The sequence below is a fragment of the Pristiophorus japonicus genome, chromosome 17, assembly GCF_044704955.1.
Source record: "Pristiophorus japonicus isolate sPriJap1 chromosome 17, sPriJap1.hap1, whole genome shotgun sequence".
NCBI lineage: Eukaryota > Metazoa > Chordata > Chondrichthyes > Pristiophoridae > Pristiophorus > Pristiophorus japonicus.
This window is the reverse complement of record NC_091993.1, coordinates 21938887-22083065: the sequence shown is the minus strand read 5'-3', so window position 1 is coordinate 22083065 and position 144179 is coordinate 21938887. Positions and strand designations below refer to the sequence as shown.

The 144179-nt window shown below is 42.8% G+C and overlaps 1 protein-coding gene across 4 annotated transcripts; it reads left to right on the top strand.

Moving 5' to 3' along the window:
* Positions 1 to 32266: 32266 nt before the first annotated feature.
* Positions 32267 to 109766, top strand: LOC139227598 (monoacylglycerol lipase ABHD2-like). Of its 4 annotated transcripts, none has more exons than XM_070858464.1 (12): positions 32267 to 32330; positions 45973 to 46079; positions 46275 to 46415; positions 46979 to 47187; positions 68321 to 68496; positions 69464 to 69631; positions 78673 to 78856; positions 95272 to 95364; positions 96799 to 96912; positions 100651 to 100720; positions 102582 to 102666; positions 109037 to 109766. In XM_070858464.1, the coding sequence occupies exons 4-12, from the start codon at positions 46985 to 46987 to the stop codon at positions 109237 to 109239; spliced, it is 1296 nt and encodes a 431-aa protein (XP_070714565.1). In that variant the 5' UTR covers positions 32267 to 32330; positions 45973 to 46079; positions 46275 to 46415; positions 46979 to 46984; the 3' UTR covers positions 109240 to 109766. The 4 variants fall into 4 exon arrangements, with proteins under 4 accessions (XP_070714565.1, XP_070714568.1, XP_070714566.1 ...); XM_070858465.1 differs by having other exon boundaries at positions 32286 to 32335; XM_070858466.1 differs by lacking the exon at positions 32267 to 32330 and adding an exon at positions 39391 to 39416.
* Positions 109767 to 144179: the final 34413 nt, after the last annotated feature.

Sequence of the window (144179 nt, the reverse complement as noted above, 5' to 3'; positions counted from 1 at the left end):
GAGTGAGAAACATGGGGGTTGTCCAAGATTGAACAGTGGAAGGTGGCCAGTAGCCATGGACCGTTAAACTGGTAAGGAGTCAAGGCATCCTCAAGAGAAGGCGAGAAAATTGACAGAAAAAATGAAGGAACAAAATGAAACATTAAATTCTGCCCTCTTGAGCATCCCTGATTATAATCGCTCAACCATTGGTAGCCATGCCTTCTGTTGCCTCGGCCCCACGTTCTGGAACCCCCTGCCTAAACCTCTTCACCTCTCTACCTCTCTTTTCTCCTTCAAGATGCTCCTTAAAACATAACTCTATGGCAAACTTTTGGTCAACTACGCTAATTTCTACTTATGCGGCTCAATGTCAAATTTTTATCACATAACAATCCTGTGAAGAGCCTTGGGACATGTTACTACATTAAAGGTGCTACATAAATACAAGTTGTTGTTGTTGTGGCTGGGTGATCGAGTGGCTGGATGATCGAGTGGCTGGGTGATCGAGTGGTTAGGGTAAGAACATAAGAAATAGGAACAGGAGTAGGCCATACGACCCCCACCCCGGGCCCCCCCGAGCCTGCTCTGCCATTCAATAAGATCATGGCTGATCTGATCATGGACTCAGCTCCACATCCCTGCCCGCTTCCCATGACCCCTTATCCCCTTATCGTTTAAGAAACTGTGTATTTCTGTCTTAAATTTATTCAATGTCCCAGCTTCCACAGCTCTCTGAGGCAGTGAATTCCATAGATTTACAACCCTCTGAGAGAATAAATTTCTCCTCATCTCTGTTTTAAATGGGCGACCCCTTATTCTAAGATCATGCCCCTCCAGTTCTAGTCTCCCCCATCAGTGGAAACATCCTCTCTGCTTCCACCTGGTCAAGCCCCCTCATAATCTTATACGTTTTGATAAAATCACCTCTCATTCTTCTGAATTCCAATGATTAGAGGCCCAAACTACTCAACCTTTCCTCATAAGTCAACCTCCTCATCTCCGGAATCAACCTCGTGAACCTTCTCTGAACTGCCTCCAAAGCAAATATATCCTTTCGTAAATATGGAAACCAAAACTGCACGCCGTATTCCAGGTGTGGCCTCACCAATACCCTGTATAGCTGTAGCAAGACTTCCCTGCTTTTATACTCCATCCCCTTTGCAATAAAGGCCAAGATTCCATTGGCCTTCCTGATCACTTGCTGTACCTGCATATTATCCTTTTGTGTTTCATGCACAAGTAGATAGAGGGAAACTATTTCCTCTGGTGGGGGAAGCAAGGCCGACTGGAAATAATGTTAAAATTAAAGCAAGGCCGTTCAGGCTCAAAATCAAGAAGCCCTTCTTCACGCAAAGGATAGTAGAAATCTGGACTTGAATATTCTATTTATGAACTCTGGAGTCAGGTAGAGTGTCCTTTCCAATTCTGTACATTCCTACATCAGTTCAGTATTTGTCTGCTGGAATGGCGACTAGTTGAGTGAGTGGTTAGTTTATTGAGAGGGTAGTTGAATGAGTGCTTGAGCAACCCATTGTTTGAGAAAGTGGTTGGTGGGTCGTTGAGTCATCAATAAATTCAGTGGTTGGCTGAGTAACTGGTAATTGAGTGAGTGCTTGGTCATATGAATGGTTGACCACTGTGGTGTCGAAGATGTGATTCCATTGAGAGAGGGCCACAGTCAGCCTCATTTGATTTTTCACCTTGGTAAATGTTGAAAGGTCGGAATTGGATCTCAGTGCAATGAACACTGGCTCACAATAATGTCAGATGAGGTGTTATTAGAGTGGCCTTGCTCCTCCCTATCTCTTTCAGCCTCACAACCCTACGAGATGTCTGCGCTCCTCAAATTTTGCCCTCTTGAGTATCGCTGATTATAATCACTCAACCATTGGTGGCCGTGTCTTCAGCTGCTTGGGCTCTGAGCTCTAGAACTCCCTCCCTAAACCTCGCTACCTCTCTTTCCTCCTTTAAGACACTCCTTAAAACCTACCTCTTTGACCAAGCTTTTGGTCATCTTCTTCTATGGCTCGGTGTCAAGTTTATGTGTTTTGTCTAATATCACTACTGTGAAGCGGCTTGGGATGTTTTGCTTCGTTAAAGGTGCTATATAAATAAAAGTTGTTGTTGGAGTTGGTGCAGAGACAAGCAACATTTTATGGCGATATTGCCACAAAGTTATCATCAATGCATTTATGCATTTATTTTTAATCTCAATTTAGAATCTCAATATTAAACAGTGGAATCCCTGTTATGTCTTCAATAAAGAGTCAGACTAGATATTGCAAGCTCAAAGTAAGTGTGACCATAGTCCTTTATTACAGATCTCAGAGTGCCTCTCCAGCCTGTTAGGCCTCCTTATATACAGGTGCACCCAAGGGATTGTGGGATCCCTTGGGACTCCAGGGGATGAGCCCTCTGGTGGTTAGAAATGGTAATTACAGGTTTACATATATAACAATCACTATTCTATTTTTTCATTGTTTTAAGTATATATAATTCCTCTTTTTTCGTTTCAATCGTCCAGTATTGCTGCACATCTGCACCGGTTATAACTTTTAAGGTGACTAGGAGACTTGAACTGGCCATTGGCAGGTACTTGAAAATGAACATCTACCCAAGTAGCCCTTAGCCCCTTTTTGCTCAGTACCTCACCAAAGTGTCACAGTTGAGAAAGAGGCTTTGTTGAGGAGGTGAGATTATAAGATACGATATACGGCACAGAAACAGGCCATTCGGCCCACCCAGTCCATGACGGCACTTCTCTTGTTTATTTTCTGCTTTGTTTGTTGAACTTTCTACGACTTCTTTATTTTCAGTTACACCCATGCTTCACTCCTGATTGATCACAGCTGGCGTGTTTCTTTTAATGACCATCCTTTCTGGGGGTATAAACAGAAGCAACCGCTTCATCCTTGATTTGCAGCAGGAGTCGGCCATACAGCCCCTCAAGCCTGCTGCACCATTCAATAAGAGCATGGCTGATCTTCTGCCTCAACTCCACTTTCCCACCCTATCCCCATATCCCTTGATTCCCTTCGTGTCCAAAAAGAGATCAATGAACCCACAATTTTCCACTGTTGCTGTGCAGCTCCAGGATGTTGTACGAGTCATTGATTTAAGCGTCTTATTAAAATTCTTTAAGCAATTTTTTTTCCAGAAAGGAGAACATGGATATTATAGATGTTTATTTAAAATGAACATTTTTATGTGTTTTTTTTTCTGACGGGGAAAACCACAAATGGAACTGATTGGACTTTCCAGACCTGAACTTGAAGCCACACTGTAAAATACCCATAATGACCTGTCTCAAGTAATAACCAGTCTACATGAAGACTGCATAAACCATAGCCTAACAGACGGGTTTTGGCAACATATAATTTATAAAGTATGAATGTGGAACCATTTTCACCTGTGGTCAATTTGATGGAAAATGCTGATCACAGGATAGCATAGAACTGCTTCAAAAATATTTTTAAACCATCAGTTCCTGTATTATTTTTAATTGAGCCTTTTATATTGTCCTTTTAATTTGTACCCCAGGAGGCCGATGTCTGTCATCCAGTCACTGTGGACAGGTTTGATGGGCCAGTTCATCGTTTCCTGTCTGTCGCTATCTCCCCCTGCTGGCTAGAAACAGCTAACTCAACACAGGTTGGACATTGAATTTGGGCCCTCTTGGTCAGTGTGGCTCAGTACCGCATCACCGAGCATGTTTATCTTTAAGCCTTTACTCTGTCTAAGTATGTCCTGTGTTTGTTCTGAGGGATTAATTAATGCTTCACTGACCCCTTGTGTAGAGAGAACATCTCATTATTTTCTTGCTGTGATTTCTCCTTGTTCTCTGACCCATTATTTTCTTTCCATTTTGCTTCTTGTTACATTAATTATGTCTTGTGGTAGTTTATTCTGGGTTTAGAAGGCATACGCCGGTTCTATTTATCGGGTTATACGACGATGATTATGATAATACAACTCCTCCCTCTTCCTGCCCTCCCATATTGGGTTTGAATTACAGACTCTCATTGGAGACTTCAAAGCACTTATCCACATTTAGCAATCAGAAAAGAAGACCTAAAAAAGGTGATTACTTTCTGCTGGCCATAAGAGGCCTATGTGAAATGAGTTTGAACCACCTCACCCCACTTCATTTCAGGAATGGGCCCACAACACGAACTACCTCTAAATTGGTATTAAATTGATTGGCCCACTCAGAGAGGCCACATGATGGCCAATGTAGGAAATAGGAATGTCAGTAGCATAATAGTGAGTCCTCTTCTCAGGTTGGGGATAAGATGCAGCATCATTACAGAGGGCGCTTAGTGTCAGCCGTGGTTCAGTGGGTAGCACTCGCCTCTGAGTCAGAAGGTTGTGGGTTCAAATCCCACTCCAAAAACTTGAGCACATAAATCTAGCCTGACACTCCAGTGCAGTGCTGAGGGAGTGCCGCACTGTCAGAGGCGCCGTCTTTCAGATAAGACGTTAAACCGAGGCCTTGTCTGCCCTCTCAGATGGACGTAAAAGAACCCATGGCACTATTTCGAAGAAGAGCAGGGGAATTATGTCTGGTGTCCTAGTCAATATTTATCCCTCAATCAACATAACAAACACAGATTATCTGGTCATTATCACATTGCTGTTTGTGGGAGTTTGCTGTGCGCAAGTTGGCTGCCGCATTTCCTACATTACAACAGTGACTACACTCCAAAAGTACTTCATTGGCTGTAAAGTGCTTTGAGACATCCGGTGGTTGTGAAAGGCGCTATATAAATGCAAGTTCAATGCTGACATTTGTGTCCAAAATTGTGTTGCATTCCCCAGCTATTCACATTGACCAGGACAAAAAATTCACCTCCAAATTAATTCCAGAGCGAATTCCACACTTCCACATTCCCTGCCACACTCAAAGGGAGCGTTATTTGGAGATAAGACTATAATAACACTGTAGCCCTGATTTTCCAACCCGCATTCCCTCCAAATATGAATGCCCACAGCTAGCACTGGATCATCGAATCACCTCTTCTGTCTATTTATAAACACAATATACAAATGGTAGTAATTAATGATGTAATAAAATCCTAAAGATATTTTCATATTTATTTTTTTCTATTAAAAAGGCAAGAACCAAAATGCATTACAAAGGAGTGACATTTTAGTAAATATTATATTTGCATTTCTATTGCACAATATCAGTATCAAAATGTTTTAAAAAGCTTCTCATCCATTTAATTACTTTTGCAGTGAGGTTGTGTCGGCAAACATGGAAGCTATTCTGCACACAGCAAGATCTTACACACAGCATTGAGTGGAATAAACAGTAAATCTGTTTTTCCGGTGGCAACTGAGTGATAGTTGTGGAACTGTGTTTATTTTTAAGAAGTACATACCTCAAAAACAGATCACACATTCAAAGCAGTTCTGCCTCAGCACTTCCTGTCTCGACCACTCCACTGCCTCTGTGTGATCAGACTGCTTGACGGAAATCCAGTCTTGGATGAGCCGCAATTTCCTTCAGCTAAACTTTGGGAAAGTCAAAGCCATTGGACTAGAACCTCCACTTTCTTTGCATGCTTAATGCCCACTTAACGCCCATTTTACCGCTGAAATGACATATAACGCCTGTATATCGCCCATTTTGGCACAAAATGGAAACTGACGGACATTTTTCGGAAACTTATCGCCGAGCGTTACTTTCCCCGTGTGCTTAATGCCGGGAAAAAATATTACCACCCGCCCATTTTTTGGGGGCGGAATCATCAGAATGGACGAAATCAACACCCATAATATCGCCCAGCGTTACTTTCCGCACTGAATTAACACCGAGATTCAATAATACCGCCCGCCCACTTTTTTTTGTTGTAAAGAGCACATTTGGCGAACTAACGCCCAGGAGATTGCCCACCATCACTTTCACCACCTCGCACACATATCACCCACCATGTCGCTCGCCCAAAAAACCGTCCAGAGAAAGTGGAACTGTTCTGAATGAACGCCAGCGGTGTGGCTGGCGTTTTTAAAATCGCAGGTCGCTTCATTCAAAAGGCTGCCTCAACTTCAGGGGAGTTCGCATTGACTCTGGAGTTCATTCTCAGGTGGTGAACCTCTTAACAAACATATTTTCATACTCTGGGCTATTGGGGCTTTACTCCAGGTGTATTTTAGTGAGAAAATCATTGCTTCTGATCAATCGCTATTGTACTTTCAATGCAATGGGGCCACCAAACAATAACTGTGCTTAAGCAGCGCTTCAGATGTCTTGACCACTCAGGAGGGGAACTACAATACAACCCTGAGCAAGTAGGTAAATTCGTGGTCGTGTGTTCGATGCTGCACAACCTGAGGGACCAAGAATTGCCAGAAGGTACTGATGCTCCACCTCAGGAGAGAGAGGAAGAGGACGATGAGGGGCTGGATGCTGACCTAGGGCCAGACAATCAGGCTGGTTATGCAACCATGCTCAAGACCCCCTCCAGACTACAGGAAAGGGCCCGTGGTGGCTACATAGCTGCAAGACTCTTACACGAGAAGCTGATATCTGAACGATTTGCCTGAAAGAGCGTTGATGTGAGTGACAACGCTGACACATTGCTGTGAGTGTGCAGCTCAGACATCAATGGTGCCCATCACCTTGGTGCCAGTTAAAGTTTACATTGATTGATGTTAAGTTGTATTTAATCCTTTCATGTTAAGGAATCACCAATGTGTAATGGTGCAGCTATCTGGGACAATGCGCAACAAGGTTATGTTCAATAACATAAATTTTATGCCAACATTGGTCTGAAATCATAAGTATCACAGGCAATAACACCCAACCCATGCCCACACCCCACTTTTTCCACTGTTGACATCAATCAAATGTTCAACATATCCAGCAAAACAGAATACAAAGGCAAAGCAGAAGCGTGGTCCCCAGCCCCCATACATTACAAAAAATTGCATACATCCAGATGGAGATATAACACAGCCATCACCTGCGGACATGCACCTCACTTTCCTTCCCCCTCCCCTTCTTCTCCCCACCTCTATCCCTTCCCCTCCTCACTTCATGGCGCCTGGCCGAGGAGCTCCTCAGGCAGTGCCTCATTGGGGGGATGAAGGCAGATGCGGTCGTTGCACGGGTACAGGAGCGGGGGGTGCCGAGGGGGCAACATTCTCTGATACAGAAGCAGGATCTTGATCCTTACTCTCATCTGTCATTCGCAGTGATGGTGCGGAACCTAGGGGTGGAGTGCCGCGCTTGGGGACCACTGGGAGACCTCTGCCAGCAGTGTTCCTGGCTATCGCATCCAGGGCCTCCACCATCCGCGGAATGTACTCGGTCATGGTGGCCAGCTGTCAGGATACGCCCTCCCAATGCTTCGATGAGCTGGTCACCAATGTCTACAGTCCTCCTGGACAACCGTACCATCTCTCCGCTGTAATGTGGCGCTCGTGGAACAAACCTGCCGCATCGACGAGACCTCCGCAGGGTCGGCGCCGTCTTGGGGACAAATGGCGTGCCCTGTGGTGAGGTGCTTGGGGCCGGTACCTCCAGAGTGGAGGTGGGAATGACCAGAGGACCACTAGATGGCCTTGGGGTGGAATGACTTCTGGAGCGTAGCGATGCAGGTTCCTCGAAGTCCATGCTCTCATCCGTGGAGAACTGACCCAGCGGATTGATGGGTGAGAATCGGAGCTCCTCAGCACCAGATGTTGGATCGTCTGGAGAGTCGGGCCCTGCGCCCCCACCTTCTGGCCTCTGTGGTCTTGCCTTGGGACGCGCTGCTGGCTGAGCTGCAAAACACAAATGACATTATTAAAGGAGAAGGGGGTGCTAGGGTCACAAGGTGAGTCCAGCGCTACACACAGCATATGCACAACAAAAGTGCCACCTCTCTCAAAATCATCGCAGACATTACATTTCATGACCATCAACACATTTGCATCGCAATGATTTTCATTAGGCCATCATTATTTCTATGACAATTTTAGAGATCATCTATCATATATGATTGTTCGGATATGAGTGGGTGTGGCATCTATTGGCTTCACATCACGCAATGGTGCAAGCTTTACTCATGTGGCATCACTTTAGGGTCTGCAGATGCGTCCGTGGCTGTCCAGGGGGTGCTTCCCCACGAGTGCGAGCACCCGCTCCTCCATCTCAGTGATGTCGCTGGGGACTGGTGGCCCCCCACCCATTTGCCTCTGCATGGACCTCATCGTCGATAGCTTCTCCTGTAAAAGGTGACAGGACGACATGGCAGAAGATCATTGCATGATATCATTGTTAGGTACTGTCACAGAGACTGATACAACACATAACCGACAGATGTAATCATGATTATTATGATTATTATCATTCTTTACCTAAAGACGTACACCGTGACCGCAGGCTTTGAGTAAAACATTCCTGGTAAAAGTGAAAGACCTCACATCTGCAGATAGTCACTCACAACTGTTGCAAATCAAATTACATAAATACATAAGTACATGTAAATCAATGTAATACTTACTCTTGTAGATCCCACAAGGTCGTTCCATCATTTGCGGCATTGGTTGCCCTCACGAACCTCGTTGGTCGCCGACGAGACCACCTCTTCTATCTCGGTTCATAATCTCTGGTAGGCCTTTGGGGTGGGCTTCCCACGCCCTCCCTGTGTCAAATCACCCAAGAGTGACTCGACCTCCTGCAGGAGGGAGGCATTTGCCTCGTCTGAGAACCTCCTGGCTCTTTTGCACCCTCCAATGTGCTCCTCTCCCATCTCACTGCTCTCTCCAGTCTCAGTCTCCACAGTGTGCTGTGATGCCTCCTCCTCTCTCTCCATTATAGGCCAAATTCGGGCAAATATGTGGCTGGTAACAGCTAATTTTTGTTTGCCTACCTGCTGTGAAGCTCTAAAGCTTCCAAAGCAGCCACACCACACCCAGACACCCCTTCAGTCCCTCTGAGCTCCCTCTCTCTCTGTCTCCTCTTCTGCGCATGTCATGATGACCCTTGACCTCCTGAATCGCGGGAATCAAGCATTGCCATGCCATTGCTAAGGACGGCGACACTTTACAGCAGAAGGTCAAAAAAATTTAACACTACCGCCCATTTCATATCGCTTGCAGTAACACCCATTTTCAAAAATAGAGACTAGATGCTTTGAGAATGGGCGAGAAGCCGGTGATCTGAAAACCCTTTTTTACCAGCTACGCCGGAAATAATGTCCATTTTTGGAGGTTCTAGCTATTTGTCTTTGGCCCTCGCTACAAACTCTGTGTCCTTGCTACTCGTCCCATTCTAGGGACTTGAGCACAACAATCTAGCTGACACTCCAATGCAGTGCTGAGGAAGCGCTGCACTGTCTGAGGTGCCGTCTTTCGGATGAGACATTAAACCAAGGCCCCGTCTGCCCTCTCAAAGTGGACATAAAAGATCCCATGGCACTATTTCGAAGAAGAGCAGGGGAGTTATCCCCGATGCTCTGGCCAATATTTATCCTTCAATCAACGTAACAAAAACAGATTATCTGGACATTATCACATTGCTGTTTGTGGGAGCTTGCTGTGCGCAACTTGGCTGCTGCGTTTCCCATGTTACAACAGTGATTACACTCAAAAGTAATTAGTTGGCTGTAAAGAGCTTTGAGACATCCGGTGGTTGTGAAAGGCGCTATATAAATCCAAGTCTTTCTTTTTTCTTTGCTCTCTTCCAAAGCCACTGTCTCATTTGAACCAGATTGTTTCCAACTTTAGAGGCCTATTCAACCTGAGCTGAGCTTCCTATCCTATATCCTCTCCATCACAGAGACCACCTCTATAACATGGCCCATCTCTGCCACTACCTACTGTTGAAACCCTCATCCTTTGTCACCTTCAGATGATACCAATGCTTTCCTAGCTGATTTCCCATCCTCCTCTCTCCATAAAGTTCAGCTCATCCAAAACGCTGCTGTCTATATACTATCCTGCACCAATTCCCTCTGGCCACTTATATGGCCTCCCTTCCTCTCTCCACGCCACCACTGAAGACCTTGCCTTCAGCCGTCTAAGCCCCATGCTCTGGATGAACCTCTACCTCGGTCTCAACAACAACAACTTGCATTTATATAGCACCTTTAACATAGGAAAATGTCCCATGAGCTCCTTACACTTGTTAATGTTTTGAGGCAGCCTCCATTAGAAATAAATTTGGATAAGGGTCTCTACCTGAAGCATTAACGTGTCTTTTGTCCTTCAGATGCTGGCAGGCCTGAGATGTATTTTCAACTTTTTCTGTTTTTATTTCATGTTTCAAGCACTTGTGTTTTTTTTTCATTATTTTCCTATTTTATGGGCTGTTCCATTGCAATGATGCAATTTGAATAAACACTAGCTTTCTAAATAAATATTATTTTTGTTTGTCTACAATGTGAGCTTCTGATGTAGTGATGTAAATCATATTTGAATGCATCCTTGGCCCATGTTGACTAAAATGGTGCACAACATTTCTCCATCCTCCAACTAAAGAAGTGTGATAAACACTTTTTTTTCTGAAGTGCCTCTTTAATCTTCTCAGCAAATAGCTGAAGCTTCTCCTGTCAAATGTGCTGTTTAATTCAATGGGGCTGAAATGTTCCCTCTTCTTAAGGCCTGTTACCACCGCAAGTCGTCAGCCACGCTGCGGAGTGGAATGGCCGCCGACTTTTGATGGAATGGCCGCTGCTCGCCCAATTGCCCTCCTGAGTTTTTCCAGCGGTGCCCCGATCCTTCCCCCGTACTGCTCCGCTGCTGCCGATCCGTCTTAAGCGCATCATCGCCGTGTGCACCGCTGATCTCACCCCCCCGACGGCGACATTCCCCTCAGAAAATCTTCAGCCCGCTCGGTGGTGCCAAAGCAAGCTTTTTCCTGATGATCCAGTGAGGCTGTGGCGTTCTGCAGCAGAGGTGCAGCTTCCCTTCAAGGGGAGGGTGCAATGCTGCGGCCGCCATGTTTTTTATTTGTCGGCCAACTGCCAAGTCGGTCCGACAAATATGCTCCCGGGTTCGGCTGGGCCGCCAACAGGCAGCCTGGCACCCCCTCTTGGGCCCGGCCGAAACCCTCCCTGGTGGCCCAGTGACCGAAGTTTTATAATCGCGGAGGCTCTCCCCTTTAAGTGAAGGGGAGAGCCGTGGTGACACGGTGCCATGATGACATAATCGTGGCGGTTACTTCTGCCCCTCAGTTGCTGTCACCACCCCCATCAAGTTCCGGATCGGAGAGAAAAAAAAACAAAGAGCAATGTAATTGACTCTTAACTGCCCTCTGAAATAGAAGCCACTCAGTTGTACCAAACCGCTACAACAAAGTCAGCACTGTGGGAGAACCTTCACCACACGGACTGCAGCGGTTCAAGAAGGCGGCTCACCACCATCTTCTCAAATGCAATTAGGGATGGGCAATAAATGCTGGCCTTGCCAGCGACGCTCACATCCCATGAACGAATAAATAAAATTAAAAAACAGGGAAAATTGCTTCTCCCAAATCACTTACAGCTGCACTTTCAAACTCCCAACTACCTAGCCTTTGGTCCTGTGTTTGCCACTAACATTGCTAATGGTTCCCTCTATTCAGGTACTGTTCCCTCACTTTCAAAATTGACGTCATCGCTTTCTTCCTCAAAAAGCCACCCTTGACTCCTCTCCAAAGTGTTTGAATGTGTTGTTACCTCCCAAATCTATGCATATCTTTACACATTTTCCTGTTTGAATTACTTCAATCCGGTTTCCACCACTGCCACAGCACTGAAATGGTACCAACCAAAGACACAAATTATATTTTCTATGATTGTAAACATGGTGTATTATCTCTACTCATCCTCCTCAACCTCCCTGTAGCCTTTGATAAGCTAATCGCTGGATGTGAATCATAACTATTTCCATTAATTGCCATCTTCCTTGAACTTCTCTCTGTTGTCCAATTCGGTTGGACTACCCTCGCTTGGTTCCATTCTTACATACTGATCATAGCCAGAGACTGCTTCTGTTCCCGCCCCTATTATATCTGGAGTCCTGCAAGAATCTATCCTTGGTCCTCTCCTCTTCCTCATCTACATGCTACCCCTTTGTGACATGGAACCATAGAATCGGCTATTCAGGCCATCGTGTCTGTGATGGCTCTTTCCTAAAGCAATGCAAAACTCCCAATGTTCTGCTCTCTCCCCATTTCCTTGTTTCTTCCTGTGCTTCAAATGCTTACATCCCGAGAACAAAAGGACACAGGTGTGGGCCTTCAGGCCCCTCCTATCAACCGTATGACCCACACAAATAGAAAGGCTTTCCACTGAGATAATGCTCAGGTGGCCTTTGAACATAAAATTGTTATTATGCATGCGAATGCCCACCACCCAGCAACCAGCCCTGACGCCTTCATTATGTGGTAGACAACAATGCCCACATGTTTTGAAGATGAACAAACACTGAACGCATTGCTGCTGAGAAATAGGGCTACTCTTTTCAGCCACGGGTTCTGAGCAACCTCCCAAGCAGCAGTGGAACAGTAAAGAATTAAGCTCAATGCTTCAATCAGAATTACAGTGGAATTCCATCGGTGGAAGATTAAAGCATCCTTATCATGCGACTGTGGAGCTCCTAATCAGACCCTAGAGCACATCATTGAGCAGTGCCCTTAGAGGAAATTCACAGGCAGCCTACAAGATATCCACACTGTTACACTGGAAGATTTGGCCTGGGTATCCAACTTAGATATTGACATTTGATTTGCTTTGCTACTACCGTAAAAAAGAAGACAGTGGAACACACCATAGGCATGTTAAAACTAAAAGATTCTCTAAAATGGGATCATTCTCTACAGTCCAACAATGCTCTCCAGGTTAATCATGGTCTGTTGCATGTTGCACACCTATGCAATATGAAGACAAGTGAGCCATATCATAGGCAGTCCCTCAGGATCAAGGAAGACTTGCTTCCATTCTTAGAATAAGTCCTTAGGTAACTGAACAGTCCAATACGAGAGCCACAGTCCCTGCCACAGGTGGGACAGACAGTCATTGAGGGTAAGGGAGGGTGGGACAGGTTTGCCGCACATTCTTTCCGCTGCCTGCGCTTGTTTTCTGCATGCACTCAGCGATACTCGAGACGCTCAGCACCCTCCCGGATGCACTTCCTCCACTTAGGGCGGTCTTTGGCCGGGGACTCCCAGCTGTCGGTGGAGATGTTGCACTTTATCAGGGAGGCTTTGAGGGTATCCTTGTAACACCTTTGGCTCGTTTGCCATGAAGGCGTTCCAAGTAGAGCGCTTGCTTTGGGAGTCTTGTGTCTGGCATGCAGACAATGTGGCCTGCCCAGTGAAACTGATCAAGTGTGGTCAGTGCTTGCAGAGCATGCAGAGACTAAAGGGGGAAGACCATGTTTCTGCAGAACCTGAGGAAAAGGATGAGGTGCAGGAGGAGCAGGAAATGGATGAAGCAAAGGTGCAGGTTGTAAGATTGATAAGTCAGACACTGATTGATTACTATTTCCATTAATTGCCATATTCAGGCCCTTCACAAGCATTTAGCATGCAGGTATTGCAGGGTTCACTAGATTGGTGCCTCATTCTAGGATATGCCTGATGATGCTCCTGGCACTACCTTTATGTTCCCCACTTAATGGTGTTGGAGGAGTAAGGGATGTGTTGGACCATTAGATTAAAACAGCAACAACAACTTGTATTTATACAGCACCTTTAACATGGTGAAACGTCCCAAGGTGCACACAGGAGTATTATGAGATAAAAATTTGACACCGAGCCACATAAGTAAACATTAGCGCAGGTGACCAAAGAGGTATGTTTTAAGAAGCGCTTTGAAGGAGGAAATAGATGTCGAGAGGGGGAGAGGTTTAGGCAGGGAGTTCCAGAGCCTGAGGCCTAGGCAACAGAAGGCACTGCCACTAATGGTTGAGTGATTATAATCAGGGATGCTCAAGAGGGCAGAATTAGAGGAGCGCAGACATCTCGGATTACAGATTACAGATTGTAGTAGTATACACTCTGCTGGTGATGGCACGTAGAACCTCATGGTGCTCAGTTTTTAACTGCTAGATCTGTCCTTAGTTTGTCCCTTAGCACAGCAGTAGTAACACACTTAACAATGGAGGGCAGAGATCACTCTTTACCAATGCTACTGTGGACAGACAAGGCTGTGACAGTTGGCGAGGATGAGGTCAAGTAGGGTACAGTCACCAGGTGATGCAGGCTGAGTCTGTGAGCTATGTCCTTCAAGACTCAGTCAGTTTTGTCAGTGGTAGTACTACAGAACCACTTGGTGGTGAAGAGGGGTGGGAGTCCCTTCCAGAGTATATTCCGCATTTTTGCTTCCCTCAGTGCTTTCTCCAAGTGATGTACATGGAGGAGTAGTGATTTGTCAGTTGATGAGGTGGGGCAGTAGGTCATTATAGAAACATAGAAACATAGAAAATAGGTGCAGGAGTAGGCCATTCGGCCCTTCTAGCCTGCACCGCCATTCAATGAGTTCATGGCTGAACATTCAACTTCAGTACCCCATTCCTGCTTTCTCGCCATACCCCTTGATCCCCCTAGTAGTAAGGACCTCATCTAACTCCATTTTGAATATATTTAGTGAATTGGCCTCAACAACTTTCTGTGGTAGAGAATTCCACAGGTTTACCACTCTCTGGGTGAAGAAGTTCCTCCGCATCTCGGTCCTAAATGGCTTACCCCTTATCCTTAGACTGTGACCTCTGGTTCTGGACTTCCCCAACATTGGGAACATTCTTCCTGCATCTAACCTGTCTAACCCCGTCAGAATTTTAAATGTTTCTATGAGGTCCCCTCTCATTCTTCTGAACTCCAGTGAATACAAGCCCAGTTGATCCAGTCTTTCTTGATAGGTCAGTCCCGCCATCCCGGAAATCAGTCTGGTGAACCTTCGCTGCACTCCCTCAATAGCAAGAATGTCCTTCCTCAGGTTAGGAGACCAAAACTGTACACAATACTCCAGGTGTGGCCTCACCAATGCCCTGTACAACTGTAGCAACACCTCCCTGCCCCTGTACTCAAATCCCCTTGCTATGAAGGCCAACATGCCATTTGCTTTCTTAACCGCCTGCTGCACCTGCATGCCAACCTTCAATGACTGATGTACCACGACACCCAGGTCTCTTTGCACCTCCTCTTTTCCTAATCTGTCACCATTCAGATAATAGTCTGTCTCTCTGTTTTTACCACCAAAGTGGATAACCTCACATTTATCCACATTATACTTCATCTGCCATTCATTTGTCCACTCACCTAACCTATCCAAGTCGCTCTGCAGCCTCACAGCATCCTCCTCGCAGCTCACACTGCCACCCAACTTAGTGTCATCCGCAAATTTGGAGATACTACATTTAATCCCCTCATCTAAATCATTAATGTACAGTGTAAACAGCTGGGGCCCCAGCACAGAACCTTGCGGTACCCCACTAGTCACTGCCTGCCATTCTGAAAAGTACCCATTTACTCCTACTCTTTGCTTCCTGTCTGACAACCAGTTCTCAATCCATGTCAGCACACTACCCCCAATCCCATGTGCTCTAACTTTGCACATCAATCTCTTGTGTGGGACCTTGTCGAACGCCTTCTGAAAGTCCAAATATACCACATCAACTGGTTCTCCCTTGTCCACTCTACTGGAAACATCCTCAAAAAATTCCAGAAGATTTGTCAAGCATGATTTCCCTTTCACAAATCCATGCTGACTTGGACCTATCATATTACCTCTTTCCAAATGCACTGCTATGACATCCTTAATAATTGATTCCATCATTTTACCCACTACCGATGTCAGGCTGACCGGTCTATAGTTCCCTGTTATCTCTCTCCCTCCTTTTTTAAAAAGTGGGGTTACATTGGCTACCCTCCACTCTATAGGAACTGATCCAGAGTCAATGGAATGTTGGAAAATGACTGTCAATGCATCCACTATTTCCAAGGCCACCTCCTTAAGTACTCTGGGATGCAGTCCATCAGGCCCTGGGGATTTATCGGCCTTCAATCCCATCAATTTCCCCAACACAATTTTCCGGCTAATAAGGATTTCCCTCAGTTCCTCCTCCTTACTAGACCCCCCGACCCCTTTTATAACCGGAAGGTTGTTTGTGTCCTCCTTCGTGAATACCGAACCAAAGTACTTGTTCAATTGGTCCGCCATTTCTTTGTTCCCCGTTATGACTTCCCCTGATTCTGACTGCAGGGGACCTACGTTTGTCTTTACTAACCTTTTTCTCTTTACATATCTATAGAAAGTTTTGCAATCCGTCTTAATGTTCCCTGCAAGCTTCTTCTCATACTCCATTTTCCCTGCCCTAATCAAACCCTTTGTCCTCCTCTGCTGAGTTCTAAATTTCTCCCAGTCCCCAGGTTCGCTGCTATTTCTGGCCAATTTGTATGCCACTTCCTTGGCTTTAATACTATCCCTGATTTCCCTTGATAGCCACGGTTGAGCCACCTTCCCTTTTTTATTTTTATGCCAGACAGGAATGTACAATTGTTGTAGTTCATCCATGCGGTCTCTAAATGTCTGCCATTGCCCATCCACAGTCAACCCCTTAAGTATCATTCGCCAATCCATCCCAGCCAATTCACGCCTCATACCTTCAAAGTTAGCCTTCTTTAAGTTCTGGACCATGGTCTCTGAATTAACTGTTTCATTCTCCATCCCAATGCAGAATTCCACCATATTATGGTCACTCTTCCCCAAGAGGCCTCGCACAACGAGATTGCTAATTAATCCTCTCTCATTACATAACACCCAGTCTAAGATGGCCTCCCCCCTAGTTGGTTCCTCGACATATTGGTCTAAAAAACCATCCCTTATCAGGAGGTTTGTTTCACCTTGTTTCACCTGAAGCCATGAGACTCCATGGGGTCTGGAGTCAATATTGACAGGATCATACCCAGCACTGATTCCCCATCTACCATGGTTCTATCCTCCCAGTGGGACAGGAAAAACTCAGGGATGGTGACACAGGATTCTGGAATCCGCTCAAAAACTCATTAATTCTGTGAAATATTTTCTATGGGGAATGGTGTCACATCAGGATCACATTCAAGTCAAATTATGTAATTCTGGCATGAAACATCAAAGTAATACTTGCATTTATGTATCACCTTATATTGTTGAAATATTTCAAAATGCTTCACGCAATGAAGTTCTGTTGCTGTTTTACAATGGCGCACAATATAATTGTCAAAAATAATATATGATTGCTCTCTCATTCTTTATGATAAAGACAATTATTTGATCCTTAACATAAATGGACAGACATAGAGTGGGCGACAGGAGGCTGGCGAAGAGATCTATAGAATAGTCAAGTCTGGCAATCGTACTAGCCTATCTATATCCTCCTTTGGGTTGTCACAATACTCATCACAATTTTCCATGCCGCTCTCCAACAATTTGGTGACATAAATTTGATACAGATGAGGAAGAGCCCAGGCTCAATATTTTGTCTATGCTAAGTGAGCTGATCTTAAATATATTCTTTGCCTTAGTTTTCACTGAAGAGTTGCATATTAGGATTGTAGAAGCAGCAGAGGTGTGTGTAGTACAGTGGTTATTATGCAAAGAGAGAGATGAGATGTTACTCAAACTTCAAGTTGATAAATCACTGGGACCTGATGGTTTTCATCCAAGTATCCTAAGGGAAGGTAGGAAAAAAATAGTATAGGTTGTTACATTTGCACTTTCTTATCCTTTGGACAATAATTTTCCAAAACTCTGTGGAAATGAAAATTATGCCAAAGGATAAGAAAGTGACAAATGTAACAACCCTCTTCAAAAAAGGAGACAAAAATAGGCCAGGAAATTATATGCCAGTTAGTCTTACTTCAGTGGTTGATAAACTACTAGAGTTTATATTATGAGACGGAATTACTAAGTATTTCGGGAATCAAGTTAATTAGTGGCAGTCAGGATGGATTTCCATAAGATGGTCATGCTTGACAGAATAAACATCTTTGAAGAAATAATATGAAGGATCGATAAAAGACGTGCAGTGAATGTGATTTATATGGATTTTCAAAAGGCATTTTGATAAGTTACCAATTAAAAATAATGGCATATGGATTTAGGGGGAATGGGGCCTCATGGATACAGAGATTGTTGGAGAGCAGAAAGCAAAAGATAGGCAAATTAGTAAGCTTCTAAAACTGGAAAGACTATCGTCATATGGGATTGATATTGGGGCTATTTTTATTTACTATACACATACATGATCTGCACTTAAGAATTGAGGGAACAATATCTAAATTTGCTGATGACACCAAATTGGGTATATAGCACATTTTGATGAGGATTGTGAAAAACTGCAGAAGAACATCGGCAGGCTGGCAGGTTGGAGAGATGTAGTTCAATGTAGAACAATGTGTAGTAATACATTTTGGAAGCAAGGTCAGGGAAAGGACATACAGCTTAAATTGTAAGATTTTAAATGGAGTAGAAAAAGGGGACTATAGTGCATCAACACTCAGATCAGTAAAGTAAGAGTGCAAGCAGATAAAGCCATAAAAAAGGCAAAAGGAATCCTTGGTTTTGTATCTAGAAGCATGGAATGCAGAAGCAAGGAGATAATGTGGAACGTACAAAACATTATTTAGACTGCAGTTGAGGTACTACGTACAGTTTTAGGTACCCCATTATGGAAAGGATATTCAAGCAATATGAAAAGTGCAGCGCAGATTTATAATGGATTATGATAGGGTTACAGAGATTTGAGAAGTTAAAGCTTTTTTCATTAGACCTAAGAAGGATAAGGGATAACCTGATGGAGATCCTCAAGATTATAAAGGGTCATGTTAAATTAAATAGTGATAGATTTGTTTCTAGTGGTTGGCAAGATAACAACAAGAAGGAATACATTTAAGATACTCAAATAAAAAATTAAAGGGGAGTGTTACAAATTTGGGTTTGCTGTAGATACCGTTGAAGGTTTAGCTGTGATTTTTTATTTGTTTCTGTGATGTGGGCATCGCTGGCAAGGCCCGCATTTATTGTCCACCCCTAATTGCCTTTGAGAAGGTGGTGGTGAGCTGCCTTCTTGAACCGCTGCAGTCCGTGTCCCATAATGCTGTTAGGGAGGTCAACTGGGCTGGGTGTGCCTTGGTCATGTCCGGTGCCTAGATTGTTGCTAGGTGGCCCATCCAGATTTATTCTTTGTATACTTCTTTGTAGTGGTTTGATACAACAGAGTGGCTTGCTAGGCCATTTCAGAGGGACGTTAAGAGTTAACTACCTTGCTGTGGGTCTGGAGTCACATATAGGCCAGGCCAGGTAAGGACGACAGATTTCCTTCCCTAAAGGACATTAGTGAGCCAGATGGGTTTTTACAATAAACCGGTAGTTTCATGGTCACCATTACTGAGACTAGTTTTTTATTCCAGATTTATGAATTAACTGTCTCTCTTATGTGGTCTGAACGTCTTACCTTTGAGAGTGCACTATATTTATTTGTACAATAGTATAACCTGCGAATGTAACAATAGCATCTCCTGGTGATCTGGTCACGATGTGCACGTGTGTGTCTCCAGTCTCTCCGAAGGAGGACTGAGTAAGTTTGGTTCAAATTGTAAGCTGCTTTATTCCACAGCAAAGTAATCAGTACGATCAGAGATGAGTAGTTGAAATTATACAATTTATATTCATATAATGGTATAAAATAAAGAATATATATTATCCTACTTTGGTAGGTTCCAATATTCTCCTGCCAGTGGAAATAGTTTCTCCTTAGTGCCTCTATCATGATCCTTGACAACTTTGAAAGCCTGTTTTAAATCTTCCGTTCACCTTCCGTGCTCTAAGGAGAACAATCCTAGCTTCTCCAGTCTCTCCACATAACTGATGTCCCTCATCCCCGATACCATTCTAGTAAATCTCCCCTGCACCCTCTCCAATCCCTTGACATCCTTCCAAAAGAATTGTGCCGGGAATTGGAAAAATGCCTGCAACTGAGGCCTAACCAGTGATTTATAAAGGTTTAGCATAACGTCCTTGTTTTTTGTACTCTATGCCTCTATTTATAAAGCTTACAATCCTGTGTGCTTTTTTCACAGCCTTATCAACTTGTCCTGTCACCTTCAAAGATTTGTGTATGAGAATCCCCAGGTCTCTGTGTTCCTACATCCCCTTTAAAATTGTACCATTTAGAATTTATTGTCTCCCCTCCTTCTTCATTCCAAACTGCATCACTTCACACTTCTCTACATTCAATTTCCATCTACTATGTGTCTGCCCATAAACCAGTCTGTCTCTATAATATAAATACTGTAAATTTTAGCATTGAGCCTATTTTGTATTATTGATAATCTAGCATCATCTTCATTATCGAAGATGGATGAAATGTAGCCATTGAAAACCTCTGCCATATCCCAGGACTGCACCTAAATCCTTCAAAGAATTTGATGTGGACAGTCCAGTTTTTGGAGTAACCGCCCAATAATATTCCTAACTTATAGCTGGACAATAAAAGTACTGTTTTCAATTGCTGCATTTTAGTAATGTTTGGCACATGTGTGAGAGAATGTGAGAGTCTAACCCATGACCTCAACTCTGCCCTGTCCAATTTTAAATTGGGAACAAGATGGTAGCCCTAAAAATAGCCTCACTTGGGTGAGGTATCCAGAGCTGGCAGTGCTCCTGGAACTGTACTCCAATATAAGTCAGTGACCTATTGTTCTACTTTGTAGGTTCCAGTATCCTCCTGTCAGTGGAAATATGTTCTACTTATCTCTTATATCAAACCCCTTTATAACTTTGAATACCTTTTTTAAATCTCCCCTTAACCTTCCCTGCTCTAAGGAGAACAATCCAAGCTTCTCTAGTCTCCCCACAGAATTATCGGGAATGGTAGCATAGTAGTTACATTACTGGACTAGTAATCCAGAAGCCTAGACTAATAATCCAGAGATATGAGTTCAAATCCCATCATGGCCGCTGGGGAATTTAAATTCAGTTAATTAAGTAAATTCAGAATAAGAAGCTAGTATCAATAATGGTGACAATGAAACTACCAGATTGTTGTAAAAACCCATCTGGTTTACTACTGTCCTTCAAGGAAGGAAATCTACTATCCTTACCTGGTCTGGTGACTCCAGGCCCAATCTGGTTGACTTAGTCCTAGCAAACCACTCAGTTGCTACAAACAATAATATGAATAACTCCCTCCCTAACAGTGCTTCCACCTTTCACCACATGGACTGCAGTAGTTCAAGAAAGCAGTTCACCACCACATTCTCAAGGTCAATTAGGGATTAGGCAATAAATGCTGGCATTGCTAGTGATGCCCAGGAACTAATTTTTTTTAAAATCCCTCATCCCTGATACCATAGAAACATAGAAACATAGAAAATAGGTGCAGGAGTAGGCCATTTGGCCCTTCGAGCCTGCACCACCATTCAATATTGTTGTGTATCTGTAAAGCATGCACTCCCATGTTCCGCCCCCAGGGAACTCATCCCCTGAAGTCCCAAGGGATCCCAGTATCCATTGGGAGCACTATATATAAGTCGGCCCCGAAGGCCTGTTCCTCACTCTGGAGTGTCTTATTAAAGACTGAGGTCAATGTTACTTTAACCTCCCTGTGTGCAGCCTCATCTGTGTTAAGAACACAATAACTGGCGACGAGAATACGAATCCAACACAAAGATGCAGCAAGCTTTGGGCATCCTGGAGAAGTTCTCGGAGGGTGAGGACTGGGAAACCTATGTCGAACGGCTAGACCAGTACTTTGTAGCCAACGAGCTGGACGGAGAAGGAAGCACTGCAAAAAGGAGGTCCTCCTCACAGTCTGCAGGGCACCGACCTACAGCCTCATGAAGAATCCTCTGGCTCCGGTGAAACTCACAGATAAGTCATATGAGGAGCTGTGTACACTGGTTCGGGAGCATCTTAACCCAAGGGAGAGCGTGCAGATGGCGAGGTATCGATTCTACACGTGCCAGCGATCTGAAGGTCAGGAAGTGCCGAGCGACGTCGCTGAGCTAAGGCGACTTGCAGGACAATGTGAGTTTGATGGCTACCTGGAGCAAATGCTCAGAGACTTTTTTGTACTGGGCATTGGCCACGAGACCTTCCTACGAAAACTTTTGATTGTAGAGACACCGCCCCTCAGTAAGGCCATTGCGATAGCACAGGCGTTTATGTCCACCAGTGATAACACCAAACAAATCTCTCAGCACACAAGTGCGAGCAATGTTCATAAATGAACTGGAACTGTGTTTGCGAGCAGAAATGTACAGGGCAGAACCCACGAGTCTGCAACTGCCAGCAGTCCTCAGGTGACCCAGATGACTCAGAGTCCCTAACAAAGGATGAATGCAAGACAATTCACACCTTGTTGGCATTGTGGTGTATGTAGCACTCAAATCACTGACTCCATACAGTCTGGTGTTGTAGTAACTGCTGTGACCTTAGTCTTTTATTGTATAACTCCAGAGTGCCTCCCAGGTGTGGTGGGTAGCCTTTTATACTCTGTCTTGCAGGTACCTTCAGGTCTCCCACCACAGCGCCCTCTGTGGCGCACCATTGTACTTATACATTTAATGTACCTGGACAATACATATCATCTCACTCCCGCCTCCCAGTTCCAAAAGCCATTGCCGGTAACCTCGGCCTTGTTCATCCTGGTTGGTTTGTGAGTGTGAGTCCATGACCATCCACTTCCCCCCCCCATGTGGAGATAATACTTGTGATCCGGTGCAAGCATGTGATATTTGCAGTCCTGCATGGGTGATGAAGTACACGAGTATAACCTCCAACAGACTATAGGTATACATGGACAGTACATTTGTATGGTACATATGATATATGGTACAGATGTTATGTCAAAAGGTTGCAGGTGCACTGAACAATTATTTAATCCCAGCTCCACTGGATGAGGTACGGTGGTAGTGTACGGCCCCTTTTTGCCTGCGGTAATGGGCTGTGCTGAGACAGGGTATCGCAACTAGTGCATTGCCTCTGTTCTCAGTGGTCGCTTTGGTGGCTTATCTGCAGCCGCTGAACCCTTGCATGAATCACATAAAATTAAAAATCGCACTAGCCCCTTAGGCATGTTAGTCACGGGTCCATTGGCCCTTTTACTTGTGCCTCATGGTATTAACTCTTTTCATACATCATACATCATTCATATCCATCATTTTAAACACAGTAACCATTCAGCATCAAAATATCACTTCTTATCCTAAATCACTACATCATACAAATCACATTATACATGTAGACTCGTTCTTGCCTTACAAAAGTCTTTTTGTGGGGACCGCCAATGTGTAAGGCCCTTTTAAGGCTCCCGGGTGCATTTCCCTTTTAAGACGCCATCTTGTGGTTCCACGAGGCTTCCCTTGGGCGCCGCCATTTTAGTTGTACTGCTTGCCTTTGTTCTTTGCAGAGCTCTGCTGCCACCATCTTGAGCTCGCTGGCCTGACGTTTTACTCTCTGGAATGGAAGAAATAACGAAGAAAGAAGGAAAGAAAACAATCCGAGCTTGAATCTGGCTCTTTGAATTCGATCCGTTATAGCCCCTGTGAGGACGGCCTCCGTGATTGCTGCCATATCCTCTGCTCTGACTCCTGCACCCACCCGAGTAATCGTACCTGCCGCCTCCGTAGCCTCTGCCGCCGCTGCAGCCTCCACGCCTGCCGCTGCTGCCGCCTCTGCTGTGGCCTCCACTCCTGCTCCAGTACTTGCCGCCGCTCCTGCAGCCGCCATAGCCGCCCCCACCGCCGCCGCTGTCCCGGCCTCCACCGTGGCCGTGACCACCGCCCGACTCTTTCTCCACGTGGGCACCCCCCTGGACTTGTCGGCCATCGATGGGCCTCCCGTTCATCGCCCGCAGTGCGTCGCCAGCTTGCACCTCAGCGCTCAGTCCGTACGTGAAAAACTGCTCTTCCAGAGTTGAGGCTGCAGGGTTGCTGTCACCTGTGGAATTTGGACTGCCGATGAACTGCTTATCTCTCCTCCAGCTCGGTTGGCGCTGCTCTTTGGGAACCCAGGGGACAGCGGTCTGTGGAGGAATGAAGTCTTCCCAGCTCCCAAGGATCTTTCCTATCCACCTCCTGCCGAGGAGCGTCAGCCCATCGTCTGCAATGACCCACAAAGGTAAACCGTGCGTCTTGCCCCCCGTGAGATACCTGCACATCCGCTCTGTCAAGAACGGGTATCAGTTCCTTGGTGTAGGTACGCAGCTTCGCCATGACCCGGACCAGCTTGGGTCATGCAGCTAGGTTAACCCACAGTTTCTCAAAAGTTTCCTGACTCATCAACGACGGACCCGATCCAGTATCTACTTCCATACTCACTGGGACTCCGTTAATCTTGACCTCCATAATCACCGGGGCCGAATCGTCAGTGCACGTATACAGTCCAAACAATGCCTCGTCTTCTTCTGTCTGCTCCTCACTGGAAAATGGACCTTCTGGACCCTCTGCCATCTCCTCAGCCACACAGTGAGTCAGATGTCTTTTACACATACGCTGAAGGTGGCCTTTCGTGTGGCAGATATTGCACGTATACTCTGCAAACCTGCCCCGGTGAGCCCCATGGCTTCCTCTGCAGCGCCAGCATGGTGCTATTCGATTAGTCCCCCTCAGCAGACTCTGAGTTCCAGGACCCTGAGGTCCATGCTCCCTGCCCTGGGCAGAGCCACGTTCTGCAGTTTTGTCCATGGTGGGCGCTATCCTGTGGATAGTGCCTGCCGGATTCGAGACTGTGTGGATCATCTGCTTGGTGCTGCAAGTCGATGTCATAACGCCTTGCTGATGGTGATGGCTTGCTTCAGGGTGACTGTAGGTTCCATGGATAGCAGCTTATGAAGGAGACCCTCATGGCCAATCCCCATAATAAAAACGTCTCGCAACGCCTTGTTAAGGTGTGTGCCAAAATCACACGGCGTCGGGAGTCTCCTGAGATCTGCAGCATATTTGGTGACATCCTGGCCCTCAGGTCTGCAGTGGTGATAGAATTTGTGCCGGGCCGTGAAGATGTTCTCCTTCGGTTTAAGTAGGTCATGAATGAGTGTGACCAGCTCCTCATATGACTTGTCCCTGGTGCTCCTGGGTGCCAGCAAATCCCTGACGAGACAGTAAACTTCATCGCCACAGCTGGAAAGTAATATCGCCTTATGCTTCTCTCTCAGTGCATCTGTGTACCCCGTCAGGTCGTTTGCTGTGAATTAGTACTCGAGCCTTTCCGTAAAGGCCTCCCAATCATTTCCCACCGTAAAATCCTTTAACGAGCCCAGAGTAGCCATGGTTGCGTGATGCGTGAAGTTTGTCCGTGACCTTGTCGCCAATGTGGTGTATGTAGCACTCAAATCACTGACTCCACATGGTCTGGTGTTGGAGTAACTGCTGTGACCTTAGTCCTTTATTGTGTAACTCCAGAGTGCCTCCCAGGTGTGGTGGGTAGCCTTTTATACTCTGTCTTGCAGGTACCTTCAGGTCTCTGTGGCGCACCATTGTACTTATACATTTAATGTACCTGGACAATACATATCAGGCGTTGTGGAGGCTTCCACTCAGCCTATTCATGCTGCTTCAAAGGGTATGTTTGCAAGAGCTGTGGAACAATGGGGCACCTCCAACGAGCTTGCAAACGAGCTGCAAGCTCTGAAAAACCTGCTAACCACCACGTGGCAGAGTAAGATCGGTCCATGGCGGGTCAAAGCAATTTCGAGCCTCAGAGAGAGGAGGCAGATGCTGAAGTATACGGGGTGCACACATTTTCGATGAAATGTCCACCTATAATGCTGAACGTAAAATTCAATGGCTTACCCGTAGCCATGGAACTGGACACTGGCGCTAGCCAATCCATCATGAGTAAACAGATGTTTGAGAGACTGTGGTGCAACAAGGCATTCAGACCAGCCCTGAGCCCCATCCACACAAAACTGAGAATGTACACCAAAGAGCTTATCACTGTCCTGGGCAGCACCATGGTCAAGGTCACCTACGAGGGCACGGTGCATGAACTGCCACTCTGGATTGTCCCGGGTGATGGCCCCACATTGCTTGGAAGGAGCTGGCTGGGCAATATCCGCTGGAACTGAGATGACATCCGAGCGCTATCACATGTTGATGAGGCCTCATCTACCCAGGTTCTTAACAAATTTCCGTTCCTTTTTGAGCCAGGCATTGGAAACTTTTCCAGGGCGAAGGTGCGAATCCACTTGGTCCCAGAGGCACGACCCATTCAACACAAGGCGCGAGCGGTACCTCACATGATGAGGGAGAGAGTTGAAATTGAGCCGGACAGGCTGCAACGCGAGGGCATCATTTCCACAGTGGAATTCAGCGAGTGGGCCAGCCCAATTGTTCCAGCACTCAAAAGTGATGGCACGGTCAGGATTTATGGCGATTATAAAGTAACTATTAATCATTTCTCACTACAGGACCAATACCCGCGACCTAAGGCAGATGACCTATTTGCGACGCTGGCAGGAGGCAAGACATTCACCAAGCTCGACCTGACTTCGGCCTAGATGACGCAGGAGCTGGTGGAGTCTTCGAAGGGCCTCACCTGCATCAACACGCACAAGGGACTGTTCATTTACAACAGATGCCTGTTTGGAATTTGGTCGGCTGCAGCGATCTTCCAGAGAAACATGGAGAGCCTACTCAAGTCGGTACCACACACAGTGGTCTTTCAGGACAACACATTGGTCACGGGTTGGGACACCGCCGAGCACCTACAAAACCTGGAGGAGGTCCTCCAGCGACTGGATCGCGTAGGGCTGCGACTGAAGAGGTCGAAATGCATCTTCATGGCAACAGAAGTGGAGTTTTTGGGGAGAAAGATCGCGGTGGACGGCATTCGGCCCACAGACGCCAAGACAGAGGCTATCAGGAACGCGCCCAGGCCACAGAATGTCACGGAGCTGCGGTCGTTCCTGGGACTCCTCAACTATTTTGGTAACTTCCTACCGGGGTTAAGCACCCTCTTAGAGTCCCTACATGTGTTTTTGCGCAAAGGTGAGAACTGGCTTTGGGGAACAAACCAAGTAATTGCTTTTGAGAAAGCCAGAAACATTTTATGTTACAACAAGCTGCTTGTATTGTATAACCTGTGTAAAAGACTTGTGCTAGCATGTGACGCGTCGTCGTACGGAGTCGGGTGTGTATTACAGCAAGCTAACGTTGCGGGGAAGTTGCAACCTGTCGCCTATGCTTCCAGGAGCTTGTCTAAGGCCGAAAGGGCCTACAGCATGATTGGGAAAGAGGCATTAGCATGTGTGTTCGGGGTAAAGAAAATGCATCATTTGGCCTTAAATTTGAGCTGGAAACCGATCACGTCCCTCACATTCCTGTTCGCTGAAAACAAGGGGATAAATTTTAATGCCTCAGCCCGCATATAAAGGTGGCCACTCGCGCTATCAGCGTATAACTATACCATCCGCCACAGGCCAGGCACCGAGAATTGTGCGGATGCTCTCAGTCGGCTACCATTGCCCACCACGGGGGTGGAAATGGCGCAGCGTGTAAACTTGTTGATGGTGGCACAGCCCGCAGACTTGTTGATGGTCATGGAAGCGTTTAAAAATGATAAATCACCTGTCACGGCCCGCCAGATTAGGACTTGGACCATCCAAGATCCTCTGCTGTTCCGAGTAAAAAACTGTGCACTGCATGGGAGCTGGGCCAGCATCACCGTTGAAATGCAAGAGCCAATCAAGCTATTCCAGCGGCGAAAGGACAAGCTGTCCATTCAGGCAGACTGCCTATTGTGGGGTAACCGCGTAGTGCTACCAAAAAAGGGCAGGGAGATGTTCATCTCGGATCTCCACAGCACACACCCGGGTATAGTAATGATGAAAGCGATAGCCAGATCCCACGTGTGGTGGCCCGGTATCGACTCTGACTTAGAGTCCTGTGTACAGCAATGCAGCGTATGTGCTCAGTTGAGCAATGCGCCCAGAGAGGTACCACTAAGTTTGTGGTCCTGGCCCTCCAGACCATGGTCGAGGATCCATGTCAACTATGCGGGTCCGTTTCTCGGTAAAATATTCGTGGTGGGGGTGGATGCTTTTTCAAAATGGATTGAATTTGAAATAATGTCGGGAAGCACCGACACCGCCACCATTGAAAGCCTGAGGCCCATGTTTGCCACCCACAGCCTGCCTGACATACTGGTCAGTGGCAACGGGCCATGTTTCACCAGTGTCGTGGTGGTGGTGGATGCTTTTTCAAAATGGATTGAATTTGAAATAATGTCTGGAAGCACCGCCACCGCCACCATTGAAAGCCTGAGGCCCATGTTTGCCACCCTCAGCCTGTCAAACAGAGCCTTAACCGAGTCACAGAAGGCTCCATCCAAACCCGCCTGCCTGTCCCGAGTACTGCTCAGCTACTGCACGAGACCCCACTCGCTCACAGGAGTGCCCCCGGCTGAGCTACTCATGAAAAGGACACTTAAAAGCAGACTCTCGCTGGTTCACCTCAACCTGCATGATCAGGTAGAGAGCCGGCAGCAGCAACAAAATGTAATCGATGTTCGCGCCACTGTGCCACGGGAAATTGATCTGAATGACCCTGTGTATGTGCTAAACTATGGACATGGTCCCCAAGTGGATCGCAGGCATGTTGATAGCTAAAGAAGGGAATAGGATGTTTGTAGTCAAACTAGACAATGGACAAATTTGCAGAAAGCACCTGGATCAAACGAGGCTGCAGTTCACAGACTGCCCTGAACAACCCACAGCAGACACCACCTTTTTCGAGCCCACAACACACACCCAAAGGATCAATGACGCCACGCCGGACCAGGAAATTGAACCCATCATGCCCAACAGCCCAGCAAGGCCAGGCTCACCTAGCAGCCCTGCAGGGCCAACAACATGCCAGCCCAGCGAGGGCACAACCAACACACCAGAACAGACATTTGTACCAAGGCGGTCCACCAGGGAAAGAAAGGCTCCCGACTGCCTCACCTTGTAAATAGTTTTCACTTTGACTTTGCGGGGGGAGTGATGTTGTGTATTTGTAAAGCATGCACTCCCATGTTCCGCCACCAGGGAGCTCATCCCCTGAAGTCCCAAGGGATCCCAGAATCCCTTGGGAGCACTGTATACAAGCCGGCCCCTAAGGCCTGTTCCTCACTCTGCAGTCTCTTATTAAAGACTGAGGTCACTGTTACTTTCACCTCACTGTGTGCAGTGTCATCTGTGTTAGGAACACAATAAATATGATCATGGCTGATCATGCAATGTCTATACCACATTCCTGCTTTCTCTCCATACCCCTTGATCCCTTTAGCTGTAAGGGCCACATCTAACTCCCTTTTGAATATATCTAACGAACTGTCATCAACAACTTTCTGTGGTAGAGAATTCCACATGTTCAGAGTTCTCTGAGTGAAAAATGTTCACCTCATCTCGGTCCTATATGGCTTACCCCTTATCCTTAGACTATGCCCCCTGGCTCTGGACTTCCCCAACATCGTGAACATTCCTCCTGCATCTAAGCTGTCCAATCCTGTCAGAATTTTCTATGTTTCTATGAGATCCTCTCTCATTCTTCTAAATTCCAGTGAATATAAGCCTAGTTGATCCAGTCTTTCTTGACATGTCAGTCCTGCCATCCCAGGAATCAGTCTGGTGAACCCTCGCTGCACTCCCTCAATAGCAAGAAAGTCCTTCCTCAGATTAAGAGACCAAAACTGTACACAATATTCAAGGTGTGGCCTCACCAAGGCCCTGTACAACTGCAGGAAGACCTCCCTGCTCCTATACTCAAATCCTCTCGCTATGAAAGCCAACATACCATTTGCCTTCTTCACCGCCTGCTGTACCTGCCAACTTTCAATGACTGATGTACCATGACACCCTGGTCTTGTTGCACCTCCCCTTTTCCTAATCTGTCACCATTCAGATAATATTCTGCCTTCCTGTTTTTGGCACCAAAGTGGATAACTTCACATTTATCGACATTATACTGCATCTGCCATGCATTTTCCCACTCATCGAACCTGTCCAAGTCACCCTGCAGCCTCTTAGCATCCTCCTCACAGCTCACACTGCCACCCAGCTTAGTGTCATCTGCAAACTTGGAAATATTACATTCAATTCCTTCGTCTAAATCATTAATATATATTGTAAATAGCTGGGGTCCCAGCACTGAACCCCACTCGTCACTGCCTGCCATTCTGAAACGGACCCAACATTCCATTGACTCTGGATCAGTTCCTATGGAGTGGAGGGTAGCCAATGTAACCCCACTTTTTAAAAAAGGAGGGAGAGAGAAAACAGGGAATTATAGACCGGTCAGCCTGACCTCAGTAGTGGGTAAAATGATGGAATCAATTATTAAGGATGTCATAGCAGTGCATCTGGAAAATGGTGACATGATAGGTCCAAGTCAGCATGGATTTGTGAAAGGGAAATCATGCTTGACAAATCTTCTGGAATTTTTTGAGGATGTTTCCAGTAAAGTGGACAAAGGAGAACCAGTTGATGTGGTATATTTGGACTTTCAGAAGGCTTTCGACAAGGTCCCACACAAGAGATTAATGTGCAAAGTTAAAGCACATGGGATTGGGGGTAGTGTGCTGACGTGGATTGAGAACTGGTTGTCAGACAGGAAGCAAAGAGTAGGAGTAAACGGGTACTTTTCAGAATGGCAGGCAGTGACTAGTAGAGTGCCGCAAGGTTCTGTGCTGGGGCCCCAGCTGTTTACATTGTACATTAATGATTTAGACGAGGGGATTAAATGCAGTATCTCCAAATTTGCGGATGATACTAAGTTGGGTGGCAGTGTGAGCTGCGAGGAGGATGCTATTATGCTGCAGAGTGACTTGGATAGGTTAGGTGAGTGGGCAAATGCATGGCAGATGAAGTACAATGTGGATAAATGTGAGGTTATCCACTTTGGTGGTAAAAACAGAGAGACAGACTATTATCTGAATGGTGACAGATTAGGAAAAGGGAAGGTGCAACGAGACCTGGGTGTCATGGTACATCAGTCATTGAAGGTTAGCATGCAGGTACAGCAGGCGGTTAAGAAAGCAAATGGCATGTTGGCCTTCATAGCGAGGGGATTTGAATACAGGGGCAGGGAGGTGTTGCTACAGTTGTACAGGGCCTTGGTGAGGCCACACCTGGAGTATTGTGTACAGTTTTGGTCTCCTAACTTGAGGAAGGACATTCTTGCTATTGAGGGAGTGCAGCGAAGGTTCACCAGACTGATTCCCGGGATGGCGGGACTGACCTATCAAGAAAGATTGGATCAACTGGGCTTGTATTCACTGGAGTTCAGAAGAATGAGAGGGGACCTCATAGAAACGTTTAAAATTCTGACGGGTTTAGACAGGTTAGATGCAGAAAGAATGTTCCCAATGTTGGGGAAGTCCAGAACCAGGGGTCACAGTCTGAGGATAAGGGGTAAGCCATTTAGGACCGAGATGAGGAGAAACTTCTTCACCCAGAGAGTGGTGAACCTGTGGAATTCTCTACCACAGAAAGTAGTTGTGGCCAATTCACTAAATATATTCAAAAGGGAGTTAGATGAAGTCCTTACTACTCGGGGGATCAAGGGTTATGGCGAGAAAGCAGGAAGGGGGTACTGAAGTTTCATGTTCAGCCATGAACTCATTGAATGGCGGTGCAGGCTAGAAGGGCTGAATGGCCTGCTCCTGCACCTATTTTCTATGGACCCGTTTATTCCTACTCTCTGCTTCCTGTCTGCCAACCAGTTCTCTATCCACATCAATACATTACCCCCAATACCATTCTAGTAAATCTGCTCTGCACCCTCTCCAAGCGCTTGACATCCTTCCTAAAGTGTAGTGGAATGATCACGCGGTGTTTGTAGTACGCTTGAGGTTTTCCACGACTGGTAGATAAAAGGAACAATATTATCATTTGAAATATATTTTTATTAGAATTTGGAATTTATTGTTTGTGCTCCTTTTAAAAAGGGGGCAATTATGATTTGAAGCTTTAAGTGCTTTTGTTTCAGGATTAATCATCCTAATTGATTAACTAAAAGAGCTGTACTGGAATGGAAAAAAAGAGACATCACCTGAAAACTCAGGGCACACAGCTGTGAGTATTTTCAGGAGTCTGGTCTCCCATTGGCCGAACGCGCTGTCCATCAGTCGTATGCTAAGCAACCGTCATGGCGACGGCCGGACAATTGGGCAACGACAGTGGGCGGGAGCTGTGCGCGCTTGTGACGCAGGACGTACGCCAGTGACGCGCGACAGAGTGACGGGCGTCGGCGGCGTCCAGTAGCGGCCGGCGGACTCAGCGTGGGAGGCGGGAGCGAGGCGGGTGACCGGCCAATGAGAGCTGGCAGGGCGGGACTTGGGTTGTGGGGGGCGGGGGGAGGGGGGACAGTTGCCGGAAGGGAAGGTGTTGTGTGGTGGCGTTGGAGACTGGAGGTGAGGCAAGTGGTTGAATAGTAGGATATTTATATATAATGTAGAGAGAGAGGGGCCGCCGAACTTGCACCACCCGCTGTGAGCCGGCCGGCGGGAGTGTGGAGGCGGCGCGCTGGGGATGGAGCGGCCTGCGGTTGTCAGGGTGAGGAAGCGCCGGCTGCTTTCTCCCTGCAGCCCGGCCTCAGCCTCCCTCAGAGCAACCCCCTGGAGTTCACAAAATAGCAACCCTTTAAATCGAACGAAAGAAAGTACAGGCCCTGGGATTTCTTTTTGTGTTTCTGTTACATCGTTAGAATTCAGGAAGTTGTGCAATACAGTATGTGTCACTGTATTAACAAGTGTAAACTCACATTTAAAAAAAACACAATTTAAAATTGTCTTTTGGTAAATTTCTGGGAGTTTTATCAAATACAAGTGTGTGTATTTTCCCTATGTGAATGTGTGCCAGCGGATCTCCTTTGGGTGTTGGTCCTGGCCGTCTGGGGTTGCAGTGCTGTGGTGAAGCAGACTCGCCCACCTGGGGTTTATTGCTACCTGTCAATGTGCGAACAGGTGGTCTGTCAAGCGCCGAAGAGGCAAATCCCCGGCCCTAATACCTGCGTTGCTAAGACTCAGATGTGGCCTGCTCCTCCACAGTCACTGTTCAAGTACACGCCTTGTGGAGAAAGTTGTCCAAATGGGGGAAATCCTGTTCATTGTAGCTATTGAAATTAAATCTGAGGGCGTTTCCAGTTGCTTATAACATTCTGGCTCCAGGACTGAAGAACCCAGCGTGAAATGGATGGTTTATTCTTTTTTCTAAAGTTTGTTTTCAATCTGCAGCAAAGTGGCATCTGGAGTGTTATGCCTACTCACCTATATTGTAGATGTATATTGTTGAGTTTCAAAATCTAAAATGATTAAAATTGCAGCAAGGATAGTGTTCTCAACTTCAGGATGTTTTATATTATATTGTCTGTTGGGTGCTACATAAATATTAGGAATTTTACAGTTTTGTAATGTAACAGGACAAAAAGTGATAGTGTATTGTAAGTAACAAACATGTACCTTAAATACCATAAGGATTAATATTCAGATGGTTGTAGCTCAAGTAAATTTTGCATTAAATATTTTGTGCATGGACTGGAAATGAAGGTGCTAAAGTAGATATATGATTATCTATATCCAGTTCCCAGAATTGTGGATGGCTTGACTGTTCTTTTGCTAATAAAATGAAGGGGCATTTGGTCATTAAATCTTGAATTGTTATAAAGTATAGGAATTGATTAAAGAAGGGGCAAAAAAAAAAATAACCTTTTTTTAAAAAGGGCTGGCGTTGAATCCAATTATCAGCATATTTATGGCATGAAGTGCTTAATTTGATTGTGCCATCTGGAAAATGTAGAAGAACAAGATTTGTAATATCTGAGCATAAAAATGGTGCCATCTTCGTACCAAAAAAAGTGTTATTGGATATTTTATTTGAATAGCTCTGAATCCACGAGACCCAGTATTTTATTTAGTCATTCTTGGGATGTGGGCATCGCTAGCACGGCTAGCATTTTGATGCCCTTGAGAAGGTGATGGTGAGCCGCCTTCTTGAACCGCTGCAGAGCAAAATATTTTTTGTTATTCCAGATGCAATTTACCATGGTGCTATATGCAAGATAGTAGATATCGTGCTCATTCTTGCAAAGCAGTAAGTGATGTTTTAACTGCAAGTGAAGCTCAAATGGCTTTATCAGTCAACTAAACCCTAAGTGCCTTGACCTGAAACCTACTTCACTGCATGTGTTCCATTGTACTGCATACAAAATTAAAAATGCTTGCTGCAGGAAGCTATTTAACTTGAGCTAAATGTGAATGAAATAGAATTGCAAGTTTACTGTTTTTTTAACCATTATCTGTCAGTGAATTAATTTTGTTAAAATACTGAAGCGAAAGCTTTCACCTTAGTGTGGTAAATAGCTGAAATCACATGAAAGAATTTCTTCTCTTCCCCTTCCTCAGTGATTTGAACTGCAATGATTTGTTTTATTTTTGTATTGGGAATTGTCCTGGTGTTGCCTCTGGAACGCTGTAATGGCACTTTTTCACAAGATTATTTTCAACCATTGAGATGTGCACTGCTAGCAGATATCTTGCTGCTGCTTTGCAGTTTGCCACTTGCATGTTATGCAACAGTATCCAGTCCTTGTTTAAATGTTGTATCCCTATTTTATAGAATAAAACTGGATGTCGGGTAGGTAGCCGTAGGGAGTGGGAAATTGAAAGATTGAGCAGAAAAATCGTACTTGATTCAAAAATAGTTTAAAAAAAAATATTCTGATTTAGTTCAAATTTCCCAGGAACCAAAGGAAAAAACACTACCATCATCCACTTTACTGTCTTGCATTACATTTCTGAAACTTCTATCATATATTACAACATATATTCCTATGTTACAACAGTGACTACACTCCAAAAGTACTTCATTGACTGTAAAGTGCTTCGATGGTTGTGAAAGGCACTATAGAAATCCAAGTCTTTATATCCTCTGCCTCGCTGTGAGTGATGCTGCATAAAATACACTAGTTTTATTTTTACCTGGAGAACAGCTGGATATATAGCACTGATTTAATCAAGGGATTTAGATTGTTGTATAGGTTTGGAATAAAAAATTGAATTTGGATGTTCAAATCCACTCATTTCCACAGATCTTGTACTGTCCAAACTATTGTGGACTCTGCACCATCCATAGATTTAATATCTCTCTGGAAATTTCTGCATAAATAATCCCTGATCCACAAAGAGAAACTCCAGAGTATATCATTCTATTGCCTATATTTATTCTTGGCCGGCAACCTTTCACAACCAACACCACTGGCCCCATCTTGTCTTTGTGGTGTATTTAATCATAAGTCTGTATGTAATTTCACCTCAGTTCATAATTAGATATTTTCTCTTTTTTTCAAGATTAATTAACACCACATCTAATTTTTCTGGTGTCTGTTCTACATGTCCATTATTTTTGGGGAGGAAATTTCTTCTAATCTGTAGTCTATCTTGAGGCCTAATAATTTGAAACATGGTCTTTAGCACTCTGTGTAGCTTTCATGCACCCACAGTTTAAAGGTTGGCTTGACATGTCTCTCAGATTGTAATATTGAAATCATCAGTTGGTATTGTCGAATGAAACTGGAGATTAGATATCAGCCTTGAGGGAAAAAAGATATCAATTGTTAATCATATAATGTTTGTTTTATGTTTCAGTGCACAACTCTGTCTCCTCTGAAAGATTTGTATATGGTGATTAGTGACAGTGACATCATTATTGCAGGAGGTTCTTGACCAACATATATTGTATATAGCATACCCGAGAGTGACTTCAGGGCAGTAAACCAATTTCAAGGCATTTGGTTTAATGAATTCTCTGTTCACGTAGGGTATATTGGGGATGGGGAACCTTGAGTGCCACATAGTTACTGGATATTTGCAGTTACTGTATATCACTTTGTAGTTCTATGTTAGTAATTGAGAGCCAAGAACAAATGCCAAGGTGAAATGATGAGGAGCAAGTTGAGGTTATATATGAAGGCAGTGCACAAATTTTACAATGTAGGTGCCCTCAGTTTATATAAGCCGAATCAATTTTTTTTGTTTAGGTTGCTTGTATATTGCTTACAATTGGGTCAAATATAGGTGCAAAATAGACCTCTATGAAAATAACATTTTTGTTAACCTAAGGCTCAAATTTGATGGTTTAAGAACAGGGTACTGGAAGTATACGAGTTGAATGTAGAAAGCCAGTCTGTCCAAGTCTTTTGTTTATCCTGCAATGCTTAGGGCCACATATTAAATTAATATTCCAACAAATCTACGTACATTCCAAGTTGCTGATACTAATGGATCTCAGTGTCCTGATTTAGTATTTATCCACCATTATGCTTTGCAAAGCTCTTTGCAGACCTCCAGCTCTGGGAAATTCAAACAGGACAAAGCGGTGAAGAAGACATTTGAAGACAAATAGGATTCAATTACCTGAGCTTAGCGGGCTAGGGTTTGCATGCCAGATGTGGCCTGCAGGACATATTTAGGACAGCCCAGCTGGAAGGTTTTCTCATTTGCATAAGCTCCTAAAAGATTTTATTTAATTCTCAAATTTGTGTTGAGTTCTTTTTTTTTTTAAAGCTTTGTCCTTTGTTTTAAATTTAGGTTGAGAATGCCTTTTTCTAAATTTTTCTCTCCTTCCATATTTGATTCCTCTTCCTACACGTTCTTTTCTCCTGTTCCTGGGAGCCTGCTAATGGATCTACTTCTGGGCTACAGAAAAAGGTGATCAGCATATGAAGCAAACTGCCAGTGTGGGTAGAGAGGAAGAAACTTTTAGGGCGTAGGCAAGTTCATACTTGAAAGGATTTGTGGTGATTACATTTTGTAAATGAGCATGGATAAAGATAACTCGCAGGAATGGAAGATGATAATAGGGTGGGCAGGCAAGATGGACTGATGGTAACGTAGTAACAAATCAAGCAAGAAAATACCATCAATGTGTGGGAGGGCAGACGTGACCTGCACCAAAATCTGCAAGTGGCGTCCTGAGGCTGGCTGCGAAAAGCAAAAGAGCTTTCTGGGAGTAGTTCTTCCTATGGGAAGGTACCTTTCTGCTTGCCGACTCGCCAAATATTTCAGATATTGTGTATGTCAAGAATCTAGAGCTGTGTCTACCAACATGTGTTGTAATTTTTCTATGATTCTGTAACATACTAGAATCATAGAATAGTACAACACAGAAGAGAAGGAGGCCATTCAGCCCATCGAGTCTGTGCCGGCTCTTTTGTTAGTCCTGCTTTTTCCTCATATCCCTGCCATTTTTTTCTCCAAGTATTTATCCAATTCCCTTTTGAAGGCTACTATTGACTCTGTATCCACCATCCTATCAGGCAGTGCATTCCAAATCCTAACCACTTGTTGCGTAAAATAAGTTTTTCCTCATGTCACCTCTGGTTCTTTTGCCAATCACCTTTAAATCTGTGCCCTCTCGTTATCGACCCTTCAGCCATTGCCAACAGTTTTTCTTTATTTACTCTATCTAAACTGTGCCATTTGAATTCTAAACTCCAATTTTAGATAGCAATGAGCTGTATTTAAATGTGGTATCATTCAGCATGTTTCCTCTGTATTTAAATTTGTTTTTGGAAAGGGATTTCTCGTTTGGTTTAGTTTCACAAATGGATAAAGCATTTTTTGGAGGGGATTTCCCCAACTTGACTGAACCTATGCTTTTTGCCTCTGTGGCAAACTAATAGTTTGTTAAATGGTACATTAAAATTGTAGGTAAAACCGCAGCATCCTATTGCTTTACTCTAACTACCTCTTTGACCAAGCTTTTGGTCACCTACCCTGATTTTTTTCCTATGTGGCTCGGTGTCAAATTTTTATCTTGTAATACTCCTGAGAGTACTGATTTATAAAGGTTTAACATAACTTCCTTGCTTTTGTACTCTATGCTTCTATTTATAAATCCAAGAATCCTGTATGCTTTCTTTTTAAAGCAGCTTAATCAACTTGTCTTGCCACCTTCAAAGACTTGTGCAGGGTCTCTGTTCTTGCACCTTGGGACGTTTCACTGTTAAAGGTGCTATATAAATATAAGTTGTTATTGCTTTATAGATGGTCTCACAAGTGTGAAAATCTCCATCAAAAAATAGTCAGTGGTTTTGTACATATTGACTTAAAATATTGTTCAGTAACTGGTTTCAGTGTTTGCTTTGAATTGAGGAAGCCCAAGTGACCATGTCGGACTCGAAGGCAGCAAGTGTTGATTTCTCTCCAATCTTTATTTTCATTTTTGGATGAAGAATGGGGAGAGGTAAAATAAACTAAATGGTACAATTTTAAATGGGGTGCAAGAACAGAGACCCTGGGGTTCACATGCACAAGTCTTTGAAGGTGGCAAGACAAATTGATTAAACTGCTTTAAAAAGAAAGCATACAGGATTCTTGGATTTATAAATAAAAGCAGAGAGTACAAAAGCAAGGAAGTTATGTTAAACCTTTATAAATCAGTACTCAGCTGGAGTATTGTGTCCAGTTCTGGGCACCACGCTTTAAGAAGAATGTTAAGGGCTTGGAAAGGGTGCAGAGGAAATTTACTAGAATACATCAGATGAGAGACTTTGGTTATGCGGAGAGACTAGGGAAGCTAGAATTGTTCTCCTTCAGCAGAGCAGATTGAGGGGAGATTTAAAAAAGGTGTTCAAAATTATGATGGTCGTTTGATTAGAGTAAATAAGGAGAAACTCTATCCACTGGCAGGAGAGTCAGTAACCAGAGGACAGATTTATGGTAATTGGCAAAAAAAAAACGGGAGACGAGGATACATTTTTTTTACGCAGCAAGTTATGATCTGGAATGCACTGCCTGAAAGGATGGTGCATGCAGATTCAGTAATAACTTTCAAAAGGGAATTGAATGTGTACTTGAAAAGGAAAAAAAATGCAGGGATATGGAGCAAGAGCAGGGGTGTGGGACCATTTGGATAGCTCTTTCAAAAAGCCGGAACAGGCACAATGGGTGAAATGGCCGCCTTCTGTACTGTATGATTCTTTGATCTGTAAAAATGATGGAAGCAAGGTAATTTGAGACTGGAGATGCATCTTATTCAAATCTTATAGACAAGTGACTTGTTTGTTCACCGTTTGCTATGTGATGAATTCAGCTGGGGAGTCTGCAGATCCATTGGAAAGGGAAAATGTTGACATGGTGGCCATCTTGTTTGGTTTGTTTTTTTGCTGAAGATACAGCTGCTGGCAGTGAGCTGTCTCTAGGGTAATTTCTGTTCTCCCTTGTACCATATGTGTAGTTTCGAGATCTGCGGCATAATCTCCTTTGGGTCGTGACTCAGCAGAAGTATCTCAGCTTGAGATTCCCACAAGTACAGTGCAAGCAGTGAATAACACTGCAGCAAAGCTCCCCAGAGCACACCGCTTCAAGTCTCAATGTCGTCGTTTCCTCTAAACTGTTCTGACCCCTATAAACCTTGTTGCAGATTTTAACAGACTTTTCTTCTGACCCTCAACTGCTGGACTCTTAAACCGTGTTCTGATTTAACAGGAAGTTCCAAAGGCAAGTTCCCATAAGAGATTTCAAGCAACAATGATGGCAGGTAGAATTAAGGGGAACATGGCCCAGTGGATAGATAGGTGGTTGGAGAACAAGAAGTAATGGTTCAGGGTAAAGGGAAGTTCATCAGACTGAAAAGATGTGTCAAGTGGTATTGGGGCGGTTCTTATTTACTGAATGGATAAATGCTTCGGACTTGAGAATTAAGTAGAGATTATTCATATATACAGTAAATAAAAGCTCAAGATTTGATGGCACTGAATTGCGGGAATGGGGGGGGGGTGGGGGGGTGGCGCTGAGAAGGCAAATTGTGACGAGCTCTTTGAAAGACTGCAGGATAATGTACATAGGCTAGCAGGGCGGGCTGATAGTTGGTAGATGCTGTTTAATGTGGAGAAAGGTGAAATAATACATTTTAGAAGTAAGAATAGGGAAATGGAGTTGATCATGGTGTGCAGATGCAAGAGCCATTAAAGGTGATAGTGCAAGTAGGTAATGCCACTTTAAACAGGCCAATGGAGTCCTTGATTTTGCATCTTGAGATATAGAATACAGAAACGGGGAGTTGATGTTGAACTTGCACAAAATGTTAGGTCTCATTTAGAGTATATGTGTGCAGTTTTGGACTCTCAGTTCTAGGAAGGATATAAAAGCAATGGAAAAGCTGCAGTATAGATTTACTAGACTTACCAAGGATGAGGGGTTGCAGTTATGAAGAGACTTGAAAAATTAGGGCTTTTTACATTGGAGCTAGAGTTGAGGGTAACCTGATGGAGTAAGTTAGAAGGGAACACTATGGTTTCAGTAATGTCATTTCACTATCCTTCCATATTTTGCAATTGTTTTTTTTGAAAAAGAAAAAAGCATTAAAGGGAAAGTTCACCCTTTCCATGGAGGGTGGGATGAGATGAGTAGAGGTTGTCAAGTGTCCACCATCTGGTATATTTGTGAAGTTCTCTTTTTTTTAAGCATTCTACACAATGTAAACCGGATGTCTTACTCAGTTTTGCAAAAAGGACAAGCAATTATTGCAGCAATGTTCCGAGAAGTCACTCAAATTTTCAGTGCTAAACCGCTGAAGCTTACATTATTTAATTTTAGATCAAAACTATTAGATGCTACAGTTACTTTACAGATTGCATCTTTGCTGCTTTAAGGTTAAAATAAAAAGTTACAATATAGGATCGGTAATATGACTTGCTCTTGAAGTTCTGAGAACATTGTAGCTTTCAAGATAAGATATAGTTAAGTTCATACAGCATCAGTAAACCTTGTACAGAAACATTTCTGAAATCTACTTTGTATGGCAGACAAGTCTTTCACACCTTCAGCATTACTTGGAATTCTCATCTGTAAATGATTTGCATTCTCATAAAATGTAGTTTCTCCATTTGAGAAATATTTTTAACTTCTACAATTTGGACATCCATCTCCACTTTTTTTCCCTTCTTCCCCAAAGACTCTGCATCAGTTAGGTTGACAGATGCAATAATTACCTTATGATGTACTATCTACTAGTTGATAAATGGGGTCACGATGCAGATATACAGGAAAGCGCAACTGGAGTTACTGCATTCAAGATGGGGACCTTGCAGGGGAACAAGATGCTGCCGTGCTGGCGGGGGTGAGGGGACGGGACGGGACGGGCAGGCGGTGCAGAAACAGCATTTGTATTTGGAAAATTGTTGGTAGAATTGCAGCAACATAGGTTCTACCATCAACATTGGCAGTTATTTAAAATATAAATAACTGGTGTATAGAAAACAATGTCCGTGAGTGGTTACCAATAATATCATCTTGATTTAAGGTTCAGATTACTAAAACTCAAAAATTGGTTTCGTTGTTGACAGAGAGGTTACCTATAAAGGATTTTAAGAGGGTATAGCTTGAAAGATTGCTTGTACTCTTTGACAAATGGTTAACAGTGGAGTACAAACTAAGAATTATGAAGAACAATGATGGAGAAAATGAGAATAAATGTTTTCACACACATGGCTATCCGAGCACAGAGTGCTTTACCACAGTGGCTATTAGGCAGAAACTCTACCAACATTTGAACGGCTACTGGGTAAATATTTGAAAAGGAAAGATTTCGAAGGATGTGGAGAAATGGCTGGAAAGTGGGATTAGAATAGGTTGCTCCAGTTGACGAGCTAGCACAGAAGCAGTGCTGTAATGCTTGTGGTTTTATTATATATACACCACTTGATCTAAACTCTTGCGATTTATAACGTTGTCTAAAATTCCAGGGTGAAATTTTCAGGCAATTGTTCTACACACCCTTCCTTTCTTTTCTAAATAATGTTCCAGCAGGCTACAAATTGGAATAGTTTCTGGAAAATAAGGTTTTTCAGTCCACTCTGTATGGAAATTACTCTGGGCTTCATGTTCTTAAAACAAGTTTGAGTGTATATATAAGAGTATCCTGATATAGCACTTGTGTCAACAGTGATTTTTTTTTTATCCAAACATTATATAACCGTAGTCTAAATTGCAAGATGCAAATCCAAAGTTTCTGGTTCCAAACTTTACTTGACAAACTTGCTATCCTGAGGATGAGGTAACAGGTTATTGAGTACTCGTTTGTGAAGTGTTCTGTGCTCTTAACAGGAGCTAAATAGTCCCTGCTATTAGTTTTGGGGGAAAAAAATAAAAAGCACTTTTAACTTCCATGCGCAATCGCCAAATTGAGACTGGTCCTACCTGCTGACATTTGAAAACTAGGATTAAAAAAGGTATCTATCAAATACTATTTTCAAAAATGTTAATGTGAAATAATCTTTCACTTCCTATTTTCTTTGCTCTCCCCTCATATGCATTTACTTAGAGAAGAGGACAGCTTTAGGAGGAAACTGGTGTTTGCATGGCACAGACATTGCATTGCATATTTTTAGTACTCCGCATTCTACGTTATAACTGCCCTTTCCTGGATTAAGTTTGAGATTCAACAGATTGCTATTGACTTCCTCTCTCAATATTTAATCTAATTTCCATTTGTCAGTTTTAATAGCTCGACTGCAAAGCTGATCAAATAACATGGATTTGTTCACCGTATCTCATACCACAGAGAATCATGTTAACTGTCTCCATAGTTGCAAACAAGCTGTGTCATGGTTGAGGCAGGCTGCTGTAAATGATGACTACATCTATGGAAAAGGAGGCTGCAAGAGACATGTTAATTATTTAAAACTTAATTAAAGTGTGTTAGGCCTTTTAAAACCTGTAGTTGAACTTCTGTTTGTGTGAAGTGTGTCTGTTAGCTTAGTTGGTAACATTTGAACCTTGTACAAAACAACAACTTATATTTATAAAATGCCTTTAACGTAGTGAAATGTCCCAAGGCGCTTCACAGGATTACTATGAGATTAAAAATTTGACACCGAGCCGCATAAGTAGAAATTAGCGCAGGTGACCAAGGTCAAAGAGTTAGGTTTTAAGGGCGTCTTGAAGGAGAAAAAAGAGGTAGATGGGGAGATAGGTTCAGGCAGGGAGTTTGAGCTTGGAGCCCAAGCAACAGAAGGCACAGCCATCAATAGTTGAGCGATTTATAATTGGGGATGCTTAAGAGGACAGAATTAGAGGAGCGTAGACATCTGGGGTGGGTGGGGGGGGGGGGTGAGGGGGGTTGTGGGGCTGGAGGAGATTAGAGATGGGGAGTGGTGAGGCCATGGAGGGATGCAAGCCGCACTGCAGGACTAGGTTGATCACTTCAGTGTAATATCACCAACGATGTATCCACAAGATTACACAGATCCCCTGGGAGGACAGGCGCACCTACATCAGCGTCCTCATTCAGCTAACATCCTCAGCATTGAAGCACTGACCACACTCGATTAGCTCCACTGGGCAGGCCACATAGTCCTCATGCCAGACACGAGACTCCCAAAGCAAGTGCTCCCTCACGGCAAATGAGCCAACGGGCAGTGCAAACGCTACAAGGACACCCTGAAAGCCTACCTGATAAAGTGTGACATCCCCACTGACACCTGGGAGTCCCTAGCCCAAGACAGCCCTAAGTGGAGGAAGTGCATCCGAGAGGGCGCTGAGCACCTCGAGTCTGAACGCCGAGAGCATGCAGAAATCAAGCACAGACAGCAGAAAGAGCGTGTGGCAAACCAGTCCCATCCACCCCTTCCCACCCACCTATGACAGAGTCTGTGGCTGTCGTATTGGACTGTTCAGCCACCAAAGAACTCACTTCAGGAGTGGAAGCAAGTCTTCCTCGATTCCGAGGGACTGCCTGTGATGATGAGCTATGACTCAGTGGTAGTACTGTACTCTCTCCTCCTGAGCCAGAAGGTTGTGGGTTCAACTCCAGTTGAGCACAAAATCTAGGCTGACACCCCAATGCAGTACTGAGGGAGTGCTTAACTGTGAGGTGCTGTCTTTTGGGAAATGTTAAACCGAGGCCCCATCTGCCATCTCTGGTTGATGTACAAGATCCCATGGTGCTATTTGAAGAAGAACAGGGGAATTCTTCCCACTGTCTTGGCCAATATTTATCCCTCAACCACCATCACTAAAGAAACAGATTATCTGGTCATTATCACATTGCTGTTTGTGGGTCCTTGGTGTGCACGAATTGGCTTACACATTTCCTACATTACAACAGTGACTGCACTTCAAAAGTACTGCATTGGCTGTAAAGTGCTTTGTAATGTACTGAGGTCATGATAGCTATATAAATGCAAGTCATTCTTTTACTGAGATAGTGCTGCAGTGTTGGGGGTATGCCTTCCAGCTGAGTGTTAAAATAAAGTCCATTTTGCCAGTTTCGGTTGTTCAGGTGGTCTGTAAAGATTTGATCAGAATATTGGAAGAAGAGCGAGTGTTATTCCAATGTCCTCTTGAAATATTCCTCCTGCAACCAGCACCATCAAAAATAGATTAACCGATCATTCATCTCTCAGGTGTTTGTGGGATATTTCTCTGTGCAAAATGGCTGCCACATTCATCTACATGACACCAGTCCTGTATGTTAATGGAATTTGTTGGATGTGAAGCATTTTGAGACGCATGATCAATGCAAGCTTCCCCCCCCCCCCTTTTTTATCCTTATTTTAGCGATATACAGTACAATGAGTAGTGCTCCAGTGAACGGCGCTCTCAATCCTTTAAAGCTCTAAAGAGGCTTTCCAACATGTAGACTGAGAGCACTGACGGGTTGCTCACTTGTGAAGGAAGTTGATGAATGTTGAGATGAATGATCAGCAAAATAAATGGTGAGGTTGGATAATGAGTGAAGGAGGTAATTGTTATAGAGGGGGAAGAAAATGAAGGCAGAGCACTTGTGGACCTGTGAGCTAATGGAAAAAGAGTCAGAGGATTAATCATTAACTATTGATAGAGAAATATGAGAGAAGACTCACCTATTGCTGTAGTCCTTCATTGGTTCCTTGTCCCCAGTTCATTGACTTCAAAATTACATGGTGCAGAATTTTCAGCATAAAAATCGGCTATTTGGCCCAACAGTTCTAAGCCAGTGTTTGTGCTCCACCTGACCCCCCTCCTACCTTCATCTCCCCCTATCAGCATATCCTTCTATTCCTTTATTTCTCATGCACTTATCTAGCTTTCCGTTGAATGTACCTATGCTACTTACCTCAACTACTCCATGTGGTGGCAAGTTCCACATTCTAACCACTCTGAGTAAAGAAGTTTCTCCTGAATTTCTTATTGGATTTATTAGTGACTATCTTGTATTGATGGCCTTTTTCAAATGTGTTTACAACCTCACCACTCCCTAATGTTGCAACCTCTTCGACCCTCTTTCTGCTGTACAATCAATGGCACTGTTTTCAGGCATCATACTGCCACGCAATGGAATACCCCCCCCCACAATACATTTTGTCTTGCTACATTTCTCCACACTTTCAAAATTCTCCTCATAACCTGATTTTTCAGTCATGCTTTCAGCCAGCTCCCCTAACCCTCCTTCCACTTTAGTGTGACCTCAACTCTAAAGCACCTTGGGGCATTTTGCTTCTTTAAAGCTGCTATGTGAATGCATGTTGTCGTTGGATAGGCACAAATATAGCTTGTTATTATAATGGCTACTTATTTAGTAATGCACAGTGCTGGACCTGTCAAAAACTTTTATATATGCAAGGCAATGGCAGATGATTCACCAAAGACTTCCAAGAGCTAATTCCAGAGTCATGTAATTCGGCAACAGGAACATAAGTGGAAGAATCATGGCAAAAGATTACAAATTCTAGCTGACGTCAGAACTTTCAAGCTGATGGGTAATTTGAGAGTTAAGAGCAGCTTCCAAAGCTTTAGAAAATATCAATGTAAAGTTCATACGGAAGTAGTTACAAGAGTAAAAGGGATTACCTTGATTCGTACCTTTTATTTAAATCTAAAACTTAACCATAACTGTTTCAAGAGCTGTATGTGGCATCTGTTGTCTTAAAATGTACATGGGTTTTATATGCAAGGATATTTTGTATTAACTTAATTTACAGGATCTTTATAACCCTATGCTAATGATGCCTTTATACGGTTGGCGTATGTTTGCAATTTTATACATGTAATAAAAGTAGTTTTTGTTTATTAGGTTGGGAGTCAGAGAACTGAATCTGGTTACGTTACCTGAACTGAACCATTTCTCACCTGCAGTCTGATGACTGAATTTACCCTTTACCAGAGTGAATAACCAAATTGGTAAGTTCTGTCCCTCATCCTTAATTGTCTATTACTTTTGCACTGTATTGTAGAAGGGGATTGTTAAAAAGTTGGACAAATTGGTTTTAAGATGAATACCACCACCCCCAACCCACGCTTGGAATTCCCCAACAAGTAGACAGGGCTCTCCCTAGAACTGTGTCTATGCTTTTTTTTTTTACTTGAAAATTCCAGGTACAGGACACCACCAAGAGTAGAACAGAAGAAAGGTAAATTATGGAACAGTGGTTAGATAATGCCAAACTTGGGTTTTAAAACCCTGAAGATTGGAAGGAAGAAAGACCAATATGTTGCACTTCATTCTACCACTTTAAGGTATGTGAGAGCAAAAATGGGTTGCATTATCTTGTCAGTCTGGATAGGTTGCTTTGGACCTGGAATTTGCTGTGTGAAGAATTGTGGTTGAGAAGCCCTGTGACTTCCTACAACTGCAGCTGGTGTATAACCAAGTTTGCAAATTGTGTTCGTTTTTTTTTAACCCTTTCTCTCTAAGCTTGTGACTCACTTTGCGATATGCCATCTTGCGCATCAGACATGCTGTTTGCATATAGAACAAGTGAACATTGAGTCCAAATGCTTCTATCAGGATCAAAATATTCCTGTTTTTCTTGCCCCCACCCCCAGTAATTAGAATGATGGTTCTTGACGGCCACTAATGTTGATCGAAAGCATGTTTTCCCAGCTTTCCCCCTCTCCCCTTCCCTTCCCTTCCCAGGGAACTATTTTGCTTCGATTGGAATCAAGTAAAACTGATTTTGAATTGGGCAGTCTTGAGCCTTGCACCTAAAGTTTGATGGCCATCTATTTGCAAGCACTGAACCCCTTGTTTTAATTGTTATTTGTACTTGTCCAACTGTTTTTGAAAACAATACCTGCAGATAACGATGGCAGACTCCGAGGGTGTAAGAATTGCTCCTGAAATGCCAGCCATGTTTGATGGGATGAAGCTGGCGGCAGTCGCTGCAGTGCTGTACATCATTGTAAGATGCCTGAACCTTAAGAGCCCAACTGCTTCTCCAGAGCTGACTTTCCAGGATACTCCACTCACGCGATTCTTGTTGAAATCTTGCCCACTGCTGACCAAAGAGTAAGTAAAGGAATTGCTTTCCAGCTACTTGTAGATAAAGCAGGTAAGTGTATTGTCGGGGTGGAGGGTGCGGGTGGAGGGCTCAGAGACCCAACGCCTAATTCTTAACTCGAAAGACTCCATAATGCACATCATAGAATTTTTGTTGCAAATAAATTACTTGATTTTTCAGCATGATGGTCATGTAGTTAGATCAAGTACTGACAGCCAATGTTTGCACCGTAACACATTTAAAACTAATTATAACAAAATAGGAAATGCTACAGATGCTGGAAATCTGAAACAAACAGCAAATGCTGTCAGCTGGTCAGACAACATCTGTAACGAAGTGAACAATGTTAACATTTCGGTTATAACCCTTTTGTCAGAACTGTTCTGTTGGTCTGCTGAATCGTTCCAGCATTTTTGCTCCAAAACGAATGATGTTTATTGTTATGGTGCTACAGAGAATGATTAGAAGCCTTGCTTCTGGGTTTAGTTGACCGTTGAGTTATTTTCAATATTAATCTTTTAATTCAGATTCCAGGAACCCAGTAACTGTGATCTGGTTCCGGACACTTACAGTATGCTGTTAAGTCTGTTTTCTATAGATAGGCAGCTGACTTGTAACCAGTTTTAGCTGCATTCTGAATGAGAATATCAGTAAAAGGCTCTTTTAAATCACTTGGGTTATGCTCTTGCACATTCTTTGATATACAACATCTGAATTAAAGGGTTCAGTCACTTCCAGGTGGTTGTTCTTTATACAATGCAGAATCACATCAGATGCTAAGTGAGTTATTCAGGTTGTTTGGAAATTAAATTTGAATTGCACTCGTGTATTTTTCTGTAAATATTTCCAATCTATTTTTCATTTTTGCAACCGTTTTTATTTTTAGAATCCCTTGCAAAGCTCTCAATAAGTCAGATATATTTGTACTTGCAGTTTCTGGAAGGCATGGTCCCACATGTTGAAATCCCTGCTACACCCTTTTGTGGGGAGCTCATGGACTTCTTTGTCTCTGAGATTGAGACCATCCATTCGGCCGCCTCTGCCACATCCTTTGCTTCCTCTAACCCACCGGGCCAAACATCCACTAAGGAACCCCATGCCCTAGCCCTGACCTCACATCTTTCTCCAGTTTCTCTCCGATCTCCCTTCATGACTTTTCCGAGTTCATCTTGTCCATGAGACCCACTTCCTGCTCACTTGACCTTACTCCCATCAAACTGCTGACCACCCAGCTTCCTTTTCTGGCTCCCATGTTAGCTGACATTGTTAACAGTTCTCTCTCTTCTCCCCTCTCCTCAAAAAAAAATAATCCTTGACCCCTCTGTCCTTATAAACAACTGCCCTTTCCTCTCCAGTCCTTGAACATGCTGTCTCCCAAATCCGTGCCCATCTTTCCCGCAATTCCGTGTTTGAATCCCTCCAATGCGGTTTCCATGCTTGCCACAGCACCAAAATGGCTCTCATCAAAGTCACAAATGACATCTTTTGTGACAGTGACAAATGCAAACTATCTCTCCTCATCCTTCTTGACTTGTCTGCAGCCTTTGACATGGTTGACCACTCTGTCCTTCTCCAACGCCTCGCCACTGTCGTCCAGCTGGGTGGGACTGCACTCACCTGGTTCCATTCTTATCAATCTAATCATAGCCAGAGAATCGCCTGCAACGGCTTCTCTTCCTGCCCCCGCATCGTTACCTTTGGTGTCCCCCAATGATCTATCCTTGGCCTCTTCTTATTTCTCATCTATATGTTGCCCCTTAGCGACATCATCCGAAAATACAGTCCGTTTCCACATATGCGCTGATGACACCCAGTTCTACCTCACTACCACTTCTCTTGACCCCCTCCACGGTCTCTAAATTGTCAGACTGCTTATCTGACATCCAGTTCTAGATGAACAGAAATTTTCTCCAGTTGAATATTGGGAAGACCAAAGCCATTGTTTTTGGCCCCCACCGTAAATTCCGTTCCCTAGCTACTGACTCCATCCTTCTCCCTAACTGCTGTCTGAGGCTGAACCAGACTGTTCAAAACCTTGGTGTCCTATTTGATCCTGAAATGGGCTTTCGACCACATATCCGCAGCATAGTCCTCCTATTTCCATCTCCGTAACATCGCCTGTCTCCCTCCTTGCCTCAGCTCATACGCTGCTGAAACCCTCATCCACGCCTTTGTTTTCTCTAGACTCGACTATTCCAATGTATTCCTGGCTGGCACCCACATTCTACCTGACATAAACTGGAGGTGATCCAAAACTCGGCTGTGCCTGTCCTAATTCGCACCAAGTCCCGCTCGCCCATCACCGCTGTGCTCGCTCCCAGTTAAGCAATGCCTTGATTTCAAAATTCTCATCCGTGTTTACAAATCCCTTCATGGCCTCGCCCCTCCCTATCTCTGTAATCTCCTCTAGGCCCACAACCCCCGAGATGTCTGCGCTCTAATTCTGCCCTCTTGAGCATCTCTGATTATAATCGCTCAACGATTGGTGGCTGTGCTTTCTATTGCCTACGCACTAAGCTCTGGAACTCCCTGCCTAAACCTCTCTTTCCTCCTTCAAGACACTCCTTAAAACCTAACTCTTTGACCACCTGCCCTAATTTCTCCTCGTGCAGCTCAGTGTGAAATTTTTTATCTCGTAATACTCCTGTGAAGCGCCTTGGGACGTTTCACCACGTTAATGTCATTATATAAATGAAATCATTGTTTAGGTAATAGGTGTGGTTCCTTTTAATTACCCAATGCCACCTTATAAAATGCATAGTTTTAAAAAGCAAAGTTTACATGCATGAACCTGGAACTCTTGAGGGCTTTTTGGTATTTGTCTTTTAAGTCTGATCAGTTAGTAAAAATACTGGTGCACTTATTGCTTAGTTTTATAAGTGTGTCTGAGGTGGCTTCTAGCATTTATGCTGTCAAATCTGGTTTCTGTAGAACTATTAGACACATGTATAATTGGATGTACACCAATGCATTAAATTAATTTAATGGCATGAATGTACTCCCATACCTCTGTGGATGTAACTTGAATTTCCAGAAAACATTTTAATGAAAACTAATTTAATATTGGTTTTCTTCTATTTGGATTCTCTGACTCCCATTCAGAGCTATTTCCTGCAGTTCCCTCTCTTAACTCCACTTCCCTTACTCTGATGAGAGTCTTGTGGACTCAATTTTTCGTGGACTCAATTTTTCATGGACTGCTTGTGGGCTAAGGGAGTCAGATTGAGCAGCATAAATAACGGCATGGGCCGAATGGACTCCTTCCATGTCGTAATTTTTCTATGATTTATATATACTGTTCTGCAGCATCTGAATGAAAGAAAGACTGCCGTAAAAGCAGCTACGGTGGTACATATGGCACTGGGAAAAAAAGACATTGATTTGACAATGGGGTTAATAATGCAGGCAGATGGTGATAATTTAACAGGCTTATGGCAGGTGGGGAAGGGAGGAGCATAAATACTTGTGTCTGGAGGGTCCTTTCTGACTCACCTACTATTAAAGGATATTGCATCCAATACTATAAAAGCTGCTGTTGATGTTGGACAGAGCCTTTTTCATTTATCATCTTTTGATAGCAAAACCAATTTTGAAGCTGACTAAAACATTTGGATTTAATTCCATGTGCTTTTTCTTTAAATGTTAGAAACAGTGAACATTTATTTCAGAAAATTCAAGTAAATTATATCCACTGATACCTTCCCTCCTTCTCAAAGAATTCCAGTAGACTAGCGAAAATGATTTCTGGTTTCTGAAACCATGTTGACCCATCCTTATAGACTCTGTTCTATATAAACTCTGTTGAATATAAACAGAATGTTTCCTTCCCAAGTTCTTCAGCTGCTCTATGAAAAGGAAAACTGTAATTTGGCTGTAAATGTGATGCTGCTGCTGTAAGAAGACTGATGGAGTGAATGATTTGGCTTTCGTTTGTGTAATGCCCCTATTTTTAAAAAAAAGGAGGGACACAAAAAGCAGGAAACTATAGACCAGTTAGCCTAACATCTGTTGGGAAAATGCTGGAGTCCATTATTAAGAAGCAGTAGCGGGACATTTGGAAAAGCATGATTCAATCAAGCAGAGTCAGCATGGTTTTATGAAGGGGAAATAATGTTTGACAAATTTGCTGGAATTCTTTGAGGATGTAACGAGCAGGGTGGATAAAGGGGAACCAGTAGATGTGTATTTGGATTTCCAGAAGGCATTCAATAAGGTGCCACATAAGAGGTTACTGCACAAGATATAAAAGCTCACTGGGTTGGGGGTAATATATTAACATGGATAGAGGATTGGCTAACTAACAGAAAACAGAGAGTCGGGATAAATGGGTCATTTTCTGGTTCGCAAACAGTGACTAGTGGGGTGTTGCTGGGTCCTCAACTATTTACAATCTATTAATGACTTGGATGAAGGGACTGAGTGTAATGTAGCCAAGTTTGCTGATGATACAAAGATGGGTGGGAAAGCAAATTGTGAGGAGGACACAAAAAATCTGCAAAGGGATATAGACAGGCTAAGTGAGTGGGCAAAGATTTGGCAGATGGAGTATAATGTGAGAAAATGTGAAGTTATCCACTTTGGCAGAAATAATAGAAAAGCAAATTATAATATAAATGTAGAAAAAGTGCTGCAGTGCAGAGGGACCTGGGGGTCCTTGTGTATGAAACATGAAAAGTTAGTCTGCAGGTACAGCAAGTAATCGGGAAAGCAAATGGAATGTTGGCCTTTATTGCAAGTATAAAAGCAAAGAAGTCCTGCTACAACTGTACAGGATATTGGTGAGGCCACACCTAGAGTACTGTGTACAGTTTTGGTCTCTATATTTAAGGAAGGATCATCATCGTCATAGGCAGTCCCTTGGAATCGAGGAAGACTTACTTCCACTCCTGAAGTGAGTTCTTTGGTGGCTGAACAGTCCAATAGGAGAGCCACAGACTCTGTCACAGATGTGACAGATAGCCGTTGAGGGAAGGGATAGAAGGAAGGATATACTTGCATTGGAGGCTATTCGGAGAAGGTTCACCAGGTTGATTCTGGAGATGAGGGGGTTGACTTATGAAGATAGGTTGAGTAGGCCGATACTCATTGGAGTTCAGAAGAATGAGAGGTGATCTTATTGAAACATGTAGGATAATGAGGGGGCTCGATAATGTGGATGCAGAGAGGATATTTCTACTCGGGGGGGGGGGGGGGGGGGAAACTAAAACTAGGGGACATAGTCTTAGAATAAGGGGCTGCCCATTTAAAACTGAGATGAGGAGAAATTTCTTCTAAGGGTTGTAAATCTATGGAATTCTCTGCTCCAGAGAGCTGTGGAGGCTGGGTCATTGAATATATTTAAGGCGGCGATCGACAGATTTTTGATCGATAAGGGAGTAAAGTGTTATGGGGAGCGGGCAGGGATCTGAAGCTGAGACCATGATCAGATCAGCCATGATATTGAATGGCAGAGCAGGCTCGAGGGGCCAAATGGCCTACTCCTGCTCTTATTTCTTATGTTTTGAAAGATCAAACCATATAGTCCCAGTACTGTCAGCATTCACTCCAAAGGGACATGTCCAACTACCACACTCTCTTGAGATTGGACAGCTATACTTTAGGTTAGATTAATCCTGGCTAATTATCATTGGACTGGTATAAACTTTTAACCGATGAGCCAGGGGAGCCTTTTTGAATTTGAATAAATAAAGCTTTTCATTAAAATAATTGAAAGAAGAAATACTTTGATGATTAAAATAGAACACTTGAAAGACATGAAACATCTGGTTTAGGTTTGGAGACGCAAACAAAATGGCATAATATTTTATTAAAATCTTCCTAAATTGTGTTTTCCTAGCTGAGTAGAAGAGCGGTTATCTCGATAGTGGCACCCGTATGTTGATGAATAGATGTTTTTTTAATTACAGTGCTGCCTTTTGGTCATGTATATAACTACTTTTTGTGTGAAATATTTGGCAGGCGATGCATCATTCCACTGAACAGTGATCTTTTTTAATATTCCTCCCACCTGTTTCTGTCAAATTTATCTTGTGTCTTTTCTGGTCTGTGTGGCTTAGCAGCTCACTGCATTAAGAGCTGAGCCATGATAGGACAACCTGTGCATATGCCACTAGATAGGATTACATAGGATATACAGCACAAAAACAGGCCATTCAGCCCAACTAGTCCATGTCAGTGTTTATAATCCAGCCTCCTCCTGTCTGTCCTCACCTAACTCTTATCAGCATACCCCTCTATTCTCTTCTCCCTTGTGCTTATCTAGCCTCCTCTTAAAGGCATCTATACTATTCACTTCAACCACTTCCTGCAATAGCACGTTCCACATTCTCATCACTCTGGGTAAAGAAGTTTCTTCTGAATTCCCTATTTTGATTTCTTGGTGACTTTCTTATTTTAGTTGTTTTTTTTAAAAAAAGGCTTTCTTGAGAGCTAGCGCCACCACCATCTACTATGCATAAATGAAAAGCAGCATCCAAATAACACAAACCTATCACATCCGTAACCTATAAATGTATCATCAGATTGTAACTAAAATGATGTGACTTCCATATATTAAACATCAGTCTCCTTTTTAAAAAAAAATAGACATAGTCAAAACAAGCCACATCTGCTTATCTGTAAGAAGCAGTCTATTGCCTCAATAATGCAAGTTCTGGATTTTTAACAGACTCAACAAGTGATTTCCTTTCTAAATCCTTGAGTTCCATTTGTATCCAGGTTTGATTCGAACTATGAGCCTATATGTTCAGTGCTTCCACATATAATCGGATGAATTTTCACCATAATTGATATGAGAAAATCCTTTATCAGTTTCCTGATTCCTTTTTGTGTTAAGCAAATTGGAAATCTTAGCCCTCTGTCAATGTTACTGTAACTGACTCTGGGAGATATCCAAGTTTCTTGCCTTTGGCCTTCCACTGGGAGAGGAGAAATTGCTATTGACCTCTCCATCCAATGATGATTCAACCTAACTAATTGCTGATGTGAACCAATGTGCTAATACTCCAAAGGTGGCATACTATATATCAATACACTAGAAAATTTAGTGTTCACCATGACACACAAGTGGTTATAGTGTTTTGTAGTTCTATAATCAGTGCACATGGAAATGTGTGGAGAGATGAATGGTTCTGGAAGTAGTTGCCTTTTTGGAGAGAAAAAAAGGAGGAACTTGGTGTTTTTGTTGCAATACTGTTGCGCACAAGTAGCGAGGCAGTGTTTCTGTAATACTGTTTGATTAAAAGCAACTGGAAAGCAATGCAATTGCAAGAGTAAGTGTTAAAGAAAAATAAGTTTATGATCAGGAAAAGGCAATTTGGCACAATCATGTAATCTGGGTTTAAATTCTAGTTCAGACTATACTGCAAATATTTGGTTTACTTTTTCAATATTCTAAATATTCATCACTGATGTAAATAGTCATCATCATCATCGGCAGTCCCTCGGAATCGAGGATATATTAGTGTAAATAGAGTAAATATTACAGTGTCAGTGATTCCGTGCTGTTATCAGAATTTCCTATAAAGCAGCCATATCTTTATGCCCTGTTCTTTCCACCCCACCTCTCTCTCTTACTGTTAACTGTGTTGCCAAGCCTAGAGAAATAACCAAACGCAAATTATTTCCATAGTTTTCTGGTGAGCAATGTTTTTTCTTTCAAAACTATTGATTGAATGCTATGGAATGCATTCTCTTCTGTTTATTGCTGTTCCTTTTTTGCACTCTTCCTTTGTCTCAGGATTATAGGGACCAAGTTTCGGCCTGAGTTGCTCCTGTTTTTTTTTTGGAGCAACTGGTTTAGAATGGAGTATCTTAGAAATTGCAATTCTCGGCATTTAGTTTGCTCCAGTTCTAGTCAGTTAGAACAGTTTCAGTTTGGAACAGATTTTTTTTTCAAAAGGGGGCGTGTCCGGCCACTTACGCCCGTTTTGAAAGTTTAGGCAGTGAAAACATACTCCAAACTAACTTAGAATGGAGTAAGTGTAGATTTTTGTACGCTCAGAAAAACCTTGTCTACACTTAGAAAATCAGGCGTAAGTTACAAATAAGACTTGGGGAAGAGGGGGGTTTAAAGGGAAGTTTACAAACATTAAACACTTCAGTTTTACAAATAAAGAGCCATCATCAATAATAAATGATGATTACATCAATAAATCAACCAATAAATCAATCAAAATAAATTAATAAATAAATGTTTTCAAAAAAAATCAATAAATAAAACATTTTCTACTTACCGACTGCAGCACCGAGAGCCCTCCAACTGTGTGCTGGGACACCCCCCCCCTCCAGTGTGTCTGTCAGTGTCTCTATCTCTGTCTGTCTGTGTATGTCTCTCACTCTGTCTGTCAATGTCTGTGTTTCTGACAGTGAGGGGGTGGAGGGAGAGAAGGGAGGGAGGGGAGAGAGAAAAAGGAAGGAAAGAACTTCCTTCCCCCCCCCCTTTTTCCTTCCCCCCCCCCCCTACACCGGATTTACAGGTAGTCTGGTCCGGTTGGGAGGAAGCAGGAGCTGGGCGTGGGAGGCAGCATTATCCACGCAACCCTAGTGAGGCCATTCGGCCAGGGCTAGGGGCTGCGTGCTTTGGGCCTCTCCCACACAGTTTTGGGCACCTGGAGCTACTGCACATGCGCGTCCACTGTAGCGCGCATGTGCAGAGGTCCCGGCACTGTTTTCAGCGCAGGGACCTGGCTCCGCCCCCCCCCCCACAGCTCATGCTGCGCCGCGCCCAGCTCCAGAGGACCTGCAGGGAGCCGGAGAATAGGTAAGTATTTTTTAGGCGCGAAAAACGGGCGTTCAGGTCAGGGCTGTGCCATTCTAGGCGCGGCCTGAAACTTGGGCCCATAAAGAGAGACCTACTGTTTTGCTCCCATTTCATGTCATTCTGCTGCTCGCCAATTGAATTACCTGATGCTGCCCTTGTTTGAACTTTTAAATCATGAAACCATGTTTGAGTACTTCTAATGGGATAATATCTTTGGTTATTGCTGAAGCTTTACTGCGTCAAATATTCAGGTAGGTGAATAGAAAAATGTTTTAAATTCCTGTCTGAAGGGGAGTAACGCCAGTACATCACAAAGCACAATATATTTTGGAAGCTCAAAAATGAGGGGACTTTTTTTTGGTTCATTGGTTGTGGGCAATTACACTTAACAGTGATTGACGTAAAGACATTATGAAACTCCAGGGCTAGACTTCCTGTTTATAAGAATTCAATGTTATCACGGTGGTGACTCAGCATCCACTTTTCGGCTGCTGTAATTTCAGCTCCGCTCCAGTGCAGGGATCAGTATTGGAAATGTTTCCCTTTGATGCAAGGTACCTATAGTTGTTGCAGCAGATGCGAGGCTCACATTTTTGAGGACTGTTAGCATTTCAGTATCGTATCCAAATACATAATTCAGGATTTTAAAATATTGAGTGTACTGTATTTATAGGTTTGTAATAAAAACAGATACTGGGAATATACAGCAGGTCAACTTGCCTTTCTCTGATCAGTTTTGCCAATATTGTCTGTTTCTATTTCAGATTTGTAGCACTGGCAGTTTTATGTTTTTATCTCTATCTATAATTTATGTTCTGCATGCTGTTTTGTTCTGCAAGTTATAATTTAAAACTGCAGTTATAAATCAAAATCCTGAATACAGTTCCATTTTTAATGCATTTTATGGCTGACAAAATCTGAAATTTTGGTATAGAGTGAAGCCTTTCGGCCTACTGTGCCTGTGCTGATGCTAGTTCTTCCACTGGAGTTATTGCTCCAATCCTACCTATATCACTGCTCTTTCCTTGTTAAGTTATCGTAGTTCAATAAATCTTCCCAGGATCAAGCTTTTGTGGATATTTACATTAGTTATTTTTATGTAAGTGTGTCTTGTAGAGGCAGGGACAAAATTAGGCTCACGAAAACTGAATACGATTGAAGATCATCTTTCAGAGGTATCCATTAAAGCGAGGCTGGAAACTTGAGTAACTGGCTAATGGTCACCTTAGACCAGGCCCCATGGCCTTTTGATGGATTAAAAACCTTGCAAACAAGCACCTGATGTACATGGAATTATTTTGAAGTGCAGTTTCATGGTATGAAGAGTAAATGCTGGCAGCTGTTTAGTGCACATTAAATTGCATAAACTGCAATGAGATGAATGACCTGTTGCTCTGATGGGGGTGCTTGAGGCAGTAATGTTGGCCAGGATACAGAACCCCCTGCGATTATTGCATAGCGCCATAGAATCTTTAACCGGGAACAAGCATGAGATAGAATCATAGAAGTTTACAGCATGGAAGGAGGCCATTTCGACCCATCGTGTCCGTGCCAGCCAACAAGAGGCTATCCAGCCTAATCCCACTTTCCAGCTCTAGGTTCGTAACCCTGCAGGTTACGGCACTTTAAGCGCACATCCAAGTATTTTTAAAATATGGTGAGGGTTTCTGCCTCTACCACCCTTTCAGGCAGTGAGTTCCAGACCCCCACAACCCTCTGCATGAAAAAATTTCCCCTCAAATCCCCTCTAAACCTTCTACCAGCGACTTTAAATGTATGCCCCCTGGTTGTTAACCACTCTGCTGAGGGAAATGGACCCTTTCTATCCATTTTATCTAGGCCCCTCATAATTTTATACACCTCAATGAAGTCTCCCCTCAGCCTCCTCTGTTCCAATGAAAACAAACTCAGCCTATCCAATCTGACCTCATAGCTAAGATTCTTCACTCCCGGCAACATCCTCGTAAACCTCCTCTGTACCCTCGCCAATGCAATCATGTCCATCCTGTAATGCGGTGACCAGAACTGCACGCAGTACTCCAGCTGTGGCCTAATCAGTGTTTTATGCAGTTCAAGCATAACCTCCCTGCTGTTATATTCTGTGCCTCGGCTAATAAAGGCAAGCATTCTGTATGCCTTCTTAACCACCTTATCTACCGGGCCTGCTACTTCAGACATGTACTCCAAGGTCCCTTTGTTCCTCGACAATTCTCAGTGTCCTACCATTTAATGTGTATTCCCTTTCCTTGTTAGCCCTCCCCAAATGCAATACCTCACACTTCTCCGGATTAAATTCCATTTGCCACTGTTCTGCCCACCTCATGTCAGTTTAACATCTCATCTGAAGCACAGTACTTCCAACAGTGCAGCACACTCAACACAACACTGGCGTGCCAATCTGGTTTACATTCAAGTCCTGGAGTGGAACTTGAACTCTCAATTTTGTGAGTCTGAGACAGGAGTTCTAACATGTGAGCCAAGCTAATCCTGTACTTTCTCAAGCTATTTTTTCCACAACATATATTGCAAATACCTGTTGTATTTTTCCAAATATATTTATTGACCGATGAGCAGAGAGCCATACAACATGAAATGTCAAACTGTGTGTCGATTTTAAACTGGCAAATTATTGCAAAAGGGTCCAATTTAATGAAGTACCTTTGTAAACCCCTCCCAAGGAAGGTTTGGCATTGGTGCTTTTGTTGTCTGAGGCAATGCTGTAAAGTAAATAGGATATGAGGCTCTGTGCTAGGCCTAGGTTCACTTGAGCTCCCCTTACCCCTGCATTCCTTTGCCAAAGCACCTGGCCTCCACTTGGCATACTGCTTTTCACAGCAAACTGACATCGGCAACTTGATGTGGCAAATTGTGGGTGCAGATCCATGCTCTTTCACTCTGGAATGATGATTGCTCACTTCTTTGAGTTTCTATGTTTCACCAATGACAACTCTCATTTCTATAGCTCTTTTAACATAGAAAAACATTATGCGTATTTAAAATGCCTTGCAATCAGACAAAAATTAACTGAGTCAAAGAAAGAGATGTTAAGAGGGATGACTAAAAGCTAGGTCAAGAAGTGGATTTTAAGGAAGGTCAAAAGTGGATTTTAAGGAAGGTCTTGAAAGTGGGGAGGTTGAGGGAGGGAAATCATGTGCAATGTTCCCTGTAGGCTGCACTATGTTCTGCGCGGCTTGTTTCTTTCAATGTGCAGTCCCTTTAAATTTCTGCATTTGTCACGTATTTGTATCCATTTGCGTGTGCATTTTGGCTGCTGCTCCAGTCTGAGCCATTCACTTCTATTTCTTATGTGGCTCGCTGTCAAATTTTTGTCTTTTAGCACTCGTGTGAAGCACCTGGAGATGTTTTGCTATGTTAAAGGCGCTATATAAATACAAGTTGTTGTTGTATTTCCAGTGTAAAATCTTGTGAGCGGCCTGCATGGGAACTTGCAGATTACTGTGCACAAGAGGCTAGAGCATTTTTGGAGGGTTGTAGAGCTGGCGAAGGTTACAAAGATAGAGCGGGATGAGGCCACGAAGGGATTTAACTATAAAAATGAGAATTAGTTGTGGAAAAACAAATGACTTTCGGCTAAAATTGAAACGGTGAATTGAAAACCTTCCCTTTTTTAAAAGTATATTGGGGCTAGGATTGACATGTTTTTAACCTTTACTCTATTAAATAAACATGAACCATGTAGATCTGGCAGGAGACACTTTGGCAGACAAGGATATGTCGGATTGGATTCCACGTGCCTGTCTGGGTTCAGGAATTTAAATCCTGCACTCAGATGCTCAGACATTTGCTAAAGTGTATTTTTGTAATAGAAGAGAGAAAATTGGCCGTGTCCTTTGACCATGTTTTACATTGCCTGTTACTTTGCACGCCGCAGAGGTTTCTGAAAGAAAATTTTTGAGTTGGCTTAGTTTCTTCAATTAGAAGTAACCGTTCTGTTTCTGTAAGACACTTTGAGAGAGTCTTGAATATTTTTATGAACTTGCAATTCAAAGGAATGAAAAGCTTCCTGCAGTAGTAGTCCAGCAGTCTTTGATGTAACCAGCTATCAAGTTAACCCTCTTGAGGATCGCAGAGCCATCTCTGCATGTTCAGATGTTTTGAATTTATTTTAACAAAAAATATTGGCAAGTAACCTTTTGGCACTGATCCTTCAGTAATGTAGGAACAGTAATCCCTTTCTTATCCTCCTGTTATCTTGGCTGCTGGGTGGGGGCACTGAGTTGATGACTTAGCACGCCACCCTATGGAGTGTCTGATTGGTTCATTTGGTGGCACACTCATCTTTGAGTCAGAACGTTGAGTTCGAGCTCGATTACAGATTTGAACACACAATCTAGGTTAATACTTAAGAACAGTACTATCACTCAAGTGAAGAGGGTGTTGCAATGCCAGAAGTGCCAGCTTTTGGAGGTGATGTTAAATCCAAGTCCCATTTACCTTTTTCGAGGGACACAAGAAGTGCAGGGGAGTTCTGTGTCCTGGCCAACACGATCCAAAACAGCTTAACTGGTCATTTATCTTATTTGTTGTTTGTGGAACCTTGGCTGCCTCATTTGCTTATGCTTCAAAAAGTACTTTGTTGGCATTGAAGCAATTTTCAAACGTACGAGAGAAATTTAGTTTTTTTTTTTTAGACAGGCCCTCTCATCCGTTTCCCTCTTGCAGCCAGCTACCAATGGCATTGATGACATCTGTGGTTCACTGAACATTATGTACACAGTTACTGTGTTTGTATTGCATTAGAATTTATATAAATATTTGCTTTTAAAATGGTGGCTAAAAAAACCTATCTTGAAGTGTTTATATGGTTGTTAAATACAATAACATTACAATATACACAAAGATAATGTATGGAATGACATGTAAAATTGTAACTTATTGCATCCTGTATTTAGTGTTACCAACTGCTCTTTTTTTAAATGGGCAGAATTCTATTTTTCCTTTTCTGTCAATTTTCTCCCCTTCCTCTCCTCCTTATTTGCTGAAGGTGTTAACTCCTTGCTGGGCACAGATTTATTGGTACATGGTATCTTCGAGTGTAAGTCTCATCTGCAAGTGTTGACTGGTAACTCCAATAAAATGCACAGCATTTAAAGAGTAACTACAGTATACAAGTAAAAAGAAAGTTGCAAATTTGAAATAAAAACAAAATGTTGGAAATGTAGATCACATCTATTGGCATTTGAAAGAGAAATGGTTTAAGTATACATCAACAACTTGTATTTAAATAGCACCTTTTAACGTAGTGAAATATCCCAAGGCACTTCACAGGAGTATTATGAGGTAAGAAATTTGACATTTTGAGCCGCATAGGAGAAATTAGGGCAGGTGACCAAAAGCTTGGTCAAAGAGGTACATTTTAAGGAGCGCCTTGAATGAGGAAAGAGAGGCGGAGAGTTTTGGCAGGGAATTCTGGAGCTTGAGGACTAGTCAACAGAAGTCTCGGCTGCTGATTGAGCGATTCTAATCAGGGATGCTCAAGAGGGCAGAATTAGAGGAGCGCAGACATCTCTCGGGGGGAGGAGGAGGAGGAGGAATTCCGAAATCGAGGCGTTGCCTAATCAGGCGGCGAGCACAGGGGTGCTAGGCAGGCGGGACCTGGTGCAGGTTAAGACATGGGCAGCCGAGTTTCTGATCGGGAGTGCGTGGAATAGTCAAGTCTAGAGGTAACAAAGACATGGATGAGGGTTTCAGCAGTGGATGAGCTGAGGCAAGGGCGGAGATAGGCGATGTCACGGAGGTGGAAATAGGAGGTCATAGTTATGCTGCGGATCTGTGGTTGGAAGCTTATTTCAGGGTCAGATATGACACCAAGGTTGTGAACAGTGTGGTTCAGCCTCAGACCGACGTTGAGAGGGATGGAGTCAGTGGCTAGGGAACGGAGTTTATGGCGGGGTTGACAACTTTTTTGAGGAGGGGTGACGAAGGCAGATTTGAGGAAGCGGGGGACAGTACCCGAGGAGAGAGAACCGTTAACAATGTCATCTAACATGGGAGCCAGAAAAGGTAGTTGGTTGATCAGCAGTTTGGTGGGAATAGGGACAAGGGAGCAGGAAGTGAGTCTCCGTGACAAGATGAACTTGGACAGGTCATGAGGAGAGATCGGAGCGATACTGGAGAAAAGATACAAGGTCAGGGCTATGGCAGCGGGGATCCTGAGAGGAAGAAGTTTGGCCTGGTGGGCTAGGGGAAAGAGGGGAAGTGGCAGAGGCAGCTGAACGGATGGTCTCAATCTTGGAGACCAAGAAGTCCATGAGCTCCTCACACTTGCTGTTGGAGCTGAGGATAGAGACAGGGGAGAGGGGTTTCATGTATCATGACCAATTTGGCTAAGATGTATATGACTAAGACGATTCATAGATTGGATTTGTTTTCCTTTGTTCAGCAAATTAGCTGTTAATGAAGACCCACTGGTCCTCATATTCATATTTGAATGCTCACTAAATTTAATTTATATTGACAATCATTATTTTTTGTTTTGCCCCTCCTGATTCCTGCTAGGTTATGGTTCCATGGGTGCAGGAGAATTTTAAAACCTAACCCAAGAGCCCAATCTTCATGTGTATCATTCTATGTGTGAGTTATGCAGTGAGTGCTGGAGGCCATTTAAATGGGTGGGGCAATCACAGCCCAACCCAATCCTATCCTCGCCCAACATCTAACTTCCAGCATGAGTCACTTGAGCAATTCAACAAAAATCTTTTTTTTTCTTCTTTTGCTTCTCCCTCCCCTACCCCACCGCAAGGTTATTGAGGCCATCCTGGCCGAGATCCGTTATCTTGGCACAGGTCAGGAATAGAGCCATGGATCTCTGGTTTAAATGGTTGTGCTACATTGTCTGTTTACCCTCGGAGCCATCAGCAGGGCTTTAATCTGAATATTTCATGCATGTGTCAATTTACACAGCTGGTTAATCGATAATTTGGTATCCCAACAACTTAAATGACCCATTGTGATCCTTCTCTTTACTGCCTGTAATACATTTTTCCAATCCATCATCGTTTCTGTGAATGTAAGTGATGTAATGGTTTCACTGGGGCAGTGTTGTGTACAAGGTTTATTTATATAGACAATAACTGAAGCTTTTGTGCACTGTATGTGATCTTTGGGCTCTGGTGTAACCTGAACTATGACAGCAGTATAGAATTTTGTCTGTTTATATTTCTTGTGCAATGTCCTTGGGTTTAGTCAGTTATTGTAAAATGGCAGGGAGAATTTAAAAATCCTGCGTTTTAATTTTTTTTTAACTTCTGTCTACAATACACAAATAGGTATCGGTTCAAACTCCAATCCACAATTTGAGCACTTAATCCAGGCTAACAGTCGAGTGCAGTACTAAGGAAGTGATACATTGTCAAGTGTTCTTCAGACAAGGTGTTAAACTGAGGGCCCATCAGTCTGTTCTTTTTAGGTCAGTTAGAAGAAAAGGGAGCCTTCTGTGTCCTGTGCAACATTTTTTAGTTAACCAACACCTCCAAAAACAGACATATTGATCATTCACATTACTTTTTTGTGGAACTTTGCTCTGTGCAAAATGGCTGCCACATTTGTCTAAATAACTGCAACGGTACTTCAGAGTAATTCATTGTACGAGAAACACTTTCGTTTTCCTGAGACACAATAAAGTGCTATGTAAAAACCAATCTATTTTAGAAAAGTCAGGTGATTTAATCCATTCGAGCCTTTGTTTTCGATGTTTATTGATTTTTGAACCTGGAGTCATGTTTTGAGAACTGCATTTGTATAAAAGTGCATTCATGATTGAGGGAAAAGATTTCAATTTAGTTGACCAGATCATTTGGGAACTTATATGGGAAATTGTGGATGTAGAAGTTGGTTTTTGACCACCCTGTAGCATTCTCTGTGGTGCTGACTGCATGTAGTGACAAGCTTGGTAAAGAGAACAGGTTGGTATTAACAGCTTCCTCTTGAGCAGGCCCATAACTGTGGCAGAGAAAAGTGCGTGTGCTTTAATAGCAGGATTAGTTCCTGCTGGGAGGTCCTATTTCACAATTTTTGGACCATATGAAAAGTAAAATAAGAAGGGGAAACTGAGTCTGCCAAAGAACGGAACTTTTTTTTTGTATTTGCATTGCTAACTACGCTGGTGGATTCTGGTCGTGTGATTAGCAAGGAAGCAGAGATAATTGAGAGTTTCAGACTGCGCATTCCCAGATTGATCCTGGCTGCTAAAGAACTTGGAGATCTCATAAATAGTGGCTCCTAAAAATGATTCTTGTTTTTTTTCTTGAAATAGATTGGCTTAATTAGTTCCTGCCTACTACTCTCTCTCTCTCTCTCTCTCTCTCTCTCTCTCTCTCTCTCGAGAAAGGACAACGGTGGGTTCTCTGAGCTTTGGCACAATATTGCACATTAGATACATGGACATTCATTATTTACAATTGAAAACCAACCATAGCCCTGAGTCTGGGTTGAATTAACTTGGGTGAATAATGCATAAACTGTCTTTCATATACAAGCATGTTTAAGCTTTTGTGTGTCAGTAGCATACTGTTGTAAAATATGTGTGCGCTCTCGGTCCATGCAGCAGAGCTGGTCTCTAGTCGTCTTGGTTAATCCTTGCCACTGGACCAAGACCTGTCGAGCCTGTGTGGTGGCTAGTTGCAACGGTCACCACACACTAAAAAAATCCACGCCCAGGCATCTTCCACCCTTCAATATGTAGTTCGGGACCTGGAATATCAGGTTCTCATCGAAACACCTGTGAACTCATCCCTTTTTGGTGTGGAAGCAAGTCATCTTCGATACGAGAGACCACCTAAGAAGAAGTTGTTGTTGTTGTAAAATTACAATTAAGCCAGTATATTTTCTTGTGGAATGTTGTACATTCAGCACCTCAAAATGCTACCACCAGCGATGGCTGACCTGTAACCCTGCTGTTGTGCAGTGCAAAATGCTCCAGAAATTACCCAAAATTACAAGGAACAAATCTGTAACTATACCGTTGGGTGTATTTCCACAAGTTAGGTAGACATGGTATGAAAATTTTGTGCGTTACCATTAGGCTTTACTGAAATCCGAGAGCACATTGCATCATGATCACCAGTAATTCTATTTTAATTTTACCAGTTTCTCCTCAAATATGACCGTATTTCTAAATCATAACGCTCGCTCATTTTACGGCAGTTAATTTTAAAATTAATTTAAAAATATTGACGCCTGTGTTTACCACAATTAAAATAGTGCAGGAGCTAGTTCTGATGCGCATGCTTCTGAGAAACTAGATGTTCTTTTACAGGTGTATATTCTTTCTATTCTATGGCCATGCAGTATTTACAGGTTCACCATGTTAAATCTTTGTGACGTAAAGAAAGAAAGACTTGCATTTAGATAGCGCCTTTCACGACCACCGGACATCTCAAAGCGCTTTACAGCCAATGAAATACTTTTGGAGTGTAGTCACTGTTGTAATGTGGGAAACGCGGCAGCTAATTTGCGCACCAGCAATCTCCCACAAACAGCAATGTGATAATGACCAAATAATCTGTTTTTCTGTTGTGTTGATTGAGGGATAAATATATTGGCCAGGACACTGGGGTAACTCCCTTACTCTTAGAAACATAGAAAATAGGTGCAGGAGTAGGCCATTCGGCCCTTTGAGCCTGCACCGCCATTCAATGAGTTCATGGCTGAACATGCAACTTCAGTACCCCATTCCTGCTTTCTCGCCATACCCCTTGATCCCCCTAGTAGTAAGGACTACATCTAACTCCTTTTTGAATATATTTAGTGAATTGGCCTCAACAACTTTCTGTGGTAGAGAATTCCACAGGTTCACCACTCTCTGGGTGAAGAAGTTTCTCCTCATCTCAGTCCTAAATGGCTTACCCCTTATCGTTCGACTATGACCCCTGGTTCTGGACTTCCCCAACATTGGGAACAATAGTACCATAGGATCTTTTATGCCCACTTGAGAGGGCAGACGGGGCCTCGGTTTAACGTCTCATCTGAAAAATGGCATCGCCAACAGTGCAGTGCTCCCTCACTACTGCACTGGAGTGTCAGCCTAGATTTATGTGCACAAGTCCCTGGTTTAGTAAGTAAAGGTTTAATAACAGTCATTTAATCCGAGTCTCTGATCCCCTGTAAAATCTGAAACCTTGATTTCTTGTTCACCCTGAACCCCATTTATGTTTAGGTTTCATGAAAGGAGGAGAGGAGTCACTGAGCTTTGTGATCTTTGAGTACTGTTCAACACAGTCCCACACGCCTGACTGAATTTGTAATATCCTTTCCCATTAACTTTATATGCTTATAATTGTGTATTTTGCAGTGCATAAAATAATTTCCTGTTTAATCTTAAAATCAGCCTATAATTAAAGAACTTGTTCTAGTTTTTTTTAAATCCCGTAACATTTTGGACAAAATTACATTTTAATGCTGCCCTTAGTGACTTAACCCTTGGCTGCTCAGGCTGTGTAATCATCCAACTAATATATTTGTTCAAAGTTGTTTCTGTTGTGATCGGCCATGATTTTAATGAGCAGTTATGCTCCTGCTTTTCTGTCAATGGAAAGGATTTTGGATGCATATTGATACAAAGCATTTAATATAACTGAAAAGAAAAATAATGAATGACACAAATTTGAAATAAAAACACAAAATATTGCAAATATGCAGCAGGATACAAAACTCGATTCTCCACCCAAACATCATTCCATCTGTTCAGGTGCTGACTGACCTAAATATTTCCAGCATTTTTTGTTTTTATTTGATTATATCTCTCAATCTGGTCAACAATCCTGACCGCAGACTGCACTATGGCAAGAGATGCGAGACTACTTCCAGGAGCTGACCTTGTGTTTTATATTGGGGCCAAGGTAATTGGGGTTCTAACATTAGGCAGCCAGCAAATAATAAACTCTCCCCTAACATTAAAATTCAATCTACATGTGTACGCAGTTGAATACACCTGTGTTGTCCATGAGTAAAGTATAACATGAGAGCCAGCAGTACGACTTCAGCAGTGCAACACTGTTGCATGCCAACCCTACTTCATTTTATGCTGAATGGAACCTTGTGGGCTCAGTGCAAGGAAATTAGATGTACCTAACTGTGGACAGCACTGCAGTTGTGTTTTACTTCACCTTAATTGCATTGCTTCTGCCAACAGTGCATAATGCATCATCTATTATTTAGTGAGATAGAGAATAATGTCCTCAAAGTATGGCACAAATTAAAGACTCCAGAAGACAGAAGCTGTCATTAGGTCTAAAATAGCCTTGCATACAGTGCTCATATATGACCTGAATTTACGCTGATTCAACAAATGGCACTTGATTCTGCTGTTTCATTTAAAAACTAAATGTTATCTGATTTACGTGTTCTATAATTTGTGTAATTGAAGTGCTGTTGAAATTGCCAAGTAACCTGATGGGTAGTGGCCAGAAAGCTGATTCACAGGGGAGGCTGTCACTTCACCCGAAGAGTGGTTTTCATTTGTTCAGTCATTGGCTTGAAGAATAAGTCCCATCACAAGTGCTATTGACTTCATTGTTTTCTGGTCACAGTGGAAATATTTGCAATACTGTACGTACATAAGGAAACCCACGTATAAAGCAACATCCGCTTCCAGCCAAAAATGGATTTGCACATATAAGACTCCATATCAGTCACTAGTTTCCCAAATAAATCTGATTTTAATGTGTGCCGACTGTTTCATACGTTGCCATTGCTGTATGTAAGCTGCGCTTGGGAACCAGAGATCGTTTTGACTACAAGAATTGTTCTTCGGCTTAATTGTCGCTGATTAGATTTTGATGATGCATTCTCTGAAGAGTCTGACAAATCTTTGACCCCTCTTCCCCCCCCCCCCCCCCCCCCGTCTTGTTGGTTTGGAGTCCTGCAGCCTCGCTGGTCAATCGGGATAACTGTAACAGAAGATTTTTATGGACCAACAGTAGTAATTTTGCACTGCATTTAGATGACTGCAGAACTTTCCCAGTGAACTAGGTAATCAGTGTAACAAGGAGCACCAAGACAAAAGATTAAACTTTCATTGAGCAGCAACTGAAGGAATGCAAATATTAAAAATGACGTCTATTCAATGTTTTTAGTGTTATTATGTAGGATCTGCTGAATTTGCTATTGAAGCTGCTGTGATGGGCGAGAGAGGGAAGGTTAAAGCTCCAATGGGATGTCACTGGTTAAAACCAGCATTAGTGCTGCCTACAGCACCCTTTCAGCTGCAGAGGTGTGTGGTTTAGGTTTGGAGTGGAGGCAGGAAGGAAAGGGAGAAGGGTCTTGTACTGGAAGAAAAGGGGTAAGGAATCATGTGCTCTTGAAGCGACTTACTAATATATTATGTAACTAGTATTTTTGAAATCTGTTTTAATGAATAGATACATCCCACCCCTGATCTGGGGAAAGAGTGGACATGTACAGACAGCATTGTATGGTAAAATGGGGCGTGTAAGCTCTCCTCATCCCTACGGTCTCCGCAAGTATCTCTCTATGCCTGATGGGGCGACTGCTACGTGGGATCTTTTTGAACCTTTGGCAGAGCATAACACAGGAGGTAAGTGAAACAACCAAGTATGGCTGAATGAAAATTTGCTGCAGATTATTGTAATTAAGCTTTCATAGAATTGTCATTCTTCTGTAAATGGGTGTGAAGGCAGGAAGATACCAGGATCAATTTCCAGTCTGTTTAGTTAGTTGATCTCTGCTGCAGCAATGGCAAGAGCATTACATTGCCCTCTGCACAAACTGGGTTTGGGGAAGGCACGAGTTCCAGGAGAGTCGCTATCTAGCGACTCTTGTGGAAAGTGCACATGTGGACATTGGGTGAAGACAGTATTCAGCTTGCTGTGCTGCATCATACAGGCAAATTATAATGTGAATGCTAGGCTGATGCACAGTGCTGCACAAGGCATTGGTCAGGCCCCAACTACAGCACTGTGTACAATTCTGGTCACCTAATCAAGGGAGGTATTATTGGTCTTGAGGATACAGAAGTTTCATAAAAATAAAAGCAGGAATTTAAATTATAAGGAAAGTTTAATGAGCTTGGGCTTTCATGCTTTAGAAAAGAGGAGACTGACTTAAGGTTTACAAGGTTACAAAGGAAATTGACAAAGTTAATGCAGCCAAATTGTTCATGCAGAGTCAAATACCAGGAACACAAGTAAAAATTAAGTTAGAGTAAGAAGGAAAGTTGAGGACAATATTTTCATCCAAGAGGTACCAGAATTGTGGAATAATTTACCAGAGCAGGGCATTGAATTTTATAATGCTCATGGGTTCGAGTACACGTTTGGAGAGAGAGAAAGAGAGAGAGAGAGAGAGAGAGAGAAATCTGAGGGAAATAATGAGGTGGTGTACAGGAGAGAGAGGATTCGGCTGTGCCAAGTGGCCTTTTCCTGATTTAAACACGATTCATCCGTTAATAGATTGAGACATCGGATAAAATTACCATGAACTGGATGTTTAAATGAAATTCACCGCATGTTGTGTTAATGCCGCCATTTTCTTATGTTGGCTAGAGGATATTACTATGGTGATTTGTCCTGGGATAGCCAATCACAGTGAAAAGCAATACATCCGAACATTTGTTGACTATGCCCAAAAACATGGCTACCGATGTGCTGTTCTCAACCATCTCGGTGCATTGCCGAACATTGAGCTCACTTCTCCTCGGATGTTTACGTACGGTAAGGAAATTTTCATTCGGAATGTCTTTTTGCGCAGGAGAGAACGGTATAATATCTAGTGATGGTCATGGAGTATACTGCACAGTGATGGACATAGCTCCAAGTGAACTAAACAGTTTTGGGTCAAAAATAATCTGCCAATATTTACGTAAAATAAAACTTGTCATAAGACTCCTTAAACTTTTTTTTTAAAACTACATTTTTCTATTCCAGTGGAAACTAAAAATTTCAGTCCTACACATCACTTCACTTCATCAACAGTAGGTTGCATTTATATAGCGCTTTAACGTATTAAAACACCACAAGCTGCTTCACTGGAGCGTAATCAGCCTTGATGCAGTCTGGTGATGTCACCGACAGTCTGAGTCCTGGAATAGTGCCTATTCGTTCCTGTGATGTGGGCGTCGCTGGCAAGGCCAGCATTTATTTCCCATCCCTAATTGCCCTTGAGAAGGTGGAGGTGAGCCGCCACTTTGAACCACTGCAGTCCGTGTAGTGCAGGTAGTCCGTGTGGTGCAGGTAGTCCCATAGTGCTGTTGGGGAGGGAGTTCCAGGATTTTGATCCAACGATGATGCAGGAACTGCGATATATTTGCAAATCGGGATGATGTATGATTTGGAGGGGAACTTGGAGGTGATGGTGTTCCCATGCACTTGCTGCCCTTGTCAATCTAGATGGTAGAGGTTGTGGGTTGAATAAGCTTTGGCGAGTTGCTGCAGTGCATCTTGCAGATGGTACACCATGCAGTCAGTGAATTGGGCACTACAACTTCAAACTGACCCGAGAGCTGATCCAGAGCCACCTGTCTGGTGAGATGTAACCAACTGGTATATCGTCCAATTTGCCAGGAGCATATTTTGGAGTGTTTGATGTCTGGATCAATTCTTACAGCTGTTCAAAGTGGGCCCCATTAAATTGTTCAGATACTCCGATGCCTTCTTCCCTTCAGTGATGACATTGGAGTGACCTTGCGGGAAAGTGGTTTAAAATAGCTGTACCATTGTGTCTTTTTGAAAGATAATTATATAGCTGAGAGGCAGATTTTCTTGTGGTGAGAACTTCATGTACTGGACGGAAGGTGCTATTGCCATGGTGTCATTTTTCCCACAGTTTTAATGTTAATTCCCGTTTGTGTTTTATGCTAGATTTAGATGATACAGTTAGCATTCTGTTACTCGGATTGTGCATAAAATAAATGTAGTGCAATAAGTAATAGTTTAACCATTTCAGTGGTTTATTGCATTTGCCAGAAAGCCCATATTTATTACAACACTCATCTTATTTACTTGCCTTCTGCAGTGAGTTTGAGTGCTGCTAAAATGAGGTTCATAGTCCACAGTGAAAGCACAGATAAGACTCGATGATAAACAATATATGACGTTGCTCTGTTTAATTTCTAGTAATGCTCCTCCGTGCCAGGTCTATTGTGATTAAAAATTGCAGGGATTTTTCATTTCTTGTGGAGAAATTAGTGTTTTGTGGATCAGTACTCTTTGCTACTAAATCTGATTTGTTTAAATTCTTTTAGAATTGTTGCATCTTAAATTGCTTTTTAAAAAGAAAACCTCCTCTTTTCTTCCTAGTTGATGGAGCCATTCTTCCTTTCCTCTCTCCTTCTCTTTCCACTCTTTCCCCCCCCCCCCCAACTACCACCACCCCTAGTTTACGCTGGTACCCTTTCCCCTTCTTTCTTTCTTTCTCTTGCCACTCCCTCGCCCTCCCCATCACACCGGTTCACTGTTGGCCATTTGCCTCCCTTGTCCATTCTAATCTCAGTTTCCTGACCGAGTCTTTCCTGATTTGCTCATCGCCCACATTCGCAGCTCCTTCCTGCTACCCGGCTAAATCAAACACAGCTGCAGACTATGGACAGGGATTCCTGATTTTGGTGGTGTGCGCAGCTTAATCCCTTGGAGCAGCAGCAACATTATTGGGTAGGAGCTGTGCGGGGAGGGTTGGAGAGAAGCAGGGGTCATTTCTGGGCAGTAGGGTGACTTTCACTGATTCTAGTAGCCTTGCCAGTGGCTCGACTGGCAAATTCCAGCGTGGAGTTGAGCTGTACAGATGGGGAAGGTCCAGCGTTCCATCCATAGTCTGTCCTGGGTGCGATATTCTCAGCTGGGGCGGTGGTAAGGGTGCCACAATTGGCCTCTGTGTTAGCGCAGTAGGAAGTGGGAGGAGTGAAATCAGGCAGGATTCATTAACCTGACTGCTGTCCCACTGGAAATTGCATGTGCGTGATGTTTGAAGATCAGTTTAGGATTACTCTGACTTCCCCATGTAGAATTGCTCTGATCTCACCCATGGTAGAATAATCTGCTTGTGCTCACCTGTGTAGGCTCATACCATAGAGTGCCATTTGGAGGAGCAAGAGTTAGAACTTTCAGGAGAGATGGGGACAAAACCTAGAGAAAAATATGCATCACTGACATGAATTTGACTCTTGTATAGTGCAAAATTAATGTTCAGAGATGATCTATGAATACCTGAGTAAAATAACCACCACTTTTGGTAATACTTTATTGTATGTTTGTGCTTTCTTGGTAAGAGGAGCTAGCAGACGTTAAATACAAATCTTGGTTAGTATTTGCATCCTTTTTTATAATTGCATTCTGCTGTTTAGCCCTTTTTTTGGGAAGAGTTCAACTGGCTTCATGTAAATTGCAGGCAACACGACAGCTGATGTAGGCAAACAGCAACAGTTGAAATGTGTTGGCAATTAAAAATGGTGTAATGGAACGTGCTAAAACAGTATCAGCAAACTTGCAGACTATTTCTGTTGGTTCAGTGTCTTTATGTTATGTATGGAATCTTGATGCGCAACAGGGAGCCAATGATGCCTTGAGATAGAGTTGACAAAAGCGCTGGTTATATTTCATGTTCCTTGATTATATTCACCTTTTCAAGATTGCCCAAACTGCATGCAACCCCTAGAATTTATACCCAATGTTACTCCCCACTGCATTACAGATTTTCTGGTTGTTGAGTTTGTCATTTAAATCAGCATGGGATCTGCATAGTGTGGGTTTTTTTTTCTGCCGTAAATTTGTTTCAGAGCTCCATGTAAAACTGAAAAGGAATATATTCTTCTCTAAGCAGTTTTATATTAAGTCATGAGTGAAGCTTAAATGGAGACCCATGATCTCTGTGTGCCTCTTTTTCCTGTTGATGTTGATGGTCATGAAAGAAATTCTGGGGTAAGAGATAATTGGAGATCTAATGACAACTCGCCACAAAAATATAGCTGTTTGCCGTTGATGAATCTCCAGAGGTCGCCAGCTTTATACTTGAATACCGTTGATGAGTGGGAGGGGTGGGTGTGACTTTTAACAACATCTCGTTTAATATAAAACTGTCTTTAGAAGCCCTAGTCCACACAAGACTTGAATACTCCAATACATGGGAATTTTTTACCCCTCCTTGAAGGGATACTAAAGGCAGTGCTTCCGTAACCCGTCACAATCTTCTTTGTCTGCATTTTATTGATGGGTGTTGCTCCTATGAACTTTGTTTTGTCCTGCATGTTCTTGGTCCTCATTGCATTCTCAGTGTTGGAATTCAGACCCATTGCAGCAATCTAATCTCCGACTCTAATTTATTCTTTCCCAGAAGAATGCCTCCATCTTCCCTTTCTCCTACAATCTCCAGGCTTTTAAAGTCCAAAGGTTGGTTGCTAACACAAAAGTAGGGAGCTTTGAAAATGAGAATGCGACTGTAAGTGACTTGAGCAAGACATAATTCTGATGCAGTTGGGCGAAGAGAATTGAGGTTTTTGGAGAACAAATGAGTAGAACTTGCAGGATGTAGACAAAAAAAAAACAATAGATTCGCAGACAATTTCTTGTGTGAAAGCAGGTAGATAAAACCATAAGTAGGTAGCATTTTGGGTTTTATAAATCAGACATAGAGTACACGAACAGCAAAGGAATGATGAATTTATAAACGGCAGTGATTAAGCCATCTGAGCGTGCAGTTTTGGGGACCTCATTATAGAAAGTACATTACAATTATCGTGCACATACGGCATAAGTTTACCAGCATATCATCTGGGAAAACTGTAGTTGAGGAGAGACGCGAGACGCTGGTGAGGAGAGACGCGAGACGCTGGTGGAGAGGGGGCACAAAATTGGCATGTTGTACACCTCAGGGCACAAAAGTGTTTCTGCCCGGGGGGGGGAGGGGGGTTGATGCTACCGGCTCCCGTGAAATTGCGTGGGAGTTAGCGGAGGCGCAAAACCAGTCTAGCTCCGGCCGCTGCGCCTCCGGCGATGGCATCATCGCCACGCGCAGCTAGCCCTCTTTACCCTGCAGTAGCCCATTTTAGCCCCACGGCGGAAATTGGACAGCGCCCCATGTGGCTGCTGCGGGCGATGTCAACGCCAGCCTCCCGGTTGCAAACTGGGCCGCGCTCCGCTCGTGGGGCGATAGTTAAAAGGGAGGTGCGTGGCGCCATTTTGTGTTGTCCTCCAACTTGACTCCGGCCTCCATGTGGATTTTCGCGGGGCCCGTGCCGCGATCATCCAGCCCAGCACTCCGTTTCAGTGCTGAGCTGCTGTCATGGCCCCGCATTTCCGGTGGCCTAGTGGAGGCTCCTGAAACCCCTGCAGAGCTCGCAGCGCGCCCTTCCCTTTAATGGAAGGGGGAGGGCCCTGGGATCGCGTTAGTGCTACGTGGAGAGGTCGCGTAGCGCTTTGAATTGCGCGCACTTAGCGCCCCTGAACCAGCCATGAGAGGAAGTGGTGATTCCGACCATGCGTTCCACTTCCTCTCGGGGACGACGACCCCAATTTAGTTCTTGGGGCAGGATTTCTGCGCCGGGTGCAGGAAGTCTTGCCTCGTGAAGGTTACCGTCCCTAAACGGGGCACTGCCAAATTTCGCCCCTGGGACTATTTCCACTGAAATAACGAAGGCCAAGAGGAAATTCAATAGATGTTTTTTAAACTACGAAGGATTTTATAGGGTGAATAGGCTGAGAATATTGCATCTTTTTAAGAGCGTATAAATATTTTCAGCAGGGCAAAGGAAAGAGAAGGATGCATTAGTTTTGGATTGCTCTAGCACAGACAAGGTAGAACACATAGCTCCCTCCTGCGCAATAAGCGACTATGATACCAGCCAGTACTACTTACCTTTTCTTTCTACCTCTCAATCTTGTTGGTGTTGTGCATTATGTGACCCTTGATTCTTCACCTAGGTTTCTCATTTGTGTTTTTTTTTTAAAGCATGGTTTAATTCCAGAATTTGATTCTGATATACAAGTCACTGTTTGAAATGAGACAGTTGCTATAATTGTTATGGTTTGAAGTTTTGCAGTCTGCAGTGTGATCGCAAGTTGATTAGAATTGCAAAAAGACCATGATCGTATGAATCCAGGTGATTTGTGTTTTTGTAAGGAAACGGGGATGTGGTTACTGTTGCATTTGATCTAATGTGAGATCCTCGATGCATGCTGGTGCAAACTGAAACATGAAATGTTTTTGAGTGCATGGGCACCAAGGGAAGGCCGAGGGCCCTTTTTTAAAAAAAAAACTTTACCTGCATTATAACACTGATTGAAAAGCTAATGGGAAAGAGCCCTATGTTTTCTAGGCCTTTGACAACTATTGAGATTCAGGAATAATTGAATCCTAGGTGCCACTGCAGGTGTAGTTTATTGTCAGGTGCTGGAGCCATCTAATTATAGTGCTTCCACTGCTGGCAACACCTCAAAAGCCCCTATAGTTACACATCTATTTGAACCTTGATTTCAGAGCAGTCATCAAAGTCTGCATCAAAATCATGGCAGGATTAGCATTAATCGTTCAAGTTTCAGCCCATCCGTTTAGTCAGCTGTGTGTCTCACTTTTTTTAACAATGCTGCCAGAGGTAATTTAATGCCTGATTAATAGTAATATTACTAAGATTAAAGTTCAGCTGTGTATTACTTCATAAATCAAATTGATAACTGCTGGCAATGAACTGGCCTAAAAATCTTAGCTTGGACATGGAGCATAGTAGTTGAATGGAAGGGCTGAGATAGATACATTTTTGGAGTCTCGAGGAATCGAGTGATGTGGAGATCAGGCAGGAAAGTGGAGTTGAAGTCGATGATCAACCATGATCTTATTGAATGGTGGAGCAGACTCAAAGAGCCGTAGGGTCTACTCCTGCTCCTATTATGTTCTTGTGTAATGCCCTATCTCTTATGCCTGAAGCATAATTCATTTCTGCTTTGTTCTCTGCAGATACTTCTGCATTTCAAAGTCCTACCAGCTTCTTTTGTTTCTTGGGATTGATCTAATACTTTTTTTTCTGCTTTTTAAAAATAAAAATTTGCATTTCAATAGCCTACTCGTGCTTTGTCCAGATTCATTTAGCCAAATGCTAATGAAATATCTCTGAACAGGTTATTGATGTAGTTCGGTTGTGTTGACGGTCTAGTTGATCAGAGGTGTGGAGGAGGGTGTGTGGGGGGTGAAGAAGAGAAGTCCTGTGTTTGAAGTTACAATGCAGTTCCAATTTGGGATTCCCTCCCTCCCATTTTTAGATATTCTAGCCCTCTTCTTTCTCTTCAGCCCTCCCCCCCCCCCCCCCCAATAAAAATGCACTCATCTCTATTACCTATTATCTAATACTCTATAATCAGGAGAGTAGATAGGTGTAAATATACAGCCCTCTAACACAATGTTGGTGGATGAGCACAAGATCAAATAAAATAACACATTGCACTTATTAGAATTTGTTACAAAGCTTCCGGATAATTGAAAGACTCTGATCTAAACTATAAAGCTTTGGGTAGTTTGCCATCAGAGCCCTTTGATTTTGTTACAAATTTAGAACATATGCCTATTTCGTATACTAATTTTTCTTGCAGTACTTTAGATTTTACATAGTTATTCTGTCATTGTGACTGTGAACTGCACTCCTTTCAAGAATGGCTACTTTTGACAAGACACTGGAAGGTGGCGGGTTCTTATGAAATTGGGCAACATCATGAGTCAACCAGTTTGGAAGAGGTGGAAAGAAATTGGCCACAAAAGTGCCTGAGCCTATTCTGAATCCATTCCCCCACCCTAATGTTCTGGTGGAACCCAATCCATAGGCTTGGTGCTATGTGGCTAGTGGCTGAACAGACTTGATTCTACGGCCATAGTTGTTGAGAATTGCTTCCTATTGCTGTGGGGGATGGGTGAGAAACTAATCATAAATGTTCTTGATAATTGCTTCCCACGCACACAGACGGTTGAATGCTTCGCTAATAAATCATTTACAAACGAGAAGACACTGAAGGCGTTATGTATTTGTTCTTCCTGCATCCTCACGGATTTAAAAAGCAAAACTCATTGTACCATCTCAGACTCTACTCTTTTCTAGAAATTCAAAACAAAACTTAAGAACTCCTTATCTACTTTAGTCTTCCCTTCCTCATATCAGGTTTTCAAATCTTAACTACTGCCATTGGCATTTGATTTCCATCTTCAGCTCCTCCTCTGATGGTCTCCTGCTCTATGGGCCTTGGCCACGTTCTCAATTTTTAAAAAAGATAACCAGGTTAACTAGATGAGAAGGGAATTGAAGACTTGAGGGAAATGCAAAAGACAAGTTGTCCTTAATCAAATTATTGCATTCAGATACAGGGAAAGCTCTTGGCTCAATTGGTCAAGACAGGAATTCTATTCTTTAAATGTGATGTTAAACAGATGTCCCATCGTTTGGGTGGAGGTTAAAGATGTGCATGGGGGGTAGGGGTGGAGGAGGATGACTTTAGGATTGTTATGGATGTACGAAGATGAGCCAAATGACCTTCCTCCTCTGTAATTATCTTGTGATCCAATGACAGTATTTGAGAATGAGCAGCGAGATCTTCCAGTGCCCATGTCAACATTCTTGTATATTCTCAACACATGTCAGCAAAAACAGATTAACCCCTCATTGCTTTGTAAGGTATTGTTGAGTTTTTAGAGTGGAAGCAAGCCTTCCTTGATTCCGAGGGACTGCCTATGATGATTGTTGATACTAAACAGCTATTGTGTTTACCCACAAAATGGTCACTACACTTCAAAAAAAAGTTATTTACTCTGTGAAACACTTCCAATCATATCAATGATGTGATAAGATGCTCAGTGCAAGTCTGTCCAGCTGACTTCATACAGGCTTCTAAAGGGTCCCTCAGTCTGTTCTGTATGGCCACTTTGAAATTGGAAAGGCATTCTCAAGGCAAGGCAGTCTCGTGTTTTCCAACAAAATTTAGTGTTTGACTAATATCTTTCTCCTTGCATGATTGCATGTGTGTATCTCAAAGGTTGCGTGTTATATCTTGAAATCTTTTAAAATTATCAGTTTATATTGCATGACTGTCACAAGGATGATGACGTTGTGACATAGGAATTCTGTTCATGTCTGGAAGAAAGTATGTGCACAACTTTGCCTGTAGTGGGTTGTCGGAGTTTTGTGTTTGTTCTACATTGATATTTTAACAATTACATATGTGCTTGTACCAATTAGCCTCTGCAGAATACACATTTTGTCTAAACTACAGAACCGTCCTTTGTCGGCAGCACAGCCTTCAATGTGGAGTAAGAAATCTTTGAATTCCAGAATGTATTGACCTGTCTTGCACATTGACAGGGAAAATATTTGTTCATAATTAATGTGGATAAGATCAGGTCAGCAAAACTAGGGTGTGCTGTGTGCAGCTTCCAACTTTAGTACCGCACCGAAAGATTTGAATACAAGCTTCCCATAATGTGATTTTTTGGTTACTCGTAATGAGTGAAATCAAAAACCCCTTGAAAGTGAATTCCCAAGATAAAAGCAGGATTATAATTCTGACAACTGAAGGGTTTTTATTAAAATGTTTATGGTTTCTAACCTGTTTAAGAATACTATTTACACTTTTAAATTTGTCAGATTGCCAGGGCACAGGTGGCAGAACCTGTAGAAGAACTGAGGTGAAATTCAATGAATGGGGATTTAAATGTTTGAGCAAATTATTAAAAACCTGTTTTTACCTTTTTTGTGTTTGTTCAAAAGTTAAACATTAATATATTGTTTTTGTAGGTTGTACATGGGAGTTTGGCGCCATGGTAAATTACATCAAGAAAATCTTCCCTCAGACCCAGCTGGTTGTCGTGGGTTTCAGTCTGGGTGGAAACATTGTTTGCAAATATCTTGGAGAGAATCAAGCCAATCAGGAGAAGGTGCTTTGTTGCATCAGTGTTTGTCAAGGCTACAGTGCGCTGCGGTGAGTTGTTTTAAAATGAAATGTACACATGTATTCATTCCCAGGGTGCAACAAAATTAGCTTGAAATGCTAAATTGATTCAGAGAGGTTAAATGTAGCGTGATACTGAACCAAACAAACCAGATGTTCTCTGGTTCAATCCCCAGTCGATCAGCCAAGACAGCATTTTGGCTGCTACAGTTGGCGTCAGTGCTCTGGGGCTAGAGAAGAATAAATATCAATCCTCCTCCTCTTGTTCTCAATGTCATATCATCATCATAGGCAGTCCCTCGGAATCGAGGAGGACTTGCTTCCACTCCCAAAGTGAGTTCTTTGATGGCTGAACAGTCCCATACAAGAGCCACATACCCTGTTAGAGATGGGACAGACATTCGTCGAGGGAAGGGGTCGGTGGGGCTGGTTTGCCGCGCGCGCGCTCCTTCCGCTGCCTGCACTTGGCCTCTTCATGCTCTTGTATAGTGATTAAGGATAGCGGATAAGGACAGGATCAGGGTCCACTCTGATTCCCTGCACTGTTGAAAGGCAAGCTGACGCTTGCTGTTTAGGACAAAACATAAAGAATGGTCCTTGTAGAAGGAACCACCTGGCTTGCAGCACCTTGGAACTGCACCTCAGTTCCTTCTGAAGAAGAACAAATTTAAACTTTGTTTTAAGATGCATGTGTTTTTCATAGGAATCCTAATCTCATATAAATTGTTAAACTCGAATAACTGCTCACTCAAAGTTGTATTACTTTTAAGCATCAGTTCCAGAAATTTATCAATCAACTCCTTGAGAAAGGGTTCATTCAGTAGGTTACCAAAAGGTTGCAGTCACAGATTCAAAAATTCTACCTAGTCAATTGCCCTGCTGTGCTGGATTAATTTTTTTTAAATTACATTTTAGACTATAAATAAAATCACTGTAATCGAGAGTAAGCAATGCTTGGTGTATCAAAGTTTATGGTAAATCAAAGGACTGCAGTTAAAGACAGTGTATTTAGTGGGGTTTTTTACATTTGCTAGCAAATTAAAGACTTTATACTACAGATTAGATAATACAGTAGAACCTTAGATAAGAGCACTGACATTATGAATTAACTGCTCAGTGAAGTACAGAAATGGGACATTGTACATGATTTCTGCATTTCTCATTTGGTTTTATATTTCAGTACAAGTACATTGTGTTATACTGTTACTTTTTTGTTGAGAAAACTTGATAGAAAGCTAAAGACTGTTGTCTAGGATACACGAAGGTTGAGGAGAATAGAGAAGATTGGGTGAGTCAGGAAAGTGACTAGATGTTAGCAAGCTTGGGTTTTAAGCAAGTTGATTGAAGCGAAAACTGAGGGCAGTGAAGAATTTACAGTTCGAAGTCCTGGCACAGAATGTGTTGAGTCGGCAATAGAGCAATAATTTTAACACCGCATATAGGGATGACGAAGTGCATTAAGGAGGTGTAGGTGGACCTTGGGACAAGTAAGAGGAGTCAACAATAAACCTTGTTCAGTCATTGGGAAATTGCAGTTTGAGTTCTGTTTTGCTCAGATGAATGCTCTCCAGTCTTGAGGTGTTTGTATTTTTGTAGTTTTCCTGTGTGTATGTATATATATATATATATATCTGAACTTTGCGGTTATTTAAGTTGTAGAGGTTTAGGTTGTGCCTTTCCCTTTGTCACTTGCGTCTTTATGCTTTGGAGCAAAGCTCAAGTTTCTTTTTCTGTTAGATATCGGGGCTTATTTCTATAACATTACTAAAATCTTTTTTCAAGATGGGATAAGCCAAGGATTATGAAGGACAACTAATTCTGTACCAGTCATCATCATCGGCAGTCCCTCGAAACGAGGATGACTTGCTTCCACGCCAAAAAGGGATGAGTTCACAGGTGTTTCAATGAAGGATCTGATATTCCAGATCCCGAACTACATCTTGAAGAGTGGAAGATGCTTGTGCATGGATTTTCTTAACGTGTGGTGGCCGTTGCACACCAGCTATCACATGGGCTTGACAGCACTAGGTCTTGGTCCAGTGGCAAGAATTAACCAAGAAGACCAGCTCTGCTGCACGGACCTAGTGGGTCCACATATCGCAGTGTGGGCTGGCCCATGCTGCCCCTGGGCCGACGCCTCTTCTGGGCCTGAACTCGCGCCTCTCCTGGGCCCCGATCACGTCCCTCTACGAGTGCTCTCCGCTCCTTTGCCCCAACCTCGCCGATTCTGCTGTACCTTCCCACTGCAATCAGCGACCTGGATTTGGGTGACGTCAAATCCAGTCGTCCTCTTCGCAGCCGTCGCTCTCCTACGTGGCATGCTGCCACACGTTGCTCCCTCTAATGGCCCCAGCTGATGGTCTTGCAGGCCGGGACCGCGCCGATTTCCAGGCCGGGCTGTCTCTCGTTGCTCCCTCTATTGGCCATATGAGTACCATTCCTGTTCTGTTTACAGCACTAATGTTGTAAAGTAGCAGTACTTGTGCAGCTTTGTTACTTCAGGTACCAGAACTGAAATTGGATAGGCTCTAGTCCCCACCTTAGCTTTACAGATATTCCTGCCATAGTAGTGGACAAGATATAGGATATTGGAAAAGATGGAATGTAATATTGTCATTTGATCCATCCAACAGACCGCATACAATTTGCACTCTTTTTTTTAATGTCAGTTTGGCTCCCTGGTAGTACAATTTCCTTGCAGTCAGAAGGTTGAAAATTCAAGTCCCTCTCTAGGACATAAGCATGCAAGTTAACTGCCATTTCAATGCAGTTTTGAGAGGGTGCCGCATTGTTGAAAGTGTGAAACTGCCTGTTTCAGTGGATGTTAAAGATCCCATGCCACTATTTGAGAAAGAGTTGGGGGTTCTCCTACTGCGCTGACTACATTCCTCCCTCAGTGAACACAAAAAATAGATTCCATCTCATTGTAATGTGGGATGGTGCAAAATGGCTGATGCATTTCTCTATAATGACAGTCACTGCATCTCAAAATAATTTGTTGTATGTGAACAGTACCATCTTTAAAGTCTAGAAAAGGCAGAAAGACCACAGTTCAACTTCATTTGAATGATAGAACTTCCAGCAAAGCAACACTCCCTCAGTATTTTACTGGAGTGTCAGATGGCCTCGGATCCTAGATTTGGGCTACAACCCACAGCCTTTCTGACTGAGGCGAGTGCTATCGAGCTGATGCTGTACCTCAATGTTAACACTAGTGCCAGACCAGTAGTTAATTTGGGAAAGGGGATGGGAAACACACACTAATTAATTAAACTTGGGTTATATCGCTCTGGAAGTGAGACACTAAACGAAAGCATGTTAATTTAATCCAAGTACAGAACAAGTATAATTATGTTTCAGTGCTAACCTTCAATCCCTGCTGAGGTGGCATTTAATTTAAAGTTACATCCCAGCTGTTCCTTGGAGTGTTGTAGATTGTTGCATTTCAAGATTTTGATTCATCAGAAGCTTAATTGAATTTGGTTGTGGAGATGATGTTTTACACAGCATCTCTGAATTATATATCCTATACAATAAACTGTGACATAAGAAATAGGAACAGAAGTAGGCCATTTGCCCCCTCGAGCCTGCTCTGCCATTCAATAAGATCATGGCTGATCTGATCATTGACTTGGCTCCACTTCTCTGCTGCTCCTCATAACCCTTTGTTCCCTTATCGCTAAAAAATCGTATCTCCACCTTAAATATATTCAATAACCCAGCCTCCCACAGCTCTCTGGGGCAGAGAATTCCATAGATTTACAACTCAGAAGAAATTTCTTCTCATCTCAGTTTTAAATGGGTGACCCTTATTCTGAGACTGTGTCCCCTAGTTTTAGTTTCCCCTATGAGTGGAAATATCCTCCTCTGCATCCACGTTATCAAGCCCTCTCATTATCTTATATATTTCAATAAGATCACCTCTCATTCTTCTGAACTCCAATGTGTATAGGCCCAACCTACTCAACCTTTCTTCGTAAGTCAGCCCCCTCATCTCCGGAATCAACCTAGTGAAGCTTCGCTGAACAGCCTCCAATGCAAGTATATGCTTCCTTAAATACGGAGACCAAAGCTGTACACCGTACTCCAGGCGCGGCCTTATCAATACCCTGTACAGCTGCAGCAGGACTTCTCTGCTTTTATACTCTATCCCCCTTGCAATAAAGGCCAACATTCCATTTGCTTTCCTGGTTACTTGCTGTACTTGCATACTAATGTTTTGTGTTTCATGCACAAGGACTCCCAGATCCCTCTGTACTGCAGAACTTTGCAATTTTTCTCCATTTAAATTATAATTTGCTTTTCTATTTTTGCTGCTAAAATGGATAACCTCACATTTTCCCACATTATACTCCATCTGCTAAATTTTTGCCCACTCACTTAGCCTGTCTATATCCCTTTGCAGATTTTTTGTGTCCTTCTCGCAATTTGCTTTCCCCCCATCTTTGTATTATCAGCAAACTTGGCTATGTTATACTCAGTCCCTTCATCCAAGTCATGAATACAGATTGTAAAAAGTTGAGGACCCAGCACCGATCCCGAGCGGCACCCCACTAGTTACTGTTTGCCAACTGGAAAATGACCCATTTGTCCCGACTCTCTGTTTTTTCTTAGTTAGCCAATCCTCTATCCATGTTAATATATTACCTCCAACCCTGTGAACCTTTATCTTGTGCAGTAACCTTATCGAATGCCTTCTGGAAATCCAAATACACTACATCCACTTGTTCCCCTTGCCCACCCTGCTCGTTACATCCTCAAAGAACTCCAGCAAATTTGTCAAACAATATTTCTCTTTCATAAAACCATGCTGAATTATGCTTTTCCAAATGTCCCGCTACTGCTTCCTTAATAATGGACTCCAGCATTTTTCCAACGACAGATGTTAGGCTAACTGGTCTATAGCTTCCTGCTTTCTGTCTCCCTTCTTTCTTAAATAGGGGGTGTTACGTTTGCGGGTTTCCAGTCTGCTGGGATCGCCCCAGAATCCAGGGAATTTTGGTAGATTGCAACCAATGCATCCACTATCTCTGCAGCCACTTCTCAAGACCCTAGGATGTAAGCCATCAGGTTCAGGGGACTTGTCCGCCTTTAACCCCATTATTTTACTGAGTACCCTGTACTACTACTTTAGTAATAGTGATTGTATTAAGTTCCTCCCTCCCTATAGCCCCTTGATGATCCACTATTGGGATGTTTTTAGTGTCTTCTACCGTGAAGACATACAAAATATTTGTTCCAACGTCTCTGCCATGTTCTCCATTATTAATTCCCCAGTCTCATCCTCTGGGGGACCAACATTTACTTTAGCCACTCTTTTCCTTTTCATGTATCTGTAGAAACTGTTACTATCATTTTTTATATTTCATGCTAGTTTACTTTCATAATCTATCTTCCCCCTCTATCATTTTTTTAGTCGTTCTTTGCTGGCTTTTAAATGTTTCCGAATCCTCTGGCCTCCCACTAGCCTTGGCCACATTGTATGTCCTTGTTTTCAATTTGATACCTTCCTTTATTTCCTTAGTAAGCCACGGATGGTTATCCCTTCTTTTACAGTCTTTCCTTCTCATTGGGATATATTTTTGTTGCGAGTTATGAAATATCTCCTTAAATGTCTGCCACTGCTCATCAACTGTCCCATACTTTAATCTATTTTCCCAGTCCACTTAAGCCAACTCTGCCCTCTTACCTTTGTCGTCTCCTTTATTTAAGCTTAGGAACCTGGTTTGAGAACCAACTTTCTCACCCTCCAACTGAATTTGAAATTCAACCATGTTATGGTCACTCATTCCTATAGGATCCTTTACTATGAGATAATTTATTAATCCTGCCTCCTTACACAGTACTCAATCTAATATAGCCTGCTCCCTGATTGGTTCCACAACGTAACGTTCAAGGAAACTGTTATATATGTGGACTTCTATTTACTCTGTACAGCCACCAGAGGGTTCATTCTACGGAGTCCCAAGGGATCCCATAATCCCTTGGGAGCACAGGTATTTAAGAAGGCTTCACAGGTTGGAGAGGCAATCTGGAGACCTGCAATAAAAGACTACGGTCACACTTTACTTTGAGCCCAGTGTTCAGTCTGACTCTTTCTCCATACACAACAACTGGCGACGAGATACAGATAATGAACCCAAAGATGCAGAGAACAGTGGGCATCCTGGAGAAATTTTCGGAGAGAGATAATTGGGAAACTTTTGTGGAGCGACTCGACCACTATTTCGTGGCCAACGAGCTAGATGGGGAAGAGAGCGCTACCAAATGTAGAGCGATCCTCCTCACCGTCTGGTGCACCAACGTATGGCCTCATAAAGAATCTGCTCACTCCAGCGAAACCCACGGAGAAATCGCACGACGATTTGTGCACACTGGTTCGAGAGCATTTGAACCCGAAGTAAAGCATTCTGATGGCGAGGTACAGGTTCTACACCTATAAAAGGTCTGAAGGCCAGGAAGTGGCGAGTTATGTTGCTGAACTGAGACACCTTGCAGGACATTGCGAATTTGGATCACATGCTCAGAGACTATTTCGTACTTGACGGCCACGAAACCATACTTCGCAAACCTTTGACTGTAGGGACCCCAACCTTGAGTAAGGCCATAGCGATAGCCCAGGCGTTCATTGCCACCAGTGACAATACTAAGCAAATCTCTCAGCACAAGTGCTGCTACAAGTACTGTGAACAAAGTGATGTTTTCGAATCGTAATGTACAGGGCAGGTCACGCATCCGCAGATGTCGGAGTCCACCATCAAGGGTGATGAATACAAGGCCATTAACACCTTGTTGGCGCTGCGGGGATGATCATCGTTTCCATTCATGCCAATTCAAAGGATACGTTTGCAATGGCTGTGGAGCAATGGGACACCTCCAAGTGTGCCGGTGAGCTGCTAAGCCTGTTAATCCTGCAAACCACCATGTTGCAGAGGACAGATTCATGGAGGATCACTACAAACCAGAGCCTCAGATAGAGGAGGCAGAGGTACATGGAGTGCACACATTCACCAAAAATTGTCCCTCGATAATGCTGAATGTTGAACTAAATGGACTCCCGGTGTCAATGGAGCTGGACACGGGTGCGAGCCAGTCCATCATGGGCAAAAAGACTTTCGAAAGATTGTGGTGCAACAAGGCCTCCAGGCCAGTCTTAACTCCAGTTCACACGAGACTAAGAACTTACACTAAATATCTGATTCCTGTAATCGGCAGTGCTACCGTAAAGGTCTCCTACGATGGAGCAGTGCACAAGCTACCACTCTGGGTGGTACTGGGCGATGGTTCCACGCTGCTTGGCAGGGGCTGGCTGGGAAAGATACGCTGGAACTGGGACGACATCCGAGCGCTATCGCCCACTGACGACACTTCGTGTGCCCAGATCTTAAACAAATTTCCTTCGCTGTTCGAACCAGGCATCGGGAAATTCCAAGGAGCAAAAGTGCAGATCCACCTAATTCTGGGGGCGCGACCCATCCATCACGAGGCGAGAGCAGTACCGTACATGATGAGAGGGTAGAGTTCGAGCTAGACCGGCTGCAACGAGAGGGCATCATTTCACTGATAGAGTTCAGCGAGTGGGCCAGTCCTATTGTCCCAGTCCTCAAGGGAGATGGCACCATCAGAATCTGTGGCGATTACAAAGTAACTATCAATCGCTTCTCCCTGCAGGACCAATACCCACGACCAAAAGCCGACGACCTCTTTGCAACACTAGCGGGAGGAACGACGTTCATGAAGCTGGATCTGACTTCAGCCTACATGATTTAGGAACTGGAGGAATCCTCGAAGGCCCTCGCCTGCATCAACACGCACAAAGATCTTTTTATTTATAACAGATGCCCGTTTGGAATCCGATCGGCGGCGATATTCCAGAGAAACATGGAAAGTTTACTGAAGTCGGTCCCGCACACCGTGGTCTTCCAGGACGACATCTTGGTCACAGGTCGGAACACAGTTGAGCATCTGCAGAACCTGGAGGAGGTTCTTAGTTGACTCAACAGCGTGGGGCTCAGGTTAAAACGCTCGAAGTGCGTTTTCCTGGCGTCTGAAGTGGAGTTCCTGGGAAGGACGATTGCGGCGCATGGCATCAGACCCACCAACGCGAAGATGGAGGCAATCGAGAACGCACCGAGGCCACAGAACGTGATGGAGCTGCGGTCATTTCTGGGACTCTTGAACTACTTTGATAACTTTTTACCAGGTCTCAGCACCCTACTAGAACCACTACATGTCTTACTACGAAAAGGGGGCGAATGGGCTTGGGGCAAAAGCCAAGAAAATGCCTTTGTAAAAGTGAGAAAATTGTTATGCTCAAACAAATTGCTTGTGTTGTATGATCCATGTAAGCATTTGGTACTAGCATGTGATGCGTCGTCATATGGCGTCAGGTGTGTATTGCAACAAGCCAATGATTTCGGGAAACTGCAACGGTTGCTTATGCATCCAGGAGTCTGTCTAAGACCGAGAGAGCCTACAGCATGATTGAAAAAGAAGCATTAGCGTGTGTCTATGGGGTAAAGAAAATGCATCAATACTTGTTTGGGCTAAAATTCGAATGGGAAACTGACCATAAGGCACTTATATCCCTGTTTTCTGAGAGTCAAGGGATAAATACCTACGCATGGGCCCGCATCCAGAGATAGGCGCTCATGTTGTCAGCATACAATTATGCCATCCGCCACAGGCCAGGCACAGAAAACTGCGCCGACACTCTCAGGAGGCTGCCATTGCCCACCACGGGTGTGGAAATGGCGCAGCCCGCAGATCTAGCTATGGTTATGGAAGCATTTGAGCATGAGCAATCACCCATCACTGCCCAGCAGATCAAAACATGGACAAGCCAGGACCCCTTATTATCTCTAGTCGAAAGCTATGTGCTTCACGGGAGCTGGTCCAGTGTTCCAGTGGAAATGCAGGAAGAGATAAAGCTGTTTCAGCGGGGCAAAGATGAAATGTCTGTGCAGGCAGACTGCCTTCTGTGGGGAAATCGAGTAGTGGTCCCCAAGAAGAGCAGAGATGCCTTAATCAATGGCCTCCACATTACCCACCCAGGCATCATAATGATGAAAGCGATAGCCAGATCCCACGTGTGGTGGCCCGGTAACGATGCGGACTTAGAGTCCTGCGTTCACAAATGTAATACATGCTCGCAGTTAAGCAATGTACCCAGGGAGGCGCCACTAAGTTTATGGTCTTGGCCCTTCAAACCGTGGTCTAGGGTACATGTCAACTATGCAGGCCCGTTCTTGGATAAAATGTTCCTTGTGGTTGTAGACGCGTACTCCAAGTGGATTGAATGTGAGATAATGTCGGCTAGCACGTCAGCTACCACCACGGAAAGCCTGCGGGCCATGTTTGCCACTCTGTTTACCCAATGCTCTGGTGAGCGACAACGGGCCATGTTTTACCAGTGCTGAGTTCAAAGAATTCATGACCCGTAACAGGATCAAACATGTCACATCTGCCCCGTTTAAACTAGCGTACAATGGTCAGGCAGAGAGAGCAATGCAAACCATCAAGCAAGGCTTGAAGGGAACTGAAGGCTCACTGCAGACTCGCTTATCCCGAGTCCTGCTTAGCTACCGCACGAGACCCCACTCACTCACTGGGATCCCACTTGCTGAACTGGTCATGAAAAGAGCACTTAAGGCAAGGCTCTCGTTAGTTCACCCTGATCAACATGAACAGGTAGAGAGCAGGTGGCTTCAACAAAGTGCATACCATGATGGCGCAAATGTGTCACGCGAGATTGAAATCAATGATCCTGTATTTGTATTGAATTATGGACAAGGTCCCAAGTGGCTTCCCGGCACTGTCGTGGCCAAAGAGGGGAGCAAGGTGTTTTGGGTCAAACTTTCAAATGGACTCATTCACCGGAAACACTTGGACCAAATCAAACACAGATTCACGGACTACCCTGAGCAACTCACCTTGGACTCGACCTTTTTTGATTCCCCCCAACACACACACCAGTGGCAACCGACACCACGGTTGACCACGAAGCAGAACCCATCATCCACAGCAGCCCTGCAGGGCCCAACACACCAGGCAGCCCAGCGAGGGTCCAACAAATGATTCAACAACACCAGCTTTCACACCGAGATGATCAACCAGGGCAAGAAGGGCCCCAGATCGACTCCCTTGGGAGCACAAGTATTTAAGAAGGCTTCACAGGTTGGAGAGGCACTGGAGACCTGCAATAAAAGACTACAGTCACACTTTACTTTGAGCTCAGAGTGTTCAGTCTGACTTTCTACATACACAACAGAAACTATCCCGGATATACTCTATGAACTCTTCCTCAAAGCTACCTTGGCCAATTTGCTTTGGCCAATCAATTTGAAGGTTAAAATCGCCCATGATTATTGCTGTTCCATTTTTACAAGCCTCAATTATTTCTTGATTTATACTCTCTCCAACAGAGTAGCTACTGTTGGGGGCTTATAGACATGCCCACCAGTGGCTTTTTCCCCTTATTATTCCTTATCTCCAACCAAACTGATTCAACATCTTGATCCTCTAAGCCAATATAATTTCTCACTAATGCACTGATCTCATCCTTTATTAATGGTCCTACCCCACCTCTTTTTTCCTTTTTGTCTGTCCTTCCGAATTGTCAAATACCACTGAATATTTAGATCCCAGTCCTGGTCACCTTGTAACCACATCTCTATAATGGCTATCAAATCATACCCATTTGTGCCGTCAACTCATCTATTTTGCTACGAATGCTACATGCATTTAGATAAAGAGCTTTTAAATTTGTTTTTTTATCGTTTTTTCCTGCATTGACCCCACTTTCTGATTCACCTTTGTTTATCCATTCTGTCCCTTCTTGGCACGGTCTGGTTTTCATTTCCCCCAGTGTTACCCTGCTCTATTACCTTCTCCTTGTTGTTTGGCTTTTTAAATTTTCGCTCACCTGAGTCCTCCCCTCCACTAATTAGTTTAAAGCCCTCTACAGCCCAAGTTATTTGATTCGCCAGGACCCTAGTCCCAGCATGGTCTTAAGTGGAGCCCGTCCAAACGGAACAGCTCCCTCTTACCCCAGTACTGGTGCCAGTGTCCCACGAACCAAAACCCACTTTTCTCACACCAATCTTTGAGCCACATGTTTAACTCTCTTCTTATTTGCCCTGTGCAAATTTGCTCGTGGCTCACTAGTAATCCAGAGGTTATTATGTTTTGTGGCTGTTTTTTAATTTGGCACCTAGCTGCTCATACCCTCTCAGCAGAACCTCTTTCTTTCCTATCTGTCATTGGTACTCACGTGAACCATGACAACTGGATCTTCTCCCCTCGCTCTCCAAAGTTCCTCTCCTGTCCTGAGGAGATGTCCTTACCCTGGCACCGGGCAGGCAACATAACCTTCGGGACTCGCGCTCTCCGCTGCAGAGAACCGTATCTATCCCCGTAATGATACTGTACCCTACCACTACAGCGTTTCTTTTTACTCCCCCCACTTGAATGGCCCCCTGTACCATCCTCCCTGCAGTCCCTGTTCTCGTCCACACGGAGTAAGAGCCTCCTACCTGTTGGACAAGAGCAAGGGCCGAGGCTCCTCCATTACCTCCTGAGTCCCCATTCCTGCCTCGCTTGTAGTTGCACCCTCCTGTCCCTGACCACGGACCAAATTTGAATTATTTAATCTAAGGGCTGTGACTGCCTCCTGGAACACGGCGTCCAGGTAACTCCCCCTCCCCCCCCCGATGTGTTGTTGTGTTTGCAGCTCAGACTCCAGTTTATCAACACAGAGCCGAAGCTCCTCCAGCTGCAGACACTTGCTGCAGATGTGGTCGTGATGGACCTCAATAGGGTCTACCAACTCCCACATGCAACAGCAGAAGCACATCCTGCCATCTCTAATGTATTTAATTAATTAGATTTAGTTTTTAGTTATTAATCCAGGCTCCTAATCTAAGGCCCTTAATTTAAAGCAAGTAAAGAGAGCGAAAAAAACTCACCAGCCAATTGCTTCCCTGCCTTCCTGTGATGTCTAATGTAGTCGCCCTGTTCTCCTTTGCCACACTCTCTTATCTGCTCGCGCTGCTCCCTGTGATGGCTGGGCTGCTCGCTGCTCCTTTTCTTCTGCTGCCGGTGTGGTGTTCCCTCAAGTCGGGGTGTTTACAAAGATATTGATTTTTATTTTCCAAATCAGATTACGCAGTAAATTTAGGTGGTTTGAGGAGGTCGCACTTTTAGAAAGTAAATGTGCAGTAAGGCATCATGTTGGTGTTCCAGCTCACCGTGCCAAAAAATAATAGATTGCAGCTTTGCATCTATGATTTCCTGCATAGAATCTGATCTTGGCTGTACGGTGCTTTTGGGAAGGAAAACGGTTCTCCTCGTGCTAAGCAGTTTCCCAGAGGATGGGAAAAGAAAATTTGTATCCTTAAACACACTAGTCAAGCGCCTGGTTACAGAGTGGCCCTGAGCAGAGAATGAAAAAAGTTCGAGGATTTTTTCTAATAATTTACAAAATAAGAAGGGGTTGCAACTTTCTAATAGAAGTCATCAAGAAAGGTCATAAGCTGTTTGCAAGAAAATGCTTAGTGTTTCAACCTGTTGCCTAACCTTATCACAAAAGCAAAATACTATGGATGCTGGAATCTGAAAAACAGGAAATGCTGGAAATCTCAGCAGGTCAGGCAGCATCTGTGAAGAGAAACAGAGTTAACATTTCAGGTCTGTGACCGTCGTTCATGTAATATCTGTAAGCTTGTAATGTTTGTAGCTCCACACTATGGATGTGGACGTATTGTGTACCGCAACTGCAGAGTTAATAATAAACAGAACCAGGCAGATTCCGGAGGCTTCCGAGAGAGCTGCCTGCCATGTAGGAAGCTGTGTGTGCTGTGCTCTGTGAATATATCACACATCAGAACCTTACTCTTCAGTTTACACAATTCTCCACTTGGGATTTCCTCTTTTTACCCCCCCTATGCTCCTTAAAGTGCTGACTCTTTCTGAAGTTTAGTTCCATCCGTGTGTAGAATCCAATTTGTAACTACACACAAACCTGGAGGTGGCTTTATTAATGCATTTTTGCAGCATTTTTATTGAGGCCCTTACTGAGAATTTTCAGATTGGGACATTGCTCAGTCTTTGCCCATGTTGCTCAATTTCCCTAGGAGATTTTTGCTTAAACAATTCAAAAAGGAAAATGTTCTGCAGTTCAGATGTCAATTATGTTGCTAGTGCAACGCATGATAAGACCTCTAGTGATTGTATTCGTGTACTGAATCCTTTTACCACCAGTTACACCTTCAATTTGATTACTAATGTCAGCGTTTTCCTTCCGTTGTATAAGCTGAATGGGCTTCCATTTTTCTGAGAGACTGCCCTTGTTTTATACAAGCAAAGGTTGGGAACTACATAGGGACTGCTTGTCCCTCTCATTTGTAACCATTGACCTTAAACTTTTATGAACTCCCAGGCAAAAGTCCCTGCTCACAGCTCTTCAGCAATTAAATACAAAAGTCAAGCAGTAAAATGTAAACTAGTGCTTTTAAGGAATAGTTGATCTATACCACTCTGCCTTAACTGCATTTCAGCATAATTCATTGGGATGGATAAGCAAGTAATAAAACCTACCCACTGGGCACTTGCTTGGGCTGCAACAGCAGAAATGTTTGTGCTATTTTAGTTTTTCTCAGAATTGGCATGTGAGGTTAGTTTCTATTTTGCTGATCAATCTGTATTCGAGAATGGAACATTTCCCACTCTTCACATCCAGTGTTCCGATAAAGCACTGCCACATCTGTTAGATGCATGTTCAATTCAAGGTAAAGCCCCTCTGTTGCTGCAGTGTTGGAAAACCAACCATTCTATGGATCCAAAATTCCACATGGACTTTTTTGCCGCAGTTGGAGAGGTATGTCCGATTTTTTTTTTTGTGACCCAACTGTGGTTAAAAAGAAAAAGTTCCATGTTTCACCGGCATAACACTTTTATTTTGGAGCGGCGCAGATTGTTGTTAAGCTCTGTGGGTGGAGCTTAAGCTCTACACCGAAAAACTGAGGTTGCCAGGGTAACGAGGGACTCGAGGGCTGAGGTACAGCATTTCCCCTTTTTAAATAGATCACGAAGTGAGATTTTTTTTCACCTCTAGCGCCGGTGCCACTGCAATCACAAGCCAAAAGGCCCCCCACCATCACCACCGGCCCGCTGAAATCCTGGGCCGAAAGGCCCCCGCACCGGCCTGCTGCCAGCCGTGTAATTTGTCTTCTCTGTATTTTATGAACGTGGATCATATTTTGCCTCATTCTTTTCTCCCATGAAACTGAATTTAGTTCTGATTCTTTCTTCATAATGAAGGTCCGCTTACCGATCCGCTCCCCCACCCGACCCTGGCCTAGGGTGCACTCCTGGTCCGCTACCCGCCCCTAGCCCAGGCAGAATGGCCTCCTCCGATTTACTTACCTGCGCTGATTTCTTTAACTCTCCGCAAGGGTTTTCTGGAGAGGCCACATATGCTGGTCTAAGCAGAACTGGAGTAACTAACAGCTGGCCAAAGTTCCCTAAATGGCCAGAATTGGCGTAGGTGACTGGTTACGCCCCCTTGGGCTGAAAAAAAAACTAATCTAAAAAAAAGTCGTAACTAACTGAGTTACGCTGGTGCAAATTGGGGAAACTGGATTTTTCCCTGAGGCCAAAAAAAACAGCGCAAATCACTGGGGAAAATTGAGCCCTATATCTTTGTATGGTTTCCATTTTGCACATTAGTCATTGCCAGTTGCTGCTAATTTTAGTTCCATATTTGGCAATCCTGTTTTATACTATATAAATATATTTATTTATAGTGTCAGCTGTGACTCAGTGGTAGCACTTTCGCCTCTGTCAGAAGGTCGTGGGTTCAAGTCCCACTCAAGAGACTTGAGCACAAAATCTGGGCTGGCAATCCAGTACAGTAGTGAGTGAGGGAGTACAGTACTGCCAAGAGGTGCCATCTTTTGGAGGAGACGTTAAACTGAGGCCCCTGTCGGGTCGTAAGAGATCCCATGGCACTATTTCGAAGAAGAGCAGGAGAGTTCTTTTTTTTTCCTTATGACCATTTTACAACTATTTTGTTAGCAAATATCATTTGTGTGCAATAAAATATGGTACAAGATGGTATTACAATCAATTATACACTTGAGGCACAACTTGAAAATCGGTCTTTAGAATTATAATGGATGACTTCACTTTAGCAGTTTAGACTGCAGTTCTAATGTTTACACTACAACAAGAATTATATCAAAACACAAACCTAAGAACAGAGTTTATCCCTCTTTGTATCAACAAATCTCTGGGAGGCTAATGCAATGCATTTAAGTAGCTGCTCTGCTTGATGTAGAGCAGCGATAACTTATTCCTCTTCACTCTGCGTTACCAAACAACTCCAGAATTGTATAAATTTTGGGCCTGACTTCCTATAATTAACAGCTAGAAGTAATTATTTACAAGGTTAAAAACATCTGGTTGCTGTCTAATTCTCTATTGCTACAAGGTAGATCATATACTGCAGAAATTGACCTTTTTAAAATTGGGTTAAAACTAAGGTCAGGCACTGACAAAGTGCAGACAGGAACGTTAACCCTTTTAGAACTTTCTGATCACAGAAATGGTCTCGAGGTACAGAAATAAACAGATTTCACCCTTTTAATATAAACTGAGCAAGTCCCTGGGATGATAGTGAGTGAGGAAATGCTTGGAAAAATTGAAAGTCTCTTTAAAAAAAAATTAATTCATTTTTATCCTTGCTTTGTGGACGTCGTTCCTCCCACGATACTTGTGGTACATGTGGACCTTTCCTGTTTGTCTGGCTTTTGAAATCTACCACATTTGTTATTGGTCAGGTTTAAATGGCCTTGTGTTGGTTTCATTCTAACTTTTCAGTTTCATTAGGTAGTTGCATCAACTAAACGTTTCTGATTAATAATGAAAATTATTGCTGCATTATTTAGGCATTACTAATCCAATTAATAGGGCATTTGTGGGGGAAAGAGTTCCACAGTTTTAAGCTCCCAGAAAGAATGAGTTGAAATAGAAAACTGCACAATGTCTCTTAATTTCAGTATAATGAGGTTGCATGGAGTAGCACTGTGCGATATGTTTGGAGGAAAGTTTAGACCAGTAATGATCACAGTAGGATCAGTAGACTAGATACACCATACAAAGCTTGTAATGGAGAAATTAAGTTGAAGGCTAGAGGAGAATTGCATACTGGATAGGAAGCTGTTTCTCGTCTCCTAGCTAGGAATGTCAGAATGGTTTTGGAAGAGCTTCCTGAGATGTGGGATTCAAGTCTTTAGCGAACTGATTAAATGTGGATAAGGTATCACAGCTTTGGTTCTGCCTGTCTCCTTACTCAATGGAAGAAACAGATTTGCACAGCACTCCATGAATTGTGCTTTACATTCTGTTGCCCTGTGCCTAAGGTATTTTCTTTTGTTTTTGCTTAGGGCACAGGAAACCTTTCTTCAATGGGACCAATGTCGGAGGTTTTACAACTTCCTAATGGCAGACAACATGAAAAAGATTATTTTGTTTCACAGGTGACTTTCATTTCTGTTTAATTATTTATTTGTGTATTGTGATTATAGAATATATTCTGTAAAAAAATGCTGCGAAGGATTCAAACTTCACTTCAGAGAACAAGAGTGACCTGTGAAACTGCTATATAATTACAGCAGCCAATGTTTAACCTGCCTTTGCATAATTGTGTGCTAACTGACAAGGCAGTTTACATAAATTCTTTTAATTCTTGCCCTCTAGCTCTATTAAGCACCTGTTTGTGTTTTCTTAAGCAGAGTTTATATGCACCCTTGTATTCAAACACACAATTTGAAAATGTCTGTGTGTAAGCTGGTTTTACATTGTGCTCACTGCCATGGTAGTGCCCCTGGCCCTCAATGCACAGGTCTTACACAACCAATGGTAATGCCAAGCTAAACTTGCTGGGTTTGCTAATACCAGCACTTGGGTCTTCCTGGTCACTGGCCTGGCAAGATTACTTTGGTGTTGCTGCTAGTTGCGTGGGAGTTGTTGGCACTCGTTGCCATATAAAAGCAGCTCTTGTTGATTGGCCAGTGTAAGATTTTTGTTGTTAATTAAAGGAAAATTAGTTCTCTGATTTATAGTGTCATTTTTGCGTTGGTGTGCAGTCAGCTGCAGGTAGAAGATAATTCTGTCATCAGAACCGAGTACTTCAACGGAAATACATTTTACATCTCCAACAGCTTCCAGAACCAATTTCTCACAGATTCTGAGAGCTCTGAAATGTGGGCCTCCTTCCTGTTGGCTCTCCAACAGGCCCAATAGCACTGAGGTTGTGCATCTCTCCCAGTATCCGAACTTCCATATAAAATAATCTGTCTGGCTATGATTTGTTGAGGATTTTGTGCCACTAAATTCAGCAGGTGGGGACTGGGGCGACTGAGATGTTCACTCTAGTATTTTTAATCTGCAGCGGTTATATGACTTGTTACTGCTGACGATTTGGGGCCATTGTTTGCAGACAGGATGACTTCTATTTTTTTTTTTTTAGTGCAGATATGGCTGTTAATACTTATCGATATGAGTATTAGAGAATATATATTGGATTTTAATACTCTTAAAGTCAGAAAAATCCGATACTTTGAGAAACTTGTGATGAATTGTTAAATAATTGTTATTCGATCCACCTTTTATTGCCTTCTCTGCAGGAAGATTCTAGCATAGCACACACAGTAACAGGAATAACTAATAGTCTGAGTTCAAAGAAAGCAAGGGTAGGAAATTGCCTTCTGGTCCATGCTGGAGCATGCTCTTTATTGACAGAAGAAAAAGCCGTAGGTGCCTGTTATAGGTGATGCTGTACTGTTTTCGGTTAACATTGCATGTGTTTGCCTGTATCTACTTTTCATAACACTAGATTCTCTGCCAATTGGCATCAATAAATATTAGAAATTAACATTTTGTTCTTAGTGTTCACATTTTATATATTACAGAAAAATGCTATTTGGAGAAAATGAGTTCAAAACACCAAATGCTCTGGTAGATGTAGACCTTAGCAAACTCTATACAGCAACTTCCTTGATGCACATTGATGACAACATCATGAGGTAAGTGGCAGTATGTCATTGTGATTTCTGCAAGCGATCTTGCCTCTGTTAGGAGTCTAAACTCTAGGGGCTAGAAATTGATCAAAGGCTGCCACTGTCCATTTACCGCCCAAAAAACCGCTAAGATTCTGCAATTAACGCCGGCAGAAAATTGATCAAATTATCGGGGAAAAATGAGCCTTGCACGTGGATTCTCGGCGGTCCTGGTCAAATTAAGTCCGCGGCTAGAGTTGGCCTAGAGAGTGGGGAAAACATGAAAAATATTTTTCAAAAAATAAAACATTTAGAGAATCTTTTTCCACTGAATCGCTGCAAAAGAATTAGAAAAAAAACGTTCACTTACCTTTTTTTTGCAGGGTTTCATACCTACCGTCCATCGAAAGGCTGCTCTGATTGGGGTTTCCCCCCCCCCCCCCCTCCCCCCAAGAAGTACGGACCACCGCTCCCATCAAACTTGGGCGGGGGCGGTTTTCCCAGTGTTGCATGCCGGCGGTCCGCTCCACAGCGGTATTCCAAAACCGCCGGCGTAAGGCCCTGATGAAATTCCCAACGAATGAAAGACCGCCCAAAACAAAGAAATACCGCCGAGAAACGCGGCAGTAGGTTGATCAATTTCTAGCCCTAGGAGTTTAATCTTTTAATTTGAATTGACATTCCAGCAGAGTACAGCTGCTGCATTGCCTAAGGTGCTGTTATTTGATTGGTGCCTATTCAGATGGATGTAAAAGATCCCATGCACTTCTCAATGAAGAGCGGAGGGCTTTCCCAGTGTTTTAGCAACATTATTCTTTCAACCTTCGGCCAACACCACCAATACACAGATTAACATGTCAAACATTTCACTTATATTTCATCCCATAGATGTCAGAGGCTTGCATTTTTGCTTTATTTTCAGAACAAATCTTATTTTTCTCCAGGTTTTGTGTTAATTTATAACACTTTTAATTTTCATTGTGTTTGGGAGAAAAAAATATCTTTTTGTAGGAGTGCTTCAGTTCATGGGAATCAAGCACATAGCTGCTTTACCGGTGCTACTTCTGTGGGCTTTGAACTAAGGTTGTGAACATAGCAATCTACAGGACTGGAAGAGACCATTTTGATACCTCTGACTGGTCCTAAATTTAAAAACGCATGTCATACACTATTCTCTCTCGCTCTCTCCCATTTCCTTGATTACTGCTTCTGCCAAATATCCATCCAGCTTTTGAATTTGCCAACATTGTCTACCTCGCTGGGCAGTCTGTGGCATGTAATTACCATCTATGTAAAATAGTTAATTCCAAATTATCTGCTCACCTTCCTTTATCTGAGCTTCTGGGTTATAGACTTTGGTTATGTCAAAAATATTAGGATTTTAAGTTGCTTTGTATTTCCCTGCTATATATAGGTGATAATTGTCGATTTTAATAAGATAGGTCTGTTATTTTTCAGCTAATCTTTATAATATTTCTGCTAAATGTGCTTGCTCATGTACCTGATTACTCACAGCTGTTTATCTGTCTTCATGGTTCCCACCCAGAAGAATTCTATATTTAACATAGACAAATGTACAACAACAACTTGCATTTATATAGCACATCTAACGTAGAAAAACATCCTGTGGCACTTCAGAGGCATAATCAAAATTAATTGCCACTGAGCCGAAGAGAGAGATATTAGGAGAGGTGACCAAAAACTCGGTCAAAGAGGTGAGTTTTAAGGAAGGCCTGCCGGGTGGGAGGGAGGAGGAGAGGATTTAGGGAGGGAATTCCAGAGTGTGGGGTCTAGGCTGCTGAAGGTACAACCACAACTTGTTGGGCAAAGTGGGGTATAGACAAGAGGTCAGAGTGGAAGGACTGGAGAATTGGGGGAGGGAGCTTGAGAATTAGGGTTGGAGAATGTTGGAAGGGTTGCAGCCATGGAGTGATTTAAACCACATGTCCAGGAATGGATTTTAAGAAATAGTATGCAACTCATGAAAATATTTCCATTATACTGACAGAAAAGTTTTAAAAATAACTGTTGTGCTGACAGGTTATATGCGAAGTATAATGAGTATAGAAAAATGCATAATCAAACATCAACTTATTTGAACTCCACAAGATCCATTGTCCCCTCCTATTTCTCATCTACATGCTACCCCTCCGTCACACCATCCGAAAAGATGACGTCAGGTTCCACATGTACGCAGACGACACCCAGCTTGACCTTACCACCACCTCCCTCAACCTCTCCACTGTCTCTAATTTGCATCAATGCTTGGATGAGCAGAAGTTACCTCCAACTAAATATTGGGAGGACCGAAGCCATTGCCTTCAGTCCCTGCCACAGACACCGTTCCCTAGCCACTGTCTCCATCCCTCTCCCTGGCAACTGTCTGAGGCTGAACAAGACCGTTCGTACACCTTGGTGTCGTATTTGACCCCCAACATGAGAGATCCTTCCATCGTCAAGACCGTCTACTATCTCCGTAACATCGCCTGACTGCCCTGCCTCATTTCATCATCTGCTGAATCCTTCATCCTTGCCTTTGTTACCTCAATGCTCTCCTGCCCAGTCTCCCATCTTCCACCTTCCACAAACTTGAGCTCATCCAAATCTCTGCTGCCCATATCTTAACTCGCACCAAGTCCTGTTCATTATTGCCCCCCTGCTCACTGACTGACTTATATTGGCTCCCAGTTGGGCAATGCCTCAATTTTAAAATTCTCATCCTTGTTTTCAAATCCCTCCACCTTGCACCTGCCTACCTCTATGGCCTCCATCAGCCCCACAATCATCCAAAAAGTCTGTGATCCTCCAATTCTGGCCTCTTCTGCATCCCCGATTTTTAATCTCGCCACCATTGGCAGCCATGCTTTCAGCTGCTTAGTCCCTAAGCTCTAGAATGTGTTTCTCTACCTCTTTCCTTCTTTAAGATACACTCCTTAAAACGTAACTCTTTGACCAAGCTTTTGGTCATCTGACCTAATTTCTCCTTATGTAGCTCAGTCTCAAATTTTGTTTGATAACGCTCCTGTGCAGCACCTTGGGATGTTTTACTATGTTAAAGGTGCTATATAAATGCAAGTTGTTAAAACTTATTTCCAACCTCCCCCTTATGCTGCTTGTACTGATCCTAAATTTATATCCCCTAATTATGGATTTATTAGATAGTGAAAATTATCTTTGACAATTAACTTTGACGCTTTCATAATTTTAACACTCCCCGTATCAGCTCGCCCCGTAACCTTTGTTCTAGAAAATACATGGATTGTGGTTGTTGTATATGCAGACTATGGATATACTCTCTGTGTAGTCACTGTGAAGTTGCATAAGATGGAGACTTGTTTATTTGATGTATATACACAGTGTAAACCTTATTGATAGTACATGCTGGCACCACTAAAGGTTGCAACTGGTGGAGACCGGGGGTTTCCTGTCCTCGTGGCAGGGCCCAGTATAAATGGCTGTACAACATGCTTGTGCCTCACTCTAGAGGTTGAAATAAAGGGCCAAGGTCACTACAGTATGAGTGCAACACATTGCCTTGTGGAGTCATTCATTAGTACATCACAGACATAATAGTGGTCATGTTGATTTTGAGAGATTCTGGTAATTTTATATTGCATATTTCAAATGTTGCTATTCTACTTTTATCTATATTTTGACTGAAAAGTGAGTGTCTCACTTCACTGTTTGTTCAAAACATGTTTCTTTTCATCCAATGAATCTACTCTAATACATCTTGGATCTACAGTAATGTCTTATCTATTTCAGAAAGTTCCATGGGTATGACACACTGAAAGACTATTATGAGCAAGAAAGTTGTATGCACTATCTTCACAATGTAAGTGATCCTGATTCTGGTTTAAATTGCAATCCAATTCTTTGCATCTCACTGCAATGTGATTTGTATTAACTTTATGCAGCTTTGAAAAAAAATCATGGCAGCTGTATAAAGCAGATACCACAACAAAGGATGAAACATTTAATGTGATCAAATTGACCTTTTTGGAATGCCAAGCAACAGAAGCTCCCCTATCCCTTCCCATTTAATACTCAGAGATGGAAATGGCCTTGTATGGGTTCAAAGACCAAGCACTGCATTCAGTTTGCCTACATAGTGAGCTATCACTCAGCTTGGAATGTGAATTGCAGGAGGATCCACATCAGTGGCAGTTTAGTGTCCTTGAGGCCTGAAAGTATAAAGGCAGTACTTACAAAGGGCATGCATTCTTACACAATGGACACAGATAAAGTCACCATTTGTTTTGTGGGTAAATATAAAACAGCGATTGAACCGTATTGTGTTCCAATGCAAACTAATGCAATCAAAGGGTTTTGATATTGTCCTAAACCATCACCATGACAACAAATCTTAATTAGAACACAGATTGTGTTACAACCAAATGTTATATTATATATGTACAGATGCTTTCAGTTTACTAGCCTGCCTGCCTGTCTCTTCCTCTTCCCCTCCCCCATTCAAATATCTGTTGTTTTGGGCTGTATTTGTGGGTCATGTGGCAAGAAAGGTCATTAAATTCCCCAGTATCATAGGCCTTCCCTAGCTTGATATTGTGATGCAAGCAAATCTGTGTCTCTAAATCCCACATGTGCAAAACTGTGCTAGTGTCCAGGAGGGTGGAGTAGACAGTGCTGTGGGGTGTCCAGTAAGAATTGTTACTGCAGCTACAGGAGGACAGAGCATTTGTTTCCCCACTTCCCAATTCTTTTGTTTAGCTTCTTTTTTAAAAAAAAAATACAGGTTGATCCACACGGTATATTAGTTGGGCTCTAAAATGTGGATTTTGTTGGTATCAAAATAAGCTCACGCATCTGTGAATAATGCATATTCTTATTTGTAAATGCCATGTTAATTTCAATGGCTGCATTTTAAGCATCTGCACTTCTCAGTGGATATGAACACTCTTGAACAGCTGATCTTTTTCAGAGTAATCATTGGTTATAAAATGCCTCTGTTACAACATGCTTTTGTGCTGCTCCTCAAACACTCTACATTGTTGTTGCTCGGGCTATTGGTACTGATAAACAATAAGAAAAAAGTGCACAAGCCAATCTTTGGAAATCTCTAGCCCAAAGGGCTGTGGATGCTGAATCGTTGGGTATATTCAAGGGTGAGACTGATAGATTTTTGAACTCTAGGGGAATCGAGGGGTATGGAGATCGGGTGGGAAAGTGGAGTTGAGGTTGAAGATCAGCCATGACGTTGAATTCGTATGTCCACTTTTATGTGCTATGGTCATTCTCTCAAACTGTTCCCATCAGTAGTGGTCCTGTAACCTCTGGTACCTTGTGTAAAATATTCTCTTCAGATAACCTAAATGTACCTAAACACTAACTGGATATTTTCCACAGTTAAAGTAGGGCAGAGTACAAACATTTATCATACATCCACCATTCTACTTTACTGAAATTCGAGTTTTTTGGGGATGGAAGGGAAGATAAATTAACAGTGCATTCCATAAAACATTCACATACCTGCCATTAACTTTTATTGAAATCCCACCAGCAACACTTGTATTGCAAGAATACTTGTTGGGCGGGGGGGAACTGGTCAAAACAGGTACAAAAACTTAGTGAGTGCAGATAAGCAGATGAAATTATTTGAAAGGCTCGTCTTTGCCATTCCCGTCAGTAGATGGCATCTGTTTTCATGTAATGACTGTTTTTACCTGCTGATCCAGATCCAGATTCCTCTTCTACTAGTGAATGCTTCGGATGATCCCCTAGTGCATGAAAGCTTGCTGACCATCCCTCGTTCACTTGCAGGTGAGTTTAATGATTGTGTCTTTTGCATGTTAGAATTTTTTTTTTTAAAGAAGCAATATCCCCATCCATCTTTAGTACTCCTAATTAGACCAGTGCTTTTATATAAGTATTTCCTACCTTACAAGCTAGAAATTCTTGATAGTTGATCTGAATTCAAAAATTCAGCCCAGGTTTAATCCCTGGTCTCAGCCAGGTTGTTTCATTGTCTAACTTTTCCTTCTTCCCTCTGATAAATATCTTCATCTTCGAGTGCTACCCACTGACCAGAAAAATGCTGGTTCAATCTTCAGTCTCTGCTGAGTTAGTTGCTCTCAGCTAGGGCAAATGTTAAGGTCCTACAACTGGCCTCAATCTTCCTCTGTTTCTTCCCCCCCCCCATAGCATTCAGCTTGGGTTCCTGCTCCTGATTGCTCTCCAGTGACAATTGCTGGAAAATATGAATTTGTAGATGTCTACTGAGAATGGAGATCAGGCATGGGTGATTGATGCCATCACCCATTATCAAGGTGTATGCACACATTGCCACTGGAATGAGTGACTGGGGGGGCCCTTTTTGCCTATGGAGCTATATCCCTGTGTGAGAGGATGAAGAATATTCAAGATATAAAATTGAAAACTTGCTGAGAATTGATTCTGGAATGAATTCAATTGAGTTGATTACAATGATGCAGTTATATTCTGCATCCAGCTTGTCCTCCTGGATTCAACCAGTTTACATCACGCTATTTAAACCTGAATGAATGCCAGAATGGTTTAGTGCTGTCTAGCTTGGATTTAACTTATGATCATTTTAAAATCCAGCCATATTTTGGGGATTACAAAAAAAAATAGTAGTTGATGGTAAACATAGAGGGCTGATGCCATGGAACAAAGGGCTGTGATTTAAGCTCCCACTCCACTGGAGTGTGTAATGTCAGTTTCCCTGGGCATGGATAAGGCCAGGTATTTTCTCCAGCTCACCAACCCCTTCCCAAGAGAGAAAATCAAGTGAGCGAGTCCACAAAGATTCGCTTGTTACAAGACTTCCAAATTGCCTTTGATTGGGTTGTGCACTACACCCTCTAGGTTAGAGGTGCATGGGTAGCCCAAAAGGACCACGTAAGAGTAGAGTGGGGGATCAGGAGTACACACCATTAATTATAGTGTCATGTATTTTGGGGGTAGAATGAAATAGATATGTCTTCATTGCTTTCAAATTCTGTACATATAAAGACAGTAAAATAATTTGAGACTGTAATATAGAAATGTGGAGACCCAACACTGTATTTTCTGAACCAATGTAATTTATACATTTACTGCGTCTCCATACAAGGTGGCACAATCCTTAAAAGGTTAGTTTGGAAACTGGAATTAGTTTCTTTTCCTGCTGTAGTGGCCTGGGGAGCGCCTTCTGTTGGTTGAATTGTACAAATGCTTGCGGTTCAGCTGTAGTGCCAATTATCTATATCCAATGCATAATTTAACAGCTAATATTTGAACATTATGTAAAAATATTTGGGGTGGGGGGGATGCACTATTTTTGAGAAACGTAGGAGAAGGGTTTAAGGTCTGTAGTCTAGAAACTCAGTGAAGACCGAGAAATCAGTAACTGCTGATGCCACCTTTAGGATTTAAATGCCAATAGATTAAATATTTTTCTTGTGTTGAGAAAATTACTCTTCAAATACACAACATCCTTTGCTGTTTTTAAATAATTGAGTTAGACTGCAGCTGCTTTTCTATTATTCGAATGCTGCTGACCCCAAGTGCACGGGTCTAGCACCCGGAATCTGGCAAGTTTATCTTCTGTGTTGCTACCAGTAGTGCAAGAGACCCGTGTACCAGGAGCATGTCATGCTAGTGCAATATAAAAGCCATTCATGAATCAACACCAGCAATACTCACACTTGACATAACTCCACAATTATGTAATCTTGAAACCAGATGTCCCTGTAACCTATTAATCACTCAAAGCTTTACTTGATAAAAATGAAGATGGCTCCAGAATGGCATGACCTGTGTTCCAGTTACCCTGACCTGTGTTCCAGTCACCCTGTTCCACTTTTTAACACCCAGCAGTCAATTATGTTTCGCATCTGTGTTGAATTCTGCCAGTGAAATATGCCTGAAATGGATGCAACACAGCAGAAAATTGAACATACTAGTTTTGCTAATGTCCCATAAATCAGACATCAAACATAACTTTCAGCAACCAAAATGTAGTGTTAAGTCAATGGCTCTCAGTAAACCCAGTTGTGACTAGGGTTAATTGGGAGAGCAGAGCAGGACGATGGATGAGTTCATCTGGAGCATGATTTGCTGTCCAAAACACTAGCAGGAGGAACGTATTCAATAAAACGCATGTGTTTTTAGGTTTTGAAACCTTGTTTGATACAAGTAGTAGTTTATGAGAAAACCTCTTGCACAACTGTTACAAATTGAACCATGAGATCAGCATGGTGTATACTTCTATAACCGTTCTGGGCTGCAGCAAAATGGATTAGTGTGTACTCTTGAGTACCAGAGAAGCTTGGCAGAAGTGAAATCTTCCTCTTTGCACAGATGGGATGAATTCATTCAATTCTTAGTCATTGGTTGAGTATCACTTATGTGGTTATGGTGTACACCCAGTCTGCGACTGAGAGTTGCACCGTGCAATTTGTAGCTGACAGCACCTGAATTACACTATGTGCTATGATCACACTTTAACAACCAGCAGAGAGCTCTGCTTGTGTCCAATCAATTTTAAATATTTTGAGAGCACAAATGGGAGATTCCATTTTCGCAAAGCACTAAAATAGAAAACTCAGTTTAATATTATGAAGTGGGGATGCATTTAGTTGAATGATCTGAAAAGGTCTTGCTATGGAGGTCTTGACTGCTTTCAGGAATGAGATCAGGACCTGGATCTGTAGATCCACTGTTGATTTTTGCATGGATGTGAAATTTGTGCGATTATACCTGTGCCATTAAAGCTTTCTACTCCAGGTTGTTAGAGATAGGGGTTGGGAAGGAAAAGGGAAAGCAAGAATTTCACCCAAGCGTATTTGAAGAAATTGCAGTTGCATCAATCCTAATTTTACAAAGCTCTGGATTCCGGAATTGTGCCTTTTGGATTGCAAATGTCACTCCATTGTTTAAGAAGGGAGGTAGAGGCAAATTAAGTAACTACAAACATGTCAGTTTAACATGAGTTGTGAAGTTGTTACTGGAATCTATCATCCGAGACAAAGTGACTGACCACTTGGACAAGTATCAACTGATCGAGAGTCAGCATAGATTTGTTAAGGTAGGTCATGTCTGACTAATTTAGTTGAATTTCTGGAGGCGGTCATGAGCTTGATGGATAGGGGAGTTGTCTAGAGCCTAGGTGAGGCCACACCTAGAGTACTGCATACAGTTTTAGTCTCCGTATTTAACGACGGATATACTTGCATTGGAGGCTGTTCAGATTCCAGAGATGAGGGGGTTGACTTCTGAAGATAGGTTGAGTAGGTTGGGCCTATACTCATTGGAGTTCAGAAGAATGAGGTGTGATCTTATCGAAACATATAAGATGAGGGGGCTCGACAAGGTGGATGCAGAGAGGATATTTCCACTCGTAGGGAAAACTAAAACTAGGGGACATAGTCTTCGAATAAGGGGCTACTCATTTAAAACTGATGAGGAATTTCTTCTGAGGGTTGTAAATCTATGGAATTCTCTGCCCCAGAGAGCTGTGGAGGCTGGGTCATTGAATATATTTAAGGCGGAGATAGACAGATTTTTGAGTGATGAGGGAATAAAGGGTTATGGGGAGCGGGCAGGGAAGTGGAGCTGAGTCCATGATGGTTCGATCAGCCATGATCTTATTAAATGATGGAGCAGGCTCGAGGGGCCAGGTGGCCGACTCCTGCTCCTATTTCTTATGTTCTTATGCAATCCATGCTGTCTATATTTGCCTTGGAGTGCAAATTTATCAGAATGATACTGGGGCTTAAAAGGTTTAAATTATGAGGACTAGTTGCATAAACGTGGCTTGTATTCCCTTGAATGTAGAAGGTTGAGAAGTGATCAAATCGAGGTGTTTAAAATGATTGAGGTTTGATAGAGTAGATACAGAGAAACAATTTTCTCTAGTGAAGGATCCAAAACCAGAGGATATAATAAAGTTAGAGCAAGCCATTTAGGAGTGAAATCTGGAAGCACACTTCCATGCAAAGCATAGTGAAAATTTGGAACTCTCTCTCCCAATGCTGGACAATTGAGAATTTTCAAGATTGAGATCAATAGATTTTTGTTGGATAAGAGTATAAAGGGATATGGAGTTGAGGTTCTGATAAGTCGTGATCTAACTGAATGGTGGAACGGACGTGAGGGGTTGCATGGCCTACTCCTGCTCCTCAGCTTCAAATACACAAAGAAACAATATTTTGTGGTGGCTTAAGGATGGCAGCCCTAAACTTTGAATTTAAACTTGGACCCCATGTTGGGCTCCTGAGGGCGATGGCTGAATTAACTTTGAACTCTTGTCTCTAATGCCTAGAGGTTTATCCAACAAGCAATGGTGAGGACTTGAGTGTGCATACAGAGACAATCTTGCTGTAATATCCACCTGAAATGGTCCTTATCAATGCATTTTATTGTACATTAATGCTATCTTTTGAGTTAATATTGTAAACCGAGGGTTAACCTCAATGTTTAACATGAGTTCCAAGATGTTCTATTTTACAACAGTGCAAAGTGACAAAATAACTCTAGAAACCTGTCATGGGAGAAGTGTGATATCCCTGGAGGAGTCATTTATGTGTGTGACGCAGCATAGAGTGTACCTCCACTGGGGTGTGCAGGCTAGTTTTAAAAAGTGCTTGGGATCAATTGAAATGTATTTGAGTATGTACATTCCCTACCTGCGCTATAAAAATATTTCAAATATACTAGTTGGGAGCGGTGTTCTGTGTGTGCATGCAAGCACAGTTGTGTAACACTCCAAGATTGCGGTTCGCAGTTGGGCAATCTGAAAAGCTGTTGCCCGCTAAGGGATTGATCGCAGATTGATCTGCAGCCACAGTGCAACCACAACCTGTTTGAGTTGAATTGTTTCCTCCCCATTGTATTTATATGACGATCTCTGGGATTCTAAGATGATTGTAATGTGTAAAATATTTACCCTAATCACCATGTTTTTTTTTCCAGATCAATAATTGTTAGAGCAGTAAAACAAAATTGCTCAAACACAGGTCAAACGTATTTACGATTTCACAACATTAAGTTTAGTTTGCCTGCAGTATACTGATGGATAAAAACACTCTGGCATATGTAGCACAAACATGTATTTTCATCCTTATTGGTGGAAAAATATTTTTCTCCCTTGGTTAGATCTTTCATCTCCTAATTTAATGTTGGTTGATGTAAATATAAACCTCCCTTTGGAGCAGAAGTACTGTAAAAGGCATTGAAGCTTCTTAGCTGCATCAGTTGAGCAGTTGATTTCCTGTTATGTACAAGAAAACATGGCCTGCTTAGTGAAAAAGCTATTCAGCAGTGGAGAGTTCTGAAGGCCTCTGATGTTTGTTTGGTTACCTTGCACTCACAGTGTGCCGATTGACTATGAAGCCATGCTGCAGTTAATGAGCTGGACAGCAGGTGCTGCTGGGTAAACATTTGGCTTCAGCGCCATCTCCTGAACAAATACACTGCACTTACTGACACTGTTGTCCTTTTATCCTTATCCTCTAAAGTGGATGTATTCATGAGCTGGAGCAACTTATGGTTAAACAGAAAATGTTTTATGTTAATTTTGCATGGGTATCACAGAGGTTCAGATGTATCTGATGCATTATTTAAATAGGTGGTACTTGATAAACTGTGCACAGCATGTGCTTTGTTTAATTAGTGTAAGTGGAGATTTAGTCTAATAGGATTGCAGCCTCTGGTTGACAGTTGGGGTGCGGGCATCACAACTAGACCTGATCTTGCTCTTGCCTACCATTCACACGTGAACTTTCTAGCAGGGGACACTGGATGGTGACCAACAACTCTGGATGATTTCAGCAGATGGTCACTGAGGCCAGTTGTAGAAACCTTGCCATTCCTTAGGCTGAGAGCAACTAATTCAACCCAGAATGGGGGTTGGAACCTGAAATCTTGGCCTGGATGGCTCGGTACTTCACTAATCAGTGCACTTACTAACTGAGCCATCAAGGAAGCTATAAAGCCAATATGAAACTCGAACAAGAGCAAGTTAAAGTTGCTTTTGGAAGTAGAAACCAGGTTAATCCTTTACATACAATCATGCAGACAAAGGGTTGAGGTTTTGCAAATGTTTGGAGCTAGTTGACGGCGTTTACTTTTGTATAGTGTTCTCTGAATGACGATTTCTAACTTTATTCTCTCTTTCGTTCCTTGTCAGAGAAAAAAGAAAACGTCATGTTTGTGTTAACTCTGCATGGCGGTCACCTTGGATTCTTTGAAGGAGCAGTGCTTTTCCCAAAACCCTTAACTTGGATGGATAAGCTTATTCTAGAATACACAAACGCCATCTGTCACTGGGAGAAAAACAAGCCCCAGTGTACAGCAGCCGGAGACCAGAGCTGCTCGGACCAGAGCGAGTAACCATTGCACAAACCTGATTTGCCAAACTCTTCAATCATTCAGCCGTTTATCATCGTTACATTCCTAGCCTGGGTTTGACTACCTTAAAACTACTCCCTGCTATTAATGTAGTTCAACCGGCAGAATTATACTCTCTTATCACAACTGTTTTAAGTATGATTGCAAGGCCCTTTCTATGCCTTTCTCCATTCAAAGCAACTTGGAGCACACACAAAATGGTGACTCACTGCGTTTGCACAACAACATAGTCTTGTAGTGATCAGAACATGGGACAAGAGTTACTGTTACCACAGATATATCTGGTGTCAGTAGGTTTGGAGCAAATGAGCCAACATTTAGGGTACCCAGAAGTTAAGTGTGTTTTGCAGGAGCTCATTTGTTAAAAATTGTGCCTTCTCTTATATATTTTTTAATTTATGGAAAAAAGGCATTTATTTTTCTGCTCTACCAAGAGATCCAGTTTTGGTCATTTGATCAGATTAAGTGCAGCAAAGTGTTTGAGTTAAAGAATAAATTTGCAAAATGAAGACTTCCACTGGTTTTTGTCTTTTTAGAGAAACAAAATGTAGAATTCTCACTCGGGGAAACTCTTGCAAAACTAATTTATTACTTCTGCTTGGCCCTCCAAGGCAGGTAGTCCAGATTCACTGTTGAACTGTGTGGCCTGCAGCTGTGGTGCAATTTTCCTCTGGAATGATTCTCTCAAACTCGAGTGTTTGCATTTACATGGCACTTATTACTGCAGTGTTTGATCAGCACTATTTTAGCTTTATAAAAAAGTCCTATGGATATGGCTTTGAAAAAAAATCACAAGCAATTTTCCATTAAAACCTACAAATTTCTACTTTTTTTGTAAAACCCTAAAATGCAGTGGTATGGATGCTGCTGCAACTGACTCGTGGGCATGAATGTGGAATACATCTTCATATATTGAAAAGCCATTTAAAAAGTTTTGTACTGTCTGTTTATAAATGTTGGCCTGTATAGAGATTGTCTATCTTGATCATTCCACTGGATGACTTGGTGTCTGAAGTTGGTCCTGGGTCCTCTTGTTCTGATTGATCTGTTCTATTGCCTGGTCTATACTTTGCGCAAGCACATCCACTAATTATTTTCAAAGCAGAGAAATGGACTCAGTTGCATAGGCATTTGTTAATATATTGCTGACTCATGATCCGTCCTTAAAGCTTGTGTTGTCAGTACTATAAAACGGTGTCTTCCCAGGTTGATTCCAAATCAATGCTGAGTTAGCTGATTCCAGCCAGTGAAGCAACAGCAAATGCTCCAATTGGGCTCTGTATTCCTGGGCTAAGAAGTGGAAAAACTCATTGCCTTCCTCTCTCTGATCACTTTCCAATGGTCTCATCAGTTGAATAGCCTACCAACACCCACTATTTAGGAATGGACACCGATGAGATACCAGAAGGCAGTTGCTGCCTGTGGAATTGTGAGTTAGCACCATCAGGAGAGGAGAAAATTGGGAAACAAATATTGTCTAATGCTAATCAACTGATGTCCCCAAACAGATCTGTCCCACATTGTCTATTTCCAGGAGCAGCTGTATAACATTTACAGCCTGTCAACCAACAATAGATGAGGATGAGATTTCATTGAAAATCCAGTTATGATTTGGGGGTTCCATTGATTCTTAGACTTATGATATTGGTCAGGGAGTCAACTTTGGCCCTTATCAGAGATTCTTGTTAAAGACTTGATTGATCGATAGGACTCTACAGAAAATATATTGTAAAAACATTAAACCGGTGCATTTTAAAAGGCTGGTGTCACCAGAAATCATTCTACATTTTGAATGATGTACATAAGCACTAGATAAGCCACATTCCATTTTTGTTTTAATCAAACTGATTTTATACTCTCGACACTCTTGGCTGATTAAACCAAACAATCATTGTTTCCTCTGGATTAAATACTAAGCTGTACGTGTTTCCCAGAAGTAGGACTACCTACTGTAGATGTGTTTTCCCCCGACTCAATCAGTTAACTTTGCAGTACAGAAGCCAAAGTCCTGCCGTTCAATTTTGATTATTCAAAATATATACGGTGAAAGACTGAAATGAAAATTAATTTAATTTAAGTATTTTGATGACTCATTGGGACTTACAAAGCGGTTTTAGAAATACTATCAATTATTGTAATGGTCACGCAATTCAGGTGCATTTAATCATTATAAAAACAAAAATATCCAACTCCCATAATTTTATGCTGCATCCAGTAAACATTTATCTGTCATGTGGAATGAACCACAGCTTGTTCAAGTCAGTAGGTTAATAAACTGAAGACTATTGAGTACATTTGTATTTAGTCACCGTCACGATGCCAGCAGCAGTCTTTTTGTGGCACAGGGTCTCATTGACTCATTCCAAAATGTGTACAGTGTTACACTGTGTCTGCTGCTTCCAACTTGAGAAGAAAACTCATTCATTTGAACTTTGGTGTTTTAAGATTTGAGAGCGGATTATGATTCGCAGCCTCTGGTTTTCATGGCTGTCCGGCTAGCCGTATAAGATTATAAGCCACAGTGAAAACATCTGTTTAAAGACACACACAAGTTAATGTCATTGCTGCGCTTGGGGGTAGGGGAAGTGTTGGTGATACTAAGTCAACTGAAGCATTTTTAGCAGTGTAGCTAGAAGTACTAACATCATAGGAAACATTGCTTCTGATCAGGTAACTAGTGCCTCAAATACTGTTAAGTATAGGTAGTAGATAAAGTGGCATCCAGACGGCCTGTTACTGACAGAACTCTGTTCCATCATGTCCAAGTGTCTGTATCTGGGTGATGTTTGAAAAGTGTTTAAAACCTAAGTTTACCTGCTTGAAAATATAACTGTGTGGGTGTGCGGGTAAAGACGGCCTTATCAACTATTACAAAATCATTACAATCCTCAACATTTAAGCTACTTACCAGTTTGCATGATGTTCCCATTTAAATGGGGGGAAATAGTAGCTTTAAGTTACTGTAGTCAAACTCCTCATTCCCTGGATTCTGTTGGGACATCCTTGAGTCCTAATGGTCCACTGATATTTGTTTTTATTCTACTTTCTTACTTTTTTTGGGTGCCTCTTCTCATTTGTACTTGTTGCGTCGGCTCTACCATGTTATATTAATTGAAGACCAAAGAAACATACCTCTATTTTCTTATGATTAACTGTTTCATCCTTGAATTGAACCTGCATCTGAATGATAATTATTTGACGTGCAGTAGATGTGGGTATGATGGGCTAGGTCTGAGGTTTTAGTGGAATCTTTTGGGATGCTTGAAATTTAAAATGAATCCATGCAAATGTGACTTCCGGTACACTCAAATGGTGTGTTTTCAAGTTTGAGGTACTACAACTGGGAGCGTCACTTGCGGCTTATGTTGGCACTCCAAAGATACTTACCCATAAGTGTGGTACTCAAGGTTTTACGCTAGGTAAAATTGCATACAAAGTTTTGTTTGCTTTTGAGTAGCTTACCTATGCAAGATCGATCTTCCAAAGCTCACAGCTAAAGATTAGGGCATAAGAAAGGGGGGTTCATTTGCTGTTTAATTAAACACTGAAAGTGGTACCTCAACGACATTTTCCTCTACTTGGTTTAGTTGCAGATCTATTCAATGTTGCGATGCATTAAATAGCATTAGGGAATCAAGCGTTGAGGTTGTGTTGGTGAATGTAACGTACTTTAGGATTAGTAGTTAGTGATTAAGTAGTAAAGTTAGCAAATGTGATGACTGCAGAAGTCAGTAGTAACTTGACCAGTTGAGAGTAATGCCAACTATGTTGGAAGGGTATCCTCTCAAGGCGAGATTTTTCCGTGATATTTAGGCAATTAGATGTGGTGTTCGTTTCACTCGGTAAGAAGCACACAGATAACTTATCTGTGAAACAGATGCCATATGTTCCCAGTTATGTGTGTTTTGTTTTTGAATAATTCTTTCACGGTGAGACTTTAGTCTCTGTTACTCAGGTTTAAAGTTAGATGTTTAATTTTTTTTAAGTTCTGATATGAATCACACTAAAGTTTTCATGTTGAAATGGGACTTTTCTCATTTTCAGTACATGTTGGCGAATGAGTTGCAATGAATCATGGAAATACACTGCAAGGTGCTGTTAATTTTGTTTTAATATAATTGTGTTTTTTGGCGAGGGTTTTTCAGTGTGTAGCATTGCGATTTGCATGATTGGCCAAGCAGTTTGTCATTTTCAATATTTGTGCTGGGAGCTAATTTTTTTTAAACTTTTAAAAACTTCCTTGAGAATTGCAGTATCCTCATTGGCTTGGGCATTTCAGCATTATGTTGCATCTGGAATTACCTGCTGTAAGGTAAGGATATTCCTGTGTTTGGATGCAGTACGTGAGTGCACTGAGTTAGATCTGTTACAAATTGTGATATAGTTAGGATGCTTGTGTGTTTGCTTAACTTTTTCTTGTATTCAACTCTACGTTTTACACTTGGTAAAAATGCAGAGATTTGTCTGCTTTTGAGTAGCCTACCAATGCAAGATCTTTCTTCTTAAACTCATTGCTAAAGATTAGGACAATGAGAGAGGGGGTTTCATTTGCTGTGTAATTAAATAATAATAGTCTTGCCTCGGTACAGAGTAGAACTGATGTATACTATTCCAGGGTCTGTATTCGTGTAACATGCATCACTTTAAAATGCAATTTTCAGTTATGGTTTTAAAGGCTAGATAAAGCTTGTCACTTAAATTTCAGTAAAGTGTAATAGGCATGTGAGATTTTCATGGGAGAAATTTGAAGAATTAAGTGCGTCATACAAGCATTTTAGCATAAAGTTTGCTCCTGCTTGCACCACATAATCTCATTTTCAACACTGCAGCACATCTGCATATTTTCCTGTGTAGGTACAATTCCTGTGGTGCATTGGTTTTGCTTGAGTATATGTGCCTGTCTAGTAAAGCAAGGTTTTGCAGCAGGGACTCTGGAGGTTTGCTTTGAGCTATCAGTTCTTGTTATTAGTGACTTTTGTCACTTTTCTATAATATTTAGAACTCTGCTTCCTCTCTCTCCTGTTAATATTGGTAGAAAATCTGCTTTGGGAGTGAGACCTCGGTAAAACTAAAGGCATTATTCACACAAGGTGTGTTTAAAGCTGCTTTTATAGTGTGCTAACACCACCGGCTATAGAGGACCTGCATGTTGGAAGTTGGCAGCACTAGCATAGTATAAAAGCAGCTTCAGAATGCTTCACTGTTCTAAGTCTATAAATGTACTCCACCTAGTTTCAAATGAAGTTTAATAGTACAAAGCACCTTTGTTAACTTCTTAGCCCTGACCCGAGGCCTTCAACTCTTTTTTTTAAAAAAAAATGTTTAAGTTGAAGTGTTTTTGTTGCACTCCCTAACTGATGAGAGCTGAAGCTAATCAGAGGAAACCTGTACCCTCCGATACACCAACTGATATAATTGCAGGTATATTTAGAATCTGCAGTGAGGTTTTCTGTCCCAGTATTGCCAATACAATGGTGTAGCCGAGAGTTAGTTGAAATTTGAAATCCGATTCCTGGCGCAGTGCTGCCAAGATACTGTGCGAATCTAGCTGAAGAGAATGTCCAATGAATTCTCTCTTTTTATCCTCCTTTATTTCTTTTGGGCTTTTACCTATGTTAGCGGAATAAACAAGGTACATATTTTTTTAGCCGACCATGTATCAGACTTAATCAATTATAACCAAAAGTCAGAAACCCAAAATATATTCTAAATCTTGTAATGCCCTGGCAACTTTTATTGTCGTTCACATCCTTGTGTGTCAGCATCTCCCCTTTTACAGACTCACGCCAACAAAATTCATGCTGCTTTTGATCGAGCACAGTTTAGTCGATGATCTGTATTTATTTAAATGCTGTATGTAGTGTGTTCCAGTTTCTATTTAGGCAATTGCAATTTCTGTTGAGACCATATCAAAATGTTATGTTAATTATTCACTGACTATTTCGATCCAGAAGCACATTCTTGTTGAACAGTGTGTAGATCCCAGAGTAATACAGATTAACTTGCAATATTCAGTATTACTTAATTAATTGTTAATACTCCATATGAACGTATATCTGCACTTAAAGATTTTCGCTGAAAATGGGAAGTTGTGATGAGTTAGGGCAAATATCTGCGATGTCTTGCTCTAACACAGCTTTGTGCAAAGGCATGACTTTAGCAAGATTCTGCATCTTGTCTCCCCTTTGTTCTACTTTGTGTTCAGTGTGTCAACATGTGCTGTCTTTTCATAAGCGTAATAGAAAACCCAACCCTTGTTCATTTGTTCTCTCTATCGCCTTGCTTCTAGGGGTAGTGTCAGCATACAACATTTTTTGCACAACGGTTATTGTGCTTCAAAAAGAATTAATTGTAGGTGAAGCACTTTGAGCTGTTTGTGATATGGTGACAAATTATATTAATGCGCAGTATTTCTACACAGAAAATTTCGAGTATTATATCTACTTGTTGAATCGAATGCAAATTTATACATTAACACAGACTCCTTGAACCTTTTTTCTTCTCCTTCCCATGCACTTTTTACATTTTATTTTAATTAATTATGGATAAATTGCACAAATATAATTTTTTTTGCACTCTTGCACAATCTTCATGTTAAGTTTGCTTTAAATATTATTGAACCATATTCTGTTTTTTGCAACTCCTTATCATTTGCAGTGTCTGGAAGGCACATCCAGAAGATGCACCAAGAGATGAATTGTACTTATTAACCTGTTCTGTTCAGGTAGTAAGCATATGTTGAATAATTTTGTTTTGTTGATTCCAGTTTGCCTGCATTTTATATTTCTGAAAAAAATTGCCTTTCAATATAACTTCTTTATTTCCGAATCACAACACAGAATAGAACTTTAAAAAGTAACTTGCACTGAAAATTTGGAATTCCAGAGACAGAAATGCCCGCTAATAATTGAAAGAACTTGCATTTGTATAGTGCCTTTCATGATCTCAGTACGTCCCAAAGTATTTAAAAGCCAATGAAGTACTTTTGAGATGTTGTAACAGAGAAACACAGCAAATTCTGTTTTTGATACTGTTGGTTGAGGGATAAATATTGGTCAAGAGACAGGAGAACACTCCTTCCCTCCCTGCCTCTCTTTCCTCCACCCCCGCCCCCCCCTTTTATGCCCACTTGAGAGGGCAGTCAACATCTGAGTTCTGCCCACTGCACTAATCTCTCTGGTAACACTCTCACCTGTGAGTCAAAAGGTTGTGGATTCAAGTCCCAAGAGACTTGAGCACAAAAATCTATGCTGACACTCCAGTGCAGTACTGATAAAATGCTGCACTGTCTGAGGTGCTGTCTTTTGGATGAGACGTTAAACTGAGGCCTCCGTTTGCTTTCTCAGGTGGACATAATAAATCCATGGCACTATTTCGAAGAAGAACAGGTGAGTTATCCATGCACCTGTCCTGATTGTCCTGACCGATATTTATCCCTCAATCAACAAACAAAAACAGATTATTTTGGCCATTATCACATTGCTGTTTGTGGGACCTTGCTGTGTGCAAATTAGCTGCTACGTTTCCCACATTACAACAATGACTACACTTTAAAGCACTTTGGGACATCCTGAGGTCATAAAAGCTGCTATAAAAATGCAAGTCTTCCTTTTTTCTTTGCACCTTTGTACTTTTGACAGATTTTGACTGCAAGATGAAATGCCCCCTGGTTGTTTAGGAAGCCACCATAGAGGGAGAAAAATTGCACAAACCTGTGACCAGAGTGCATAGTCATACTTGTGACACACTGTTCATTTGCACTGTGAAAGATTTACAAGTACAACCTGCACGCATCTTCCATGATTTGCATTAGTCCAGCATATATTTTGAATAAAAAGCTTGCCATATTCATCTCTGATTGGGGTCCAGGTATGTATATTGTAGATTGGTGCATGGATTTAAGTCACGTCATTTATTTCCAAATAAAGCAGCTTTTGATGTGAACTTGTTCAGAAAGCGAGAATACAGAGACTCTTTGAGCTATATGACTGGTACTGCTTAAGTTAGATATTTTTAAAAACAATTCCCTTTTCCCCTCTCAAAGTGGGTGTATAGCTTTAGTCCTTTTTGTGTGTTGCATTTTCCTTAACATTGTTTAAGAAACATTTTGATCTGCTCCGATCTGCAATAACGTCCAATAAAAATAAGTAATATTGGTGGGAACTCAAGGAATCATTAACCAAAATATTTAGAAAAATGAAAACCACTACAGCTTTACAAAATATCTCGGTTGAAATCCGAGTATATTTCTGGCAGTGCCCCACAACAAGCAAACATTTACCAGCTCCCAGTGGTTCCTGATGTACTGATATAGTTATCTTTTCTACAAGTATGGTTAGAAGGACCATTTTGTTTGGCGTATCTTGGCCGGTGCCATATAAGGTTGCACTAAAGAGCTTTCTGAATAATGCGGTAATGTACCCTAGTGAGATTTAGGGAAAAGACAGAGAAGGTTTCTGATGGGGACCTCTTCAGTACTCTCCTGAAATATTTAACATGTCTCTCTTTCCGATGTTGACCAGCATGTTGTGCATTTCCAATAATTTGTTTTTATTTTGTAATTGGAAGCAAGAGTCTTTTCTGTAAGAGCTGTAGACCCTTTTCTGTTAAGTTTTGATTTGTTTCTATCGAAATCTCCTTAATTTTACCATCAATAACAGCTTTCCAGTGAAAGGAGATTTTCCCTCCTTGTCGGGTTGACGTTGAACCCAGGTGTAAGCCTGGATGGGTGGTTTTGTGCCTTGCACCTTTTTTTATATTTGGTGCTGAAGTTCTGCCAGGGTCCTGACCTGAAAAATACAATTAACCTTTTTAATCGTGTCCTAATGAGTTATATTTTAGCATTGTTGGGCATTCTTACCATTTAGGTTTTTTTAGGATCAATCTTACATCTATTTGTCATGTCTTTAAAATTTCTATCTAGGAATATTCAGCAGTGTAGGACAGAATTACAAGATCATTTTTCTTGTTTCCTCCTATTCATACTTTCATCCTTTCACAAGCTGTTCATCGCCAAACATCTCCAGTCAGGAGAATGCAACTCTGAGCCACAATCTCTCACTGTCAGATTCTGGCACACTGTGATTGGCTGCCAGGAAATGGGGTGGGGACAGAACGGGCAATCTCTGGTGCAATCGTGCAGCGAGATGGAAAGGTGGGATGCGGGTTTGAGTGCATTTTCTAACACCACTAGGTTCGTAAATCACTGTGTATTGAACAGAGGCCTGATGCTGTTCTTCAGAGAGGGAGGAGAGAGTGTCGTCATCCATTTCTAGCAACTAGCTTAGAGCAGCATAGATGGAGGCAAAAGAGGGAGTGGCCTGCTTATGCCTTATTGCTATATTTGTTGAAAGACCCGATGAGACCAGTAACTAGGGAGAAAGATAAAAGTCGTGCACAAAAAAAGCAGTGTCCATTGACCGTCACTGTGTCTCTCCAAGGTAATGCTCCTTGCATTTGACTCTGGATGAAACCCACCCAAATGAGGCAAGCAAATTCAAGTGATTGAGCAGCCCTGGGGCTTGATCTTTTGCCTTTTGTAGTTGGGAGACAGATAGTCTATTCATGCTGAAAGGTATTCACTTAAGAATGAAGTTGAGAAATGCTAACGAAAATATTAAGGCCTTTTGAAAACTGGCAGCATAAATATGTTTATTTATAGTCCTTTGTGTTTCAGAGTATAATTTAATGAGAAACTAGCTCCTTTTTGTCCATGTTCCTTTATCTTGTAGCTGTTGCTGTAGCTCTTAGTCTTGTTAATAGAAGGAGCAGAGGTCATGTTTGCTGGATTCATATGATTTGAATGGATGGTCTCCATTTCACTTGCCTCACACTTTGACACTTGCATAACATTCTGGACAACCCATGCACCAGATGGGATATGTGAATAGACAGACATGAAACAGAGCTGGAGATGACCAATGCCAATGATCAGATCCTGAATGTACAACATGCCTGTAAACAGGATCTTGAACGAGGTGACAAGTGTTAGAATAATACTTGAAGAAATCATAATCTAGGGGCCTGAGACTCCAAAGTACCAGTCCTGGGGGGAGGGTTGGGTGGCAGCGGGAGGGAGGAGTAACGGCATTTGAATATGCAGGTATGCCTAATTCAAAGTTGTATGCATGTGGGGAGGTGAAAGACAAAGATGATTGTCTCCAAAACACCCAAAATAAAACAGTCGCGGCCCTGACGACAACAATTGGATGCCCTAGCTGTATCCATCAGATGGGTTCATCTTGGAAGGTCGGTGTCTGGTATTGGAAATCCTTTGAAAAACCACTGGGACAATTGCCTGTTTAATCTGTTGTTCCAGGAGAGTCAAACGTATCAAGTGAGATTCTGAGTTTTATTCAGTACCACAAAATCGATAGGGAATTACAGCAAGAAGCAACTAGCAATGCAATGTTCTGAACATCACAATGTTTACCTACATGTACGAGATGGAATTTTGTTCTTTTCGTGTTGATTTTTAAAACAATTTGCTTATTGACATGTGGAATTGTGCAATGTATTTAAATAGTTATACTTTAAAGTAACTATTTTCTTTATTGCATTAAAACTGTTGCAGAATTTTATAGAACTGTTTTTTCTGAATTTGTGGGTTTGAGTTCTGAATTGTTGAAATAAAGGTTGTAAATCTAAGGATTGGTACGTATGTCTCAATATTTGATTTGCACACTCTAATCCAATATTAAGCTGTTCATGAGGCGCTATGACACCAAGGTGACTTTTTTTTTATCCTTTCACCTGTGGCGTGAGGGAGTTTGCTCATTTAAAAAGAAAAAAAGACTTGCATCTATATAGCACCTTTCACAACCTCGGGACATTCAAAAGTGCTTTACAGCCAATGACGTACTTATTTTTTTTAAAGTAAAGTCACTATTAGCGTAGGAAATGTGACAGCCAATTCACACATAACAAGGTCCCACAAACAGCAATGTGATAATGACCAGATAATTTGTATTTATTGATGGTTGAGGGATAAATATTGACCAGGAGACTGGGGAGAACTCCCCTGCTCTTCTTAGAATAGTGCCATGGGATATTTTGGTCCATGGGATATTTTCTGTCCACATGCGAGGAGGGGCCTTGGCTTACCTCCTTGTCCGAAAGACGACCTCCGAAAATGCAGCATTCCCTCAGTACTGCACTGGAGTGTCAGCCTAGATTTGTGCTCCAGTGCTCTGGAGTGGGACTTGAATCCATAACCTTTTTTAGTCGGAGGTGAGCGTGTGATCATTGTGCCGGGGCTAATAGCTGTGTAAATTGGGGACCATGGCCATTGGAGTGAGACTGCTGAGAGTGAGATTTTTAACTAGAAAATATAAGATTTAGTTGGACAAAATGTGTGACCCACACATTCCCACAATGTATAAACTGATTCATTCCAATTCTAATGTTACGATAAGGTCTCCAGATTTGGAGTTTCAGAAATGACCTTGCAGGGAAGATGGTGAAAGAAAATTGTAGATGAAACATAACATTTGCACACCAATTTTTTTTTTAATCAAACGAATTTTGAGTAAAACCATCACATCCCACATTTCATTTGACTTGGGTTGAACACTGACTCCAATTACAAATTGCATGCTTGCCATCTGTGAAGAAATAGGTGTCAGCAAATTTGAAGAACTGAGAATCAAAATCAGGTGTATTCTGTGCAACCGCATCTGCAGTGAGGTGGATCACTGACGTTCTTCCAACCCTTTAGTATTTGTGATTTGGGCAGCTATACCAACAGCAGCTCCAATAGACTGCAAATACTTTCATGATGGACTAGACTCAACACAGTGAGCAATTCCATCTGTGTTGATATTCGCTCCTCCTAATTCCAGCTGCACCCAGCTAACCTTCAATTATCAAGTTGCAGCCTGTGTGTCTTCTGCTTATGAGAGAGATGGAAAATTGTTAGGTTTGTGAAGTGTTTTCATTTTGACCAATTCCCTGGCCCCAGATTCCAGAGGAAGTAAATGCTATGTGTTTTACCATAGTCAGGCACTGCATCCTTTCCTTCCCTTTTCTGTAATTTAACATTCCCTTGATGATTACCTCCTCCCAAAGAAAATTGGATCAATGGCACCTTCTCAGAAATAAACTTGCATTGATATAGTGCCTTTCACAACCACCAGACATCTCAGCGCATTACAGCCAATTAACTACTTTTGGAGTGTAGTCACTGTTTTAATGTAGGAAATGCAGCAGCTAATTTGCACACAGCAAGCTCAAACAGCAATGTGATAATGACCAGGTAATCTGTTTTTGTTGATTGAGGGATAAGCATTGGCCAGGACACTGGGATAACTCCCCTGCTTCAAAATAGTGCCATGGAATTTTTTATATCTGAGAGCAGACGGTGCCTCTGTTTAACGTCTCATCCGATAGACGACATCATCATCACAGGCAGCCCCTCGAAACGAGGATGACTTGCTTCCACGCCAAAAAAAGGACGAGTTCACAGGTGTTCCAATGAAGGACTCGAACAACATCCTGAAGGTGAAAGATGCCTGTGCATGAATTTTTTTAACGTGGTGTGGCCGTTGCACACCAACCACCACAGAGCTAGGCCTTTGTCCAGTGGCAAGGATTACCAAAGACAACTGAGACCAGCTCTGCTGCATGGACCTAGTGCGTACACGTATCCGTGTGGGCTGGTCTGTGCTGCCCCTGGCCCCAAACTTGCGCCTCCCCTGGGCCCTGATCACGTCCCTCCACAGTTTCTCGCTGCTCCCTGCTGTATCTGCCCACGCTCCAATCACTGACCTGGATCTTGATGATGTCACTCTTCACAGCCATCACCCTCCTGCACCAGCTCGCGCTGTACCTTGTAATGGCATGCCTCCATGCTGCCCATAGCTGCCGCTCGCTGCTCCTTTTATGGCCCTGATAGACAACACCTCTGACAATGCAGCACTCCCTCAGCACTGTAGTGTCAGTCTAGATTTTTGTGCTAAGTCACTGGAGTGGGATTTGAACCCATAACCTTCTGACTCAGGCAACGGTGCTACTCACTGAGACACTGCTGACATTTAAATGTCATGAAGTATTGAAACTGAAGCCTTGTCAGCAAACTGCAATGTTTAATTAGGCTCAGACCTTTATTTGGCTTTGGATTCATTTTAATGGAATTATTTGCATCTGATTTATTTTGAAGACAATCCATTATTACTGCTGCACTGTGGTTTGGGCACCGCCTCATTTCACCAAAAAGGCAGGATACTGTGATGTGCTAGTTGCTAAGCTCCAAATCGCAGGCATGTCCCAGCAGGGAAGTAACATTCGTGCCACACATGTGCCAGGCAATGAATATCTCCAACAAGCGAGAGTCTAACAACCGCCTCTTCATATTATTCTGCGGCGAGTGTCTCGCCTCCTGACTCCCAAAAAACTTTCCATCTACAAGGTACAAGTCAGGAGTGTGATGGAATACTCCCCACTTGCCTGGATGAGTACAGCTCCAACCACACACTAAGCTCGACACCATCCAGGACAAAGCAGCCTGCTTGATTGGCACCCCATCCACCACCTTAAATATTCACTCCCTCCATCATCGATGGACCGTGGTTGCAGTGTGTACCATCGACAAGATGCACTGCAGCAACTCACCAAGGCTTCTTCAGCAGCAGCTCCCAACCCTGCGACCTCTACAAGGGCAGCAGACGCATGGGAACACCTCCACGTTCCCCTCCACATCACACGCCATCCTGATTTGGAAGCATATCAGCGTTCCTTCATTGTCACTGGGTCAAAATCCTGGAACTCCGTCGCTAACAGAACTATGGGAGTACCTTCACCACATGGACTGCGGCAGTTCAAGAAGGTGGCTCACCATCACCTCGAGGGCAATTACAGATAGGTAATAAATGCTGGCCTTACCAGTGACACCCACATCCCATGAACAAATAAAAGAAATGGCTGTGGCACAGTAGATTTAGGACCGAGATGAGGAGAAACTTCTTCACTCAGAGTGGTTTACCTGTGGAATTCTCTACCGCAGTTTGTTAGATATATTCAAAAGGGAGACAGATATGGCCCTTACGGCCAAAGGGATCAAGGGGTATGGAGAGAAAGCAGGAATAGGGTACTGAAGTTGAATGATCAGCCATGATCTTTTTGAATGGTGGTGCAGGCTCGAAGGGCCTACTCCTGCACCTATTTTCTGTTTCTAGATCAAAAGAGTAATGATACTCCTCCTTTGGCCTCGTTTTGAAATGGTATATTTTCCTCCTCATTGCCTCAAATGTCCCCACGCTACCACCACCTGAGAGTTGTTAACAGTGGAAGGGAAATATTAAGAGTGAGATTTATGTTCAGAAAGTGAGATGGTTCACAGACCCACTGAAACATTTCTGAGCATGATCTGGAGACCTGCTCCCAGCACACTTTTTTTTTTAATGCTGCACAGAGCCAGCAGGTAAGAATGGCACAAGATAACTTGCTGATTTTGCTTCGCCTCCCACACCTTTCCCTTCAATGTTGAGGAAGTTCTGTCTCGATGTCTACCTTGGAGAGAGGTATTAATGAAGCTACATAACTGCTGCAAGTTTTTCCGGTTGGATCTTTTCTGCTTTTCTGCACTCTACAACTGGTATCAACCCATTTTTTTTCTCATTACTTATCTAAACAAAACCTGTAGATAGCTGATGTTGCACATGGATGCACTGCAACAATCTCAACCTTATTAGCAATACATTGAACATCACAATAAATCTAAAGTTTTGTATTTTTTTTTAAGTTCTACCAGTGAGGCTTAGTCTTTAAACATCAAAATGAATCAATATGATTCTTGCTAAATGCTCCTTGTGGACATTCATGTGAAAATCCAACTCAAATCTGTTCAAAAGAAATGATCAGGTTGGACCCCGTTTGATTAGAATTTACATTATATTCCCACTAATCTTGGGGGCTAAGTTTGAACAACTACTTTGTTGAACAAGGTATGCACAACATGCATGTTTCATCTCATGGAACATGAAAAATGAAACAAGAAAACGAGCCTTATTACAGTAAAGATGCCTTGCGGCGCAGCTGGGGATAGAATACACCTGAGATGTGCACAGCTCCTGACAGATGGGGAAAATCCAGTGATAGATTACTTCTGGCTGTCATTTCCCCACTGCACCTTGACTTGTGTTCTCAAGACCATTAGAAAACTGAGAAAAAACTGTTCCGACCACCTAAATCTCTCTCTTACATAGCGATACATAATCTACACCTATTCTACTCGCCTATTTATGGGAAAGTTGTGTTTGAATACTTCCTGAACCCCCAAAATAAACACACAAAACTCCCACATGTTTTCTACTTACAACCTAAACTATTTATTTATTAAAAGGCTCGTGAGTAATGAGCACTACCTGTGCCACACGTAACATTTCTCTGCCACATTTTATCAATAACACCCCTGTTATAAAACACTCTCCTTCAATTTACCAGGAGCAATATCATGGGAGATCAGCTGGTATATTTATAGAATGTGCTTATAAAGTAAGCAATGTTTATGACAAGGGTATGAATCATTTTCCACTTCTCTTATGTGGTCCCAGGCCAGATAGTGCAGTATCATTGTGGTTTCTGTGATGGGATTTGCCACTGGAGTGTTAACTTGGGGCCAGTTTAGTGCTGTGAATTCATTCCAAATTCATTTTATGTAGAAACCTTTAGAGAGCAGAAAGAGGAGACTTTTGACCCATCAGCCTGTGATGGATTCAAAGGCAGCTCAGTGTCTGATCACTGTCACCAAACCCTGTTTATTGAACTTTTATATATTATAAGTTTTCCTTCACAAAACTTAAGTCTGTTAGTTGGTGGCCTAGCTATTCAGTTCTTGCAGAATTGGGGCATGTTTTTAGCATCATGGGGCTTCCACTCACCTCAAAGATACACCCCTGGCCAATTTTCCTGCCATTAAGTCATGTACATAATTGTGACTGGCTCCTCGGTCTCCACCACACGGTCGGCCTGGATGGAGGGCCAGGGATTGGTTGCGGAGATCTGTTACGGTAATGTTGCCAGCAGCCGCAGTACTGCTAGTAACAGTTCAGAAAAAATATTTACGGTTTCAAATTTCACATTATGGTCTGTGCAATCCATTGTCCTAATAGAGTTTACATTTAAAAAGCCTCTTTCCATCACCGTAGCAATGTTTAAGTCGTCTTCTATTCCGAGGGACTGCCTATGATGATGATGATGATGATATTGGAGACCAGGCACAAACAGGGGTCGCGGGGTTTGTTCTTGTGGCAAGGATGAAAAATACACAAGATGACATATTGCTATAATTTGAATGTCATAAATATCCTTGCCCCAAATGCACTTCATTTATTGCTTCCAGTGGAAAATCAAAACCATGTTGAACGTGAGCAGCCCAACCTATTTCCCACCTTGCACACTCTACATCTGCTGAGGTGGGAGTAGAAAATATATTGGCTGGTCTGAGATACTGCAACAAGCAATAACCCACCCATCTGAGCAAAGATTAGCTGGATTATTTTTTTAATTTAAAAAAAAGTATATTTGGAAATTACGAGGAAAACTCAGAAGTAATGACTAGCAGTTTTGGTAAAACAGTCCCACAAACAGTTCCTATAAAAAGTAGGGATGAGAGCTTTTGCTCAATTTTTTAAAAAGGTCAGATGGAGATGGGACCCAGGGAGGCGGGCCCCTGTGTGCATGTGCAAAATGGGTCTGCTCAAACTGACTGGACAGTGGTCTTTTAAATGCGGCAATCAAAACTGGACTTTTACTCTTGGGAAGTTTGTACCAGTATTCCCCAGCTTTGCAGTGAGAGTTGTCTGTGTATTAGCTGTCCAGGGCATGATTAGGAATTAATATTTGGGTCTGACTTTAGAAATACCCAAACATCTTTGGACTTCCAAATATGAATGGGAACGTAATATTTAGCCCTCAAGATATTTTCTTTAGAGATCTAAATCTCAATTATGCAGTATCTCACCATATTCCTCAATCCCTTCTGTCTCCAGAAACACATCCCTTGTTTTCTTGCCCTCGTCTATATTGTCTGCTTCCATCTCCTTCCCAGCAGTTTATTAAAAACGTTGGGTCAAAAAGTTTTCTCCAACTTTCATAGAATGGTTACAGCACAAAAGGAGTCTATTCGGCCCATCAAGCCTGTGTCAGCTCTCTGCAAGAGCACTTCAGCTAGTCCCACTACCCCACCCTGTCCCCAGTAAGACTTTCATTCTATTAATGTCTTCATTTTAATGTGTCCCTGGGATTTGAACCCTTTGCCACGGTGAACAATTTGGGCTGTATTTTACCAGCCTCGTCGGGTCCGGGGCAGGCCACATCCTTGGCGAGTCTCGACCCCGCAACTGTGTTGACCCGAGCCTGCGACATGATTTTACCTTGATGGGGCTTGTTAAGCCTGCCCTGTGAGGTTCCAAGCCGATTAAAAGGAAGCAAATCCAATGACCATCAGATTCCGTAAAGGGACCATGCCCACATACATTTTAACAGTTGTGCAGTCCGTGTTCTACAGCATTGAGGTGCTGCTCCCAGGCTCTCCCATCACTCCCTCCAGATGCTTATGGAGGGAGTCACAGCACGCCTAGAGGTTCTCTTCCCTTCCAATGGGCGTAAGAGACCTCCCCAGGACACCAATGCAGCCTGGTTGTACATTGCACAGGAGGGCACAAGCAGGGATGTTGTCCAGAGGACCTGGCTGCAGTGGCCAACCTTTCAGTGATCTCAGTGGATCACGAAATGTTACTGCAAAGCCACACTCAACCTCATCCTGCTGTGCCACTCATCACATCCCCATCACTCTGCCTCCCATACCCTACTCCTGCACATCCTTACAGCAAATTACCTTGCACCTCCACCCATCCCTCTCTCTCTACATTATCACATCCCCATCTCACTAGCCACCCCTCACACTCGCCCTCATCATTGTCCAATCATACCAATTAACAACATACAAGGATAGGCATTTGGGTGTTATCGCCAATGCTGATGTGAAGTTCTGCTAATGTGTTGTCCAACATTGAAATCTATATTTTGATCACTCTTCCTTCTTGGACAGATCTGTGTGCACCTTTGGAAGTGGCTTAGTGAGTTGTAGTGAATGATGAGACATAATGGTAAGCCCCCCACCCCCAAAAATGGTGATGAGTGAAAGGAATGGCTTGGTCATTGCAGGGATGCCTTATGGTGCTGGTGTGAGGTGGTGCCAACCTGGCAGCACATGTGACTGCCGGGATATGCAGCATCAAGTGAGGTAAATGTGGCCATGGTGAGGCCATCCCTGGTGTCCCGGGCAGTAATGTGATCGGGTACTGATGTCCTGTGCAGCATCAGGTGATTGTGGAGAAGGTTGGTGTTGGCGATGCTGGTGTGTCTAACCCTAACTCTAAATGCAGTGGTAATGATGTTGGTGTTGGGGCTGATCGTGGTGGAATTCTGAGGTCCAAGGTGAGAATTTTTTCAAGGATGCCAATGCTGATGGAATAGATGGCAGCTGAAATTGAGATGACAGAAGTGATCTGTCAATGGAGAGAGAGGTTCGTCCAAGGAGGTGACACTGGATAGAGTTCACTGCAAACACTTCAAACCTCCATAAAGCTGAAACGTGTATTCCCAATCCTGAAGGCTCCAGCTTCTTTGATTGGAAATTGACAGCTGTGAAATGGTAACTTTTTTTATACCACTCCTGCAGCTGTCAACTAGTCAAACCAATCCAGTTGAGAACCTGAGACACTTGCCTGATGTGATACCTGAGGGACGTGAACTGCGTAAAAAACTTGGAAAAATCCTTTGCACCTGGTAAAATGCTACTTAACTACATAAGAACATAGGAAATAGGAACAGAAGTAGGCCAAAAGGCCCCTCGAGCCTGCTCCGCCATTCAATAAGATCATGGCTGATCTGATCATGGACTCTGCTCCACTTCCCTGCCCGCTCCCCACAACCCCTTATCCCCTTATCGTTTGAATAAATTTAAGACAGAAATAGAGTATTTCTTAATGTCCCAGCTTCCACAACTCTCTGAGGCAGTGAATTCCACAGATTTAAAGCCCTCAGAAGAAATTTCTTCTCATCTCTGTTTTAAATGGGTGGCCCCTTATTCTAAGATCATGCCCTCTAGTTCTAGTCTCCTCCATCAGTGGAAACATCCTCTCTGCATCCATCATATAATCTTATACGTTTCAATAAGATCACCTCTCATTCTTCTGAACTCCAATGAGTAGAGGCCCAATCTACTCAACCTTTCCTCATGTCAACCTAGTGAACCTTCTCTGAACTGCCTCCAAAGCAAGTATATCCTTTCGTAAATATGGAAACCAAAACTGCACGCAGTATTCCAGGTGTGGCCTCACTAATACCTTGTAGAGCTGTAACATGACTTCCCTGCTTTTATATTCCATTCCCTTTGTAATAAAGGCCAAGATACTATTGACCTTCCTGATCACTTGCTGTACCTGCATACTATCCAATTGTGTTTCATGTACAAGTACCCCCCAGGTCCCGCTGTACTGCGGCACTTTGCAATCTTTCTCCATTTAAATAATAACTTGCTCTTTGATTTTTTTCTGCCCAAGTGCATGACCTCACACTTTCCAACATTATACTCCATCTGCCAAACTAGCTTTAAGCAGCTTCTTAACTGGCATACGTGCCTAACATGCTGCCTAGTTCCTGGTCTGCAAACCGCAGCCAGAGACGGCACTTTGGAAATTCACAAGGAGGCGGGTTCAGAGTGGACATCCGTCCCGCTGTCAATTACGGCCATCTTGACAGCGGGCTCACCTCCAAACTCTCACTCGCAGGGCTGGTAAAATGCTGGCCTTTGAATCAATTTAGTCAAGCTCCCTTCAAAATCGTGTAATTTCCAAATCAAACTAGGCCAAGTTCTTTAACCTTTCCTCATAACTTACATTTCTGAGACTGGAATCATCGGCATTAACCCATCTGCACCCTCCAAGGGCAGTAATATCCTGCCGAGGATTCTGTGGCCAGAACTTAATCTCATTGTTATGTGCTAGTGCACCGCACTTGTTAATTCAAGCATCTCCCAGTCCAGCTGCCTGCCAAATGTTAGAAAGTGTTATTTGTTGAGACTATTCCACAAACATCTGCTCTACACTTAAACAAACATTTAAACCTCTGGAATGAGTAGTGTAATAATTGTAAGCTTGTAAATTCAACAAGCCCCAATTGCACACAGTGTTTCTGTTTTCCATTAGGTTCAGCCCAAGGGTTTCAGTTCAAGACCCTACCCTTTGTTTACCCTTAACCCAAAAGCATGACTCTGTCAATCTCTCATAGGCTTCCTACAATAGTCTTTTCCTGTTAAGTCAGGAGAGGCTGACACATGAGGACTTTACATATTTGGCTCACCTAATTGCTCTATGATCATGGCTGGCTGGGTGTAGTTTTCAGGTTCTGGGGAAGAATAAGAAAGCAAGAAAGACTTGCATTTCTATAGTCTCGTGTAAGCTGGAATGATCATTCTACTGTTTACGCTCAGCAGTAAGGATTTAAAAAGAAAGACTTGCATTTCTATAGTGCCTATCATGACCACCAGATGTCCCAAAGCACTTTATACCCAATGAAGCACTTTTGGAGTGCAGTCATGTTGTAATGCAGGAAACACAGCAGCCAATTTGCACACACCAAGCTCCCACAAAAAACAATGCAATATTGACCAGCTAATCTGTTCTTTATGTTGATTGGGGGAATGAATCAACATAAATGATGAATCAACGCTAGTGGGAGTTGCTGCTTAAAGAGCAGATTAATGCAATAGTAAGGAAGGATATTAGCTTGGATGATGTGGAATCTGTATGAGTGGAGCTGCGGAACACCAAAGGGCAGAAAACGCTAGTGGGAGTTGTGTACAGACCACCAAACAGTAGTAGTGAGGTTCGGGATGGCATCAAATAGGAAATTAGGTATGCGTGCAATAAAGGTACAGCAGTTATCATGGGTGACTTTAATCTACACATAGATTGGCTAACCAAACTGGTAGCAATACGGTGGAGGAGGATTTCCTGGAGTGTATAAGGGATGGTTTTCTAGACCAATATGTCGAGGAACCAACTGGAGAGCTGGTCATCCTAGACTGGGTGTTGTGTAACGAGAGAAGATTAATTAGCAATCTTGTGCGAGGCCCCTTGGGGAAGAGTGACCATAATATGGTAGAATTCTTCATTAAGATGGAGAATGACACAGTTAACTCAGAGACTAGGGCCCTGAACTTAAAGAAAGATAACTTCGATGGTATGAGACGTGAATTGGCTAGGATAGACTGGCGAATGATACTTAAAGGGTTGACAGTGGGTAGGCAATGGCAGACATTTAAAGATCACATGGATGAACTTCAATAATTGTACCTTCCTGTTTGGAGTAAAAATAAAATGGGGAAGGTGGCTCAACCGTGGCTAACAAGGGAAATTAGGGATAGTGTTAAAACCAAGGCTGAGGCATATAAATTGGCCACAAAAAGCAGCAAACCTGAGGACTGGGAGAAATTTAGCTTATGAAAGTAAGCTTGCAGTGAACATAAAAACTGACTACAAAAGCTTCTATAGATATGTGAAGAGAAAGATTAGTGAAGACAAATGTAGGTCCCTTGCAGTCAGAATCAGGTGAATTTATAATAGGGAACAAAGAAATGGCAGACCAATTGAACAAATACTTTGGTTCTGTCTTCACTAAAGAAGACACAAATAACCTTCCGGAAATACTAGGGGACCGAGGGTCTAGCGAGAAGGAGGAACTGAAGGAAATCCTTATTAGTCGGGAAATTATGTTAGGGAAATTGAAGGCCGATAAATCCCCAGGGCCTGATAGTCTGCATCCCAGAGTACTTAAGGAAGTGGCCCTAGAAATAGTGGATGCATTGGTGGTTATTTTCCAACATACTAATTTTCCAACATACTATCGACTCTGGATCAGTTCCTATGGGTTGGAGAGTAGCGAATGTAACCCCGCTTTTTAAAAATGGAGGGAGAGAGAAAACAGAGAATTATAGACCAGTTAGCCTGACATCGGTAGTGGGTAAAATCAATTATTAAAGATGTAATAGCACATTTGGAAAGCAGTGACAGGATCGGTCCAAGTCAGCATGGATTTATGAAGGGGAAATCATGCTTGACACATCTTCTAGAATTTTTTGAGGATGTAACTGGTAGAATGGACAAAGGAGAACAGTGGCTGTGGTGTATTTGGACTTTCAAAAGGGTCCCACACACGAGATTAGTGGGTAAAATTAAAGCACATGGTATTGGGGGTAATATATTGACGTGGATAGAGAACTGGTTGGCAGACAGGGAGCAAAGAGTCGGAATAAGCGGGTCCTTTTCAGAATGGCAGGCAGTGACTAGTGGGGTACCGCAAGGTTCAGTGCTAGGCCCCCAGCTATTTACAATATATATTAATGATTTAGACGAAGGAATTGAATGTAATATCTCCAAATTTGCAGATGACACTAAGCTGGGTGACAGTGTGAGCTGTGAGCAGGATGCGAAGAGGCTGCAGGGTGACTTGGACAGGTTCGGTGAGTGGGCAAATGCATAGCGGATGCAGTATAATGTAGATAAATGTGAGGTTATTCACTTTGGTGGCAAAAACAGGAAGGCAGAATATTATCTGAATGGTGACATTAGGAAAAGGGGAGGTGCAACGAAACCTGGGTGTCATGGTACATCAGTCATTGAAAGTTGGCATGCAGGTACAGCAGGCGGTGAAGAAGGTAAATGGTATGTTGGCCTTCATAGCGAGAGGATTTGAGTATAGGAGCAGGGAGGTCTTACTGCAGTTGTACAGGGCCTTGGTGAGACCACACCTTGAATATTGTGAACAGTTTTGGTCTCCTAATCTGAGGAAGGACATTCTTGCTATTGAGGGAGTGCAGCGAAGGTTCACCAGACTGATTCCCAGGATGGCAGGACTGACATATGAAGAAAGACTGGTATTCTCTGGAATTTAGAAGAATGAGAAGGGATCTCATAGAAACATATAAAATTCTGACGGGATTGGACAGGTTAGATGCTGGAAGAATGTTCCTGATGTTGGGGAAGTCCAGAACCAGGGGTCACAGTCTAAGGATAAGAGGTAAGCCATTTAGGACTGAGATGAGGAGAAACTTCTTCACTCAGAAGAATTGTGAACCTGTGGAACTCTCTACCACAAAAAGTTGTTGAGGCCAGTTCGTTAGATATATTCAAAAGGGAGTTAGATGTGGCCCTTACGGCTAAAAGGATCAAGGGGTATGGAGAAAAAGCAGGAATGGGGTACTGAAGTTGCATGAACAGCCAAGATCATATTGAATGGTGGTGCAGGCTTGAAGGGCCGAATGGCCTACTCCTGCACCTATTTTCTATGTTTCTATGAATATTGGTCAGGACACGGGGGTAACTCCCCTGCTGTTCTTCAAAGTAGTGCCATGGGAACTTTTGCATCCACCTGAGAGGGCAGACGGGGCCTCAGTTTAACATCTCTTACGAAAAACAGAACCTCTGAAAGTGCAGCACTCTCTCAGCACTGCACTGGGAGTGTCAGCCTAGATTTATGTGCTCAAGTCTCTGGAGTCGGATTTGAGTCCACAATCTTCTGACTGTGAGGCGAAGGTGCTATCAACTGAGCCACAGCTATAATACACGGTGTGATGAGTCTTGCTATCAATACACTGGGTGCAGGCAGAGTGTTTGGATTGGGGAATTCGCCTTCCAGACAGAACGAGAGAAGACATTTCAGAGATATCAATAAAACAGAGCAGAAAGATTTTATTGAGTGATTTTGGCGGCTGGAGTGCAAAGAGCATCCAATATGAGTCCACATATTTTTTTTTTCCTTGATGAGAAGCATTCTTCGCTCCAGGGACCTGCTCAGTTTTTTGCCTTTTCCTCAGTGTATTGTTTACTCTTGAGGATGATTAATTTTGCTAACACTGCTGTTACCTGCTGTGCTGCAACAGAAAGCTCTACATTTCCAGACAACTGCAGCATTTTGGAGGTGATAGGGCTCCAGGATGTGAAGTGATTTATTGACTAAAAGACGTAAATTCTTCACATGCCAAAGACTGATTTTACATCAGACAATCCTTTTTACAAGTCTATTGTGGCTTAACACTGGTTGACCCCGAATGACACTGCTGCAGTCACCAGCAATAAAAAATCCTGGCCTCCTGATACCCACCCTACCTACACTTTACACTCCAGAACTCGACCCCTCGCATCTTCTTCTGTACATCCAGCAGCACTGTCCTTGCCTGTGTCCATTGACTTGAAACTCCTTGTTCTCCTTTTCAAACCTCTCCATGGCCTTGACTCCCCATCTCAACAATAACAACAACTTGCATTTCTATAGCACCTTTTAACGCAGTAAACTGCCCCAAAGTGCTTCATAGAAGAATTGCAAGACAAAAAATTGACATTGAATCACATAAGGAGAAATTAGGGCATGTGACCAAATGCATGGTCAAAGAGGTAGATTTTATGGAACATGTTAAAGAAGGAAAGAGAGGTGGAGAGGTTTAGAGAGGGAATTTCAGAGCTTAGGGCCAAGGCATCAGCAGGGGCTCTGTCTCGATCTGTATCCCACCATGACCCTTATCCATCCTAATGGGATTCCATCAGTGGAAAAGATGTTCGTACGTTAGAATCCCTTTCCTAAACCATCAATCTTAAAAAAAACACATTGCAGCCTTCCTCTTTAACTGTGTCTTGCATCCCCTCCCCATAACTTCGCTCCCACTTCCTGCTCAACATCTTCTACTCTCCTATAATGTACATTGAGCTACTTGTTATGTGAAAAGTGTCATCCAAATCCAAGCTGCTGTTGTCACAGTGGTAAAACATATTCAAAAAGGTTGACCTGACCCTGCTCGACGGCCAGTGACTCGTGCTGGAAACTGCATAGGTCTGGAGGTTGGGTGAGTTACAAGATTGGTTCAGCAGTGATCCTCCATCATAGGCTACTTGACAATCAATAATGTTTGGCCTCACCCGTGAGCCATGGTTACGGGCCTGAGGTACCGGAGGATGCCAGTGCCCGTGCAACTCTACCCCAAGAGTCAACAACATCAGGCGAGGATGGGGAAAAAATTGAGGTTGAGTTTATAGACTTTATGTGAATGAGTCACAACTTTTCTGTCTGTAAAAGAAAACAAACAACTTTCATTTACATAGCGCCTTTCACGACCACTGGATGTGTCAAAGCACTTTTGAAGCAGAGTCACTTGCAATGTGGGAAACGGGCAGCCAATTTGTGCACAGCAAGCTCCCACAAACAGCAATGTGATAATGACCAGCTAATCTGCTTTTGTTATGTTGATTGATGGATAAATATTGGACAGGACACCGGGGATAATTCCCCTGCTCTTATTCAAAATAGTGGCATGGGATCTTTTACATGCACCTGAGAGAGCAGACGGGGCCTCAGTTTAACGTCTCATCCGAAAGCCGGCACCTCCAACAGTGCAGGGCTCCCTCAGCACTGCACTAGAGTGTCAGCCTAGATTTATGTGCTCAAGTCCCTGGAGTGAGACTTTAACCCACGACCTATCTGACCCAGAGGTGAGTGTGCTACCCACTGAGCCACAGCTGACACTACAATATAAAAGCTCCAGGGATTTGGTAGGTTTTAGTGACTGGCACCATTATACACACATGGCAACTGACCACCTCTACACACCTTAAATTGTCCAGAATGAAACACCCTGCAGACGCGGCACGTGAAAGGTGAAGGGAGTGGCTGAACCCCCAGGTTGATGAACGTTAGGAAAATGCTGACTCCTCTCGAGGGCACTCCAGGACAAAATGTGCGCTGAGTACCAAAACAATCCAGCAGGTGAGTGCTGTGAATAACCCAGGATGTGTCACCACTCTGAGCTCGGCTTCTACCCTAAGTAGGCCAAAGGCATCATGTAGGTCAAAGTTCACTATCAAATGATGCCAACATGTGGCACCTGTTGCTTAAATATATTATTTCCACCCAACTTTTTACCCCCCAAAATAGAAATAGGCATGTCCAAAAATAACTTTGTATATATTTAAATACAATAGAGAGGGGGCATGTTACTCCCTGTAGCATGTAACTAAATATATGAGGTGTGAGACAAATTAGGAAAAATAATGCATAAAACAGCTATTCAAAAATTGTAACTTTTTAACAAATTGGTCAGTTTAAATAATTCCCAATAATCAATGACAATTTATTTCTTGATCAAATCTAGAGGAGTAGCAGAGTTTGACAGCGTGAAAGAGTTGACTTAACTTTTATATGAAACCAGGCTTTCCAACTCTTTTGGACAATTTAATTCCGATTCAATCACATTCGCTGCCTGCTGCATCACTGATGCCCCTCGCATTCCTCCTCCCCTGCAAGCTCCAAGACCCTCGATTAAGACTGACTGACACTGAGACCGAGCACAACCATTCAAATGTATAGATCTGTGTAACTATGTATGACCCCCGATTGTAAATCACCTGCCGTTATCGCAATCGAGTGCGTGCTCTGTATCAGACCTTGACCTGAGAGAGCCTGTAAACTTCTTGAGCAAAATAAATATAAAAACAAATTCAGCTTTATGGCACCCAGTAACTGCAGTCAAAATATATATTTTTTAACATTCAAAACTTTATTTCAGATAGTTAATTATTTGTTGAAACTGTTTTTTAAAAAAAAAACATTCCCAATGCATCTTCCCCTAGCTGTGTCTTGCATTGTAACAATTTAATGTGTCATTCTCCGGTTTGATCATTTATTGTTTGCACATTTTAGCTTTCCTTTCAATTGTTATTTGTGTTAATCCCGATGAGACATATTCGTGCTGGAACACTTTCAGGGTTAAGCTTCTCTGAGTGTTCCTACTCTTATTGTCATCAGCTTGTCCAGCCATTGCCTTCACTTGTGTTCCCCAGCATCCTTCGAATGTGGACAAAGAAAGAAAAAAACCTTCCATTTATTTAATATGGTTTCAAGTCCCATTCCAGAGACTTGAGCACAAAAGTCTAGGCTGACATTCCAGTGTAGTGCTGGGGGAGCACTGCACTGTCAAAGGTGCCATCTTTTGGTTGAGATCTTAAACCGAGGCCCCGTCTGCTCTCTCAGGTGGACATAAAAGATCTTATGGCACTATTTCGAAGAAGAGCAGGGGAGTTATCGCAGGTGTCCTGGCCAATATGTAACTCTCGACCAACATCACTAAAATAGATTATCCGGTCATTATAGCATTGCTGTTTGTGGGAGCTTGCTGTGTGCAGATTGGCTGCTGTGTTTCCTACATTACAGCAATGACTACACTTCAAAAAGTACTTAATTGGCTGTAAAATGCTTTGGGACGTCCTGAGGTTGTGACAAGCGCTATATAAATGCAATTCAGAAGATTGAGAGGTGATCTTATCGAAAGGTATAAGATTATGAGGGGGCTTGACAAGGTGAATGCAGAGAGGATGTTTCTGCTGATAGGGGAGACTAGAACTAGAAGACATAATCTTAGAATAAGTGGCCGCCCATTTAAAAGGAGATGAGGAGAATTTTTTTTTGAGAGGGTTATGGATCTGTGGAATTCATTGCCTCAGAGCTGTGGAAGCTGCAACATTTGAATAAATTTAAGACAGAAATAAACAGTTTCTTAAATGGTAAGGGAATAAGGGGTTATGGAGAGCGGGCAGGGAAGTGGACCCCTGAGTCCATGATCAGATCAGCCATGATTGTATTAAATGGCAGAGCAGGCTCGAGGGGCCATATGGCCTTCTCCTGCTCCTATTTCTTATGTTCTTATATTAAGTCTTTCTAATGATTTATCACATCTCTCGGAGTCCCAAAGAACTGCACGTGCAATGAATTGCTTTTTAAAGTGCAGTCACTATTGTTATGTGGATGAATGCAGCAGCACATTTGTGCCCAACATGATCCCAGAAACCACAAATGAGACGAGAGACGTAGGTAGACCGGGACACCAGGAGAACTCGCCACCCATCGAAGTGTGCCATGGCATCTTTTAACACCCACCTGAATCATCAGAACGGGTAGCTGCGGCCTCGGTTTAACATCTTATTCAAAGGATGGCAACTCAGCAGTACAGTCAGCCTAGAATATGTGCTCAATTCTAACAAAGCGTTCCCACCCAAAATGTTGACCTTTCCTTTCTGTTTTCAGATGCTGGGAGGCCTTGCGTCAGTATTTTCTGTCTTTACATAAGAGAGGGGTGTGGGTACATCTCCCTAACTCACATTCCACACCCCCTATAAACGTGTTGCACTCTTTGCTTAAAAATTGGTTTCAAACTATAAAAGGAAGATTTATGATTTGTGTCACTTTGAACCCTGCGTAAAATCAGCCACTTTCCACTTGTCTGCTGTGTCTCACAACCGACGGGGTTGTAGCACACCCTGGTGGTTGCTGACACTGGTGCTGTACATTGAGCCTGTGCCATGTTCTGCTTGAAATCTTGGGATATGACAAACAGCAAGAACACTTCAGCTGTGCTTTTGCTTTCAGATGAAACTCGTAAAAATACTTTTCCTAACGAGGTGGTTTATGACATTGACATAAGGAGGGCATGTTGAACTCTGTGACCGAGGAGAGATTTGAACGCAGATACATCATCTCTTGCGATTTAAAAATATAAATTGTTTTATTTTACCTCATTTATTCCCTTCTCTCCTGACTGTTGCTGGGATATGGAGCCATAGAGCCCTCTGCCAACTCATGCAAGTGACCATTCTTCATGTGTGAGCCTAGACAGTGAGTGTCATCAGGATATTCAGCCATGGGGTGCACACTAGGCGAGCCCATGCATTTTCTGGGAGGGGTGACTAGATACCTTCCCCGCCACCTCACCCACCCCCACCCTGCCTGCAGGCCAGGAACAGAGCAGGTGGGGAATGCTACACATTAGAGGGGTGGGGTGGGGAGGACTGAGGATGCTGTTAACACCGAAACATTTTTAAACAAATTCTATGAAATGAAACCTCTGGCCCTGAAGAACGAGTAATTATAGTGTTATTAAAAACCTCAATGCTCTGCTGTCTGGGGCAAATTTCTTAACCGTTGGCATGTGTCCCACTGTATCACCGCTCGTTTCCTGAAGGAACCTGACCCCATTCCCTCGGTCCGATATTGCAGCAAATACAGGAGCCTTCATAACGCACAGCACAAGAAGCGATTCTCCAGAATAACGGTCGCCGGATCCACCCTCACAGGGGGAGCATTCAGCTCTGAGACTGGATTCGAGCAGGACAGACTTAACCCTCCAAACCCTAGAGGGTGATTTGATAGATGTTTAAAATTATGAAGGGAAGGGACCAGAGAAGATAGAAATGCACTGATTGAAGTGATTGAAAGGTCTAGGAGGGTCACAGGTAGAACATTACCCACAAGAGATTTAGGATGGGATTGTGTGGCTGGAATAAACTACCAGAGTCAGTGGTTGAAGCAAAGACCATGTTAATATTTAAGGACAGGTTAGAAGGTGATTGAAGGAAAGAAGATCAAAGGGATATGGGAACAGAGCGGGCATAAGGGATTAGGACCAACGTGCCCGCTAAGCTGCGCAGCCATGCAGCGGTCTGGAGGTCCCGTACAGGCCACTCACCAGCTTTACAATGGACATAACCACGCCTGCATTAAAAATTTAATGCGCTACGCAGCCAGCTAAAGGGCCCGTGCACCAAATAAATATTCCAGGGAACATTGATTAGAACTATTGCTCCTGTGGTGTAATTTCCATGTGACACATGGTGGCATAGTAGTTATGACATCGACTAGTAATCCAGAGGCCTGGACTAATGATCTGGAGAAGTGAGTTCAAATCCCCCCACAGCAATTGGGGGAATTTAAATTCAATTAATAAATAAATCTGGAATAAACAAAAAAGCTAGTATCAGTAATGGTGATCATGAAACTATTGGATTGTTGTAAAAACCCATCTGGTTTACTAATGTCCTTTTAGGGAAGGAAATCTGCCGTCTATACCCAGTCTGGCCTATATGTGACTCAATAACCACATCAACGTAGTTAACTGTTAACTGCCCTCTGAAATGGTGGCTCACCACTTCCTTCTTGAGGGCAATTAGGGATGGGCAATAAATGCTGGCCAGGTCAGTTCCAACCACATCCTGTAAACAAATACATTAAAACAAACACTAAGAATTCAGGCATTTTTCACAGGTACATTTTTGATTTCTGTCTGTCTTCATAAAATCCCTCTGTCTGTACAGATCCAGCATCAACTCATTAGATGAGGACAGGATCAGGCTCAGCTGTGATGTGCTTCCCTACAGTTGAATAGCCCGCTGACACTGCCTGGGCTTGGATGATGAAAGGCCATGAGATGAGGTACCAGAAGGTGACCTGTGCCCGTGGAATTCGTGTGCCAGTAAGAATTTAGCACATCGAGGAGAGAAAACTGAATATTTTTAGACAAAAGGCTGTTTTTGTTATTTTTTTATTCGTTCACGGAATGTGGACGTCACTGGCAAGGCCGGCATTTATTGCCCGTTCCTAATTGCCCTTGAGTAGGTGGTGGTGAGCTGCCATCTTGAACCAGTGCAGTCCGTGTGGTGAAGATACTCCCACAGTGCTGTTAGGGAGGGAGCTTCAGGTTTTTGACCCAGCGACGATGAAAGAACGGCGATACACTTCCACATCAGGATGATGTGTAACTTGGGGGGGGGGAAACGTGGAGGTGGTGGTGTTCCCATGCGCCTGCTGCCCTTGTCCTTCTCGGCGGTTGAGGCCTTGGCTTGCTGGTGGTGTATTCAATACTGTCGAAGCAGCAATGGCAGCAGGTCACAATGGTGACAGGATGCCTTGTTATGTGGGCTGATTGTGGCTAGTGTGAGACAATCTGGGAGCTGAACTCCCTCCTCATAGAACAGAGCTGCATGTAAAAAGTGGTAAATGCTGTAAAGTAATTCCATTCTTTGAAGGACAACCAGTGCTGACAAACGCCCAGCAGCTTATTTCAGTCAGGCCACCCTTGAGTTAACACTTTAATTTGCTCGCATTTTTAACATTCCACGCAGTGCTGAAGAATGTCACACCCAGGGGACAGCATGTCCCAGCCTATCCTCAACACATGCACATTACAGCTTACCAAAAACATTCAATGTCGCAATGAAAGAAAAACATGCATTTCTATAGCGCCTTTCACGGCCACCGGATGTCTCAAAGCGTTTTGCAGCCAATGAAGTACTTCTGGAGTGTAGTCACTGTTGTAATTTGGGAAATGCGGCAGCCAACTTGCGCGCAGCAAGCTCCCACAAACAGCAATGTGATAATGACCAGATAATCTGTTTTTGTTATGTTGATTGAGCGATAAATATTGGCCAGGACACCGGGGATAACTCTCCTGCTCTTCTTCAAAATAGTGGCATGGGATCTTTTATGCCCAACTGAGAGGGCAGCCGGGGCCTCGGTTTAACGTCTCATCTGAAAGATGGCAACTCTGACAGTGCAGCACTCCCTCAGCACTGCACTGGAGTGTCAGCCGAGATTTATGTGCTCAAGTTCCTGGAGAAATGAACTCACTGACACTGAAACTCATTTTTAAAACCTTTTCTCGTGTGAATTCCATGCTCATCAGGTGAGAGATGTGACTACTGAGAAATGGGAGCACTTTCCCATTTCAAATATCCTGTGCCAGTATCAGCTAATCCCAAGTCAGATCTGGCATGGGTTAGATGAGAATTAAGATCCCTCTATTTAGCCCCATGAGACAGCCCCCAGGTCAGGTACAGCATGGGTTAGAAACCAAATAATGCTTCCTCAACACTGTCTCATCAAGTACTTCTGGTGAGGTACAGCACCATCACCTACAAGGTCACTCCACCCCGCCCCAACAATGCTCTGCCGTGCTGACTTCAGCTCTATCTGCACAGAAAATGGCCCATCCCTGGGAAGAAGGAAATGGGGTGAGAGAACATTTTGGAAAAACAGTTGTGACCGAACCCAGATCTTTGCATTTGTTTCATATCAAATTCTATTTATTTTTCTGATGGGACTTAGGAATTCCAACTGTACATCAGTTTCAAGAGTGATGGAAAAGGAATCTTAACAAATACATTGACCAGTTTTTTTGTGGTTGAGTGTTGTGTGAACAGCTCTGCACTTTCTCCGGTTACTGTTGTCCTCTCCATCATCTCCCATCTTCTTCCAAAGGCTTTGGATTTGTGCTGGGTTATGAATCCACCGAACGGCTTGTAGTACCTCATCCAAGTATTTTTTCTACACATGCGAAGCGAGATAGAGTGTTCGTCCGGTCCCAATCTTGTCCTCGGCTGATGTCCTGCCATGTAGACTTACCGGCAGGGGAAAGGGAAGGTCACTGGGTGGTTATCAGTACCAGGAGCCCTGGCTCATAGTTTCCCTCCCTAGCCCTGGAACTCTAAGGACAATTATAGCACCTACTCCCTCCACCCCCTGCTAGCCCAGTTGAGAACAGCTAACACAGCATAAATATGATCTTCCTGGCCTACATAAGAACATAAGAAATAGGAACAGGAGTAGGCCATATGGCCCCCCCGAGCCTGCTCCGCCATTCAATAAGCTCATGGCTGATCTGATCATGGACTCGGCTCCACTTCCCTGCCCGCTTCCCATAACCCCTTATCCCCTTATCGTTTAAGAAACTGTCTATTTCTGTCTTAAATTTATTCAATATCCCAGCTTTTATGGCTCTCTGAGGCAGCGAATTCCACAGATTTACAACCCTCTGAGAGAAGAAATTTTTTCCATCTGTTTTAAATAGGCGGCCCCTTATTCTAAGATCATGCCCTCTAGTTCTAGTCTCCCCCATCAGTGGAAACATCCTCTCTGCATCCACCTTGTCAAACCCCCTCATAATCTTATCCATTTCGATAAGATCACCTCATGTACATGGCCCATACTACACCGTTGCACTAGCCAGGAGTGCTCCGATTCAGACAATCTCAAAACTGATGCCAGTTTTACTGAGATTTATCTGCAGGTCACTGAAAGTATTGAGTTTGCACTGCTTGGCACCTATTGCTATGTTCTGTAAAAGGGTGCTTGGAATATTGCTCCAACCCTCAGCTGTTTGATGTGGGCCAGGTCTCAGCTACTGAGCAATCTAGTCGTGAGATTCCCTGCAAAACTACTGGTCCAAACAAAGTGAAAATAAAACCGCTCAATCATACAATCATAGACGTTTACAGCCTGACTGTAGACTAGAAGTTAGTGCGAGCTTCATTTTTTTGTATCACTTGTTAAATTATTTTGTGTACATTTTAAAAGTGTGCAGACACTGGGTGGGAGTCCTTACACAGCCGAATAGTATCTTGACCCAGTTTTCATTGACTATGTATGTCATCTTATCATCTCTGTTGCAAAATCCGAAACACAAAGGAGTGATTTTCTTCAGGATATCTTGCCACCCCCTTCCCCATCTGCTCCACTGGCATAACTTCGACCGAATTGATGTTGAAGTTACGGTAACAGAGCGGGAGAAACCCCGAGAAAATTCATCCTGCACCCACCCCCCCCTGCCCCCCCACCCATAGAATCCCACTAGCAGTGCTTAATGTACAACTTCTAAACCAACAATGCCAAACTCCACTGCATGACAAACACACTGAAACCCAGTGCCACAGATGTGGCTACGGTGGTGTAATGGTTACGTGGCTGGACTAATAATCCAGAGTGAATGCGACTTCAAATTCCACCATGGCAGTCTGAGATTAAATAAATAGAATGCAATTCAGTAAAAATCAGAAGCTATCGGATTGTAGTAAAAACCCAACTGGTTCACTGATCTCCTTTAGAAAAGGCATCCTGCTGTCCTTACCCAGTGTGGACTACATATGACTCCGGTCTCCATGCCAATGTGGTTGATCCTTAACTGTCCCCTGAAGTGGTCGAGCAAGGTCTAGTCATCCCAAGGATGATATCTTTTTTTAAAGATATAGGGGGTGTGGGGGGAGGGGGGTAGTTGGGAAGAAAAAGGTGTAAATCTTTGTCAAAGATAAAATTTGCATCAATGTGTGTATAAGAACATAAGCCATTCGGCCCCTCAAGCCCGCCCCGCCATTTAATGAGATCATGGCTGATCTTCTACATCAACTCCACTTTCCTGCACTATTCCCCTCTCCCTTGATTCCCTTAATATCAAAAATTTATCACAAGGATATAAGAACATAAGAAATAGGAACAGGAGTAGGCCATATGGCCCCTCGAGCCTGCTGCGCCATTCAATAAGATCATGGCTGATCTGATCATGGACTCAGCTCCACTTCCCTGCCCGCTCCCCATAACCCCTTATCCCCATATCGTTTCTGCCTTAAATTTATTCAATGTCCCAGCTTCCACAGCTCTCTGAGGCAGTGAATTCCACAGATTTACAACCCTCAGAAGAAATTTCTCCTCATCTCTGTTTTAAATGGGCGGCCCCTTATTCAAAGATCATGCCCTCTAGTTCTAATCTCCCCCAACAGTGAAAAACATCCTCTCTGCATCCACCTTGTCAAGCCCCCTCATAATCTTATACATTTCGATAAGATCACCTCTCATTCTTCTGAATTACAATTAGAGGCCCAACCTACTCAACCTTTCATCATAAGTCAACCCCCTCATCCCCGGAATCAACCTAGTGAACCTTCTTTGAACTGCCTCCAAAGCAAGTATATCCTTTCGTAAATACGGAAATCAAAACTGCACGCAGTATTCCAGGTGTGGCCTCACCAATACCTTATACAGCTGTAGCAAGAGTTCCCTGCTTTTATACTTCATTCCCTTTGCAATAAAGGCCAAGATACCATTGGCCTTCCTGATCACTTGTTGTACCTGCATACTAACCTTTTGTGTTTCATGCACAAGTACTCCCAGGTTCCGCTTTACTGCGGCACTTTGCAATCTTTCTCCATTTAAATAATAACTTGCTCTTTGATTTTTTTTTCTGCCAAAGTGCATGACCTCACACTTTCCAACATTAT

Coding starts and splice junctions, on each gene's coding strand:
- LOC139227598 (XM_070858467.1), top strand. CDS start 46,985: ATGGCAGACTCCGAGGGTGTAAGAATTGCTCCTGAAATGCCAGCCATG. Junction 69,632..78,672: donor TCCTCGGATGTTTACGTACG/GTAAGGAAATTT, acceptor TTGTTTTTGTAG/GTTGTACATGGGAGTTTGGC. Junction 95,365..96,798: donor AAGATTATTTTGTTTCACAG/GTGACTTTCATT, acceptor TATATATTACAG/AAAAATGCTATTTGGAGAAA.